Source organism: Hydra viridissima, unplaced genomic scaffold (genome assembly GCF_058129835.1).
Source record: "Hydra viridissima isolate aposymbiotic clone 2 unplaced genomic scaffold, HvirCarnegie_v1 scaffold_8, whole genome shotgun sequence".
NCBI classification, from domain to species: domain Eukaryota; kingdom Metazoa; phylum Cnidaria; class Hydrozoa; order Anthoathecata; family Hydridae; genus Hydra; species Hydra viridissima.
This window is the reverse complement of record NW_028324307.1, coordinates 8944163-9088341: the sequence shown is the minus strand read 5'-3', so window position 1 is coordinate 9088341 and position 144179 is coordinate 8944163. Positions and strand designations below refer to the sequence as shown.

Here is a 144179-nt window from a genome sequence, read left to right as displayed (position 1 = left end):
TTCTTTTTCACATATCTTCTTTTGTTCACAAAGAGCATTTTTTAAATAAAAACAATTTTTTAAATAATTTTATCAATAGTCCTCATTAACGATTTATATTCCTCTTTATTAATCTCTCCTTGTCTCAACAGCTCATCGCAAATAGCAACAGCCACATTTCTTGACTCTTTATTCCCAGCATGCCATGCAGCAATACTCAATTCAAGCTTTTCCACCAACGCATTAGGATCACCTGGAAGAATAATAACACCACGACCTTTTATACCCTTTTCAATACGCATCATTTTTTCCCAAATAGGAGCAATAAGTTGCTGATACTTTGGTCTTCTTGATGATTTCGGTTTATGCGGTTGCGAATCAGATCTTATAGCATCACTGTCCATTAAAATTTTTTCATAATTTTGCAAATCTTCATCGGTATAGCTCTTTGGTATTGTTAATTCAGTCATCAGTTCCCAAAGACCTTTTGTTCCTTCATACCTTTTACCACCAACAATGATATCATCTCCATCTATTTCAACCTCCATTTTTCCAAAGTACATTTTATCTTCAACTTTGTTCACTTCGAAAGGCCTTTTCTTTTTTTGATCGACTGACAGGCTTTTGATCATCTTTTCATTGCTCTCGATGATGGGTTTAAATAGCTTGCTCACATCAGCTTGAAAATTCGTATCTGAAATGTTGTCATTCACGCTGTTCTGATAAATCCTCTTTCGTCTGTCATTAATTTCTTTCACAATTTCATCCCTTTTATTCAGGTCTTGTATTTTAAAGAAAAACATCGTTTTAAAATACGTGGAAAAATACATAAATTGGTTTTACGACTACGTTGATCCTTTTTTAAACAAATTGTTAAACGTTTGAATCGCGTCTTCTCGTCCTTTTTGGATCAAGTTTTCTTTAGTAACTTCATCTATTCCCTTTTTGGTTTTGGTTCGTATTTCCTCCATCAAGGATTTAAATTTTTGAAGCTCATCAAGAATCAATTCATACTCTGAATCGTTTATTTTTCCATCCATCAACGCTTTGGAAATGTGCTCGCTAACTTTATTTGCCTCTTTAAACAAGACCAAAAAAGCGTTAATCACATTTATCAAGACCACGTTTCGTGCGATATGAAAATAGAAGAATTTAAAGCCTTTTGCAATCATTGCTGGAATGAACCTCACGGATTTGCTGTCATCGATCTCTCTTCTAAAAAGAACGAGGGAAAGTACAGAAGCGGATTTGACGATTTTTTATTTTTCTAAAACAATTTAAAAAATAATTCTTATTTTAAAAATGACAGGTATAATAATCGATGTAGATGGAAAATCAAGTGTTATCACCACTGATTTTTTGGATAAAATCGTTTTTGACGAAGGAAAAAGTTATGAAATGGCTTTTCTCGGTCTTGAGACTTACAACAGCATTCCAAATGTAAGCAGTAAAAACAATTATTTCAAATACAGCATGAACAATGGAGCTAATTGGGAGAACATTATCATTCCATCAGGAAGCTATGACATTAAAGACATCAATGAGTATTTGCAAAGGTCTATTTTAAACACAATAAAAACTGCTCAACGTGGAAGTTATATTATTGCAAATAAAATTAATTACTCTCCAAACAACCTTCAAATTGGAATCAATCTTAATACTTTAAAATCAACCATTAAACTTGGTTTGAATTATTTGATTGACTTTAACGTGGAGAACAGCATCTCTTCAGTTTTAGGGTTTACTAAAAGAAAATTAAATTCCAATTCCGAATACGAGTCGGATAATATCGTTAGAATTTCAAGCATTAACACCATCAGAATCGTTAACAACGTTATCGGATCATCCTATATTAATGGAACCCAATTAAATTGCATTTACTCCTTTTATCCAAATGTTAGTCCTGGCTATAAAATCATCGAGAGACCAATGCATTTGATTTATCTTCCTGTTAAACTGTTTGAAATTTCAACAATGGTTACTCGCATCATTGATCAGAATGGAGATTTGGTTGATTTTCGTGGAGAGGATATTACAATACGATATCATATTCGAGAAGTGAAATAAATAATTTTTAATACATAAAAAATGAGCAATTATCAAAACATCAAAATTAACATCTCGCAGAGCCAATCTGATAAAATTAAAAAAGCCATTCAAGAAAAGACTGATGTCAATATAAGACTATCTCATTCAGATCTAGAAGGTGAACATGTTCTCGCTATCACTAATGTGCAATTGAACAAAATTAAAAAAGCGTATGAAACTGGTAAAGGAGTCACACTCAAACTGAGTAAAAAACAATTATCACACAACTCAACCATTGAAGGTGGATTTATCGGAGCTCTTTTACCGTTATTGGGTATGATAGGCAGCATTCTTGCCACAAAAGTAGTTCCAGCTCTAGCTACTGGATTGTTAGCAGGTGTAGGTTCTTCTGCTGGTTCTGCTATGGTTGATAAAATTGCTGGAAGAGGTGTCGTTTATTTGAAAAAGAATGGAAATGGAATGAAGATAAAAACTTTAGGTGGAGAAGGATTGTTTATCACCCCATGGACTAAAAATGTTCACGGTGATGGACTCTTCATTAAAACTGGAAAAGGTTATCAATCTGTTGGAGCGGGTTTATTACTCGGACCTAACTCACCCTTTAATAGTATACCCTTTTTAGGTGCTATTCTATGAAAATCGCTTGTTAAAAAATTCGGATAAACTTTTTAAGAAATTAAAAAAATGATCGACTTTCAATGGATTGACGTAGAAGGAATTGTTTTACCTAATGAAGCTTTAACTAACTTTCAATTGATAAAGGCTGCTAAACAGTTAAAATTAAAAAACTTTCAAGGCGTGTTTGTCAGGGATGAGTTACCAAAAAAGCCAAGAAAAAAAGAATGTGGTATTGTGAATACAGGAGATTCAAGCAGGTTTCATTGGGTGTGCTGGTATAAAGACGCTGACAAAAAATACAGCTTCGACTCTTATGCTCAGCCTCCTCTTATTGAGCTCATTGATTATTTAAAAAGTCCGGTTTATTATAACAGCGAGAGAGTTCAGTTTGGTAATACCTCTTATTGCGGTCACTTGTGTCTTTACGTTTTAAAAAAATTGGATGAAGGTCTTGACTTTCAAGAAGTTATCAATACCTTGTGGTGACTGCTTGAATAATAAACAAAAGCTTGCCACCATGAACGTCTTCCGATCTCATCAACATGACGTTTACACCGAAGAAATTAACAAAGTCGCACTCAGCGCTAACGACGACAAAAGAATTATCTTAGATGACGGAATTCACACACTTGCCATCGGACATTACAAAACAAGGCAAGAAAATTGAACAGACATCTTGGATTTTAAGAATTTTTTTTAATTCAAAGGTAAACGATGTCATTCCTTAACTACAGGAAAAATATCCATGAAAAACGTTAACCAACGCATCATTAACTATGGAAAAGTGTTCATGAGCCAGAACCGGCATTTCATTATATATATATATATATATATATATATATATATATATATATATATATATATATATATATATATATATATATATATATATATATATATATATATGCTAATGTTTATAGCAGTAATTCTATGTGTTTAACCAATTCAGCTTGGATAGTTTATAATGCTATGATTCATCCACATACATCAGGTTAAATTGTAAGATATCTTGTTTGTAATCAAAGCTCAAGTAATGTTAGAGCTCTCAAACTTCTAGGATTTTCATTGTTAAAACAACAAATTACACATCCAACTACAGGAGCAAAAGTATATATAAAATTTGATCCACTTCATGTAATAAATGTGAGAAATAACTTAATACGACATGACATTTTATCCTATAATAACATAATCTCGTGGAAGCATCGGCAAGAACTCTATAAGTTGGACAAGGTTAATGCTGTCCGATATGTTCCAAAATTGACTGATAGTTAGATTCAGGATCACAATTGGCCTGCAAGTAAAGTTGGCAATACAAATATTTAGTACTCAAGTTGCTACTGCTTTAAATATACTGCTTTCTGTCAACTGCTTTGAATGTACTGCTTCTGTCAAACCTTTTCCTGAAAATGTTTTGTCAACAGCCTTTTTAATCAAAAATAAGGAAACTTTTTTTGACATACTGAATTCTCGTAGACCAAAAGCAAATAAACCAACATGTTTTGCTTTAACTCTAAATAATAATTTCATACAACAGCTTGAAGAGTTGAGAGTTTGGATTAAGAGTAGGCATTTTTGTGGTGCTCACAGTCAAAAAGGCATATCCAGCCATTGGGGTTTAGATGTCACTATTTCTAATATTATTTGTCTCACAAAATAATTGTTTAATGAGGATTTCTTTTATGTTTGTATATCTCAATTTAATCAGTATTGTGTAGAGAATTTCTTTGCATTAATACGAAGTAATGGAGGTTGGAATGACAGATCAACAGCAATGCAATTCAAATGCCAGTGTCATATTTCTTTGTTGCAGTTGCAATTGACTCAATTACCAACAAAGTATTTGAGAATGAACTACCAAGTATATCACTGATGACAAAATTGACATCAAAAGTTAAAAATGTTGGAGATGATGATTTTTTAAAGTTGTACTTTGACAAATGTTCTATTTCTCAAAGACTGGTCATTCTACTAATTGATGAAATTTATGTTAAACCACAGTTAACATATCAAGGAGGTAACATTTTTGGTAAATCTGTTAACTCCCCAAATGAATTGGCAAAAACAGTTTTGGGTTTAATGATTTGTTCTTTGTTTGGTGGAAAACAGTTTTTGTATAAAGCATTACCAGTAACAGGTTTAGATGCTAAATTTCAGTATGATCAAACAATGCAAACGATTGAAACAATAAAAAATTGTGGTGGCTCTGTTGTTGCTATTCTTTGCGACAATAATAAAGTAAATAAAAGGTTTTTTGGAATGTTTAATCTCCGTAATACTTGGTGTACTAATGATAATATTTTTCTTCTTTAGGATTTTGTTCATTTAATAAAATCTATTCGTAATATTTGGCTCACAGAAAAATGCCAAGAACTATTTTTTACTAATGAAGGTGTTTCAAGAACTGCAAAATGGTCAGACCTTAAAAAACTTTTTCAACATGAAAAAGATGCTATTGCAAAACTGTCTAAACTAAATGAAACTGCAATTTTTCCTAAACCAATCGAACGTCAAAATGTGTCAACTTGTTTAAGAGTATTTTGTGATGAGACTGTAGCTGCTTTAAAAACTCATTCATCCATAAAAAATGTTGATGACACTACAGTTTTTTTATCTATTTTTATTAAATTTTTTTAAACTGTTAACGTTAAAGGACTTTATGAAAACTAGAGAAGAAAATCGTGCTGTTTTTTCATCAAACAATAATGAACGATTGAACTTTCTTTTAAATTTGGCTGATATGGTCGAAAAAATGGCACCTGAAATACACGGTCAAAGAATAAAAAATTTAACCAAAGATGCTTCTCGTGCTTTTTCCCATACATCTGCCATTGGATAACATCTGGCATTGAATATTTTATTCGTACATTTTATTTCACCATCTTTACAAATGTGTCTGTCGTGTTAGCTTATCTAACAGCTTCTTGATGGTATCTGACTTTTATGGATTTACCAATGTTTCAAAATAATATTGTAGAATCCTTGCCAATATATTTTTTAACAATTATTGCCATCATTACTCCGCGCGATCTTCAAAGGAACCCAAAATGAAAATGTTGAAACTATCTTAAACGTGATATATATAATATTGTTTTTTTTAACTAATTGTAGTTTTATTTTGAAAAGTTATGTTTTAACTTTTAGTACTATAAAAAGTGAGTCTTTACTATGTTATAATGAAATGCGGTTTGCATTTAATAAACGATTTTTTTCATTTAAGAGGTTTTATTTGTTACAAAAACCTTTATTTATGATATCTAATGAACTAATGAATCTATTTGCTAAATAACCTAAAAAACGAATGCTTCCGTAAAAAAAAATAACTCGCCTACAGTTTTTTTAAAAGCCGTACGTTTACTCGGCCTGTCACTATAGCAGGCCATGGAAGGAATTAAAGCATCCCAGCCAACATTGACAGATGGGTACTAGAGATGGGAAACGAACCGAACTAGAACCTTTTCTACGACAGAACCGAACCGAACCCGAACTTTAGATGTTACCAAACCGAACCGAACCCGAACTTTAAAACTGTTGGGAACCAACCGAATCAAACCAACTGTTCTTACCCTAAACAAGCCAAATAGAGGCTTGAAAAAGTGAAAATTTTGCAATTCGCACATCACTACAATACATAACATGATACATAACATAATTCATAACCTAATGCATAACATACCACGAGTTTAGAATTATTTTGTTCTATCTCTCTTTTCAAGTGTTGGAAGAAAATGAGTTAGTAATTTTAGTAATTAATAACTATTTTTAAAATATATTTTATTTTTCAAATTTTTTTCTAAATAATTTGTTTAAATCAAAATTGTTTAAAGCATAAGTTATTATTTCTTTAAAAACTAAGCTAAAATTTTAAGTAATTTTTATTTTTAGAAAAAAATTAAATATTTTCTCCCAACGTTTAAAATGGGAAATAGAACAAAATAATTCTAACCTCGCGATAAGTCTACAATTCATAACATTACTAACCAAAATGGAAATGTTGTTTCTAAACATTTGCAATATTGAGGTGTTGTTAATGTTCTGAGTTTTTATTCATATCTTAGTAATTAATGATTGCTATAATTACATAATATTTTAGTAATAATGAGTAATAGTAAATGGACTAAAAAAGTGTTGGAGAAATTGATAACAGACGGAGCGGCTCGCTTAGTACCTGCATCATGGACAAAGAGTGAATGCTGGACACGCTTTCGTTGCGTTGAAGTTGGGGATGAGGTTTGTAGCTATACTTACTGCATATGTAATTATTTAGTTTTATAAATATTTCAATAAATCAATAATCACCTACATCTCTCATATTGCACACAACCCAGCAAGCACAATGACGTCGGTACAACGTCGTTTTGACGTCGCTGTAAAGTCGTAAAGTGTAACAATTTTACGACGTCGTATCCAGGGTGAAAAATAGACGTCGATGCGACGTCGCAAAAAGGATCTACAGGATATCGGTTATTGGTCGGAAAACCGACTAAATATGCCTCTTGTTTTTACATACAATTTTTATATTTTCTATTAAAAAATCTATTATTTATTTAAACAACTTCTTTAAAGACTTGAACATATGTTGTAACATGTGTAACATGTTCAAAAACTGAACTATTTTAAAGCGCCAAAATATTACCAATTACACTTTTATTTACATAAAAGAATGGCCACGATAAAGTCTCAAATAAAAATATAATGCAGCTGCTTGGATTTCTTTTTCAAAATTCAAATTTATACATCTTTTTTTTTTTCTGGAGCGTATTTTAACACGTTTTTCACTGAATCCAAAACTTCGATTTCAGTTGTCGCGTGATTTGACAACACACTCGCTAAACAAAATGAAATATGTTAAAACACTTTAAAGTTATTTTTACTCATTTTATAGAATACCAATCTTAAATATAAATATATCAATATAAACTCACCGACAACCACACTACATATCTTTGTCTCTTTAAATGATAACTTTTTTTGCTCGTGTCTATTTGTTCCAAGCATATTAAAACATGACATTACAGAGTAGGACATTAAACTAAATTAAAAGAAATTATCAGAACTGTTAATAAAAAACTCGCATAAAATAAGAAACTTAAATAAAATAATTATTTTTGCGTAATTGAGTAAATTGTTACTTAATTTGTTGAAATCTTAAAAAAAATCATTTAAAACAGGTTTAACAAACAATTAATTTTTAACTTTTTAAGGCCTTGAATTCAACCTGCTAAATTCCAATTTTTATAGGCAACTTTTTGAATTCAAGTTTGAACTTTAGGCTATCAAGTTCGAATTTTTATAGTCAACCTTGCAACCTGTTCAAATGTAATTTGAAAAACATTTAATTTGATTTTTAATCCATATTATTGTCTATCAGTTAGTTAATCCATTAATATAGAATACGACGCCTTATAGGCCTGGAAAACATATCAATGTATATTGTTGTGTACCTTTTCATGACATTTCTCACATTTTCCCGTACTGTCTTGCCACCGACCATTTTTAACTGACCAACCTAAAATATATATATTTGCTTATACATATTTGAATAACATTTAAACATAAACTAACATTAATAACTTCGAAGCTAGAGGAGTTCTAATTGTTAACTTTATACATAATTTAATATCAAACGGACATGTTGGTAGCACTTTTTACAAAGACTACATTAAAGATTTCACACAAAAAAAATTTTATTGTAGTAAATAGGGTATTTATGAAAAAGAATTCTCAAAAACAATTCACCATAAATGAAAAAAAGTCTTTTTTTGATAAAGACTCCTCTAGTTCTTTGAATTTATCCATGTTATCAATTTTTTCCACATCTTTTGTACAATCATTATTTATTTGGTGAACTTGATTCTCCAATAGATCAACGATACAAGTTAAAAGAGATATTGTCTTTTTTTGAAATCCTAAAATTACATATATTAAAAAATCCAAATATTAAATTTTGTTTCACTTATTAACAGTATATAAATTACATAATATTTACATTTAAGAAAATGTCAGTTTAAAACCAAAAGTAATAGTATAGAGCAAAAGTTTATTTTCAAAATTGAATCTATGAGACAATTTTCGTCATAAAAAAATTGTGTATTCCTTCATATACCATTTTTTTAAATTAAGTAAACTTAATAAAAGTACTTAGGTAATTATATTGGCAAAACTGACATTAAACAGTTAACCAAATCTCTCTGTGTTTTCTAGATGAATTCAATAGATAATTTTAATCAATAAAACTTGAAAAAAACTTTTTTAACTTACGTGCTTCATCCATTGGGAAATTACTATTCATACATCGAACCAGTTTCTTTGCTTTAGATTTTGACTTTGAAAACACTGATTGGGAATGATTATTCTGTGATTTTGAGTATGATCTAGAACTATGCACAGGTGAAGGGGAGCGAGATTTTGATCTTGGCTTGCGAATAGGCGAAAGTGAACATGAACTTGATCCAGACATTAGGACTGGTGAAAGTGAGAGCGAACATGGCCTGCTTTTGGAGACAGGTGATCGAGAACATAATCTTAACTTATGTCTAGGTGATAGTGACGCAGAACTTATTGGTGATAAATAATCAGAAGAACTACTTTTACAAGATGCTGATTGTGAATACAATTCTTGTTTTAAAATAGATTTACTTGACAAAGAAATTATCGCTGACATAATATTTTCAGTAGGTTTTTTAGGCAATTCCACTTCTATAATAATATCAATAAATTTGTTAACAAAGAAAAAACAATATTTTTAATACTGCAATTAACATTAGGTTGCAAAAAACATTTAAATAAAAATCCAAAATCCTAAATCAAAATGTTTGTCTTACTGTTAAAATCAATATCCCTTTTTTCATTCACTGCACTCTCTCTTTCACTTGATGAGGACATAAAATTGTTTCCAGACACATATTCACACAAATCTTTTTCACCTAAAAGTTTTAAATAAGTAGAAGAAAAATTATTAATAAAAGAGTTAGAACAAATCCGGAAAAACAAAATGATTACCTCGTAATTTTATTTTTAAAATTTCAAATTTCTTCCAAAGAACCTCATTGGGAATTGCCTTTGTATGTTTTTCATCTTTTCGAGAAGGAGGCCAATACAACCATTTCTCATCTGAGGAAATCCAATGAAATGGAACAACTGTTTCTGTCTCCCTAGTTTTTCCAATTTTGTCTTTGCTTGAAGTTACAACTAATGCCCATAAATCTTTCATTGACATCTTTGAATTTTTTATACTTATTTATAATAATATTATAATATTATATTATAATAGTTTTTGTTTAAAAAACTGTTTAACGATTAATTATTAAAAATATATATTAATTTCTTCTAATAACAATTAATTGTTTTTAGAAAAATTTTGGCTATAGAACAATTTTAGCTATAGAACATGTTAACAGTAACATATTTTACTATAAATAATTTAACAAATAATAATTTTTATTAACATACTTTATTATGAATATTTAAATAAATGAAACAATTTTTTTTTGTTTATATTTATAAATATTTAAATAACAATATTAAAATCTTACAACAATACAGACAATCACCAAATAGGTAAACTTTTAAAAATTCAATTTTTTTGATGTTTAACATTGTAAAATATATATTAAGTATATTGTTATTTGATCTAATACTTCACAAAGGTACAAAAAACTTTTCAACGTTTATTATTTAGTTAAAGAGTGGGTTGTAAACAAATTTTATATGTCATGACACAAACATGATAAGACAAACCCTTCTTTATAAGCTAGACATACTGCTTTTCTTTGAAAATGTTTTTTACTTAGACAAACATGTTTCAAGTGAGTTTTTATATCTCTAACAAAAACAATGTTAAAGATTTTAGAGTCACATGGATCTGTAAATACGCTTTTGTAAACACAATTTTTTAAAACAACACAGTTAAATTGATTGTTGTCTAATTTTCCAATAATCTGGGCAAATTCGCCTGTGTATAGGAGAAACCAAGAGTCTTTAAATTTTGGAGAAAAAATAACTCTATGTGATTTAGCATACTGATTACAACTTATTTCAAGATTTTCAAGCTCTGAAAATCTTTTTAAAACTTGAGATAATGGACTTTGAGGTTTGCGAATGAACTTTTTAATTACTTGCAAATAGTTTTCAAATTGGAAAGAAGAGATTTCATCTAAGGAACAGTTAAAAAAGCTAACATCTTCATGTAAATGAGTTAAGCTGTGAACATTATACACAGAAAAAGTAGGACCATAAAATTCTTCTGATTTAACTACAAAGTAATTCAATAAATCTTTTGCATATTGAAGATGATTATTTCAGACAATCGCATTAGAATCTAGAAAAATTCTCATTGCTAGAGTTAAAGAAAGAAAATGCTGATAACGTTCAGGAGTAAAAGCATCTTTTAAAACTAAAAAGCCAGTATATAACAAAAATTGCCTAAACTCAGTGGCTTTCCACCTCTTTACTTCATGTAAACTTCTTGATTGACGAGCAAACTCAGATGGAAATTTACCACTAAACTTTAACAAGTTTTCTGAAATATTCAACAATTGAGCAGAACCCAATCTATATGGGAAAGGTCCTTTGGTTAGAAAAATAAGAATTCGCTTAACAACACCAAGACATACTAAATGCATATAATCCAAGACAAAACCATCAACACAATTAACATTAAAATCTATTAATATGCTACGGCTTATTTGATGTGTATTGGCATAGAAATACTGTTTGAATAACTTGTTAGTACGAGGCACACAATTTGTAGTATTTAAAATCATTCTAAACGACTTGTACTTACCTTTAATTTCACATCTTTCACAACTAAAATAACCTGTATGACCTTTAACACATTTTAGATATTGCCTAGCAGGAGCATCACAAATAAATGCACGGATTTCAACCAACAAATTAACTCCATCTTTATTATAACCACATGCTTTTAAATTCGCAAACTCAATTAAAAAATCATATAAAAATCATTTAAATTGGTTGGTTTTTGGCTACCATAGAAAATTGCAACAATAAATGGTGTAAACTTACTAAACTGGCAAAGTATAGGCCAAAATTGAGAGTTTGAAGATTTATGGGCGCTACTCCACTTTCTCCCCCCCCCTAATTTTATGATTGATTCTGATAGAGAATTTTATGCTGATTAAGAATCGTATAAAAACATGGGTCTCAAAATCAACGGAAAGTGCTCTAATCTGATGTCGAAAGTACAAAAATATACCACAAATCGCTAATATTCGCCATCTTGAAAAGTGATTTTTTTTTGTTTAAAAGTTATCCTTTCAAAGTATCAACAGCCTGGTTTTTATTTTTTATATAAAAGATTTCGAATAAAAGAACAAAGAACCGGTGCGTTAAGTTTCATAATCAGGTGTATTGACCGCATTTTTTTTCTCTTACCAGGTAATGAAATTCAATGGCATTTACTCTTATCGCGTCAATTTGCTTCAACTGGATTCTTAGTTTGTTAGCTTGAGTGTCTTTTAAAACTTTTGTCAAATAAGTTGAAAAATTCTTTCATTGATTATATTTTACAATTCACTTTAAAACAAGATAAAAATTTTTTAATTATAAAAATAATTCTTTAAAACTATTGACTTTCTTTTAAAACTTCAAGTTAACCCCCCGTGAATTCATTTTCATTATGTTTGTCATATAAAAAGGAGTGCTTCAGGTTTAATATAGAATCGCTATCTATATTAAACCAGAAAAAATTCCTTATAGTAAAAACCAGGCTGGCAATGTTTTGCGGTTAAAAACAATATCAACCGTAAAGTTAGTGAATTCAAGATGGCGAATATTAGCGATTTGTGGTATATTTTTGTACTTTCAACATCAGATTAGAGCACTTTCCGTTGATTTTGAGACCCATGTTTTTATACGATTCTTAATCAGCATAAAATTCTCTATCAGAATCAATCATAAAATTAGGGGGGGGAGAAAGTGGAGTAGCGCCGATTTATGCAATGGCACACCATCAATGTTTACAAGTAAAGATATGATGTTGTTCTCAACTGGTAATAAAGGATTCTCTCTGAAAGTTTGACTAATACCATTACTTAACCCTAAATAGATATACTCCCCACCACATTTTTTTTCTGTCAAAACACAGCGTTGAGTCTTTAACAAAGTACAAGAAGATTTAGGCAAAGCTGCATGTCCATTGCATCTTAAAAGAGAAAGCAGCTCAGTACTTGCTGTGTGAGTAATTCTATTTTTAATCAACCATTTTTTTAAATTTAAAATAAAATATGTTTCATTAGGGTCAACCGCACTATTTCTCTCATCTATTTTTATTTCATTTTCGTCGCTTCTTGAAGAAGAACCAAATTCACTGAAAGAATCGATCTAACTAGAAGAATCAAGTTCGCTAGAAGAGTAGTATTGATTGGAAGAATCAAGTCGGCCGGAAGAATCAAGTTCATTGTATAAATCAAAACGAACAGAAGAATCAAGCTGGCTCAAAGACTCTAGTTGATTTAAATGATTACTGCAATTCAAAGAACCAAGCTGAGTGAATGAATCTTCTGTGTGGCATGGTTTTTGTTTGCTCGTATCATTTTTTTCCACTTCAAACGTTTTTTCAAAAAAATCTTCATCTTTGTCACTCTCGTATAGAAATTGTCTTAACAAATTATCCTTTATTCTCCATTTTTTCATATACTCTTTTCTACTCATTTTCTTAATTTCTTTTTAAAATTAGCTTCTATTAAAGTTTCGGACCTGACGCAACAGTTAAACAAAAAAAAAAAAAAAATCTGATAATTTTTTTTTTTTATTAGACGACGTTAAACTGACGTCGCTACGACGTCTGAATAAGATTCTTTAAAAGACGTCGTGGATACGACGTCCTAGCGACGTCCTTACAAGGTCGTCCGACGTTATAACTTGAAAATAACCTATTTACAACGTCGTTGCGACGTCGTGTGTTTGCTGGGAATGCCAAACTGAGCAGCATTCAGGTTTGATAATTAATTGAATATCAATGCTAAATAGAGTCAATTGACCTTAGTTACAATACATTTTATTTGATTTTTGTATAACTGTGAGTAATCATGTTACGATCAACAGGTTGTCAAGGAGTTTGCCGTTTGTAAGCAGTGTGGATTATGGTTGTCAGTGCCAATTGGTCATACTACAACTTTACAAAGACATAATAGATCACACATCAATAAGATCAATTCAGAACCTGGACAATTAAAAATGACAAGCTTTTTACCTAAAAAGACAGAGGTTAGTAAATATAGTTAGCGGATCTTGATTTTTTCTATTTACTGTTTTAACTTTTCACTTGTTACTTGCTGCCATTGATAGCAAAATAAATCTGTTACAAGTTGTAAGCAATATTTTAGAAATACAATGTTTTTTGTAGTACAAAAAAAAAGGCCATTATGTATTGGTATGTATTTAATGTCTATTGTTTATTGCTTTATACTTTACAGGTTCCTAAACACATTTGTGAAAATGCTCAACGTGCAGCCCTGTACATGATTGCAAAAGACATTCAGCCATTCTCGTGTGTTCAGGATGATGGGTTCCGTCACTTTGCTCAAACAATGATTGATATTGGATCGAAGTATGGATCAGTGAAACTTGAGGATATTATGTGTGATCGAACAACGCTGTCTAAGATGCTACTACCAAAGTTCTACAACGAATGTGTTCGAAAGCTGAAAGACGAACTTGCTGGGGTTACTCATATCGCAATAACAACTGATCACTGGACCGATGACATTCTAAAATACTCTTATCAGACTTTTACAGCACATTACATTAACAGCAGTTATTGCCTTATAAGTAAGTGTGTTGGATTGTTTGAGTTTAGTGAGTCTCAGACTGGCATTGCCGTAAAAGCAAAGACAACTGAAATACTTAAAAAACTTTTCCCTCAGGCTATAAAAAGTGACAATTTGGTATTTGTGACTGATAATGGGAGTAATATGAAGTCGGCTTATCGCAACGATGTTAGACTTAGCTGTGCAGGTCATAATCTGAATTTAGCTGTTGAAAAGGCTTTGAAATCCCCTGGTGCTAATTTAGTTCATGAAATGATCAAGACTTCAAAGGAAATGGTGGGCTACTTTAAACATAGTGGGAAAAACCAGGAACTAAATCACACTCTCAAACAGGATTTTGCAACTCGTTGGAACAGTCAATTTTTTCTTTTGCAATCATTGTCATGCCAGTTAGATCATGTCAAGTCAATTCTTGCTGATTCAAAGCAGTTTGACAAACTTGAGCAACTGAACAACGTTAATGAAAAATTGTTGCATGACGTCGTAAAATTTTTGCATCCCTTTCACAAGGCTACTGTACAATTGTCACATGACAATGTGCCGACGTCCCCTGATGTATGGCTAATGCTATTTTATCTTCGATCAGTCTGTAAGATCAATGGTTCAGACAGCGACAGTATGCGTGATTTGAAGGCAATTTTTCTGTCCAGCTTGAATGAAAAGTATATTATTCATCCTTTGCACAAGCTATCAACACTTATTGTTCCTTCTTACAAATACTTGTCTTTTGTCAACGCAGAAGATCGCAATTTTGTTTATTCAGAAATGCGTAGTATGGTGGACAAAATTATTTCTTCTTCACCAAATCAGGTGATAGGAAAGGACTCAGGCAATACAGATATAAACAGCTTTAGTGAATGCAGTCATTCAGATCAGCTGCCTCCTTCAAAGAAAAATAAAGCTGACACTGAATCTTATGATTTGCTGGCAGACTTAAAAACAGCTGCCACTCCATTGTCTAATGCCGACAGTAATGATACAAGACATGAACTTGACAAATACTTGGCACTGCCCGTGACAGCGTGTAATGCATTGCAATTCTGGAAAGACAATGACCGTGAACATAAGCTTCCGACGATGGCATTGATTGGAAGAAAGTTGTTGGCTATTCCTGCTACAAGTACTGCCAGTGAAAGAGTGTTTTCTGTGTGTGGGGTGACGATGAGTGAGCGCAGGGCTCGCCTAAATCCAGAAACATTGGAAATGTTGATATTTCTCAAATACAATATGCAGCCCTGATTACTAGACTGACAGTAGGCTACTTAAGCTAACGTTATCTGTGATCAGAAAGTTACTACTTTAATGTTTTGTGCACTTTGACTGCAGCTATTAGCAACTGCATTGTTTTCTGGACTTTTAAAGTTGCAGTATAAAAGCATTGCAAATTATTTCAAGTTATTTGTAATACTTTAACTATTTAATGTTACTTTAATTTATTTGTGTTTTATCATTGTGGATGTAAAGCTTTGTAACTAATAAAAAAACAGTTGTGTTGATACCGAACCGAACCGAACCCGAACTGTGCTTAAGACCGAACTGAACCGAACTCGAACATTAGATATAACCAAACCGAACCGGACCCGAACTTTAAAAAAAGGGTTCGATTCCCATCTCTAATGGGTACCATATGGTTTTTAACTGGGCTTACGGGAACGGGATTTAGAAGGGTTTGTGTTCTGGTTTCCTAACGGGTCCCTTACGGTTGAAAAATTAAGCAAAAATAGTAATATTGGCCGCATGTAGTGATTGTAAGGGCTAAGAAAACTGGGATTTTTACGGGTTTCCCATGAGGGACCCATCTGGTGAAAGTAATATACGGAAAAATCTATGCAATCAGACCATTATCGCCATTTGCAACTTACCTTGTGCAAAAAAGTTTTTACAATATAACGTATAAATTAAAGTTATAATCATTTTCTCGTTTTATGTTTTTTATGAAACTCTATATAAAAAGTTGTTATAACTATTTTTTTTTATATACATAAATTTTTCTCTTTTTCTTTCTTTAGTAAAAAGTTGAAAATTTTACATTATTGTATATATATATATATATATATATATATATATATATATATATATATATATATATATATATATATATGTTTATTTATTTATTTAAAAATATATACAATATCAATAAAAAATTATAATTTATCTATCAGTAACTAAAGGAATGTTATATATTTACTATCACAACAATTTTTTATCTGAAGAGTGTTGAGTAGAGAGTTTTATAATATATTAAATGAATAAAACCAGGTGTGTTACCTATAAAATTTCAGACTAACAGTTAAATTTTATTTTTTACAGCTTATATTGAAACAAGAAAAAGCTTCGAAACGAGAATAAAACGATGGAAAAGCTTCCAATTCGCGGAACAACCGTGAAATCAGATGATTCGCGATTAAAGAATGGTTAAAAATTCTCTCAATTTTGACATTGTAATTTTAATTGTTATTTTGTTTGAAACAAACAGTCAAATCATATACAGTTTTATTTTATCTGTAAATTATAAACGTAGTTTTGCAAGATTTGCAATTGGCAAATTTTGTGGGAACTATACGGGTTACCCAGCGGGCATACCCATATGGGCCCCAGAGGAAAACCGCGGCCAAGATCCGGCGGGTTCCCGATGGGTTTCCCATATAGTTCCCAGTTGCAAACCCAAATGGGTCCCTTATGGTTTTTAAGTGCGGGATTTGACTGGGACCCATACGGGATACCCAGCGGGCATACCCATATGGGCCCCATATGGAAACCGCGACCAAGATCCGGCGAGATATCGTTGGTCTTCCCATACGGGACCCAGTTGCGGACCCGTATGGGCCCCGTACGGTACCCTTCTGTCAATGTTGCCTGGGATGGACGTATAAGAGATGGACGTGCAACTTATTATCATAGTTTAAAGTTTTAGTATTAGTTTAAACTTTCATAGTATTTGTTTAACAAGACTGTTCAGGATAAAGTAACTACTTCACGTGTTGACAAATTATTAAACAAGTTACTCCAAGATAAAGGAAATTAGTTGTCGGCACGAACAGATTTTATCATTTTTTCAAGATAAACATTTGTAAATTTGGACACGTTTTTTCGTGTAAACAAAGTCTGTCAATGATAAAATAGACCTGTAAAAACAATTTTAAAATGACTAAAAAAAGTATAGCGAAACATAAAAAAGCTTAAATATAATTTTTTGTCAAGATCTGGTTTCCCAGCCAACATTGACAGACGGGTACCGTACGGGGCCCATACGGGTCCGCAACTGGGTCCCGTATGGGAAGACCAACGGTATCCCGCCGGATCTTGGCCGCGGTTTCCATATGGGGCCCATATGGGTATGCCCGCTGGGTATCCCGTATTGGTCTTAGTCAAATCCCGTACTTTAAAACCATAAGGGGCCCATTTGGGTTTGCAACTGGGAACTATATGGGAAACCCATCGGGAACCCGCCGGATCTTGGCCGCGGATTTCCTCTGGGACCCATATGGGTATGCCCGCTGGGTAACCCGTATAGTTCCCACAAAGTTTGCCAATCGCAAATCTTGAAAATCTACGTTTACAATTTACAGATAAAATAAAACTGTATATGATTTGACTGTTTGTTTCAAACAAAATAACAATTAAAATTACAATGTCAAAATTGAGAGAATTTTTAACCATTCTTTAATCGCGTATCATCTGATTTCACGGTTGTTTCGCGAATTGGAAGCTTTTCCAACGTTTTATTCTCGTTTCGAAGCTTTTTCTTGTTTCAATATAAGCTGTAAAAAATAAAATTTAACTGTTGGTCTGAAATTTTATAGGTAACACACCTGGTTTTATTCATTTAATATATTATAAAACTCTCTACTCACCACTCTTCAGATAAAAAATTGTTGTGATAGTAAATGTATAACATTCCTTTAGTTACTGATATATAAATTATAATTTTTTATTGATATTGTATATATTTTAAAAAAAATAAACATATATATATTTATATATAAATATAAATATATATAATATATATATATATATATATATATATATATATATATATATATATATATATATATATATATATATATATATATATATATATATATATATATATATATATATATATAGTATTGTAGAAATTATGTTAATATTTCCAGTAAGAGTGCTCAATACAGCGTAGAATAAGTAGAGCGAATATACTATTATTGTTATTATATAAACTAAATAATTAGCTTGGTTTATATTACATTACTTAAAGTTTCACGCAATAACGATCATCAGATGTTATAAAACCGTTAAAAAACGTAACGACAAAAAATACGAAAAATACGAAAAAAGTGCTACGGAGTGTCTGCTATGATGGCATTAAAGTTTTTTATTAAAAATTTATTTTCATGGCGGCACTTTGATGTTAGTTCGCTTCGTTTATTGAGCAAGTCTAGTTTCGAGGTAATAATATGGTACTTTTCGGTCAAGCACAAATTACAGTAATTGCCACCAGGTTTAAATGGTTCTGCCTGATCGAGAATGTTCCACGTAAGGATGGGTTCTAAACCTTTACTTTTGCACTCCCATACAAATTTAGAAAGTTCGGTGGAGTTTGCCTTACTTTCATAACGAAAAGAATTCCTATGCTTATACCATCTGTCTTTAAAGGTTTTTTCAGTGAGCCCAATATTATAATGCCCCTTTTCTTGCTGCTGAGTTTTTACGTTGCAAATATAAATAAGGTTTTTCTTAAGGCATTTTCCATTTAGTGGCATGCGGCGGTTTGTCGGCAATTGCATGACTGGCTATTATTGTCAGTAGTAACAGATAGAATTCTTTTGTTATGAGCAGTAATAATTTTCTTAATATTTGGGAGGCAGCTGTAACTAACTTTTACATTGTTCCGGTTAAAAAGTTTGTGGAATTTATGGTCTTTAGGAAAGCATTTATCAATTAAACCCAAAAATATCTTTGCTACGTTTGTTCTAACGTTCAGTGAAAACGGAGGGTTAAACCAAATAACGTTTCGTTCTCGAGATCCTGCATCACGTTTTGGCGTGTTTTGATTGAAAAAAATTTTTTCTTTAAATCCGCAAGAATTGAGAGCGTTGTTATAAAACGGTGCGGCTCTATCAAAAACCTCTTTATTTGAAGATATATTATTTATTTGAAGAAATCATATTCGGTATCGATTTGATGATATTAGGTGGGTGATTAGAGTTGACGTTGATATACATAGGGTTATCTCCTTGTTTTCTGTAAGGTTGAAAAGTACTGTCAAGGAGATTAAGTGTGGTGTCGAGGAAGTTTACAATTTTTAAATTAGATTTAATAGTAATAGTAAGGTTGAATTTATCTTTAAAAATGTTGACAAAATTTTTCTTTATTTTTTCTGACTGAGGGCCGCTGATTTTATAGAAGCAGCAGAGACCATCATCTCTATATAGTCCTGTGGTGTTGAACCCGTATTCACTGGCAATAGTATGTAATATGTATAGGCCTACTAACTCGCACAGTTCGGCTCCGTCAAAACTTCCCATAGTAACGTCAAACCCAGCATTACTTTTGCCATGAAAATAAATTTTTGAATAAAAAACTTTAATGCCATCATAGCAGACACTCCATAGCACTTTTTTCGTATTTTTTGTCGTTACGTTTTTTAACGGTTTTATAACATCTGATGATCGCTATTGCGTGAAACTTTAAGTAATGTAATATAAACCAAGCTAATTATTTAGTTTATATAATAACAATAATAGTATATATATCTATATCTATATCTATATATATATATCTATATCTATATCTATATCTATATCTATATCTATATATATATATCTATATCTATATCTATATCTATATATATATATATATATATATATATATATATATATATATATATATATATATATATATATATATATATATATATATATATATATATATACACACACACACACACTATATATATATACAATAACCACAACGACAGGGGGTGGGGGTGGGTGGGGACAAAGACCCCCTTGATTTTTTCAAAAGGACCTCATATAATATTTTTTCTCACTAAGTACTTAAAAAGTATTTTAGATTTTTTTGGTACTTCGGTCCCCCACTAAAATGTCATGCCATGGCCCATATACATATATTTATAAATTAGTAAAAACACTTATCTACAAGCAACATCATTCGACTGAAACACTTTTACTTAAACTAGCCAATGATATATTTGAACTTTTTTAGTTAACCATACCCAAAAAGTTAAAATTGGTAATTCATGTTCATCTAACCAAAATGTAAAATATGGAGCAGCCCAAGGAACAGTCCTGGGTCCAAATCTCTTTAATATCTAGTTTGGATATACCAAAATGTCTTGAATACATTTTTAAATGGATGTGTGAATCATTCATAAACCAATCAAAAACAAAAATATTAATTATGGCACCACCTAACATTCAAAAAGATATTATTATTAAGGTACTTTTGTTAACAAGAAATGCATTTGATTTGTTGATTCCGCAAAAAGTCTAGATGTGATACTCAACAATCAATTATCTTTAAAAACACAAATAAATAAGATTGTTAAAAACTGTTACAATATAATGAGAAAAATACCCAAAATAAAACAATTCTTATTCCATAAAGATCTGTGCACCATAGTATGTTCATTATTATTTTCACAACTATATTATTGTAACTCCCTCTACTTTGGAATTGATAAGACAATATTAAAAAAAACTGCAGTCTGTTCAGAATTGTGCAGCAAGACTGCTCAGAATTGTGCAGCAAAATTTAACACCAGAATAGAAACTCAAGTAAATAACAAAGAGTATAACAACTTGGATTGGCTAAAAATTAGAGAAATAGTATATTTCAAGGTCGTTTTAATAATGCAGAAATCTATTAAACAGGAAGCACTAATGTCTTTATGCAATTTAATTCAATACTCTGTCAGAAAGAACACTAAAAATAAAAGAAACAAAATACAATAATCATTTCAGCAATCAAGCATTATCTCAGTATGGTCTTGAACTTTGGAATATACTTCTAAATACCATCAGTATAAAAAAAAACACAACTATTTTTAATGAAAAACTAAAATCATATTTAATGGTGAATGGAGAACTCTTCCACCAGAAAACTCTTGATTATTAAAATTTCTAAGTTTTGTTTAATTTGTTGTACAGCTGAGCAAGTGTTTTGCCAACTTCTGGCAAAACACAGTAGCTGTGGGTAAACCCATGTATTTATTATTTATTTATTCATATATATAAAAGCCTGTCTAACTTATCTCAATCTACAAAATCTAGAAAAAAGAAGGCAGTTAGGGGATATGATACAATAATTCAAACATTCAAGGGGGTTAAAGAAGTAAATTGGTTTCATATCAATGCACACCACATTCCCTTTTAGCACAAGAGCCTGCAAGTAATGTTAAAGGCTCTAAATTATATATATATATATATATATGTTAAGTTGAACCCTTAATAAGTCAGACTTTTATTAAATCAGACAGATTTTCGATTCCCCTTGAACACTCTATACATACGTAGAGCTTGCTTAATTCTGACATTTTCTAAGTCTAGATACCTATCTATTCCCTTTGATATGTCATATATATATATATATATATATATATATATATATATATATATATATATATATATATATATATATATATATATATATATATATATATATATATATATATATATATACTATAAAATATTATAAAAAATTAAAATTTTCTCCTACAGAAAAACCTTGACAATGGAAGCTATAATATACATAAAAATTTTTATGCAATCTATAAATGACAAATATTTAATTGGAACCTAACATTATAATAGATAACAATTAGTAAAACAAATATTAAAACAATATCTTATTCACTTTTCTCAAAAGGCTTTTCTTGATTATCTCTAAAGGATTGGCAAAATATCAAAAGTATTATTATTATTTTTTTAATTTTAATGATTCATAAATGTACAAGTTTTAAGCCAGTTACATAAACATAAGCGGAGTAACACTAACATAAACAACTTTTGTATGTTAAATTAAAATTATGTAACTTTATATACCTATTTTTTTGGTTTTGATATACTTCATCAACATTTGAGGTATCTTCTGCATATCTGCATTTTTCTTTTGCTTCAGTGTCTATATTTTAAAAAGTACTTATGATAATTATTGATGTATCAAAATTTCATTTTCAAATTTCAATAATTATGATTAAATGCTTAAATAAATTTATAAAAAATTATCAAAATTATTACTTTACTATCTTTGAGAATATTATATAAACTACCTGCAGTTGACAAAATTCTTCCTGAAAACCTAAGCCATCCAACCTCAGGTTCTTGACATTGATTTAGCTAAGTCTATTTTTTTCATATTTGTCCAGCGAGGCCAATAAAAATCTGTAGATTTTCTAGATGAAATTTTTGATAACACATTTTCACTCATAGCATTCACTAACCAAATTAGTGGTACGTAATCGGTATTGTTTTCTTCATCGAATGCAACATTTGCATACAACATCTTACTCAGTAACACAGTACAGAAATTACACAGTAAGTTACTCTGCTACAAAATGTAAACGAAAGTAGAAAAAATCCATACTCCGCAATCTCCTTTATATAGGAATAAAATATTACTAAATTGCACTTTTGGATTTACAGAAAAACCTTCAATGGTCTTCAAAAACCATTCATGATTCTAAGAATATATGCCACAAGGAAGTAAGACAATGAAAACCCTCACGTCAACTTTTTAATATTAAATGCATTTCCTTGTGGCGTTACTTTTCATAAACGTAAATATTAATGAATTCTTTAAAGTATTTCTTGTTCAAATTGCATGTAAAACTTTGTAAAATTTTCAACTTTTTACTAAAAAAAGAAAAAGAGAAAAATTTATGTATAAAAAATAAAAATAGTTATAACAACTTTTTATATAGAGTTTCATAAAAAACATAAAACGAGAAAACGATTATAACTTTAATTTATACGTTATATTGTAAAAACTTTTTTGCCCAAGGTAAGTTGCAAATGGCGATAATGGTGTGATTGCATAGATTTTTCCGCATATCACTTTCACCAGATGGGTCCCTAATGGGAAACCCGTAAAAATCCTAGTTTTCTTAGCCCTTATAAACACCACATGCGGCCCATATTACTATTTTTGCTTAATTTTTCAACCGTAAGGTACCCGTCTGAAAACCAGAACACAAACCCTTCTAAATCCCGTTCCCGTAAGCCCAGTTAAAAAACCATATGGTACCCGTATGGTAACCATATTTTTCAAGATTTATTCCCATATGCCGCCATTTTTTGCGTCAACTACTCTATAAGCTCCCCAATATATATTCCACTGTGAGTTGTTTATTGGTAGGTACATTTTCTAATGGGTATTTTTTAACTTATTTGATAATGCAAAATCTTTTAAAAAGTTATTCAAACTTATAATTATCTTGCCAAATGCGCCAGATATTTCATCTGTTCAATTTTCATATTTCATATATTATTTCATTTATTATAAAAAGCACATAATAACCCATTAGTTTTTGTCAAATAAAATTTAGTTTATATATAGCTGGTAAATCATGTTATGTTAATGTTAAATACTAAGTTATTCTTGCGGTTTGCCATAAACCGGTTTTGCTAAATTCTTTAAAACTGTGACAAATTATTTTTTCTTTCTTGTACAGTGGTCGGCCATCACATTAGGACCAGCTGTAATTTTTTATAAATATCGTGTAAAAATAAATTTTTTGGCAAAAAGAAAAATAATGGTGTAATTTAAAGCTTGTTCTTTATTTATAAAATTATACTTGATGAAAAATAAACAAATAAAATTAAAAATTTTGAATATTTATTAGTAATTACAATAAATTATATAAAATATATATTAAGCATTAATATTTTGTAAAACCGCCTTTATTTGCAATAACTGCTTCGATTCGTCGTGGCATGCTTGCAATTGAACTTTTTATAGTTTCTGTCAACTCTGGTTTATTGTGCCAGATCCTGATAATATATTCCATAAGATCTTGCTTGTTAGTAAGAATTTTACTATTTCCCAAATGTTTTCTATGGGGTTAAGATCAGGTGAGTTTTTGGCCATGGCAATACATCTACTTTTTTCTGTTTTAAAAAAACCATAACTCTTTTTGCTGTGTGGCAAGTTGCACCATCTTGCATAAATATAAGATTTTTGACATTTTTGGACTTCTTTTGAATTTTTTGACATTTTTCGACAATCTGCCATTTGAGGAAGCAACTGGTTCTCCAGAACCTTTTTATACTGGTCCTGCCTCATTGTGCCAACTACTTTGTAGAGACGCCCTGCTCCTTGCGCACAAATGACAGACCACATCATTACTGGATGCTTGATTGGTTCCAAAATGCAGTCAGCATGAAACTTTTCGTTTGTTCTACGACGAACAAAAGCTGTTTTGTCCATCATTACTTGAAAAGTTGATTCATCAGAGAAGCAAATCTAAAATAATGCTTATTTTAAATTATAATATTTATGAATATATTTAAAATATTTTACGAATATGAATGCGAATTAAAATACTTTTTCCCAATCCTCAACAGACCAGTGACGATAGTTTCGAGCCCACTCCAGTCTCTTTTTTTTCATGAGTGAAGTCAGTTTTGTTTTTTTTGGCTGGGCGATGACACATCAATCCCTCTTCCTTCAGCCTTCTGCGAATGGTCCGGTCTGACACAGCAATACCAGCTTCATGGATAAGCTTAGTCAATACATTTTGTGGCTTTTTTCTGTTTTCCAGGAATATATTCCGAATAATACAATCCGCTCTTGGTGTTGTCTTTCGTTTAGAAGGTGGTCTCCTTGGGCCAAACTCTTCCCCTGTATCAATTTTTTTTCTCACTCGCATTACGGTTTGGTGAGAAACCTTTACAATTTGTGCAACTTTTCGCTGAGAATATTTTGTATTCTGTAAAAGACATCTAATTTGACTAACTTTTGTTGGTGTCATATCACATTTTTTACCCATAGCTTAAAATTTAAATTAATAACTTTAAAAAAGACTACTATTTGGTGTCTTTCCATAAACAGGAAAAAAACATAAAATCCTTTATTTAAAATTAATGACTTACTGATTATTATTAAGTTCAAAAAAAATAGTTAAATAAATCACAGATGCTTGAAATTAAAATAAATCATATTTAAACTTCAATCAAACTAACAACTAAAAATAACCTTAATTTGTTCAATATGCACCAATTTGATTATGACAGGTGATTGCTGACAGCCAGAGTTGCCAATTGATAAAATTATTACTAAGAATAGAAATAACTTGACATGTAACAAAAAAAAATATCAATATTTATTTTCTCATATGCGGGTTTAAGCAACATATTTGAAATAAATTGTAAAGAAACCGTGTGGTCCTAATGTGATGGCCGACCACTGTATTTATATTCATTTTATGTATAAGTTATCTATCCTTAACTGTATATATATTTATCCTTAACTGTATATATATATATATATATATATATATATATATATATATATATATATATATATACGATATTAGAATCCATTGGACTTAAACTAAGGGCTATAGTGTCTAATGGAGCAAGCCCAAATAGAAAATTCATTAATATTCATAAACCAGAAGACTGCAGCAATATGGTAGATGGAGTAGTTCACTAAACATGGAACCATTGTGTTCTAGGTAGCTACAAAACTTCTTGATATTTCGTATTAACTATTACCTCTCAAGTTATACATGTATTCAAATAAATGATCTCAATTTCTTTTCATCATCCGCGTTATTTCTTAAAATATTATTGTTTATAACAATAGATTTTTAAGAATGCGCAACTAGCATGGTCTGCAAAAAAACAAAAATTTTGCACGTCCATCTCTAATACTTCCACGATTAAAGACATCTTAAGCTGCTTATTCCAAAAGACGTCTTGTTAAGATGTCTTAAGGACATCTTAAACTGGTTGTTCCGACAGACGTCTTGTTAAGAAGGCTTGCGGACGTCATAAACTTGTTGTTCCGACAGACGTCTTGTTAAGATGTCTCACGGATGTCTTAAACTGGTTATTCCGAAAGAAGTCTAAAACTGGTTATTCCGAGAGACGTCTTCTTAAGATGTCTTAAGGACATGGTAATCTGGTTGTTGGAAGATGTCTTAATGAGGTGTTGAAAAGCCGTCTTAAACACGTCTTTAACTAGTTGTAGACGTCTAGACGAGTTAAAGACAAGTTACATCCGTCTTAAAGTCGTCTTATGTTGGGTGGGTAATAATGTTGGGTTTCATTTTCCCAGCCGGCACGCAACGTTGTATTAACGTTGTATATACGTTAGATTTTAAGTTTGTACAACGTTGCCGGTTCGGCAAAATGGAAAGGTTTTGTAACGTAAAATTCTTACGTTAGATTTACGTTAGATAATAACGTTATACAAACATTATTATCTAACGTAAATCTAAATGTTAGATTAACGTTACACTAACCTAAATTTAAGTTGGAAAAATATTGGCGTTTAATATTAATATAAAATATTGATTGTAATTGTGTTTAATATTTAATGTTAATATACTGTTATATTCATATAACCCTGCCGAAGCCTATGGCTTCGTGCCATGGTTATTATATGAATGTAGCCGTATATAAACGGTGTATATATACCTTTAATGTTAATATACTAACATTAAATGTTTAACACAATTACAATCAATATTCAACGTTAATATAAGGGTTTCTAATCCCTTACAAGGTGTTAGAAAAACAGTTTCGGGGGTACTCAAACTAAAAATAAAATAAATATTTTTAAAGACTTTATTTAAAGATGTATCATGTATTCTTTTGTGTATTATATACCATATATAATAAATTTACAACAAAAAAAAAATCAAAATTAATAATTGTTCAACAATCACTTGCTCCTCAATTTTTTTTTTTGCTTCCATTTACAAATGGTGAGAACTTTAAGATAGCTCCTATTTGATCTTTTATTTGAGCTTCCGTCGAAGACTCGTGCATTAGCAGGATGACTTCTAAAATACAACATGGGATACTGTTAATGGGATGTTAAAAAAACAGTTAAAAATACATTTTTCTTATAACTGACTAGTTGTTTGATTTTTTCTTAACGCTAACTTTCAAGATTCAAGACTAAGATATATCTAAGTATACAAAACATATGTAAGGAAAAAGAGATAGATAGAACAATATTGACATATTAACGTACCAATTATTGCTTTACACAACTTTTTATCTTCGAATGATACCTTCTTTATATCACCACGATGTTTACCTTTCATATTTAACTTAGCCATAACATCATGCTCCATAATTCTATAAAAGCGTAACAACAAATAATAAATCGAAAATAACAACGAATAATACTGCAATTCCAGCAAACTTATTGAAATAATTTTAAACACACAGAGTAATATATCAAAAAAAGAATCTTTTGAAATTACACTTTGTGAATTATAATTCACAAAGTATAATTTCGAAAGGTTCTTTTTTTTTATAAATGTTTTTTATTAAAGTTTCATCGAATTGAAGCTGGGAGAACCTAAGCTATGGGAGAACCTAAATAAATGGGATAATTTGAAAGTTGATCATTTATATATTAAAAATTGTTTGCTAACCATTAATTCTCACACTACGATGCACTTCTCCATTAAAACAAAAAAATTGGTTCCGCCAAGATGAATGTGCTATTAATTCCCATTAATGGCATAACTCTATTGTTGTTTAGCCAATGTAATGTTTGGACCATAATAGGAATAATGATTTGGTCTGTTGAATGGATGAGTTTAAAATTTCTTACCACAGGTGTTTGGACCAACCAACCTTAGATGCTTGTATACAAATTTGATTTTGTTCCATTCAATAAGGGTCCCATTCATTAAGGTTTTGCCCAAGCATTAATATTAAATTGTTTGTTTTTCTAAATTACTATCCTTCTGCTACATTTTTCTATAATACTTACTCATAATTTAAACGGTTTGATTATTCAGAACTAAACAAAAATACATACCTGACCATAACATTTCTTGTATTTTCTTTAACAGTTTTTCCACCTATTTTCTTGAGGTGACATAGCTAAAACATAAAAAGAAGTCTAGTGAAAAGTGTATGTTCGAATGAGACAAAATAGTTTAACAAAAAATAAAAGACTGTGAAAAACTCTAAATAATGTGAATGGCTATCCATCACTAAGATAGTTCTCAATTTATAAGTAGGAATTTACCTTTTACACCATATTCTGGTAAAATGTAAGAGCAGTTTAAATAGGTTCATAAAGAAATCAATGAACTTAAATAGCATTCTATCAAACAGACAAACTTTAAAATAGAAATTATAAATACAAATTACCAATTTACTGTATTCCCCGTTGTCTGTTAATCTGGTTTCAAGTTCATAAAATTCTTCAAGGGACTCAATCTTTTTGAAAATGGTTACGTTTACATTTTCTGACGTTTTATTGTCACATTTGCAACAGTTTTTCTCCAGAAGCAATTAAAGTACTAGTTTTTGGAATTCTAAAAAAAATCACCTCTTCAACTTTAATAAAATATTGAATATAAATTTAAAATATATTAAAATATATAAACTTTTTGGGCAAAAAAATAAAATATTACAGTATAATTTTCTTTTTTAATTTTAAAACTTATTTTGAAGTTTGTCAATTACTTTAAAAGGTTTAATTGTAAAAGATTGAAATTGTATTTTATAAGTTTTATTTAAATTTTTCAGTTGAATTGTCAATAAATGTTTTATATATAAAAGATTTAAACAATTATCAACTAAAGTATAAGTAAACCAAAATGTATTATGGTATCTATTTATTCATGTTAGATTCGTTGTTTGTTTATTTAAGTATTTTTTTATAAATAGAAAAAGTTTGATGATTGTCAAACATTTAATTTTTCACCTATTACTTCGATTTCAAGTTTAATTTTAAGTTGAAGACGCTATTAGTTTAATGCAATAGTTACTATTGTTACTATACTAATAGTTTCGATTCTATAATTCTGTAAAATAGACGTTAGCTCAACTTAGCACAGGATATATTTTGCTAAAATAGGTAGTTTCAAACTAAACAGGTCATATTGAGTATAGATTGCCATGGAACAGGTCGCTGAATTTTATTATAACTTTTAGCCTTATCATGTACATCTTGACATTATCAGCAATCAATAATTCCCCATTTTAGGGCGCGCTTAGTTCTAGTATGTTTGAAGAAGACTTTGTTATCATTACCATTATATACAAAAAACAGTAATATTAATATCATACCTCCAGTATCCATTGGAAATTTCTGCTTCAAAAGCTTGCCTGAATCTTTTCTTACTAATTTTGTTTTGGAAGAAGGTAGAGGATTATCTGAAGATGAAGCATTAATTGAACAATTAGTGGTGCTGTGTTGAAATGAACTAGTATGACAAGGAGCATCTATATGAACAGGGGATTCAGATTGATATGAAGTTCTAGATGAATGACAAGTTGTATCCTCTGGATCCCTTGATAAACTATGAAACGCACTTCCATGGGAGCGATAATAAAGACCTCCAGATAAATCTTGAGATGGGCCGCACGGTGATCTGGCCAAATAACTAGATGTACATTTCAATGGATGATGAGATGCACTAGATAAATAAGACAGAGTTTCATAAGAACCTGGAGAATCTGAATGATGATGATGATGAACAGGTGAATACTGTATTGGTAAAGGAGTTTGCGGAGGTGGATGTGAAATAATACTTGAACTTTCCTTTTTAGCTTTCTCTATCACTTCCATTATTGAAAATGTTGGTTTGCTTGGAACACTTTTACCTAAAAACAGAATAATGAAAAAAATTAAAATAATAAGCAAGGCTATTTACGATTTAAATTATGGTCAAGCATATGTATATGAAATTGTAATGTAAATTATGGTATGGTTATTTTATAAAAGAAAACAGAAAACAGACAATAATGAATTTTTTGACAAAAATGATAAAAAAAAGTCGCCACAACTGAAATATACCTTTAGAAAAGTCAAATTCTTCAATTTTCTTTTTTTTTACTTCGCTTTCTGAAGAACTTGTATGCATAAGAAATTCATGGCAAACACTCTCCTCACCTATAACAAACCACAAAAATAGAAAACGATATATTTGTGAACTTACACATTTAATCCAATGTTCAGATTGAAAAATATTATTTCATTACTGACCTTCAATAACAACTTCTTTTAAATCATACTTTTTCCAGGTATCTTTATTTGGGTTAATTGATTTTTTATTTGTAACATTAACCCCGTTTGGCCACCATAACAACATTAGTTCTTCATCAATCCATCTCTTTGGCACAACTGTCTTTTGTTCTGCAAAAGCACCATTTACATTTTCCAAAAATACACACATCACATATTTGTCAATTGCCTTTTTTAAATTGCGTTTTTGAGTCATTTTTACTAAAATGAATAAAACAAAATATCATTATAGCTGATTCCCTTAATGACATTACACATCACGTATTCCAATAAATGACAAGTACACAAAAAAAGTTTTTACAAATTAAGTTTAAATAAAAATTATTCATTTATGAAAGATGTTCATGACTTTAATATTATTAAAAATTTAAATGTTATGCTTTTCATAAAATATTCATCTTTAAAGATACATACAAAAAGCAAAAAAAAAAGTTATACACAAATATAAAAATATTAATACTTATACATTTATATACTTATAAAGTATACAATGTATATGTATAAATGTTAAACAGAATATTTAGATATATAAATATAAAAAAAAAATGTATTTAATTTAACAAACAATAAAAAATGAAAATGATGAAGCACATTTTTAAAGCAATAACAAGACACATTTTTATTTTAATGAATTGGATCTATAGCTTCCAAAAGTTACCTAAATCAATTACTTTCAAAATGTCAAAAATTAAAAACTAAAACATAGATTTAAAACTTATGTCAAAACAACATTATGTAATAAAGGCATTATGACAAAACCTTTGTGTGGGAGACAAAGTGCTTTTCTTAAAAAAGAACACTTTTCAACATTTTTTCTTCTAGAAATATTGTCAAAGCTTTTAATATAGACAATTTGAAAAAGGTTGGAGTCACATGGATCGACAAAAAGGCTTTGAAAATGTTGTTTCTTTATAATGTCGCACTCATACATATCATCTACATTGACCTCCTTTATTTTTGCAAAATTACCAGACTGCAGTAGATACCAAGAATCTTTATCACTGTTTGAAATTTTTGTTATAATATGCTTTTGGGTTATCCCACTCATCGCTAAACTTTCTAACTCTCGTGTACGCTTAAAAATCTGCGATAAAGGACTTTGAGCCTTTTTTACAAATTTTTTCACAACTTGTAAGTAGTTTTCAAACGGAAAGCTGGAAATATTATCCAAAGACGTAGAGAATTTTTTGCTATCTTCCCAAAGATGTGTTAGACAGTGAACATTATAAACGGTAAATGTAGGACCAAACATATCAACGCAAGTGGAAACAAAATGCTGTAAAAGATCTTTTGCATAACCAGAAAAGTTGTTGCGGATTTCAAAACTATCATCAAGAAATATTCGCATTGCAAGAGAAAAAGAGAGAAAATGCTTATAGCTTTCAGAGGGGAGTATATCTTTCAACGCTAAACAACCAGTGTACAACAGAAATTGTCGATACTCTGTTGCTTTCCATTTTCTTAAATCTCCTAAGCCACGAGGTTGTCTTACAAAATTAGAAGGCATTTTCCCACTGTATTCTTCGAGCTTTGTGGATATTTGCCTCAGCTGTGCTGGACATAATTTTTGGTTTCGCGGACCTTCCTTGTATGCTAACAAAATTTGTTTAGTAACACCTAGACAGGCAAGATGCATGTAGTCTAAGGGAAACTCTGTAACACAGTTAATTCCTTTGTCAGCTAGTATTGATCTTTCAATTTGATGAGTGCCAATATACATACCATTTTTGAATGAATCATCATCTCTTGAAATACAATCAACATCATAAAAGAGCATTCTAAAATGTTCGTAAGTCCCTTTAACTTCACAGCGCTCGCAACCATGGTAACTGCTATGAGATTTAATACCCTTTAAGAACTGCCTTGCAGGGGCATCACACACAAACGCTGAAATTTTTATATCCAGCACTTTTCCATTGTACTGAAAACCATTTGCCAATAATAACTCATACTCATGCAAAAAATCGTATAAAAAATCATTACGATTATTTGGCTTGTGATCACCAACAAATAATGCTACAATAAAAGGTGTCACTTTATCAAACATACATAATATAGGCCAAACCTGTGTATTTGATGACTTGAATATGGGAAGTCCATCTACATTGACAACTAGAGAAATTGTATTTGACTGAAATCTATAATGCTGGTTGACTTCTAAAGTTCTTGATATGCCGTTAGAAATACCAAGATAAACATATTCACCTCCACATTTTAACTCACTTGGGACATTCCTAGGAGTATTCAAAATTGTCCTTGTGCATTTTGGTAAATCAACATGATGACCATACCGGTGTAAAATGGTTAACAGTTCATCACTTGCATTTCTAGTTATTCTGTGTTTTAAAATCCATTTGGCAATCTCTGTAACAAGTATTCTATCATTTTGATCTTCATTATCATCAGTCATAAAAACTTCAGAGTCTAGGTCAGAACTCTCAGTTCCAGAAGTATCTTTATGATCAGACACACAAGAAAAATCATAATAGTTCTCAATTTCAATGTTTTGGAAATCAATGCTTCTCTCCACTTCATTATAATTGGATTTGACATGCGATGAGTTCATTTTTATTATTCTGAAATAAACATAAATTTTAGTAGTTTTGACAATAACAAGATGATAATAAAAACTGAACATAATAAAAAAATAAAAAATAAGAAAACCAAAATTTTTAATAATACTAAAAAGGTAACTACATTTATTCAAAGAAAGTTTTTTACTTGCTAGCTCATTAATCTCATACAGTTAAATGTTTCTATCATAATTAAAATCATACAGCTAAATGTTTTATAGTAATTAAAATCATACAATTAAATTTTTGTATCATAATAAAATCATACAGCTAAATATTTGTATAATAATTAAAATCATACAGTTGAATGTTTGTATCATAATTAAAATCATACAGTTAAAAGTATAATCAAATATTTTATTTTATTTTAAGCTAGTTTTTATTTTATCCTAAATAACCATAGCTAATTTATATTACTATATAGTAATAAATATTAGTAATAATTGCACTGAAAACAATTATTTGAAAGATAGTAAAAACACTTGCTTGTGTTTATTAGCTGTGGTTATTTAGGATAAAATAAAAACTAGCTTAAAACAAAATCTCAAAATAAAAATGAGGTATTACAGGTTTTCCAAGAATGAAATGTTAAGGTTAAACTTTAGCTTGGAAAATAATTTTAATTGTTTTTTTTTTCAGTTCAATTACTAATTTATCTTAACTAAAACACAACTAAATGAATAAACAAATAAATACTAAAAATGTGAAAATACAAGATGATTACAGGCATAGTATATACTATAGATATACAAGAAGAAACAAAACAATAATAAATAAAACTGTGTAATAATTGCTTGCATTCTCTTTTTGCTGGCATTTATTTATAACAATGGAGAGACCTTTCCAATATTTGCAATCTGATTGTTTATTCGAGCTTTTGTTGAAGATTCTCTATGCTTTTTACAAATGAAAATTTAGAAATAAATTTTATTCTACTTACTTTATAATTTGATTTCTATTTAACACTTAATGCATAGCAGATGCTCGGTGAAGATATATGAAAAATAATCTTCGTGTTTTTTATTAATAACATACTTGCGTTGTTTTTCAAAATATAAGCAATGCAAGCAGTTTATTGAAATTAATTTTCCACAGCTAACTTGATTTTAAAATATTATACTATATTGCTCAGAGTGAGTAACTATCAGATTCAAAATAACATCTTAATTGGATGAGCTTTAGGCTCCTATCAATTTGATATTTGTTTGTAATTTCCTTGCATCTAAAGTAAAATACTAGACATTTTACTCACATTTATTACAAAAAATCTAAACTTTGCTGTAAATTTGGATTAAACTAAAGGAATATAAAATAGTAGCACAACTCTTTAAAATTTAAAATGAGATTAAAAGAAGAAAAATTGTAATAATGAATACCCAAACACAAATGCTACACCATTGTTTGAACATTTCAAATAATTGAATACAAACTTTTATTGTGAAAATTCAAAGAATTAAAATTTGAACAAATTTAATGATATCGAGCTAAGTATTTATAATTTATCTGAAAACTAGTAGATTCAGAAATAGTTGTAACATAATAATTTAAGAATAAAAAATTGTTCAATATTATAATAAAACATTCTATAACATAAAAAAAACCTGTTCTATAATTTATAGAACAGGTTTTGACAACGATAAAAAATCAAATCAAACCTTTATAATCGACATTTTACTACCTTTTATTAAATCTTTTATCAGCAATTCAAAGTTTTTACTACTTGTACGCTGTTTATTTAAAAATATTTTTTCAAAATTCCTCAATTGTCTTTTAAAAGACAATTCAAACCTTTTAACTTGGATAATTACCTTCTAACTAAACTTATAAGTCTAGTTCGAAGGTAATTACCTTTATAATTATAGGTAATTACCTTTAAAATTATATTTTAACAAATGTGTTTCCTATCTTCTCTTACGCCATCTTTAAGAAGATAAAAATGTAAAATATTACGGTAGGTTTTTTAAAAGTTAGCAGAACTACGTTAATATTTCTTTGTTTTTTTACGTTGCCCTTTCGTTAGCTCAACGTTAGAATGTTACGTTAATATTTCTTTGTTTTTTTAACGTTGTGTCAACGTTAGCTCAACGTTAGAATATTACGTTAAAAAGATTACGTTTACACAACGTTACATTAACGTTAAGTTACGTAAAACGTAATTTTAACATAAATACAACGTAAATACAACGTTGTGTGCCGGTGTCGTACAAATTTATTTCCCCCAATAAATTTATTTCCGTGGCGCAAGTTTCAGTTGCTAAGGAAATAAAATTATGCGGCTTGCGCATAAAATTGTTTCCAGATATAAATTTATTTCCGTAGCGGAAAAAAATTTGCAGAAAAAAAAGAAAAATGTTTTTTTTAAATTTATTTGCGAGGTAAAGAAGGTAATTTTATAGCAGAATTTTTTAACTCAAAAGTAAACTAGTCACTCAAATATTTATAGAGATCTAGAGGGGGAGCGCAAAATACCTGAGCCCATAGATTTTTGGGGCTGATTTTATTTACTTTTTTACTGGTATTTTAATTTTTTCTAAACTTTCCTAAATCTATTATACCAATACTGCCAAAAGGGGCCCTATTGGAATTACTTAAACCGAACGTCTGAGTACTTTTAACCGTGCCTTTGAAATATTCTCATAATATTAACTTTACCGGCTGTGAGCAACACTTAAAACGGATTATTCGTAAATAAATCTATAACAATTTAACTTATCTGAAATGTATTATCATGCGACCAGATCAACAAAAAGGCTAGCATCACAACCTAGCCAGCACGGGAACGTACAAAAAACGTACAATTAACGTTTTGGACGCGTTCTAAACGTATGCAAGTAACGACGCTCAACGATGTCACTACTATGACTTGCCGATTCTGACGCATTGATACTTTTCTATACTTAAGGAAATTCAAGATGGCGTCGTGTTTTTAATTTTCTGCAATCATGAATTGTGAATTCTGACGCATTGCTATTTGTTTTGTTGACTTACCTTTTTGTGTCCTCGATAATCTTTCTGCACTCTGCGATCAAGCTTTTTGACTTACCTGAAATTTCTTTGTTTTCCTCGATAATCTTTCTGCACTCTGCGATCAAGCTTTTTGCATCTGTCTCTACCTCGTGTTCTGAGCCAAAGAGTTGATCATAGTCCATAAATGTAAAGCACGGTTTTAGTTTGTAGTGTCCAATAGCCAAGGTGTGAATTCCGTCTTGTAAGATGTGTCTTTTGTCGTCATTAGCGCTGAGAGCGACTTTGTTGATCTCTTCGGTGTAAATGTTATGCTGATGTGATCGGATAACGTTCATAGCTGCAAGCTTTTCATTTCCACTGAATAAGCAGTCTTTATAATCTTGATGAGTGATGTGTTTTTGAACGACTTTATTTTTAACCCCTTTGCATCTTTTCTCTTCTTTTTCATAGGTTTTGTAAGAGTAGAGCTTAGGACGAAGCCCAACAAACTCTTTAATTATTTTTCCACCGGTTTCGTCTTTGAACATGCCGATAATCTTATTATTTAACCCTACTTTAAACCCAACGTTTTCAATAGCAGGATGGTCTTTAGAAAAGTTGCTCGTGTCAAATTTGGTTTCAAGATCATCGACAATGTCTTGATAAAAATCTTTTGTTTCGATTTCATAGATGAGCGAGTCAGTGTCAGTCATGAGTAATTTTGCTCGATCTCCGTATTTAGGTTTGATATAGTCGTAATGATGTTCAAACATGAGTGTTTTGCTTATGTCTAGAACGCTCAGTCCTAAGTAAACAGGCTTGTTGTAAAAGAGTTTTGTTCTTTTCATGTGAACCGCAGCAAGGTTTTCATCAAAAATGGTATTTCTATCATAATAAGACTTTCTTGACAATTTTAAGACTTCTTTTTTAGTGGTGACAAGTTTAATATCAACATGCTTTCGAATATTCTCCATGGTTTTTCCAAAGACAGAGTTATTCATGAGTTTAAAAAATTCTTTTTCAAACTCGTTTTTAGCTTTCGCTCTTAATCCAGTGTTGAGATCGATGTATTGTTTCATGAAGGGTTCTTCTTCAAAGGTAACACCTCGATGAATTTTGGTAATGATCAATCCAAGTCGTTCATAGAGTTTTAGGTTTTCATGATGAATGACGTATTTTTCTTTGTTGTTTAAATTGGGAACCAGCTTGTCGACTTTATTAATTTTTAGTCTTTCAGGAGCTAAAGGATAGTCGTTGTGTAAATCGTGTAGACTTTTAGGATAGGTTAAATCGACTTCGAGAATACAAGGCATGGATTTCCAATTTAAAAGTTCTTCTTCAGTCATCCATCTGAATCCTCTAACAGGAAGAGGCTTACACATAGCCCATCCATATAAATTATTTGCGTCTGAATACTGAATGAATTTCGAAGGCTGTGAAGGATCGTAATCACTCATGTATTTGTTGTTAGCAGTTCCATGTCGTTTGCTGATCATGCAAATTCCACCGCGTATCCCTTTTTCTATCATATTAAGCATATCAATATCAGACAGAAGCTCTAACCGAATTCTAGTTAGTTTTAACATACCATCCCAACCCAAACCAGGTGAGGTGTAATACCAAGCAGGGTCAAGCTTGTAATAGGTATGACACACGTCTCTGAAATTTTCAAAGATATCAGCAAGTATCAGCACGTCTGACTTGTTGTACAGTTCTTGGTAATCTTTAAACGTTTTACATCCAAATACATCCCAAACGTTTTGCGCATGTGCATAGTCTTCACAGCTTATCCCCTCATCATTCAGTTTGGAATAGAATGCTTCAATAGGAGGTAATTGCGTTTCGGAGAACTTTTCAATCGAGTCCACCCAGTCATAAGGGTAAACTCCTTTTTTTCTTAATAAATCAAACTTTTCTCCAGAGTAATATTGAGCAACGTTTTTGCATTGATCGTTGTTTAGATTTTTAGCTAGATCTTCTAACTTGAAACTCGTGAACCTGTAGCTGTCAATAAAGCTCAATTCTTTCCATATTTCCTTTAGTTTACCTTTCTTATTAATAAATTCTCTTACTTTGATTTGTTTAGAGAAGCTGATGTATTTTTCTTCATTGTTGGGTATGCATTTTAATTTCCCACCTAATTTCTTGATGAACAAATGGCTGTCATAGCCGGACAAATTATGTAAAATGATGGGTATGAATTTTGGAAGTTTATAATCCAAGTTGCATTTGTTATGAGCAGCACCACGGTACTTTCCAGTCAAATGACAGTGATCCCACACTTTATCACCGTTAAGATCTTTTTCGCAAATATGACATAGAGTTGCAGTCTCAAAATTCTTTTCATCCTCATCCGTTTTCACTTTATTTTTTATTAAATCAATCTTGCCAAGAATCTTTATAAGATCTGATTCAAGCATGGTTATAAACTTTTGAGCTACGTCATCCTCTTCGCTTTCAGCTGTGTACATGACTGGTTCTCCTTTGTAAAGGCTATCGTCAAAGCATTTGATGTAATAGCAGAAGGAGCTTGGAACATGCTTTTGGTATTGTTTGGTGTATGACTCTTTATTATTATATTCAGTGTTGTCATCGATAGGTTTGATGAAACTTTCAAAGTCTGCATAGACAACGTATGGAACTCTCATACCCCTTTGATAGTTTTTAAACTGAACAGTCGTCCCTTCTTTTGGAAGTTCGATTCTTACTGCATCGTTGTCATAACAATAAGGTTGATGCTGTTGAAGCTTTTCTTCCTGGTCATAACCTTGCAAGCAATTTCTGCAATAATACATTTTGTGCTGATGTTTTGATGTTTGTGTAGATAATAACCGACTCAAACTTTTAATCATGCAATAATGGTCAGTGTCTTCGTTTGAAATAAACAACAAATCAACACAGTGCTTTCGATCTACAAAGTCAGATATTCGCAAAGGGTAAAGTTTTTTATTTTCATACCCAAATACGTTAATGCTAATAGTTGGGTTATTCTTTTCAAACTTGTTGATTTTATTAAGCTTAACAGGAAACTCTATTCCTTCCCAATTCAGCTCTTCTGATTTTAAAATAAGATCATTGTCAATTCTTTCGTTGTCTCTATTTTTTAGATTCAACGCTCTAGTGACTGACCATTTAAAGCATTGATTGTCCTCGTTTTCCATGTTGATGATCGCCTTTTTGTTTTTTAGCTCTTTAGGTAGCTCCATGTAGGAAGAACCGCTGATAGGCTCATAATCAGTAAAGTTAATGTCCATCCTTAAAATCTTAGACAGGATACTATTAGATCCTAAAGCATTGTATTTAACACTACTTTCCAAGACTTTCTCTTCCATTTCGCTCATGAGCTCTCTTACATTTGTAGTTGTTAGAATAATCTCCGATCTTGATGAAAAGCTTGCTTCCCGAGTCATTTCTTCACCAGTCATCATGCTTACAGATTTCATTTCACACGTTAAAATAATTTTTACTCTGGTGTTTCTTTCCCCTTCCATGGTTTGAATAGCAGACTCTCTCACCAAATTAAAAAAGGATGCGAGGTCTCGGTATCGAGAAGAAGGCCTATAAGAAAATTGTCTTACAGAACCCTCTGCCGAATGTTCAGTCATTTTAAACTTTACTTTAATTGGTTTTACCACAGGCTGTTTTACAGCAGGTTGTTTATACTCTGTTTTTGATATAAGCGATTTGATAGACTTTATCTTTTCATCGATTTTGTTTGCTGCTTTGCTTACATTCTTCTTGACTACTTCAGGAACGTAGGGTTCTATCCATTCTTTAACATCATTTAACTTAGTTTTAACATAGGACGCCACACTTTTTGTAGTCGCCGTCAGACTTGAAAAAAATGAAGGTCTAGGTGGAATGACTGGTTTTGGTGTTATAGCAGGTGTTAAATCTGAAACAGGTTCGTCAAGGATAGGTTTTTGCAAATGAATTGGTTTCGGAGCAATAGGAGGCTTTACTACAGGTCTTGGTGGAATGATCGCTGGTTTCGGAGCAATAGGAGACTTTATCACTGCAGAAGGAACAATCCTTACTTTTGTCGGCTTTATTGAAACTTTTACAGCTGGCCGAACAAACCTAACCACAGTAGGTCTACGAAAAGCAGCAGGAGCAGAGACAACTCTAGGAGGTTGTAAAACCATTATAAGTTCTCCTTTTCTCATTTTAGAGTATCCTCTTATTTTTTGCCCTTTAGCAATTTCTTTTAATTCTTTCACCGTTTTGTTTTCCATTTTATTAACACAAGATTTTTTATTTATATCATTTTCAATTTTTTTAAATTCAATATAAGAATTTAAAAAGTTCTTACTCCAGAAATCTCATACTTGTATCCATCTACTACTTTTCCATTTCTACATTCAAAGTAATTCCATCCATGACCAGTCTTTTTCTGTGATTCGTAAGCAGACTTGTATTCCACCACCTCGCCTGTATCAACATGAGTTATTCTCAAACTTAAAGGATTATTTCTAATTAAACCAAGTCTTGCATATTTAGGATCAAGAGGCTTCTTTTCTTTTTTCTCATTTTTTCTCGGTCTTCCCACTGGTCTCACCTCTTTCGAGTTTTCCAAAATGGCATCTTTATCAATCAAGTTGTTCTCAACAGCAATCATCATGAGCGACATTTTATTGTTTGACGTTTTGGAAACATTATTTTCTTTTAACAAATTTTTCAAAAACTTTCTTGTGTATGACATTTTTTTTATTATATCAAGATTTTATTTTATTTAAATCAAATTTAATTTTTCATTTCTAACATCTGAAGAATTTACATTGATCCAAAGGATTCTAAAGTTTTCATACACAATGTCATTGGAACCAAGCGAATGATTTAAAATTGCGCTTTTTAGATTTCCAGAAATCTTTTTCTTCTCCTCGAAATAACAATCCAAACCAAGCACATAATTGTCAATCATTCTTAGCTTTTCTTTTTTAGGCAAGACTTTCCAAGTACTGAGATGCTCTTTGATTTTCTTTTCCATTCGTGAATATTCTGTATCACCACTCCATACAAGTAGGTAAAGCTTGTCTCTCTCTTCATCACTGTACTCTTTTGGAATATTAAAATTTCCGTTTTCAGTGACGTAAACAGATTCACAAAACACACCTATTTTTCCAAATGCAAGAAGCTCAAGATGTCTTTTTTTATTTATGTCAGTCTCTTTGATACTACATTCTAGAAAAAATGGAAAAAACTGTATCATTTTATTCTTCTTTTAACAGATTTAAATCCTTTTTCGGTCTACCCACAGGTCGATCTTCCTTCACGTCTTTAATCAATATGTTTTTATCAATCAAGTTGTTTTCAATCGCAAGCATCATGAGTGACATTTTATTGTTTGACGTTTTGGAAATTCCGTTTTCTTTCAGTAATTTTTTCAAATCCTTTTTCGTATATCTCATTTTTTACTTAAAAAAATATTATTTTGAAAAAACATTTCAATGAATTGGATTCTCTGCATCTAATAAATAAACTCCATTCTGCTTCCATTTGATCCAGTCATAATCAATTTATCAGAAATGATGACAGCAAAGGCCTGAGTGTTTGCAGGAACGTTTGCATTGAATGTCGCTTTTATTTTAAAATCTATCACTCCTGATTTTAACCTCTCAGACTGCTTGCTTACATCAAAAACAAAAAGAGGACAAATGTACCTATAATTTAAGGCAGTCAAATTGGGCTGAGATATAATTTCGTTTATCCCATAAAGTCTATTGTCAAACTTGCATGCGTCTCTATATGCTCTTGAGTATTTGTTGTTATTAAAGTCTAAATTGTAATCCACAGCAGGATATCTTTCACTGTTTAAGGTGACATATATGTTTTTCAAGTCACAGTGATTAAAGACTGAAGGATTCTCTGTTTGACTTCCAGATTTATTGGTTTGGAATCCAACAATGACATATCTCGGTCTTTCACTACCAGATTTTTGGCTTAGCGTCCAACTAAAGTTGTTAGCTACAGGAACGGCAATGGTGTCGCATTGTCTAGATCTGAACGAAATGGGAACATTTACTTTTGATTCAATGATTTTGTAAAGATTGTTGCTAGCTGCTACAGAGGGTGTGACATGAGGCATAAATAAGGATAATTTGCTAAGATCTATTTTTCCTGCAGCTGTTGCTTCTGTTCTAAAAATAGCATCACTATCGCTTTTTCTCACAAGAGTAAGTGTATGCTTAAATCCATAGATCACTTTATCGTAATCATCGCAAAATCCAAAAATGTGTTTTAAAGGGATGCAAAACGAAAACGATCCTTTTTCTTCACCTTGCTTGATGATGTAATCTTGTCTTTGCTTAAATCCAGTGTTGTTGACAAGATCTGCTAAAGCTGTTGTGTCTCTATTCCACAGCTGATTCATTCCTTCAGAATATTGGAACTCTATTGGATATTTGAGGTATCCAATCATGGTGGTAGCTTGTCCAGGATCGTAAACGGTCTCCATCTCTTGAGCCTTCAAATGATAAGAAATCTGGCTGAACATATACATGATACCGTTATTTACAAGAGTAACAACGTCTGCATCAGCGTAGGAAGTTCCATCCGCTTTTAAAAGTCTTCCTTCAACCAAAAGGTAAGCCTCAGATGGAAGCGTGAACAAATCTTGCTGTTCAATATTGATTCTTATTTCTCCATCCATGTTTAGATTCTTATTCACTGGTTCGTATTCATGAAACTCGAATCTCTCAATTTCTTCATCCACAATAATCTCTTCTGTAAAATTTAAAACATCGGAATTTGCCATTTTTATACATCAAAGAAAAAAAATTTTCTTAGATTCGCTTGCGAATCCTCATGCAATCAAAAGTCCATTTCCTCTTTTTACCAAGTCTTGTATTCTAATCGCGTTGTTCTTTGTCAATCCTGATCCAAACATAGAATATTCATCTATAACTGGTGGTGCTGCTGCTTTGTTAACAATGCTTGAAATAGTTTCCTTGCTTTTAAGACTGAGATCATTCTTTGCAGCTTCATGTGGTTTTGGAGTTCCAGTCTTGGCATACAATTTCTCAATGGTTTTTTTACCTTTATCAATAGCAACATCTTTAGCAGTGGAAATGGCTGTTGAAGCAAGCTCTTTTCCTGCAGATTTAGTAGCCATGATGGCTTCTCTTCCTAGTTCAGTTTTTGCAATTTTATTAGCCAAAGTAGATGCTGCTCTTGAAGCGCTTGAAGCTGCTGCTCTTCTCAAAAAATTCTTAAGCGTGTCAATTATCCCACTTCCACCTATAATATGTCTCTTAACATATCTATTTCTATAAACGATCATTTTTTTTATTTACAAAGATTTTTTTATTTCATATCGATATACGCCATCATAGCCTTGTACTCGTCTTTATTAATCCTATTCTGTCTCAACAGCTCGTCGCAAATGGAAACAGCCACATTTCTAGATCCTTTATTTCCAGCATGCCATGCAGCGATGCTCAAGTTTAGATTTTCCACAAGAGCATTTGGATCGCTTGGAAGAATAATCACACCATTGCCTTTTTTGACTTTAGATTCGCTTTTAAATTTCTTCCAAATGGGTTTTATAATTTCTCGGTATTTTTCGCTTTTGGAGGCTTTCGGCTTGTTTGGATTTGCATCAGAAAAAATAGCACCAGAGTTTAAAACAATTTTTGAATAGTTTTCCAAATCTTCATCGTTAACACCGCTCCGTTTGTCTGGAGCACCAGATTTTGTCATAAGCTCCCAAAGACCTTTTGTTCCTTCATACTTTTCTCCTCCAACAATGATATCATTTCCATCCACCTCCACTTCCATTTTTCCAAAGTACAATTTATTACTAATTTTACTAATTTCGAAATTTCTTTTGACATCGTTTACAAAACGCTTATTATACCTATTTAAATAAACGGATGAAATGTCTCCTAAATGATTTGTCTCATCAAAACTGGGAGTCGATTTTTCATTGCTACTTTCTTCGATGCTCTTGATCATCTTTTCATTGCTACTTTCTTCGATTCTCTTGATCATCTTTTCATTGCTTTCAATCAGAGGCTTGTAAAGCTTGCTCAAATCAGTCTGAAGATTAGCATCATAAATATTCTCATTCAAACTATCTTGATAGATTCTTTTTCTTCTTTCAACAAATTCTTTCACCAGTTCATCCCTCTTGTTAGGGTCAAGTATTTTAAAAAAGGACATTTTTTAAAACGCAAGAAAAAAACTTAAACACAAACTTATCTACGTTTTACGACTACGTTGATCCTTTCTTAGATCCTTCGAATCCGTTAAAAAATATTAATTTTTCTTAAACATGTTGTTGAACGCTTTTATTGCGTCTTCTCTTCCTTTTTGGATCAACGACTCTTTAGTTATCTCGTCAATGTTGATTTTTGTTTTAGTTCTTATTTCTTTCATCAGACTCTTAAACTTTTGAAGCTCGTCTAAAATCAATTCATACTCTGAATCGCTCACAATGTTGTCTACTAATGCCTTTGAAATGTGACTGTTGATGGTGTTCAATTTCGACTCGGCCAACACTTTAATCTTTTCATGCTTCTCCGCTTTTAATGCTAGTTTTTTGTTAACTTGTCCTCCTACAATGGATAAAAAACCCATTCCAATAGCCACACCTTCACACGCAATCGCAATAGGAGCAGCAGCGATGGTGCTCAAAGTTCCAATTCCAACAACTCCAAGTGCAACACCACCTGCTTGCAACGTAGAGTCTACAAAAGAAATGATTCTGAAAGCGCGATGATACTTTTTGCTGAGATGCACTTGCTTTTTCCTCTCGTTGTCTATCTCTTTTTGGACTTCGCTTATTTTCTGAAGACGGTAATTGTGTCCTCCATCATCTGCAGGAGCTGTTGGAAGAACTGGATAAAGTTTAGATTTAGCATCGTGATTGTATTCCATTTTTATTACAAAAAAAATAATTTTTTTCACTCATTTATGAAAATGACAAAGCCTAAACTTTCCCCTTTTTTAATAATAACATCTGACTTGCTGTTACTATGAATTTCCATGATCACATTATCCACCGACTCTGATAGTATGATGCTTTGATTGAAATAATCCAGTTTTGATTTTATGCTTTCCCTCAAATTCACTAAAGCTAATCCGCTTTTAAGTTTTATTCCAAACATAAAAGTTAATTTCTGATGACTCAGACGAATTAGTGTGATGTCTTTTTGAGCAAATATTTCATACTTACTTCCCACTTTTACAGGAGGATGCTTCAAATACTTGTCGAAAAAAAGATATGATTTATGACGAGCCTTTCGGTCGTTATTAAATAATTTTTTATACACACTATTTTCCATTTTATTATCACAAAAAAATTAATTTTTATAATACACCATTTTATTCTCCACATGTAAAGAATAAAATGATTATTGTCTGTGTCCATTAAATATTACTGTTAGTCCTCTTTCAATTATTTCATATCGTTTTTGTTTTTTAAGAGTTAATTTTTCTTCTAATGTAATTTCAACTACAGACGGTCTCCTTATAATAAGTTTAACTTTAATTTTTCCACCAGGTTCAGTAGGCTCTGTTATAATTATTTCAGACGGAGGACGTTCAATTATTCGTCGTCGTTCGATAATATCATGTTCTTGATTTCTTTCTCTCTCATCACGTATTCTGTTTGCTCTCGTTTCATAATTTCCTCCTTGGGTACGTCTAATTATTGTTTCTCGTCTCCCTTCCCTCGGTAATTCATTGTAAGGTAAATCTTCAGGGTCAACTAATATAAGCCTATTGCGAGGAGCAAACTCATCACGTATTCTGTTTGTACTCGCTTCAATATTATTGTTAGGTATATCCTCTGGATCATCATCTTCAGGGTTAGCCAACATATGCCAATTGTAAAGCCTATCCTCAGCAAGAGAACTATCATCGTCTTCGCTTTCATAGAGTTCATCGCACTGATCTTCTAAAAATTCATTATCTGACATACTCATTGTTATTTTTTATATGAAAAGAAATTTATTTAAATCATTTTCAATTTTTTTATTTCATCGTAGAATTTCAATTGTGAGTTTATGAAGAGAATTTTTAAATCCGTTTGCGGATTCATGGAAATCACTAGTGATTTTTATGCGTAATAATAGACTTGTCCTAGAAGAAGGTAAAAGCTTCCGGATTGACCGACTTGAGCATCACCAGAGTTGAGTGTGACAACGAGTCTTCTACCAGCTGCGACAGTAGGCATAGAATCTGCTTCTCCGAAATTTCTGTAAAAAGAGATGGTAGATGTAGAGCCGATGGATGAAGTGGATTGATACAACAGTCCAGTCGATTTGTTGTTGAATGAAGTCACATTTGATCCGTTCCATGAGGATAAGTAAAAATCTTCTAATCCAGAAGAGGAAAAGAAGCATGTGCTGTCACCGTCATATCCTGGAAAATACGTGTAATTGTTGGTGTTGTACGATGTCCAAGGAGTGAGAACAGTGCCGTTTCCAGGAGGTAAATTCCCATCGTACATTCTGACTCTAGATTCCCACCAGTTTCCAGAGGCGCCGATGATGTGCATTTTGATGTATTTCAACGACACGCCATTTCCTTTTCCGTTGGTGTTCATCAAAACGTATTCGCTACCGTAAGTGGTATTCAAATATCGAAACGTTTTGCAGTACAGCTTGTAAAGAGGGATGGTGGCAGGAATGGAAGCAAGTGTGGAAATGAACGGTTGAATCCAATACGTGATGGCTGTTGCATTTCTGTTGACGAGTTGAATGGAGACGTCGTTTCTGAAAGGCATGTCCAACGTGAAATATCCTCCCAAGGAAGTGGTGTTAAACATGTTGCATCCCTGCAAAGAGTTGGCGTAAAAAGCTCCTCCCAATGGTGAAAAAAGCAAATCGGTAGCAAGTCCTGTTTGATCCACTCCAACTCCTTCCGTGGTTTCTGCATAATTCCCCACATTGATTTCTCCGTCAGTGAAGATTCGAATAAAAACTTGACCTGGAATATTCGTACCAGAGGCACTGTATAAAGCCAGCCACAGTCTTCTCAACACTCCGGATTTTCCGGAAAACGCAAACACTGGCGAAGTGGTTAGTGCCGCAACCGTCTGAGACTTGAATCCTAAACTGGTAAAACTAGATCCTGGAACGACGCTGGTCAGACTTGATTTTTGCAACAGCAAATCTACATAATTCTTTGTCGCTCCATCTTGCGCGTTGGTTGGATCAGTCACGTTGATCAATTTGTGTGAATTCAAATCCAAATCTGCTGCACCTACAGTCGTTCCACCTGAAGCATGCGTGTCTACGTAATTTTTCGTAGCTGAATCTGAAGCTGATGTAGGTTCTGCTAAATTGGTCAATTTGTGAGCTGTCATGTTAATGTCGGTGTATGAAATAGTGTTGTAAGAGACTTTGGTGTCTACATACCCTTTTGTTGCAGCGTCTTTTAAAGCGGTGGGGTCGGAAACGTTGATCAACTTGTGTGAGTTCATGTCGATGATTCCAGTGATTGTGCTGGATCCGTCAGTTTTAACACATAGACTCGAGCTGACGTCAACATAATTTTTGGTGGCGGCGTCATGAAGATTGGTCGGTTCGTTCAAATTGATGGCTTTGTGAAAATTTAAATCCAAGTCTGCAGTTCCAATCGATGATCCTCCACCTGACGCATGTGTGTCTACATAATTTTTAGTAGCAGCATCGTGCGCGTTAGTCGGTTCACCCAAATTGATGATTTTATGAGAATTGTAATCCAAATCTGCAGTGATGGTGCTGTTTCCATCTGTCCTGACATAGAGATCACCTGTTATAGTTGTTGATGAAGAAGGATCATAGAAATACCTCCCCAATTCAGTTCTACCAAATTTGTCAATCATTTTATATAGTCACGACTTTTTTTTCACCAAAGTGTGTTAACAACGCTTTGAAAGTCATCTCCTTCCTGTAATTTTTTCAAGACGTAAAGACACAAGTGTCCACAATAAGACGTGTTACCAAACTGCACTCTTTCGCTGTTGTAAAAGACAGGGCTTTTCAAATAATGAACAAGCTCGACGAGAGGAGGCTGGGCATAAGAGTCAAAGCTGTATTTTTTGTCTCCGTCTTTATACCAACAGACCCAATGAAATCCATCTGTGCTAGAATCTCCCGTGTTGGTAATTCCACATTCTTTTACTCTTGACTTTTTAGGCAATTCATCCCTCACAAAAACACCTCTAAAGTTTTTAATTTTGAGCTTTTTCACAGCATCTATTAATTGAAAGTTGGTGAGAGGTTTGTTCGGTAGTACAATTCCTTCAACGTTGATCATTTTTTTAAAATTCAGAAAAATTTTAAAAAGTTAGATTTTTCATGGGTTTTTACATTTCATCATCCTGCTCTATTTCATCTTCTTTCACCTCTAAATTCATGTCTTCACACATCATGATGCTATGAGGTAAAGATGCATTTTTTACGATGACGGCTTCGACCAGTTTAACTTGAATAGACACAATCGAAGGACCAATATACACCCCCTCAATTCTAAGTCCTCCAATGGCATAACATCTTTGATTGATAAAATCATGTCCAGAAGATCTAACCAAATTTTTATTACCACGTTCCCCTTTGACTCCATTTTGTGTATCAAGATCTGTTTTCTTTCTATGAAATACAGAAGTAATGAATATTTCGTCTTCATTTTTAGATCCTTTAGTTATATACATTTTAGCATAAAACACTGGCGCTGCATCAGCATGGTCAGCTTTATATTTTAAAATAGTCAATTCGTCTGAATTAATTTGCTTTTTTCTTCCTCCCTTTTTAAGTTTGGTTGACAATTTATCTACTTCACTTCTAATGAACAAAGTAATCTTTTCCATTATGCTAATAAACTTTTCTTCTTGTTCTGTCTTTCCTTTCTTAGCATCAAAGCAAACGAAGGACATGGAATAGCCAGTCAATTTTTGTGTTGCTGGATCTTTATTCTCGCATACACCATACGAAAATAATATAGGTGTTCGTAATACAAGAGGACCGTCTCCAGTTGAATAAGAATATTTTATTGGCAATTTTTGATAGGCTACTGGTTTGGTTGCTGCGTAAATTTCTCCAACTGATAATTTACTCTCATCAAAATTTTCAATTGTAATAAAACTCATTTCTTTTCTATATACAAGATTTTTATTTAACTCAAAATCAAAATTTTTTTCTTATCATATAAAACGACGTGACTATTTTTGCAAACGTATCAATTCTTCATTATTCACCCATGAGTTGAAAGAGTCTGGATACCCGAACCATTTGACTAAAGATCTGTTCTTTTGCTTACGAATGACTTTTTCAATTCTAAATATGTCTTGATTGGTCTTTTGCATCTCCTGCTCGTAAAAGGTACCTTGAATTTCTTCACCGTTAGCGTCAGCGATTTTATACGTAGGTGGATTCGTATGCTGAACATTTAACACGGTAAAAACCTCTTCAGTCCATCTCGGTGTATATCCCTTTTCAAAATGAGACTTCTTTTTTACGATCCTCACTTTGTCTCCCATTAAGAATTTTGGTTTTGCTGGTAATGTTTGATCATTTCCATACAGATTCCACCATACCCTACCTTTATTCTTTTCATCGCTAGCCTCCACTGGAGTCATTTTGATGGAAGAGTGCTTGGTGTTGTTATAATTTTTCACCATCTCATCTAATACGTCAATGTATTTATTGGTGTTGTTGGCTGAAAAATATTTAAACATTCTCTCTTTCATCGTTCTATTCCATCGTTCAACAACAGAACTTTTTTGTTCATTTTCAATGGAGTATAATTGTATTCCCAACGCTTTCACATGCTTGTTGTAAAACTCTTTACCTTTATCCACCCACATCTTTGTACACTTTCTCTCCTCAACTATTTTGCTTAGAGCGTTAGCTACATCAACTCGAGTTTTACTCTTTAACGGAACAATCCATCCATACTTTGAAAACACGTCTATCACCATGAGCAAATATTTTACTCCGTTGTTGAATTTTGAAAACGATTGCATATCAACCAAATCTGCAGCCCATATTTCGTCGATGTCGTTCACAAACACTTTTCTTCTTTTAAAATGATGTATCACTGGTTTATGAAGCTCGTTTGCAAGTTGATCTGTCCATTTCAAGTTCTCCGGTGCTTTTTTTTTAGACCTAATCCGAATTTAGCTTTGGCTTTGATGATGGGAGTGATCAGTTTTCTTTCGTTAATCTCTTTTTGAGTTGGGTTTGGAATGGAGTTCATTTCTTCAAGCATCATTTGATCTGCTACATTTCTGCTTTTAACATCGTTTAAATATTTGTAAGCTAAATCGTGGTGGTATGCTGCATTGTCTACTCTATCCACCGGTTTGCTCCACTCTTGATACATGTCTGTGGATGTGAGTCTTTTGTCCAAGTTTGTGCCAGGTCCTGCAAAATTCATTCCTGGAATATGCATTTCTCCTGGAAACTTTGCCCATGGAAGCTTTATTTTTTTCGAAAAATTGTTGATCGATTCCACCAAGTCTCCTCCATTGACTTCATTCGCAGAAACAAACTTGCATTTGCCTCTTCCGCAGACAGCACAAGTTCCTTTAAGCATATTTCTATTGCTTTTGCTTATAGAATGGTACAAGTTGTTCGTTTCTGTTATTTTTTTACATTTGACACAATACATTTTTTATATTCAACATAATAAAAAATGGAAGTGATTGATTTGTCATGGAATGTAAATAAAAACAAAAGGAAAAATAACAAGCTTTTACCTAGAAGTATACGTGGAATCATTATTGGGAAATCAGGATGTGGAAAAACAACGTTGCTACTCAATTTACTTTTAAGACCTGGATGGTTAGATTACAACCATTTGCAAGTGTTTGGAAAATCTCTTTTTCAACCGGAATATAAAATACTCAAAAACTCGTTCGAGAAGAAATTGCCAAAGGAAGTTATTCTTAATTTGTTTAACATTCAAAACAAAATTGAGGAATTAAACGTAAGCCCTGAATGCGTTATTGATGAAATTTCAAAAAAATGGGATAACACAGAGGATATGGAATGTCAATTTTTCGAAACGGCTGACGATGTACCTAATCCTGAAGATCTTAATTCATCCAAAAACAATTTAATGATCTTTGACGATTTGCAATTGACTAAACAAAACAAATGTGAAAAATATTACATCCGAGGAAGACATTCTAACGTTGACTGCTTTTACCTCGCTCAAAACTATTTTATGCTACCTAGACAAACCATTCGAGAAAATGCTAATTTCATTTGCTTGTTTCCTCAAGACTTTAAAAACATAAACCACATTTATCAAGACCATGTTTCAAGCGATATGAAGATAGAAGAGTTTAAAAAGTTTTGTAAATATTGTTGGTCACAACCTCACGGATTCGCTGTCATTGATTTATCCTCTAAAAAGGATTGTGGGAAATATCGAAGCGGATTTGACAATTTTTATTTTCCACACTCTATATAAAAAGATGAGCGGATTTTATCTCCTTGCAAAAGCAAAAAAAGAAACTCCAACCATAAGAAACAGCGTCATCCAAACCGAGTTTGACAACCCCATTGAATTTGATCCTAATAAAAAGTATGAAATGGCTCTTGTCGGCTTTGACACTATTCACAGCTACACCAACATCAATTCGACAAATAATGTTTTCAGATACAGTCCTAACGCTGGTTCAAACAGCTACACCATTTACATCGAAGAAGGAGCGTATGAAATTAGCGAGATTAATGATTATCTTCAGAAGGAAATGGAAAAACAAGTTGGAACCTTGTATAGAAAGGATGGTGTTGTTATCGGTGCAAACCTAATGACTTTAAGATCTACACTGAAATTTGGAAAACCTGGATCTACAACAAAATATTGGGTGGATTTCAACGTGAATAACAGTTTAGCTCCTGTTCTCGGATTTAATAAAGCAGAATATACCTATGTAGAGAAAAAAGAAGATCCGGCTAATCCGGATAAAGTCACAAGTTATATTGACTATTACGAGTCTGAAGCAATTTCGAGAATAGACGATGTAACCATCATTAGAATCACAAACGATGCTATCGGAGCATCTTATGATGACGGAAAAAGAACATCTGACATTTACTCTTTTCATCCTGACTCTCCTCCAGGCTACAAAATTAGCGAAAAACCCTTCCACTTGATATACTTACCCATAGTGGTGGGTAGAATTTCAAGAATGGAAACAAGAATTTTAGATCAAAACAATAACTTGATCGACTTTAGAGGTGAAGACATTATCCTCAGACTTCACGTGAGAGAAAGAATAAGCTCTGTGCTTCAAGACCTTTTTACGAGCAGCGCTGTTCAACGATAATTTTTTTTCTTTTATTTTAAAAATGAGTTACCAAAAAGTAAAATTACACATTTCACAAAGTCAATCTGATAAAATTAAAAAAGCGATTCAAGAAAAGAGTGATGTCAATATAAGACTATCTCATCAAGACTTGAACGGTGAACATATTCTCGCTATCACTCATGCGCAATTGAACAAAATTACAAAAGCGTATGAATCTGGAAAAGGTGTTACACTCAAACTGAGCAAAAGGCAACTTGCATACAACTCAACCATTGAAGGTGGATTTATCGGAGCTCTTTTACCGTTACTAGGTATGTTAGGCAGCACACTTGCAACAAGAGTAGTTCCAGCTCTAGCCACCGGATTGTTAGCAGGTGTAGGTTCTTCTGCTGGCTCTGCTATGGTTGATAAAATTGCAGGAAGAGGAATCGTTTATTTGAAAAAGAATGGAAATGGAATGAAAATGACTGCTGCAGGATCAGGAATCTTTTTAAGACCTTGGGTGAAACCTACTATTGGTGAAGGACTCTTTGTTAAAAATGGAAAAGACTATCAATCTATTGGATCTGGCTTATTGCTCGGACCAAACTCACCCTTTAATAGCATTCCCTTTTTAGGTGCTATTCTATGAAAATGTAAATTTTATATATATTACTGATATATAAAATTATTCTTTACTTGTATCTAAATTTGCTTTCATATGACTAGCCATTTTTTCATTATAATGGTGATAAATTCTTTTTGCTGAGAAAGCATTCGATAACCCTTTAACCTTTGTTTTTTTCATTTCGATACGATTATATACACTCATAATAATTTTTAATCTTCTTAAAACTTCTTCTAATGGTGTTGTTTTAATCATTTCTATAAACGATATTTTAACACACTTTGGAAGCTTTCGAACGTTTTTTTCGAATTTAATATATTGACTAGATTTATCAGTAGAACATTTCACTTCTTCACCACTAAGCATACTAATAAGATCATCTTTATTTATCGCATTCATTTCTTTTCTATATACAAGATTTTTATTTAACTCAAAATTAAAAATTTTTTTCATCTGTATATCTTACAAGACGTTACATTTATGAGCTATGATAAACTCTTTCCTATATAATAAATTATTAAAAAATGAGCATTGTCTTATTGAACACGAAAATTATGGAAAAGTTTGACAAGGATAGCATTGACGATGTAGCACACTTAAAATCCATATCTCTTCTTTTAGAAAACAAACGCGAACTGTCAGATGAAGCTATTAAGCATCTGATGGAGACAAAAGACGAATTGGATAAACGCAAGACTGAAAAGATGACGTTTATCGCCAAGACAAACCATCTCATCCAGCGATATCAAGACATTTTACAAACACAGCTTTCGTTCGAAGATCGCTCTAAATTTGACGAAGAAAAAAACCAACTTCAGCGTCATTATTTTACCATCGTGGAAGAAACGCTTTCTCAACGACAGTGGACTGATATTAAAATAACACAAAAACTAGTCGTGCATACCAAATGTAAATTTTGCATCAACGACGATCCGAGTCAGTTTGAAATGGATGACAGCGATAAAAAATACTGCCTCTTGTGTTCTGGTCAGCAAGAAATGTTAGAAACAACTGTCCCGTATAAATACTATGACCGATCCAATTCGATGAACAAGTACACTTACTCGCGTATCATTCATTTTCAAGAGTGTATAAAACAATATCAAGGCAAACAAAATTGCAAGATTCCTGAAGAAGTCTTTGAAAAGTTAGAGAAAAAATTCAAGGCACTCAACTTATTGATCAATTCGGAAAACACCAACATGAAATACTCTCGCATCACCAAAGAACACATTTTGATCTTTTTAAAACAACTCAACTACACGAATCAGTATGAAAACGTCAACTACATCTATTACGTGCTCGTCGGTAAGCGAGACGATATAGAATACCTCGAAGAACAGCTGATCAAAGATTTCAAGGATTTGTCTTTCTTATACGATCTGGTGTACGGAAAAGACAAGCCGAAAGAATTAAAAAGAAAAAGTTTCATGAACGCTCAATACATCTTGTTTCAGCTGCTTCAAAATAGAAGTCATCCCTGTCGTCTGGAAGATTTTTCAGTTTTAAAGACCATCGACAAGAAAAGATTTTACGATGACATTTGCTCCCATCTGTTTGCGAAACTCGGATGGAATTTTACCCCGACCTTTTAATTATAAAACCGTGCTTTACATTTATGGACTATGATCAACTCTTTGGCTCAGAACACGAGGTAGAGACAGATGCAAAAAGCTTGATCGCAGAGTGCAGAAAGATTATCGAGGAAAACAAAGAAATTTCAGGTAAGTCAAAAAGCTTGATCGCAGAGTGCAGAAAGATTATCGAGGACACAAAAAGGTAAGTCAACAAAACAAATAGCAATGCGTCAGAATTCACAATTCATGATTGCAGAAAATTAAAAACACGACGCCATCTTGAATTTCCTTAAGTATAGAAAAGTATCAATGCGTCAGAATCGGCAAGTCATAGTAGTGATGTCCTCTTTAGGCGATTAAGTTCCATATGCGTATAAAATTGATCCTGATATCCCAGCTGACATTTGGTCCGTAAAAGACGTCTTTGAACGTTCAAAAGACGTTCAGAATTTCTTTTAAACGTTCAAAAGATGTTTGTTATGCTTTGAGCGTTGAATTTAGTAATCACAAATATTCTTGAACTTTTTGTGACTTTAACGTTCAAAAAACATGACAGTGACGTAAGTGAATAAACAATTAAAAGAGCTTTTTTCCAGAAAATTTAAAATAACAAAACATATTTTACATTACAAAATCTACAAAACTGACAGTATGGATTTCTTTTTCACGGCCACTGCTGCCTTTTCTATCCGCCTAAAAAAGTAGAACAAAAAGTATGAAACGAGCGTGTCATTAAAATCTTCTAGGTCTGATGCCTGATTCATGAAATATGAATCAAGTAATTCACTTCGTTCACTTACCATAAATATAAATCAAAGTTCATATATTAACTTTGAAAAACGAAAAAATTGTCCTGTTCTTATACGTGTTACAGGATATACACCCTATCAAACATATTTCTTGACTCTCATTGTCATCGAATATGCTAATCCAGCAGATAACTGAAAATGTTTTAGTACAAAAGGTAAACTGGAATTTTTCACTAATATTTTTTTTCCCATATGCTTAATAATGTTTTTAACAGAATTGTGGCTATGAAAAAAGCCTTTTTCGTGATGATTGTGACTGCCTAATCCGAACAAGACGCATCTTTTGTATTTACCATGCAGCATTGACATCATAGATAGAAAATGTAGATTTTTCAAACAGGTTTAATTTTGTCTTCTGAAGGCATCAATATCCACAGAAGCAAAAGTCTAACTTTCAGCATGCTCTGATAAAACCTTGCAATAATAAACAAAATAAATTATATCTGGTATGCCCTAGGGTAAAAATAAATCAAAATAACTTAATTCATGATGCATAACACATTTTACCATTAAAACATTATTATAAGTCGATCCCTTAATGTTTGCTTTGACAAATCCTCACAATAATACCCGAAACAAAAAAAAAAATGATATAAAAAAAATGATAATGAAAAAGTATAGATCCATTCATAGACTAGTCATTAGGGGATGAAACTTCAACAAAAAGTATAGATCCATTCATAGACTAGTCATTAGGGGATGAAATGTCAATTAGTAGAAAACTAAAATAATTTGAAGCTATATTAAAAGTTAATTATTAAATAATACAAAGCAGACATTTCCATGCACTAATTTTTCTGCCACTGATTCACAAGAAACATGAAAATAATTTTTACAGCTGTTAAACTGCATAACCTTTTAATCTATACTGAACTTATTATCTATTATTAGACAATCTACACAACAATCTACATATTATCAAACAATCCACATTAATGAACATTAAAAATTGCAGAACTACTTTCACATTTATAAACTGTCTTTTCCAAATATGATCTTAGAAATGATGTAAAATATTTTGCTTTAAAGCAATTGTGCAAATCCTGGTGCATCACAGATTGATTGTACAAATGGATGAAACATTTTGTTCCATACAAATATCTACTGCAAATGCAATTGCAAACAAACCACAGTCAATTCCTACTATTTGTTGCTGACATGGTTGGTATAGATACATAACTGTATTTTTAGAAGGCGATATAATTGAGACAATTTGGTTTTGTACATGCAAAGTTGGCATTTGTTTCTTCATTGAGTCATAAATTTTAATAATTCCATCACTGCAACCACATGTGCTAATCAATAGCCAGTGAAAGGATCCGTCATGCAAAATTTGTAGCATCTCCTGTGACTGTTTGCTGAACATAAGATTAGTTCCTAATAAAGTGTCTTGCATAAATTGAATAGCAGGAAATTGATTTCTTAATATTGCTTGAGTAGCATTAACTTCAATATCTGTTAACATGCTTTGATTCAGAATACTCTCAAACACAGATACACTAACTGTAATGCTATTTTTGGGTGAATAAAAACGAATATGGTAAATGTTTTTAATATCTGACTGATTTTGTAATGACATTGTTTGACTATATCTAGTCTTTTGGACAACATTTGTTTTTGGATAACTACTGAATGACAAATCTAAATGATTTGCTTCTTGATGTTGAGTATTAGTTTCTATGTCTTAACATGGATAATAAGGTTTAGGCTGAGAAACATTTACTTTTGTCTTTAAAATTTCACCCTTAAGGTTTTTTAAAGTACATTGACCTATTACATTCAAAGCAGTAAGAATATATGGTCCCAACCACTCCTTAGATAAAAACTCACCTTTGCGATCACGCTTTCTTGCATTTAACTTCATCACTTAATCATTAGCTATAAATGTAAACATCTTTACACCTTTTTTTGAAACTTTTTTCATGTGTTGTTTGCACTGCTTTTCTTGACCAACTTATATATTCTCTCTAACTTTTTTCTCTACAGCTTCACAATCATTAACTAGCTTTTCTACTGCAAAATCAGATATTTTTTCAGAAAAACTACTAGTTAAACTATCATCAGTCTCATTCTGAACATTTATCACCTCAATACCTGGAGAATGTCTTAAATACGTAAGATAAAATGGAGTCATCTTTGTAGACTTCTGGCATGATATGTTCAGTCGATAAGCAATTGCAGATGTGTAACTAATATAAATCATCAAAAAAGAAAATAATAACAAATGAAATTGTACTTTTTAGAGAAAATGAGTTAAAATTATAAAGACTATCAAACCTATCCCAGTCATTCATCTCATTATTAGTATATTTGCTTAAAGCACACTTAAAAGTTTGATTTGTACGTTCATCTTGACCATTAATTTGAGGATGGTATGCTGATGTTACAGAATGTTTAATACCCATTAATTGAAAAATTTTATGGTTAAGCAAAAGTTATAACAAAAAAATTAAAAATAATTAATAAAAAAAATTTACTACCACAAAGAAAATGAAAGTTTTAAAAAACCTTTTAGCATTTACCTCATTTACAAATTCTCTTCCTTGATCAGTGATTACTTTTTTTGGTGGACCATACATTTGAAAAGTGTTAATCAAAGCAGTAGCTAAAGCAACAGCAGATTTTTCAGGCAATGCCCTAGCAACAATCCATTTTGTAAATAAATCTGTTATTGTTAAAACATATTTATTACCGTTTAATTTCTTTTTAAATTGAATGGAAAGTTTTTAAATATTAGGTTATGAGTACTGACATGCCTATTCCTGTAAAAGTCTTTGCAGCTAATCTTAGTCCTTGTTTTTCACTGTTCAAAACAGTGTTTGCATACTTACCCTCTATTACGTATTGCCTAATCTCTTCAAGACGTAATTCTTGAGTTTTAGCATTGATCTTAGGCATTGCTTAAAAATGAATGTAAAAATAATATATCAGAATATGCCAATTTATTTATTTATTAAAATTTACTGTAAAACTATACTCACTTTTAATCAATATCGGAATAAAATTTATGGGTGTTATTGTTAAGTTTATATGGGTGTTCTTTAGCTTTCGGGCGGACCTCTTAAGCCAATCGGCGTGCGACTCGGAAATAAATTTATGGGGGAAATAAATTTGTACAACACCGGCTGGGTTCTTCTCTCCTCTTCTGTTTGTCACTTCAATCATTTGCAACGAATGCAAGTTGCTAATCATTAACACGTCTCTTTTGTCTTTCCATTTAGCAACCACTACACCCACTCTGCTTCTGCTTATAACGTCTCCCTGTTTCAGTTTTGCTTTTGTACGGTCTTTTGGATTTGAATTTTTGTCAGTTCTTAAAGTACCACAAATATATGTTTTTTGATTTATCATGTGCTTTGTTAATTCAAAGGAATTGTAAAAGCTATCGGTGTACAGGTGATAACCTTTCCCCAGAAATTTTTCCATTAAATCTAAAACAATAGCTCCCGTTTGACCCAACAAATGTTTATCGAGAGTTGTCTCGCCAGAGTAGATTTTTACTGTTAGTACAATACCATCTGATTCGCAAAGCTCATAGAACTTGATACCATACTTATGTCTTTTATTTTTCACATACTGCCTGAATACAAGACGTCCCCTGAATACAAGACGGACCACCCGTTGTTCTAGCTCTTTCGGCGGCATTAAAAAATCTTCTGCCGTGGCAGCTAGATGAAAGTCTGTGTAATGATTGTCATCACTTTCTTCAGTGTTAGTATCTCCAGAACCTGGCTCTGATGCAGTCAAGCTCGAAGACGTAGTAGTATAAGCGAAAAATGAATACGAATCTTCAATATCATCATCTTTACTATCCTCATTATCTATTTATAAAAAATAAATTAATCATCTATAAAACACATTAATTAGTATACTATGTAAAAAATTCGAAGTGCACACTACCCAGTCGGCAATCAGCGTTGAAATAACGTTGAATTAACGTTGAAACCTAACGTTGAATTTACGTTTAAGCAACGTTTAGAATGAAAGTTTTTTTCAACGTTGATTTATCAACGTTAAATCAACGTTCGGTTCAAACGTTAAATCAACGTTCAATCGACGCAAAATACGTTATAAGAACGTTGAATTTACGTTGAAATAACGTTTAGAATTTTTTTCAACGTTGATTTATCAACGTTAAATCAATCTTCAATAGACTCAATTAATTGTGTCTACTGGACTATCAATGTATATTAAGCGTATAAAATATACTCAGTCTACAGTTAGACTATTTTTAGTTAAGTTTAGTTAGACATATATTTGTAAAGAAAAAGATAACATTTGTTTATGATATATATATATATTTAAATATTACATATATTTACATATATTTGAATAAAATCAACACAAATTTCTTTTCTTTGCTGCCACCTTTTCGAAATGAGCGTATTTTAGGAAGTCAATATTCCATCAATCAAAGTTTCTGTCGCTCCATTGTTTATAATAGTAGAAGCTGTAAAAAAAAAAGAAAATATAAAGTAAATATCAAAAAAGGAAGATTTGAAATAATGAATGGAAAAGTTTCACATAATTTATAAAGATATACCTTTAACAATGTAAAAATATAAATTAGTGTTCTTAAAGCATATTTTTCCATCTTTGCCTTTCATATTCATTGAGGCCATAAAATTGTTTGAAAATATTCTAAATTTTTAAAAGATAATGTAACTGTGAAATGATTATAAATAAATAATAATTTTTCAAATATTTGAATTGAATTTTTTATGAAATAAATTTTTTCTAAAATCATTAAACAAATAAGTTTAGTAAAAAGTAATTATGAATGTGATAAGAGCTATCAGTTAGTTACCTCAGCATAATTTTGTGTATTCTATCTTTTGAAGATGTTCCTTCAATTAATTGTAGCTGATTTACCTACAAAAAACATAAAGTAAATCTAACATTATGGTTTGGGTCAAATATGATATCAAAACATTGAACTATTTCAGATCTCTAAGACAAATTTTAATAAAGTGATCCAGGATTTTTCTAGGACAAATTCCAAGTTCCAAGTATTTTTTTAGGACAATTTTTTCCTATATAATTCAAGAATTTTTAAATGTTTTTAAGGACTGTTGTCCATCTTAACAATCTTTTTTTAACTAAAGGGTAATGTTCAATAACTAAATAGCTATTTAATAAAGTACTTATTACAACTCACCCATGATGAGCGCACTTTTTCATCATCTAATGCTCAGGGCCGGTCTTAGGCCGATTTGACCGATTGCTCCAAATAGGGCCCCGCGCTTGGTAGGGGCCCCGCATTTTATAGCATATCATTATAAATGGCAGTAATTTTTTTTTTATAAATTTCTATCAATCTTAATATAATTCGTACAGTTAACGTTGAACGTTTAATGCGCATGGTAACGTCCATTGTTATTTTTAGTTTATCTTAGTTATTGCGGTATATGGTATAAAATATATTAGTTTCCAATCTACTTTCGAAAGTTCCAGAAGTACTTATTTCCGAAAATTCACGAGGCAAGCAATGAACATGGCGGCAGCTTTTATATTGTTAAAGATTAAGCTGTATTTACTTTTGAAATGTTTGTAATATATTTTTTGTTTGTTTATGCTATAATTATTTTTCATTTTGTTTACTATTAGTTTTATTTACTTTTGTTTAACGCAAACTTTTCTCGCTTTTCAGTAAATATTTTATATTTAAGACTATAAATTTTATTGGATAATTTTAAGACTCTTAAAAAAAAAATAATCTTATAAAATAAAATAGTTTAATTAAACTGTTTAATTAAACTATTTTATTTTATTGTGCAATTTAGTAGTAAAAAAAGAGATAAGTTTTTAGTTTTGAAGAACACAAGCCAAATTATGAGTAAAAGACAAAGGGACGTCGGTAGAAAATATCTAAGTGGTAATATGAAGAGAACCTTAGCTAAGGTAAAGAAAACTGAAGCAGAAAAAGAAAAAGGTGCGTTAGATAAATATTTGAGTAAATCAGTAGATCTGTTTGAAACTGAAAAATCAGACAAACAAGTCGAGTCAGACGACATTGAAACAAATATTTCTAAAGAAATTACATCAGAAGGTAGTAGTAGTTTTCTTTCTGGATGTAATGCTCAACAAAATACATCTGAATTATGTATAAATATATCTGTTAACACACACAAGGATAATGAGGATATTTCAGAATCAAGAGAAGAAAATTCAAACCCAGCACTATGTGATATTTTAAAGATAAAAGATGACCCTGCTACATGGCCAAATAAAATAAATCAAAATGTCAGAGATTATTTAGTGAACGAAGGACCCCCTAAGATCACTGTAAGAAAATTTTCCGCAAAATGAAAAAGGGTTACATTTTTCGAAATTTCATTGTAAAAGAAAATTAAAAAATGGGGAAGTTATAGAACGACCATGGCTAATATATTCTGAATCATTTGATAAAGTTTACTGTTACTATTGCAAACTTTTTGACACAAATTCTGATTCTGCACTTGCTACTTCTGGATTTGACAGCTGGTCAAATATTCATACAAGATTAGAGGATCATGAAAAATCAAAAAAACATTTGCAATGTACACTTAATTGCTATGAACTGCAGCAAAGGTTATCTACTGGATTAACTGTTGATACATTAAATGAAAAATTAATAAGACAGGAAACAAAACGCTGGAATCAAGTCTTTGAGCGACTTGTTGCTTCTGTACAGTTTTTGGCAGAAAGGAACTTGGCATTTCATGGGTCTGAAGAACAAATTGGAAATCCACATAATGGCAATTTTCTAGGCGTCATTGAATTGCTAGGAAAATTTGATCCAGTTATGCAAGATCATATACAGAAAATTATTAACAAAGACATTCATGATCATTATTTAGGCAAGACCATACAAGATGAAATTATTGATACTATAGGCCAAGCTGTTCTACAGGAAATTATTGCTAGAATTAAGTCGGCAAAGTATTTTGCAGTGATTCTTGACTGCACTCCTGATATCAGCCATCAGGAACAGATGTCAATGGTGCTAAGATATGTCGCTGATGGCACACACTCAGATGTCCCAGCAGGAATTTATGAACATTTTATAAAGTTTATTATAGTTAAGAGCAGCACTGGTGAAAATTTATTTAACACTCTTGTGAAAGAAATTGAAATGCTAGGACTAGATGTTGAAAACATCAGAGGACAAGGGTATGACAATGGAGCTAATATGAAAGGGCACAATTCTGGAGTGCAAGCACGACTTTTGGAAAGAAATTCACGAGCTTTCTATACTCCTTGTGTGTGCCATAATTATAATCTTGTTCTAGGAGATATGGCTAAAACGTGTTCAGATGCCATGACATTTTTTGGAACCCTGCAGCGTATTTACACCCTTTTTGCTTCATCTACAAAAAGATGGACTGTTTTTAAAAAGCATGTGAAATGCCTGTCTGTTAAACCATTATCAGAAACAAGATGGGAATGTAGAATGGAAAGTGTTAAAGCTGTATGATTTCAAGCCGCAGAAGTGTGTGATGCTTTAGAAGAACTAGCAAAAAACGCAAATGATGCTCAAGGGAAAAGTGAGGCTGAATCATTAGTAAGCCAAATGACAAATTATAGGTTTCTGGTTGCACTATGTTTTTGGCACTCTTTATTGTTTCAAGTAAATTTTACTAGCAAGGAACTTCAAAGCAATACCATAGACATTGCTGCGGGGCTGACATCTTTTGAAAAATTGTTTGATTGGTTGAAGACATACCGAGAGACAGGCTTTGAAGCAGCATTGATTGATGCCAAAGAGCTTGCAAATGAGTTAGAAGTTGAACCCATATTTCAACAGAAGCGCTGTTACAAGAAAAAGAAAATGTTTCTTTATGAATCTTCTGACGAACCAATTTTAGACCCCAAGACAGAATTCCGTGTAAATTTTTTCAATCAAGTTGTAGACAAAGCATTGCAATCTCTTCAACCACGGTTTATGCAGCTGAAAGAACACCATAAACTTTTAGGATTTCTATGTAATTTTCAAAATATGTCTAAAGAAGATCTCAGAAAACATTCAGCCGACCTAGAAATTGCTTTGACAGACATTACAAAAGATATAGAAGGGTTCATGCTTTCCGAAGAAATGGAGGCAATTAAGCCAATACTGCCCGTTCAACAACAAAAACCCAAAGAACTCTTTAAATATTTGGCTTGTAATGATAGGTCGACTGCATTTCCAAATTTGTTCATAGCCCTAAAAATACTGATGACAATTCCAGTTACAGTCGCTTCCGGTGAAAGAAGTTTTTCAAAACTAAAATTAAAACCTACCTTAGGTCAGTAATTAACCAAGAACGACTAAACAATTTGGCACTAATATCAATTGAATCTCCTATAAGTAGAGAAATTAATTATGAACAAATTCTAAAAGATTTCGCAAGCAAAAAAGCAAGAAAGATCCACTTTGACTTATAGATTATTTGTTTATTATGACAATAACAAGAACTGTTTTGTTTAAATTCATTGTAATATTTTTATTATTGTTTATTGATTCGTTTGTGGAGTTATGTTTTTTTGTATAATAAATGTGTTTCAATAATTTTATTAATAGTAGTTATTGTAAAAAAAAAAATCAGGTAGGCCCCGCAAGCATTCGTTAAATTGGGCCCCACAATTCGTAAGGCCGGCCCTGCTAATGCTTTATCCACTTCAGTGAACTCCACTTCTGATAAAATAACCCTTATTTGGGTTACAATTTCAATATTAGAAGCAGGCTCAGTCACTGTTTTGATTTCTCAGTCACTGTTTTGATTTAAATTTTTCAGTTTTTAAAACTTTTAAATCTTATATGAATTTTATATTTCTACAAAAAAAAAAAATTTAAATAAAAATTTACTTTAAAATATAAAATATCATACTGCCTTCAGACATTGGAAACTTATCAACTTTATCTAATTTCTGTAGTTTATTTCTATTTTTCTTTACTTCATTGTGTGGTTAATTGTTTTTAACTAATTTCTTTATACAAATTGAACTTAAAACACATAGATTAAAAAAGCTTTGTCAACACTTTGCATCACTATCAGTTGAATATTACACTTTATATTATAATTGTATCTTTTTTAAAAAAATAACACAATGTTATTTTAAATTAATTAAATAAATTTAATGAGACAATAACCTTTATCTTGAAAAGAAGAATTGATATCTTCTTGGAAAAACTTTTGGCAAGGTGAGTTTAGGTTCTTTCCATACGCATCAACTTTTGGCTCTAAAATTATAAATTGAAAGTAAAATTAAGTTACACAAACCATTAAAATATATATTTCATAAATACAACGATATGATAACATGTCATTGTATATATGAAATCATATATACAATGTATATATGATTTCTTAATAAACCTAATATATATGTATGTATGTATGTATGTATGTATTGTATGTATGTATGTATGTATGATAATTCCAGCATATAAACTAATGCCTACTTGGAAAATAACTAGGAAATTCTCTTTGTTTATATTTTCTTTGTTTATATTTTCGAAGAAAATCAACATCCTCATTGTCACTTTTTTCTTCTGTGGTTGTAAACTCAAAATTTTCACAATCCTGTTTGCTTTCTGTGGAAATGAAAAAGTTATAACAGCTCTTTCTCTTAGCCCATTAATTAAAAAAAATAACTTTAAGAAGTAGATGTAATACCAGAACAGAATTTAACTTTTATTATTGGAAACTTTTCCGATTCCGTGTCATACTGAAAGATTATTAACCGATTTCGTGTCATACTACAGTAAAAGATTATTTCAATTACTTTTTGGGTTTTACTTATTTTACTTTAAACACCAGCACAACTCATAGTTATTTAAAAACGGAGTTTTTTTGTCAACGTTGAAATGACGTTGAAAAAACGTTTACTGAGCAACGTTTAAATAGTAACGTTATTTTAACGTTTAGATTTGGTTAACCAACGTTGAAACAACGCTTCAACCAAATATCAACGTTGAAACAACGTGAAGATGATGGCTGGGTAAAATGTTTTTTAATGTATTAAAAAAGATATTTTTGTGTACTTCAAATTTTTTTTCACATTTTTAATAACATACAGTATAATGTGGTTATCAAATATATTTTAGCTCCCCAGCCGGCAAAAAACGTTATCAAAACGTTGCGTATAGGTTGCGCGCGCTAACGTTACAATTCAACGTTTTAAAAACGTTGATACATCGTTAGTTAACTATTCATAGTTAGTTTTTATTTAAATTACAGCAGTTCAATTTAAAAAAAAATTGCATTTGTTTTTTTTTTTAGCTTTTTACTTTTCTATATTATAAATATTATAAATTAGATTATAAGTTTATAAATGGGTTATGAAATTAAAAATGGAAGTTTTTTTGCCATAAGTTTACATAAATGTAAACAAGTCTGTATACAAGTTTACGAAAATCAACTATTTGATACTATTTTTTTAATGTTGTTCTCAGAAGCCCCACTTATTGCAAGTACCCCCTGTTGGCGGTATATGTATATTATCTTTTTGCATTAGATGTCTCGACAAAATTATTTAAAGACTTATCGTAGAATAAGCAAACAAGTGAAAAGGCTTATAAATGAAACAGAAAGTGATCATGATCACAATAAAGTGTTAATTAAAGACCACTCACCTACATTAAGCCTCAGTGATGTAACTGATTTAAGTTCAGAGTTTGATATTGACACAGACATCAGTACAGAAAATGAGCTTGAGCTTGAAAACAATATTGATGCCCTAAAAAGAAATGAAAACCTGCAGACTGAGTTAGCTAGTTGGCTTGTAGATAGTCAATGTAGCAGAGAGCATGCAGATAGTTTGCTCAGTATTTTAAGAAAGCATGGTTTAAATTTGCCAAAAGATAGTCGCACTCTTCGTCAAGTGACTCCTTCAACTATACCATGTTTAAACAAATGTGGAGGAAGTTACTATTACTTTGGTCTAAAAAATACAATAGTGCAGTTTTTAAAGGAAAATCCAGCATTTGTTAATGACCAACATGTAGTTGAACTAAAGGTTAATGTTGATGGGTTACCATTAAAAAAATTATCAGCTGATAATTTCTGGCCGATTTTGTGCTGTGTTAAAAACTATAAGCCTTTTGTGGTATGTTTATTTTATGGAAAAGGTAAACCATATTCTGTTCAAGAATTTTTATCAGATTTTATTTCTGAATATAAAAAGTTGAAGTCTGATAACATTTGCTATATTAATAAGGTATTTTCTGTGTCCATACTAGCATTTATTTGTGATGCACCAGCTCGGTCTTATTTAAAATGTATAAAGAGCCATAGTGGTTACAATGCTTGTGAAAGATGTCAAATAAAAGGTAGATGTATTGACAATTGTATTGTCTATGATAATGATGAAGCTGTCTATAGAAAACGAACAGATAAAGAATTTATAAAATATGTTTATAAGGATATTCACCAGAATAATATTTCACCCTTAATTGAACTGTCATTCCCCTGTGTGACAGGTTTTATTTTAGACTACATGCATACCGTTTGCCTCGGTGTGCTAAAAAGAATGTTAAAGTTTTGGAAAGAGGGTCCTGCATGCTGCAAAGTTTCTAATATTCAGCTGAATCAGATATCTGAACTATTAATCAACATGAGATGCTACATACCATCAGAATTTGCACGAAAGCCAAGGTCTTTAGCAGAGGTTAACAGATGGAAAGCCACGGAACTAAGACAATTCCTTCTATATACTGGTCCAGTTATTTTAAAAGATGTAATTAATCCAAATGTTTACCAACATTTTCTTGCATTGTCTATTTCAATGACTATATATTTAACTGATAACATAGAAAAGAGAGTGCCTCTTTTACAGTATGCAGGAGAACTTATGCATAGTTTTGTTAGAAAGTCAGGTCAGTTATACGGACAAAATTTCTGTGTGTATAATGTTCACAATCTGTTACACCTTGGTGATGATGTTAGACACTTTCAATGTAGTTTAAACCAATTGTCTTCTTTTCCATTTGAAAATTTCTTACAATCATTAAAATGTCTAGTTCGCAGTGGACCTAACCCGCTAGTACAGGTTGTAAAAAGACTAGAAGAAATAAAGTTAGTAGGAAGAAAAAAAGAAAGTAATCAAAATGAAATAAAAATAACAGCAAAATTGCATTTATCAAGTGATTTATGTATTTTACTTAAGCATGGTAACTTTGCTTTTGTACAAGAAGTTGTTGAAGATGGTTTTATTTGTGATATTTATGCAATAGGCCAAGGAAAAGAGTTTTATTCTAGGCCATGTAGCTCAACATTATTAAATGTTTTACATTTTAAAGCAGCAGATGCTATAATTGGAATTTTTGTCCAAAAGTGTGATGTCAAATGTAAGGCTATTTGTTTGCCAATAGCTGATGGATATGTTATGATGCCTGTCAGAAATGGAATAGAAAGTTATCTTTAATCATTCAAGATTTTTTAAAAGTTCAACTACAATAATTTTTTTCATCAATATGTATACGTTCCTTCAAAGTTAAATATTCACTAAGTGTTGTTTTGGAACTGGGGTAACTTGTTTTTTTAATTAGTATGATAAGATCAGTTATAATGCTTTTTAATTATTACTTGTTTACACTATTCATAAATTTTGTTATACAGAGTTTTTATTTATTATTTCTAAAATTTAGGGTTGTTTAATCAATCTTGTTTTACTAATCAGATTATTGAGTTGTGCCAGAAAAAATTTTTTTAGTAAAGTTTACTCAAATTTTATTTTTTTAATTTCTTAATAGATTTCTACTTGATATGATAGTTGCGTTCTTTGCTTTGTGTTTTTTTTTAGTAGCATGCTTTTTTATCTCTCACTTAAAGTTCTTGTTTATCAAAACATTTTGTTGTCAAAGAATTATTTGAATAGCAATTTACAGATATAGTGTGAAACAAAATAAAATATGTAATATAAAATTATTCTCTTTCTCTAGTAGGTAAATTAACAATGTTGAGGCTTTTTACAAGTACCACATTATTTATTCCTTTATAAATATGCATGTAATAGATGCCTGCTTGATACAATAGTGGTATTTTTTCCCTTCCTAAAAATTATCCATTTTGCTTTTATGTATTTTTTAACTAATTTAGTTTTTATATCACAACAGAAAAATATATAATGTTTTTTTAGAATGAGTCAAAAATATGTTAATAAATATTTACGGTTAGTATGGTTAGAAAATGGTAAAGAATTAGATGGTAATGTACCTGTAAACTGGATTTCTGAAGACCACAAATATATGTTTTGGCCATCAAGAGGCAATATTCAACATCAGATAAAGAATGGTACTAAACCAAATGAACAGTGGAAGAAGTTTCAAATTAAGAAAATAATGTTATGGAATGGTTTGTTTTTCTTAAAGTATTTATTATACAGTTATCATAGTATTTATTATAATTATTATTTTATCATTTATATTATTTATATTTAGTGTTTATTATAGTATTTAAAAAATTTTCTTGAAAGTAAACTTATTTTTACTGATGTGGTTTTATCAACAAAAGATTTCTGTTTCTAGATTAGGAAAAGTATTTAAACATTTAAGATAAAAAAACTGCATGGGACTTTAGTCTACATGAAATTTTTTGTTTTAGACAGTTATAAGGCTTGCAATGAATATGAAGCCACAACCACCCCAGAGGTTAGTGATCATCTTGATTGGCCAACTCCACCACTAAGCAAAAAATTTAGGGTAAATGTTTGTTAAAAATTTAACAAGGATGCATAAAAAATGTCGTTATATAAACAAAATATAAAGCAATGATAATTTCAATATATATGGTCATGACTATATAAGTGTAAGCTCTTAGATTTTGTAAGTTTATAAAGTACAACTAGTTATTATAATTTATTAGAGTACTTCAGTTAGTCACAGCCAGAATGAACATCCAGAACCATCCACATTTATAAGACAAGGTGGATATGATGAAGAGCCTGATGAAGACAGGGAAAGTGATTATGATGATGAAGTCTTTGCTTCTACATCTCAGGCAAACATAAATCAATCATTTTTATTGGCCCAAGAGAGTGAGTGTATTATTTTCTTTTTATGAATATGCATCAGACCTAGTGGTATGCTGAAAATTGTTGATTACTTAATTGAATGTTGTAAATTTATGTAGAATTTCAAAAGCGGGTTTTACACTTGCTGATGGAAATAAAAGAACTTCTAAAAAGATCCAATAATCCTGAGGAAGTAACTTTGGTGCAATCAACACAATTAGAGGAATTTTATGCCTTTGATAAGACCTTAAGTGAAAAGGCTGTTCAACTTAATGTGGTTAGTAATAATATTGAACATATAATTATTTTATTAGTTATTGATTGCAGCTTAAGTTCACTTTATGATGTTTCAATGGTACTTTTTATGCAGTACTAATTATAAAAATTACTTTTAATAAAGTGTTTTTATTTGTATAAAAATGTATTTGCATATAATAGTTACAGCAGCTTTCACGAGTTGGTGGTCATGATGCAGATGCAATGGTATTTGCAATGATCAAGCGGTATGGATATTAAATTCAGGAAGTTGTTACTATATTATTGTGTTTATTATTGTACAAAATGTTATTACATTAGCTACCATATCATTATTCTTTAAAGTTTGATAAATTATAATTTCTAGATTAATGAGTAATTGGGTAATGAGCCAGCTGTGTGTCAAAGGAAAAACAAAGAATAAAATCACTTTCCAAGAAATGGCAGTCTTTCCTGTTCTTATAGGTATAATAATGTTTTGTTTTCATATAAAGAAGTTTTTTATCACTTAAATTTCCTATAAAGTAACTATTATGTGTATTTTTTATTTTACACTGTTTTTGAATGTGACTATTTGCTCTGTGCACAATTTCAAAAAGTTTTCTTGTTTTATGTTTCAGTTACAGAGTTTACTCTTTTTTTTTTAAATAATAGTTTATCTTTTGATGAGTATAAGTACTTCATATATGTTTTCAGCTGCTGTTCAAAACACTTTTAAAGAGACTAACGAAAATCAAATAAGAAATGCAATGGAGAGGTGTCTAAAATATGCTCCGTATAGACCAGGTGGTACTAAATGTCAAACTGTCCGAACAGCATCATCATCTGACTCTAACAAATCGATGTAGCAAACCAAATCATTTTGTGAAGATAACTTGTATTTTTCGTAGCATTAATTTTTCAAAATAAGTCTTTCTCTAATGTGCGAGTTTTAATTTTAATTGTTTAATGTGGCTAAATGCACCCTAGTTTATGCGTTCGTGTTTTAAAACAAGACAATTTAAGAGGGTAAGAGGCTTGAAAACTTTCTATATTTATATATATATTTATACATACATGCATACGATTTACATATGTATGCATGTATGTATGCATGTATATATACATACATGCATACATACATGCATACATATGTAAATCGTATTCATAAATATAAAAGTAAAAAATGTTTCCGAATACGACCTTAAAATAACGTTGAGAATTCGTCGCTAAAAAAACGTCGTAAATTCGTTGTTGAAAAACGTTTTTAGGTGTTACCTATGCAACCAATACATAACGTTTTCGCAACGTTTATAATAACGTTTTTACAACGTTTTAAAAACGTTTTTTTGCCGGCTGGGTCCTAGTCTAAAAAACACATCAATTTAGAATTAAGAAAACAAAATATAAATTACCTTTTTTAATCATGATTACTGCCAATGTGCATGTGCAAAAAAATTGAAATATTATTTATAATAATAATGCATCAAATAATCTACATTACTACACCTTTTCAAGATGTAAGTGAGAACTTGAAAGTTGTAATTAAGAAACGTAACATGTAATTGAGATATACAACATGTAATTTAGAAGTCACAATATGTAATTTAGAACATAGAAGATGTAATTAAGAAACGTAAGATGTAATTTAGAAGTGAAAGTTGTAATTGAGAAAAGCTTATAATATGTATTTCAAATTACATATTGCAATTTCTTAATTACATGTTGTGTTTCTTAATTACATATTGCGACTTCTAAATTACATGTTGTATTTCTCAGTTACATCATACGTTTCTTAATTACAACTTTCAAGTTCTCAATTACATCTTGAAAAGATGTAGTCACCGCAATGAGTTATACTCATTACGGTGTTAAGAGTACTTCGGCACTGGAGAAAAAAATTCCTTCTCCATTGCCAAACTACGAGTATACTCGTAATGCTTTTTTTTGTCAGCTATATTCAGAATGTAAAATACTATAGAACTATTTCAGATTAAAAATATTTTTTTTATTGAAATTTTGATATCTAGCCTTGGCAATGAGAATGAAACCACGCAAAACAGCCTCGGCAAAAATTAATCACTGCAGACATTATGGCTCGGCAAAGAAATAACGCATAGCTTAAAATAGCTCGGCAGCGAATGTGTTAAGACATGGTGGTTTAATTTTAAGCATTTGCGGACATTTATTTAGTACTTCTGAATTTCATAAAAAACAATCCAACAGTAAAAAAAAATACCAAAAAAAAGCTTAGCTAGCGATTCCACGGCTCAACGAAAAACATTTGACGTTTGACAAAAAACACGTAATTTTCATGAACTTTACTCTCTTATATCTTTTTGTATGCTTAAGCAAACACCTTGAGGTTTTTTGCATCAATTAGTGATACTCAACCTCTTTTCAGCCATATATAGAAAGTACTATGATTTATATGACTTCATTAAAATTTTACCCATATCTTAAGACCACTTTTAAGAAAAAAGCTTGAAGTGGGAACGTTTTTTTAAAACGAAGCTTTTGGAGGTTAGGATTCCTTAGTACCAAAACACATCAAATTTTTAAAAAACTTTCCGTATATATTAAAAAAGGGATGAGGAATCTAATGGAATGTGGACACTTTTTAACTTTTATACATAAATTTTTAGTTCTTAGCGTTTCAAAACTTCAAAGTTAATTTTTATAGAAAAAAAAAGTGTTTTTTAAAGTGTCCAGGTGGAAATTGCAAGTTTAGTCTTTCCTCTTTTTATAACAAGTATTTATTTATGTTTTCTTGAAGAATTGATTCTAAGGATTTGTATATAGAAATTATGTATATATATATATATATATATATATATATATATATATATATATATATATATATATATATATATATATATATATATATATACATAATTTCTATATACAAATCCTTAGAATCCTCGGAAACGCAAAATCAAAACAAAAAACGTCATAAAATTCCTATATATATACATATATATATATATATATATATATATATATATTCCTTCGCATATTTTATGACGTTTTTTGTTTTGATTTTGCGTTTCCGAAATTTTACCTTTAAATAAAATTGAAACTGAAAGTATACTTCTTGATTAAAGACTCCAGTTTTCAAGGCAATAAAAATAAATTTATTAAGGTATTTTGTCTGGATTGTTCAACTACAAGCTTGATTCTTACAATTTTTACTCAAGTCTGTACTACAGATTCTTTAAACTGTTTTTTTCAAAACAAAACCCGGAAATAGTAATCAACTAACGTTCACAAAATGTGTAAGAAAGTTATCAGTTTTTTTTTTCGGTTATTTTTCTATTTTTTATATTGGTTTAGTAAAAGAACCTATGAACTCTAATGATAATTTTGTTATAATTGCTTAAATTAAGTTTAATATTAATTTTAGCTACCAAATTGTTGTCAGTAACACCAACCTACAAGAATATTTTGGGTTTTCTAAATATAAATGATGGCATTATTTCTGTCAAATATCCTGATTTTATATTAACTAATAACCACTTTTTAAAAATTTGCAAAGAAAAAGGGAAATATAACTTGACTTGGCAAAATCTTTCTTTATTTTTTACAACCTACTGTAAATATAATATCTCTAGAGTGATGCTAATTAAGTACTTGAAAAAGTTTAAAGATTATGTTGCAAAATTAAATCGAGAAAAAAATTTGGACTTAACAAAAGCTTTTTTAAGCTCTGTTTTGTCTTTTAATAATGCTTTTTCTGATGTTGTTGGTTTGTCACCTTCTGATGCTTGTTCTACTTCTATCCACAATAGTGAAATTGTTCCAAATCATGCTACTGTTTTTGTATCTTCTGACTTAAACCTGCAAATTGCTAATGATGATTTTTAATGCTCTGTTACCCCGAATTCTATTCTATACACTCCTTTAGGAAATGGCTCTGAAAAGTGTTTTCTTGAAATGCAAGTTAATGAAGAGAATCTCTCAGTTTCCAATTTAGATAAAACACTACCAATATTATCTGGTGATTTGACCTATCAAATAAAAAAATACAAACAGAGAATTAATCATCTCAAATTAAAAAATAGACAAATTGATAGGAGATGTAATGAATATAAAAGAAAATATCAAGCAATCTTGTCAAAATATAATGTCAGAAAGGTCAACAAAAGAGAAGTTAGAAAGGATTGTAGGATTAACCAATTGTTGCAGAAAAATTTTAAATTGGAAAAAGAAATTGATTTGGCTAGAAAGCATTCACAATCAGATTGACAAAAGGCATGGTATTTAAAGAAAAAAATTGAAAACACTGTTTTGAAAACATTTGATGAAATGAATGATTCAATCTTAATGGAGAGTTTAAATTACTTTGAAAATCTTTCAGAAGAGCTGAAGGAAAGAGTTAACTTTTTTGAAAAAAATATAATTGATGTTTTTGAAGGAGGTAGATATAATGATATAATTCGTTCTGTATACTATGACCTTTTAAGTAAAAATGTTTCTGTTAATAATGTTGAATCTGTTATCAGAACTGTACTACAAAAAATGGATGGTATTTCATGTGGCCCACTTCCAAAAAAGTCTTTGGCTGCTGAATTTTTTAGTGAAATGAACCTTTTATCAAAAGCTCAGGTTAGAGAGGCTATGTTGAATAGTACACACAATGTTCTTCATACAGATGGCACAAAGTATAATTTTAGAGAGGTTGGTAGTTTTCAAGTCACAACATTATCTGGAAGCTACACGTTTGGGATAGATGATATGTTTTCAGGCGAGGCACAATCTTATTTTGGAGAGCTAAAAAATTTACTCACTGATATGTCTCAGATATTTTCTCCTGAAAAGGAAAACTATGAGGATGATCTTCGAAAGCTTATTTTTTTATTCAAATCTTTGATGACAGATTGCAGTATAGTTAATTCAAGTTTTTTTAGCCAATTTGAACATTGGAGAGAAGCAATTTTGCCTTTTGTTGTTGAAAACTATGATCAGCTTCCTTTAAATGAAAAATTAAAAATTTCTCAAATGCATCATGTTTTTTGTGGCTTACACGTTATCCATAATTTAGGAATATATGCAGAAAAAGCAATCATAGAATGGGAAAAAGTGGTTGAGCAGGAAGGTCATGGTGGTTTTAAAAATTCTCAAAACTCATGTACCTTTGATATTTTGTATAAACTTTCAAAACTTACAAGTTATAGACATGGCAATCAACGGAATGGGAAAGCTGATGAATGGAAAGCATTTTTGCGTAAAAAGTTTTCAAAAAATTTTATGGTTTCATTTCTGCATCATCGATTTAATTTTTTTAATCTTAATGGTTCAAATTTCCTTCATGAATCAATTAGGCATGATATTGACAATATAATTTTTCATGCTTCAACCAGAGCTCTGGGAATTTTTAATAAACTGATATCAGGACCTCTTTTTTGTATTATTGAAGAGGAGGATCATATTTTTTCTTTGAATACTGTTTGGTCGCAAATGTTTAATTATTTTGTTTGTTGTTCTTCTGATGCATCAATAATGTTAAGTGGTTCTACATTTTTTGATGTCAAATATCTCACCAAGGATGAAGTGTTTGATTGTTTATTTTCTTATTGTAATGACCCACTTTTGGATGCCTTAACACAAGAATCTCTTGAAGTTATATGTTGTTCGTGTTCGGTTATGATCCAGAGTCAGTTAAGAGACCAATTGCCTGGAGGAAAATATCACAATCCAGATGTTGATGTTCTTGAGGAAACTCAAAACTGCCCACGTACTAACGTTGTGTCTGAACGTGACTTTGCTTCTTATGACTGCAGGTTAAAAATGAAACCTAACATGACAACAGTAGCTGCAGCTGGTGTCATCATGTTTAACAATAACAAAACAGCTGATTGGCTAGATGGAAAATCCCAGGAAGAAATCGCAAGGCTAGTTTTACTAGCAAGGCGAAATAGAAAAGGATATATCAGAAAGTACAGAGAAAAAAAAGCAAATATGTTTCAGTACAAAATCAATGAGACGGCCAAGCGCAACTTAGAAAAGGAAATAAAGGAACAAAAGACAAGTGAAGAAAAAGAGTTTTTGACAACAGAAATTGGAAAGGATGGTGGTTTAATTTTGTGTAAAGAGGATTTGGAGCAAATTCTTGGTACTGAAAATGAAATTCTAATGAAGTTGCAAAGGCAAATTAAATTTCAAAAAAAAGTACTTCAGCAAAAATTTCCAGAAAAGTGGTTACAGTTAGGAGAAAAGAGCAAAAGGTGAAAATTACAAAAAATTTGGTATAGAGGCATTAAAAACAAACCTGCTATCAATTTTTAAATTTTTAAAAAATGCTCCAGAACAACGAGCAAAAACAATAAAATGTTCAGTAATCAGACAGAATAATGAAAGACAAGAAATATTGTTAACATTAAAACAAAAGGTCAGGTTAGAGGGTGACGCTAGATTATTAATGGAAACTGGAAAAAAAAAAAGAACAGACACATCAAAGGGAAGGGTTCCAAAGTTTTTAGGAAAAAGAATTAAACATAAAATGGTAGATGAAGGTGGCAAGGGTGTATGGTACTCAGGGTTCGTAGTAAGTGTTTTAGATGACAATGAATTTGATGAGGAATGCGAGTTTGAGATACTATATGACGGATTTGAGGATAAATACAATATTGAGTTAGTCAAAGAGTGGAGGATGAAATGTGTTGTGATAGAGGGAAAGGCTGATGCTTATGTGGAGGGTAAAGTTTGAAAAAAGCATAAATGTTGTTAATTGTTTTTGACGCAATGTTGTTATTGTTTTTGACGCAATGTCAATTCAACTTCAATTTATTGTATTTATGTTTGTTATTATTATTATTCAATTTAATGTCTTTATGTTTGTAATCTGTTTGATCATCTAGAGCTGTGTTTGCGCACCCGCAATTCTTTATATGTATATTTGATTTCTGTTGTACCTCTGCAGTCATGGCAACATACTGGTAAGTCATGCTTTCTATTTTTGCCCTGAGTTACCTGCCAATAAATGTATCCTTGTGTTTAGGTTTTGTAAGTCATTATATGTATGTTTTTGTAGGTGCACCCACAAGACATGATATGAATACCTGTCTTCTGTTCACCTCTGCAGCAGTGTTGATTTACCGGTAAGTAATTATTTGTATGTTTGTGTGTACGCACCCATAAGTCACAATATGTATGTTTGTGTTTATGTACCTGTCAGTCATTATGTGTATGCTTGTGTTCTTTTGGACCTCTGGAGCACTATTTAGGTACAGGTAAGTCCTGCAAATTGTTGTGTTTATGTACCTGTGAGTCATTATATATACACTTGACTTCTGTTGGAACTGTGGCCGGAATTTCATGTGATAATACTGGTCAATATATGTAAGTTTCTTTTTATGTGCCTTTAAGTCATTATATGTATGTTTGTGTTCTGTTAAATCTATATATATATTTTTTAAACATCTTTATTTTAACAAGGCAACCACTGCAAGCAACTACTTTTAGAGTTGGAAGTTAATGGAAGAGCCAAGGCAAAGTTTATATAGCTGATAACAATTAACAGACAACTTAAAAGGTTGAAAAAAGATGGGTAATTTAACTTTATCAAAAGCCTTTGATATCCAGAGAAGTAGAATTGGCTTAACCACTTCTATCTAATGCTATGTAGTACTGTTCTGAAACAACAGTTAGAAAGTCAGCTCTAAGACAAGATGGTTGAAATCCATGTGTTTTTTATTTTATCTGCAAATAGAGCCACCTTTAAGCTTTTCAGGATGATCAATAGTTTTGGCTAAAAGTTAACCCATTACTTAGTTACACTAGTATGAATTAGGAGCGTTCCGTGTTTTGTATTGTGATGTTATTGTTGTGATGTTTTGTGTTGATAGACAACTTGGCTTACCTTCTCGTGGTGTCTATTGTTAAAAATGATTATTAGGTTTTTTCGTTACTGAAACTTGCTACCTCTAATCATTCACTAAAAGCCAAAAGATAAGTTTTAGAATAAAAACATTTTTTTATGTTATTTTCATTTTTTTTTTATCTTAGGCGTTTTCATAAGTTCACATAAACAATCTTAAAGAGTAAGTTTCTTATTTTATAATTATTTTGGTTTCAAATGTTTTTAATTTATACATTTTTAAAATGAATTAACAAAATATTTTTAACACGTTATTGTTTATCTGTGTTTCTAATAATAATATTTTTACATTTTTAATATTAATATTTTTACATTTAATAATAATATTTTTACATTTCTGCTGTTATACCTGCCTATTGCTGTTGTAAGAACTCCAAATTTCAAAAAGTTCATTTACTGTAAGTTATTTTCATTAAAAATTAAATTTTAACTTTATTAAAGAACCTTTTGTCTGTTAAATAGGTCGTTCTGAATAATTTTGACAGTTTTCAATGCACAAGAAGTTTCTGTTTCAATGCACAAGAAATTTCCTTACACAAAAAGTTACTGATCAGTCGGTAAATTAAGCAATAGTTTTAAAATGTATTATTTGGATTCCATGATTCGATTATGCATATTTGCATGGTGTAATTATAACTTAACCCCAAATTTTAATATCCAAAACCAAGTGAATAAGTAAAAACCCTCACCCTTTAAAATAGAAGATTCTGGTCAATCCCTTCCGATTTTAAAAAAAAATTGGATCATTATGGAAAATCTCAAGTGAAATGTAATAAAAGTTCAAAAATATCAACTACATTAAAAGTCGATATGCCAATTGGTTTGTGCAGCCTTTTTGCAGTAATTTACTGACCAGTCTGTAAATTAAACAATAATTTCAAAATGATGTATTATTTGGATTCCATGATTTGATTATACATATTTGCATGGTGTAATTGTAATATAACCCTAAATTTTATTTTCCAAAACTAAGTAAATATGTAAAAATCCTCAGTCTGTAAAATAGATGAACTTGGGCAGTCCGCACAGATTAAAAAAAAATTGTGGTATTTTATTTACTTGAATTAAATGAGATTCACAATTCTTATGAGATTATTTTTTTTGGTTAGTATGGATACCTTACTCTGCATAGCAGCACCATATTTTCGGTAGTTGTTAGTAATTTAATTACTTTTAATTTTAATTACTAACACTTGTAGTAACTTAATTACTAACAAGTATTAGTAGTCCGGGCGGCATATATATTAAAACATTAAACTTTTAAATACAAAATACTTGTTACAATAATTATTTAGATATGGTTTAAATTAAACTTAGACATTCATAATTTTCTTAGTATTTCAAAATTTTTCTTAGTATTTCAAAACAAAATATTACTGAAGATATATTGAAATTTATTCAGCCAAAATTTGCTGATTTTAAAGACGTTGATTTTAGACATGCTGTTCAACGATTTGTTTACTTGTATAAAAAAAAGTGGAAATCTGCAAACTATACTGTCAAAAATTTTGAAAAGAAGTTTGTGAACTGGCTTAATGAATATTTAATTGTCAGAAAAAAGACAATGAACCAACTGCAAGTAGACGTGGTCGAAAACCAGTTGCATTTGATAATAGTTCTAATAAAACTAAAAAACGGCGTGTATCTTGTTTAATTGAATCTCATTCATTCAATGAATTGTTTTTTGCTGCTAATAAAAAATTTAGAGATGAATCTAATATTATTGCTGCCAAGAACGTTTTAAATATTTCAAATACAGATAAAGCAACTGAATATTCAGCATACGAAGCACTGGCTTTAATAATTGATGCAAGTCTGACAAAAGCTTCCTATCAATTGATTAGAAGCGGAGCCTTAGAGAAAGAATATAACATTTACCCCGCTTACAATGATGTCCGAGATGCAAAATTGAAATATTATCCTGCAAACATAACAGTGGAGGACTATTCAGCTTCAGTTCCTTTAAAAGATTTAATAATTCATACTTTGATAAGAATCTGTGAAGTTCGGGAACCTGTGCTAAGGCACTTGATATTGAACGACAAAGCAATAAAAACAATGGCACTAATGACAATAAGGCTAGTTTTGATGGTGCTCCTTGCTAAAGCATTTATAAACAAGTTTTATCAGAACCCGACATTAACAAAGATTTAAAGCGTGAAGAATCATTATTTATTACTTGTCTAGTACCATTGGATTTGACTGGATTTAACAACAGCAACGAAAAGGTGCCTATTTGGAGAAATCAAAAGTCGTCCTCCACAGCCTATTGTAGACCCATAAGATTTGCATACAAAATGGAATCCAAGGAATCTGTGATTGAAGAAGATAAGTACATTAAAAGTGAGATAGAAAGCTTGGGTATGATTTTATTAGAGGTTTGCAGATCTTCTATTTAAGTGAATTGTATTATTAAACTTACAATGATTGATGGGAAGGTTCAAACGATATTATTGTTTTATAACTTTTTGATGTAATTTAAAATTGACAATGCACTATTTTTTGCTTTTATTATTCCTAAAACATTATAGGTGGTCAAAACAATATAGGTGGGTCAAAAATCCGATAAAATATTCAAATATCAATTTACCACTTTGTAACTAACGAGAGTATCCGTTAACTAAGCAATATAAGTATCCATAGCAACTAAATTTAAAAAATTATCACTTTTGTAAGAAGTGTGATCTCATATTGGAACTCATGCCAAATTTAGTGAATATAACACTTATAAAATATCTGCAGATAACAAAAATAGGTTGTTGCTAAGCAAAATAAGGTATCCATAGCAACGAAATAAAAAAATATTACCTTAAAAAGCCCAGACATCATATTAGTACTCATACTAATTTTAGTGAATATAGCTCTAATATTAAATTAGTTACGAATTTTGTCCAGTAAAAGTGAATTCTGGCCCACTGTGCACCGTGAAGAGGTTTCGAAATCCATTGCTGTTTATTTGATAAAGAAAGTTCAAATTTGTCAAAAATTTGTCTTCAAGTTCTTTTAATTTGACATCAAGTGAAATTAATTTATTTAACACTGATTCTTTTTTTACAAAACTTGTTTCACGAAATGGAAACTGTTTTTCAAATAAAAATTTTATTAACTGAAATAAATATTACACAAGAAATTATTGAAATAATAATAAGTGATTGCAATCTTACATATCTTTATAATGAACATGTTGGTTATGCCTTTCACTCGAAAGCAAGTTTAATTAGAAACTTTGTATATATGAGTATATATCTTATTTTATAAGGTTCTATAATTGAGATATGGCACAAAAATATCAGCTCGTATTATTTATGCTTAATTTTATTTTTAAGTTATTTTTCAAAAAAAAAAAATTTAGTAAAACAGGGAGAATGAAATAGAGGGTAGAATGAAATAGCTATGACAATGTTTATTCTTTTGCTCTTAACTTACTATTGAATAAATATTTTAAAATCTTTTTGTTCAGAATTTTTTTCTGAATGATATGATATCAAATTTTAATTTTTTAAAGAGTTTCCATTATGTGAGCACTGTTTGTAATTTAATTTTGAAAATTAATCACTGCGCATGCTTACGTGATTAACTTTCCCCATCTTTTTCCCTGTCCCATAGCTAAAACGGATGAGTGGAAACTCACCTTAATACTTCCATGTTTGTAGGCACTTTAAGGTTATTTACATGCTGACAAGTTTCAATTAATTTTTAAGATGTTATTTAATAGAACTTTTGTTTCAACTTTTATTTTACTTTATAACAACCTATTAGTTGCATTTTATTAGTCACATCTTTTGAGTCCGAAATACATGCGTTTAATTAACAATTTTTTAAAATTTTATTTTTTCATCTTAAATATCGCGTTTAAAACAAAGCAATTACAAAATTTTAGATAAATAAATAAAATAATTGCACTAATTAAACGAATACTAGAGTTCATCTTTAGCAAGATCTTCATCGAAATCTTCATTTAATGACGCATGCATATATTCATCTCTAGATATTATTCCATCTTTATTTTTGTCATCCTCTTGAAATATCTCGCTTACAATAGTTTCAATAGATTCGTCATTGTATGGCATTGTCTAAAACGAAGATAGCTGGCTGTATATATATATATATATATATATATATATATATATATATATATATATATATTAGGGTAGGCCAAAAACAAAAAATTTGGAAAATTTAACATGTCTGCAAAAAAACGTGATCCTTTTCACATATGAATACAAACTATAAAAAAAAATTTGGAAAAAAATATCAGAGTGCTGCCGAATTTGATTTGATTATTTTCATTTTTAGTCTAAAATATGTCAAAATAAGGATTTTGTAGGAAAGTGAAAAAAGATTAAAATTTTTATATCTATAGGAAATATTTGTTATTTGAGGCTGTTCATTTAATAGGCAACACGTTTTTGAACCTTTTTGGACTCCCCCCATGTATAATTTTGTGTTACTTGTTTATCAACTCCTCCCCCGCCCCCTCTTTTATGCGCAGTGCTATTATTGTTAAAAAAGATATATCTCTAAGTAATTTTTTGCTAAAAATTTACTGATTCCGCTATAATAAGAATTGTAATTAAAAGGTTTTTTTCACGTCACATTGTAGCTAACCACCCTTTCCATGTGATATTTGGTGACACTTTTTTTTGGGGTCTAATTAAAAACAGAAAAGCTAATGAAAAAGTGGTTATTATTTATACTCAGCTAAATCAACGAATAATTGCTTCTTATTAAAATTGCCTACAACTTTTCTGTGATTTTCAACCACGTTAAAAACTTCGTTTCGTACAGCCTCGTCCTAAAGATAAGAAATATTATTTATCTATAATTTATTCTAAAAGTAGATTTGTATGATTATTTAGATTTTTATTCATAATTTCTTCTCAACTAATTTTATGGTTTACCTTTGTAAGTATTTGGAGATAATCAGAACACAACTTAATTCCTCTCTCGGCTGCGCCATTAGTCACTTTTAGAGTTTTGATAAACAGCTTCATTTTCAAATAATAGGCATTGTCGTCCCATTCTGAAGAAGGAATTTTAAGCCATTTTCCATCATCTTTTAAATTATGAAAAATCAACCAAGACTTGTTCCCAATATAAGATAAAATATCGGAATTTTTTCTAATCACTGGAAGAGTTGGTTTACCGCAATTGATACCAAGTAGTTTTCCGTATTCTAGCATTTTTTTTGCAATTTTATCTTTATCATTTAGAGAAAGTTTATTTGAAAATAAACTTAATACAGACACCTGCTCGGTTAGATACCAAGAGTGTCTGCTTAAAACATATTGGGCTTTTTCAGCAGGTACACCGAAGTTTGGTATACTTTTAAGTGCTTCTAGATCATTAAATAATTCTATATCATTAATTGGTGCATCGCAAGCCTTTGACGCTTCTAACCAAGCTTTAATGTAAATGGCTGAGCTAAAAGTCAAAAAGATTTTAAGGTTTTTTAAATCAGATTCGGGTAAATCTTTTTTAAATATTAACATCTTTGGTGCATACAGCAAATGCGCCATCCATCTTGCATGATGGTGAGCACCACATGTTTTCCATTTCTTGGGCTCTTCTCCACCTAATAGAAAAATTGGGTGATGCTTAGAGTGCAATACATTCTCTAAGAAATTGCGAGTTTCATTTGCTTTTTGTTTTAAGAATGAATTTTCAAGATCAAGGGATCTATTTGAAAGTTTGAGAGGAATTTTTTTAGAGTGAAGCCATTCTTTTTGAAAATTATTAAACTCTATATTATCATCAGATGATGTCTCTTTTTGAAATAAAACTTTCCAAAACGACCCTAGGATTAATTCTAAAACATGATGACGACATGCAAGCCAGAGAAGCGTTTTTATAGATTTGCATTCTTCAAGAAGAGTTGCCGCTCCGTTTCTTACTCCAGTATTACAAGCAGTTGTATCGAAAACTTGGGCAACAATATTATCTTTAAGATCCCATTTTTCTAAATCTTCTATGATTCCTTTACATATAGAATGACCTGTGCCTGACTGAATAGGTTTAATAGATAAAATTTTACCTTCCTCGCAGTTTGGAAAACCACTTACTAAAACAGTTAAATAGTCAAACTTTTTACCAGATATTTGCTTCATAAGTTTCCTATCCCAATGAAGAGTTAAATAATCTAATCTAACTTTTTTTTAAAATTCTGCCATTATATTTCTTGCCATAATTTGTCTATTTTGCTTACGTGCTCTTCTAATTGTGTTTAGTGAAATATCTACATCATTAGCTTTAACCCCACCTAAAAAATACAGAATATAATTTTTCTTATTAACTAATCACACTAATAAAAAACTCATGAAACTGATTAGTGATTTAAACATCAATCAAAAAGTAACCTAGAACCAGGATTGCTGAAACATTCATCATAAGCTGTGCGTTTGATATAGATCTATTAGCAGTTGCTGTTATCATTGGATGACAAACAAAGTTTCTTGGCAAAATTAAATTGATATTATCTGATACAACATTTTCCATTACACCTGCAGAAGATTCAAAATTATTTACTTCATAATCAATTTTAGAAGAGCTCTGAGAATCTGAGTACATAGAATCTCTAGACGCAGCAAAAAATGATTCTTCAGTTGAGTCACTATCACTTTTATAAACGCTGAAATCAATTTCTTTATCATTTAATTTTCTTTTCTTTTCTTTATCGATTCTTAATTTTTCTTTTTCCTCCTCTATTTTTCTTTTGACACTCAATTTTAACAAATTATCTTTTCCACCTAGTCCTCCGGTTTTTACTCCACTTTTGAGTGTTGAAAACCAGAGAATATCTTCTTCTGCATTTAAATTTGATCTGGTTTTTTTAACATATTCTTTCCAATTCGGAGAACTAATATCAAAAAAATTATCCATTATTTTTCTAAAGCCTTGAATAAGTAAATCTTTTTTTGAAAAACATTTATGTTTAGACTTTGCAAGACTTCTCCATTTATCATGTAACTTAACAATACTTTCAATAATATACTTTTCCTGCTTGCAAGGAATATCAGCTTTATCCCAAAAAACTTTAACGGTTTTCATTGTTAATATTGCAGCTAATTTTAATTTTGAAATGTTGCTTTTAGTACCTTATTCTTTTGTATATTTAGAAAACACTTGAATCGAATTGTTCATCATTTTTAATTGATACCTTAACAAGCAAAATAGAAGATGAATTTAAGTTTATTTTCAAATTGAAAAATAAAGTTATTTTTGGAAATAAAAAATTTAAGTTATAAAAATCTTTAAATAGTATAAACCTAAAAAATCTGTAGACATCTCTAGTAGTAGGCAGAGAACTGGTATTAATATCTGACAGCGGATATCCAACCAACCATATTTCATTTGTCGATTTCAATACTTTTGAGTATTTCTTTTTAATTGACTCAGTCAAATTATTTTTTACAGACAAATTCTCTTTTCTTTTTTGTGTATGCGATGCCATGTTAAAATGTTAAAATGAATTAAATTTTATGACTGCTAGAAAAATAATAAAACGTAAAACATCTTCATTTCTTAAAAACGAATGGAAAGATGAATATAATTATAGAATTAATAAACTTAGTTGCTTTCTTAAAAAATATATTAGTGTTATGATACGTGCTTCTTCGTTTTTTTTATTAACCTTGTTTTTTAAATTATCTTTAAACACATCTAAGCTAACTATGTTGTTTGAAAATAACAAGTTATTTTATTTTAAATCAAAAATCTTTAAGTATCGTAAAATGGTATTTAATTATATAAAAAAGAACTTTAATTACATTTCTTTTTGTACGTAAACTTTATGATTACGGCTTTTACTTATGCAAAATATTTAGAAAAAAAAGAATAATTCGAATCAAAATACAACAAATTAGTTAAAATAGATAAAACACTGCTGCATGCTGCAGTAGATGTTGCTTACATTATTTTTAAATAAACAAGAATGCATCGCGTGTATTGTTTGTTTACATATATATATATATATATATATATATATATATATATATATATATATATATATATATATATATATATATATATATATATAGAATAATATATGTTTTAGTCAATTTTGGCTATAAGAAAATTCACTTCCTCAGTCAAAACAAAATGAAGAATACCACTTTATATTGCACAATGTAAAATGTCACCTTTCTAAAAGATGAGGTATTGGAAAAGCTAAACTTTTTTTAAAAAACACTTAGATTTTTAAAAAGGTGGAACTTCAAAAAAGCTTAGCTTTTTTTAAAAAAATGGTATTTAGACTTTTTAAAGGGATAGGCTTTTTAAGACGGAGTTTAAAAAAAAGGTTGGTTTTTATAAAAATGATATTTAGATCCTTGGAAAAGTCAAATTTTTTTAAAGTCAAAACTATTGTAAAGCTCGACTTTTTCAAAAGCAAAAGTTTTCAAAAAAAATAAATAGGTTTCGGAACTTTTCTAACTCAAGACTTACTGCTGAAAAACTGAAATTTCTTTTTAAAACTTCAAGATTTTGAAAATTATTCTTTGGATGATGCTAACGAAATATTTAACTTTTATTCGTGATTATTATTTTATTTTGTTAAAGAATTTTATCGCATTTTTAGATAAATTGTCAAAACGAAGTTGTTGTACATAAAGTGTCAAATCACATTACAGTGCACCTTACAAATTCTATTGTTAAAAAAAATGTTATTAACTTAAAGTTAACCGTCATGTTTTAAAAATTATTTGGACACAACTGTGCGATATCCAAATAATTTTGAAAATGCAGAGCTACGCGCACATATTTGTTTTCATTTTGTAAATACCTGCTGTATTTTGAAAATACAGCAGGTATTTACAAAATGAAAAGAAATACCCAACTTATTAACTAAGTATGTTTATGTAATTAAATCCAACTAATATCTCAAAAGAATAATGTGCTTACTTGGAGTGCTAGAGTGTTGATCTGAATTTTTTTTTATTAAAAATGAAATAAAATACACATTAATACAAGTAAGCACATTATTCTTTTGAGATATTAGTTGGATTTAATTACATAAACATATTTAGTTAATAAGTTGGGTATTTCTTTTCATTTTGTAAATGCCTTCTGCATTTTCAAAATGAAAACAAATGCCATAGTATACTCTAGCAAAAACAAAACTTAGTTAATAATAAAAGTCTAATAACTTACATTTTCTAATAAACAAAATTTTATCACTTTTATTTGGTAGAAAATATAAATGATAAGAAAATGGTAAAAAATAGAGCAAAAGAAAAGCCTACAAAAAGCACAATACTACTCTAGAGCTAGAACACAATTTATCGCATAAAACTACAGTAAAAATTATTATTAAGATTGATTTTTTAAATTGACTTTTTACTTGCCTTTAACTAAACAAGTTATTAATGAGCATAGGATTTTGTTATTTTTACAATAAAATGATTTTTCCTTACTCATTTGAACTAGAATTGTATACATTTTGCAATTGAAAAAATAAGAAAAGCATCACCTAAATATAAGGATTCAAGAAAGAGAATCTCTTGAAAAAACTAAAATGACATAATCATAATGAAATCAAAAACAAAGTGACATAATTATAATGAAATCACTTTGCAACCATGATTGACATTTAAAGATAATAAAATAATTCTTAAGCTTCTTTTAAAGAAATCAAGAATTTAAATGCTTTTAAAAAAAATTCTACAAGACTTTTAAAAACCATTAAGTACTTTGAAGGTCTTTTAAGTAAGCATCAGTCTTGGAAGTCTTATATACACAATACTACCATCAACGATACTTCAAAGTTGATATTGTAAAAATCTGTCCTACTGAGACCAATACTAATTCAGTATTGTTATCGTAGGACAGGTATTGTAAAAAACTATCAATCCAATGTCCAAACAATACTTTCCATACTTAGACTCTGATGCTTACTTTTAGGAATACTTAAAAGAAAAATTGAACCTTTCAATATCTTATAAGATATTTTAAAAGATCTTTTAAAAATTTAAAAAACTATTGGAACTAAGAGATCATTTCAAGATTTCCTAACAATATTTATATCATTTCTTTCTAAATCATATGCATAACACATACCATATCTAATAATCATAACAGAAACATAAAAAAAAAAAAAATCATCAATAATGAAATGATATCTTGAGACCAAAGATAAGTAGAAGATATGTAACATATGTAAATTTACAGACAATATTTAAAAAACTTCTGGTAACATACCTCAATACCATCAACATTTGCAGTTGTTTCTTGAAACTTTCGAATGTAAGTACTCATTTCTTCACTTGTTAAACCTCCATCATTATCTAAGTCCAGTTCTATAAAAATAGAATTATTAGTTGAAAACTTACTCGAGTTTGCATAGACATGAAATTTACTTATCAATATACAGTAGTGTGTAAAAGTTTATAAATAGCTAATATTTTCTAGTTTTTCCGTCATAATTATTTATCTTTTCACTGCAAATGAATGGAATTTTTAACAATTGCTCTTCTAAAGTAATTACATAATATAATTTACTCAAAAAAATGAAAATTTGTTACATAAGGAAGAAATTCAAATTTTATTGAAAACATAATTGTGCAAAAGTTTATAAACAAATGAAAAAAACTTAAAAAAGAGATATTATTTCTAACTTCTCCACATTTTTTCATTACAGCACATCAGTATTATGTTGGATAGCCTCTAGATTTTAATACTGTTGACACTGACGAGTCATAGAGTCAACTAAGTTGATAAGCACATCTTTGGGGATATTTGCTCAACAATAGAAAATCCGATGTTCTATTGGATTTAAATCTGGACTTTGAGAAGACCAGTCCAAAAGTGGAGTTTTTTTCGAATTCAAAAAATTTTTGATAGAGTTTGCACAATGCTTTGGATTATTGCCTTGCTTGAAAATCCAACCACAAGGCATTTTGTCCTTTCCATGTGGCAGCATAACATTCTTGATTATACCTAAATATACATTCTGATCCATTATGCCTTCAAGCTGATGAAGTGGACCAACAGAACCATGACTGAAAGATCCCCAAACCATTATATTGCCACCATCATGTTTAACTGTTGGTATTTGATACTTACAGCAAATCTTTGATATTTGATACTTGGAGCAAATCTTTTACATTTTACATACTTGATACCATCGCTACGAAACATGCAAAACTTTGATCTGTGACTGAATAAGACTTTTGACCATTCTTTTGAAGTCCAATGCAAATGATCTTTTGCAAATTTCAATTGTGCTAAGCAATTATTTAATAATATTAATGGTTTCTTGGCAGGATGACAACCAAACAAATTAAACTGAAGCAGGCGACGTTTTGTAGTATCTACGCTGCACTTAACACCATAATTCTTGCTCAAAATAACATTTAATTCAACAGCACTTCTGCGGGAATCTTGTTTTGATTGTCTAACCAAAATTCGGTCTTGATGTTCTATAGTTATCTTTGGCCTTCCTAGATGATGCTTGTCTTCGAGTGTCTTACGGTCTCTATATCTCTTAACTAGTATGCTAATTGTTGATTTAGCCACATTATAAATCTCAAAAATTTGCTTATAAAGAACTTTCTTCTCTACAGCACGTACCGAAAAAGTGCCTAACTTTGCACAACCGTTGGTAACTTTGCACAACCGTTGGTAACTTTGCACAACCGTTGGTAACTTTGCACATGCCGAAGATGTTTTACTCTCTAGCAACTAAAAATTTGAACTACAAATGCAAATCACTTTAGAATCCGATGGTTTGTTTTAGTGTCAATACGAAACTCATGTAAAAAGTTTTATAAACCCAATTTCTCGCAACATGAGTCATTTTGTGTAAACATAGAAGTAGAATACAAAAATTATGTCTTTCAACTTTTATCTGTACAGCAGATCAGATTTAAACTCAAAAGTGAATAAACTGCTTAAAATGTTTATTATGGTATTGATTTGAAGTATATTCAGTGTTTAAACTAATATCAATAAAAAAAAATACTAAAATTTAACATTCTTGTAAATAAAGCACTTTTTTGGCAGAATTTGGGGTAACTTTGCACAATGAACAAAGTTCACCTTAAATGTTGTTGGTCATCCAAAAGCAATACTTTCTAAAACTTCATGCAAATATTTTATATAATAGAGTTATTTCATACTTTTTTATAGCTTTAAATAATTTCTTAGGTAACTCAAGGTCAAATTAAGTTATTAGTAATGTTTTTTCCAGATGTCAAGTCATTACAAAAAGAAGCTTAAAACCAGAAAATACAAAAACTATACAGAGGACGATCTAGCTAAATGTCTTGAAGATGTAAAATGTTAAAAGCTGACACAAGAGCAAGCTGCTACAAAATATGGTGTTAGTCGAAGAACAATTTGTTACAAATTGAAAGGAGAGCATAACTTAAACTAGGTAAACCGTATTATTTTTCCAAATTAGAGGAGACTACCTTTGTCAAATGTACCATTCAATTAAGTCAATTTGGATTTCCTATTGGTAAAGAAGACTTACGTCATATTATGTACAATTATATCCATAGTTCTGGTAGAAAAGTAAAAGAATATAAAGTTTTTCCTGGGCATGATTTAATCAAGTCATTTTTACAAAGACATCCAGAACTAACAAATAAATTTGTACCAAACATAAAAAAATCACGAGCAAATGTTAATGAAGAAATTCTAAAAGAATATATTCAACATCTTACCAAAACCATACAAGATGTTCCTCTAGGCAACATATACAACTATGATGAAACAAATCTAACTGATGACCCTGGCTTAAAAAAGTGCTTGGTAAAAAGAGGCAGTAAATACCCCACAAATATAAGAAACACTTCTAAGACAAGTATTTCTATAATGATATCAGGTAATGCAACAGGTGAAATTTTACCACCTTTTGTTGTTTATAAGGCTACTAATCTGTGATCAACTTGTTGTGTAGGAGATCCTAAAGGAGCCAGATACTTCAGTACTAAAAGTGGGTGGTTTGATGGAGTAGCTTTTGAAGAGTGGTTTTTTTCTATAGTTTTACCTTCTTTGAAAAAGAAGTTAGGAGTTAAAGTTCTGTTAGTAGATAACTAATCCTCTTATATCTCTCCAAAAGTTATTGAAGCCTGTGAAGAAAATGAAATAAAGTTTGTTTGTCTACCACCAAATAGTACACATATAACTCAACCCCTAGATGTAGCTTTCTTTAAACCTTTGCAAACAGCTTGGCATAAAATTATCACAGAGTATAAAGATTCACCTGTTGGCTGGACATCTCTTGACAAACAACATTTCCCAGAACTTTTGAATAAGTTAATGTCTGCTGTAGAGCCAAATCAGGCTAGTAATTTACAATCAGGTTTTAGAAAGTGCAGTGTCTATCCAGTGAATGTCAATGAACTTCTTACAAAGTTTAGAGAAAGAGAATCTTATGATAAAGAATTTCTAGAAGATAGCTTTAAGGTTTTCTTATAAGACAAATTTAAATCTTTGGAATCTGTAGGAACTAATAAATGAAAAAAGAAACTTTCTGTTCCTGCAGGCAAAAGTTTTAGCATTGAAGATCTAGAAAAATTTAACGAGGGTTGTGATTTTGCTTCAAAGAAAATTGCAAAGAGGAAAAAAAAGCAAAACTAGGAAACTTTTCAAAGTACCAGAATTAGGCTTTCAATAGGATTTTTGAACTGTGTTTTGTTAATATTGATTTTTTATTCAAAAAAAGAAAATCTTTAATTGTTTTAGTTTATCTAAAATTAATCTTTAATTATTTAAGTTTATCAAGATACAAATGAGCTTTTTTTATTTTTAATGAGGTTGTGCTCATTTTTCTTTTATCATAGCATGTTATATTCTTTATTAAGCATAATAATGCTAGAATTAATCTTTTGTTTTTTTTGTTAAACTATCTTTTGAATTATTTTTTCTTCAGAAAGTATGAAAAAAGAGGTCATTTTGCACCAATCCCATACATATCATAAAGCTATTCAAATTTTTTTTAAGTTGTGCAAAGTTACCCAGACCCCTGGTTAACTTTGCACATTTTTTAAACAATCTTGAAAAACCACTTCTTAATTTGTAAAAATAAATTTAACAATTAAAATAGAAATTAGATATCCTAAATAAATGATTTGCAAGTTTACATTAACATAATAAGAAGTTTAAAGCAGATTTTTATAGATGAAAATTGCAAATAAGTCCAAATTTTGTGCAAAGTTAGACACTTTTACGGTATTATTAAATTTTTCTTTTCTAGTGACAATTCCTTAAACTTTCCGATTTTCTTACTGAAATTTTGATTTTTTAAATGGGGCATAGAACTGTTTATAAATTTTTGCACAACTATGTTTTCAATAAAATTTGAATTTCTTTCTTCTGTAACAAATTTTCATTTTTTTGAGTAAATTATACTATGTAATCGCTTTTGAAGAGCAATTATTAAAAAATTCCATTCATTTTCAATGAAAAGATAAAAAGTTATGACAAAAAAACTAGAAAACTTTAGCTCTTTATAAACTTTTGCACGCTAATGTATAGATTCTTTGATCTCTGTTTAAAAGATTAACAAAAAGCTTAACTATGTGCATATAGGAAATGTTTATTACTTATTTTGAAACACTACTATTCTCTGTTTATTTTCTAAAGACAGCTTTTTTCTATCAATTTCTAGTTGTTGTTACATTAATTGGGGAAACAAAAACCTATTATTACTTAATGTTCTTATAATTTGTGTTAGGGACTTATCCATGGAAAACGCAAACAAACAACATTACATACATACATACATACATACATACATACATACATACATACATACATACATACATACATACGTATATATACATACATACGTATATATACATACATACGTATATATACATACATACGTATATATACATACATACGTATATATACATACATACGTATATATACATACATACGTATATATACATACATACGTATATATACATACATATATATATATATATATATATATATATATACATATACATAAATGGGCATCCCCAACTTTTCAAAAATCATTATTTTTCACTATAAACATTTTGCCCCAAGTATTTTTTTGCTTGAAGGTATATAAATGTGGATTTGTTTAAAAAAAAACTGATGTTATAAAGTCTTCATTTGCAAATTTTGACTTTGTTTCATTTTGTAGACAAAAAATTAACTTTAGGTGAAAACAAAGTTTTGCAGGCAGAAATAAAAGTCCAATGATACTTCTTGATAAATTTAAAAACTTTTTAACAAACACAAAACAATGTTTTAGAGTATTTAAAGAAAAACATTTTAATATAAGGTTTTGATATATTTTTATATTTATATATTTTTTGTACTTCAATTTTTGATTAATTATTTATCCTAACACATCATAACTTTTCCAAGTAAAAGAGATGTTTAACAAGGAGTATGAAATGATATGAAAACAAGAACAAAGACAGGCACAGCTATGCCTGATTTAATTGATAATATAATTTTTTTTTTAAATAAACTTATTATAGCATTATCCTAATATTACAAATAGTTTTTTAACAATATCATATTATTTTAATAATATTAGTATTGTTTTCTTATAAAAAAAAAAAAAAATTAATAATTAAAAAAATATTATTAATGAAAAAATCAACAATAATAATAAACAGCTAAATGATATTTTATTTACAGGGTAAGGAAGAGACTTTATGCCATCTGAATTACCAACTCTTGGGGCTGTTCTTCATAAGGCTATACTGATTAAAGAGTTATTAGAAAAGAAAATCTATCCATTAGATGATTTTGTTAAGAAGATTGAAAGTTGTTAAACAATGGAAAAAAGCAAACTAAGATTTTTCATCTCCAGTAAATTTTACAGATAAGTCCATTGACAGAAAGATCAAAAAGGTGCTTAATGATGTACAGGACATTTGCAGAAAAAGGTTAACTAAAAAGGAAGAAATTAACAACATTATAATGTCTGTCACAACTGTTTGATATAACTAACTGCAAATATTCTATTCTTTTCTATAATGAATGAAATTGTCTAATATGTAAAAGAAAAGTTCACATTAACTATACGTGAAAAATCAGCAAGAATTTCTTTGATGGAATTTAAATTTATTCAAGCACAGAGAAAGCTCAAGCTGTGATAGGATTAAAAGATTATAAAGAGATTACAAGGAAATGATAGGCAATAGAGCAAAGTAGTAAAAAAGAACAGTATCTGAAGAAGGTCAAAGAAAACCCAATGTTAAATTGGACCCATTTAAAAAGAAAATATAATGGGTTTTTAGAAAATGTAGCAATGAAAAAAGGTATTCTAATATTGACTTAAAATGTTCTAATTATACAGAAAAAATTCATATATTAGTTAAAAAAAGGATTTAAAAAAAAAGCGAAATTATATGAAAATTCAAAATACAGCTTTAGTTGCAATCAGGTATGAAACTTTTGCTGCAATTAGATATGAAACTGCTGTAATTGCTTCAGGGTATTTAAATATTTTGGCAGAGGCTAAAGTTATTCCAGAATCAGCTCTTTTTTTTTTGCTGGGCAAAAATAAAGTGCATATCACCAAAGATAGGTTTATGCCAGTGTCAGATTATAGGAGAGAATAGATTGAAGATGAATAAGATGAATAAGATGAAGATGTCTTTGTATTCTCTTTTATGGAAAAAGTGACAAAACCAATGTTTTCATATTTAATGAGGAAACTAAAAAACTTGAGCTACAAAGAAAGATCACTAAACTTTGACTGATGATTTTGGTAAATATCTTCATCGTTTAACCAAGAAAAAATCCATAAAAAATCAAAGATTAAACCTGCTGGACTTATTGCAAATGAAATATTTCACAGGCCTAGATACAATAAAGCTCATTGGTTGTGATAGCACAACTACAAATACAGTTTATAATAGAGGTGCATCGATCGTTTAGGGGCTAAATTAGAAAGAAAGTTAGGATGGCTAATATGTTCTGCAAACAAATGAACTTTCAACATTAAAAAGAAGAGCTTGATAGTAAGACAACCTCAATAACAGGGTTTTCTGGACCCTTGGGACATTGCTTTCCAAGGTGACTGAAATGCAAAAAAAATTACGATTTCAAGTCAATATCTGTAGGTACTGGCTTACTTAACTTTCATAAAGAAATAGTAAATCAGTTATTTTTAGATCAAAAATATGCCAATAAAATATACAAGACAGTGATTTCAGTAACTATAACTTAAAGTTTGGCAAACCCAAAAACCAGGCACTATAGTTCATTAAGGCTCAACCCAGGTTCTTCCTTATTTTCATTATCCATTTTTTTTGTTAAAACAGCAGCTTGGTTTTTTTCATACTATTCCATTGATTAAACATAATGGCATCCCCAGAATTGTTTAATTAACCATGTTATTACTTATAACTACACTTAATCTTTAGAATGTTTACTTAATTTTGGAAACATTTAAAATAAATTGTGTATGATTGTGTAACACAAACACAAAATTTATGTGTCATTTTCTAATTGCATATGCAAAATTTTATAACATAGTTTCATAGAAGAAAGTAATGTTAAAAATTTTGGTTGGTAAGAATTTATGTATTTTTAGTATTCTAGAGAGAGAAAAAGAGGTGGCTTGTTTTTGTCACATTGGAAAGCATTTCTATTTGTAAATAATGGTATAGCATTATTTTTTAATGAAATAAAATATTTTAACTATACAATTAAATAATTGTTTAAAAAAATTAAACCTTCAAATGAGTTTTGGTGGTCATGAATTTGAGATGCAGATTCATCAATATAATTATCAAGTTCTTCTTTTACTAAAGTTTGATCAGCAATATCTTCATCTGCACTAAAGGCAGTGCCATCACTACCAACACCATTAACAGATACTAACTCGATTTCAAAAATAAGTGTAGCACGAGGTGGAATAATATTACCAAATCCTTGATCACCATAAGCTTAAAGAAAGTTTTTAAAATTTTAACTTCACATAAACTTTTAGCAATCATTATCTATAAAATAAGCACAAAAGAATAATTATAAGGTATAATAACTATACAGTAACAGATTTTTTCAAAATAATAAAAAAAATGCAAGGACTGAAACAGCATAGATATTAGAATGCCATTCCATCTAACAGAAAAATTAACTTCTTACCCCCTCATTTTGTTTCTTTAATGATGTATAGTAACCATGCCACGTTTTATTCAGATATAATATTTGTTGGTAGTTTAACAAACACAAATATTGCATATGTAAACCATTTATTGCAATAAAATGCTAGTTAATTTCAAGTTTTTTTAATAAGTAATAAAGAATAAAATTCATGAAATAATTGTTAAAACAATATTTTAAAACTATTCCTTTAGGATTTTAGATATAGTTTGAAATAAATTAGTGTGCAACATGTGGAATGGCAGCTGTGATTTTTCCCAGTATTTGGCTGGAAGAACTAAAATAATTATTGAAAGAAAACTTGAAGTTCTAGTGTCTGTAAATGAAACAATGCTGAAATTCCAAAAATTGACTGGGATGTTTCAACACTTAAGTTCTGAATGTTTATTTGAAAGCCAAGTTTAGATGTGCATCTGCTCCACAGAATGATCTGAAGCTACTAAATCATGTGCTGAATGAACACTCATGCAGCTGTTAGTAAAGTTGTAATATTCTCTGGACATTATGATACTTAAGTGAAATAATGGTTGGCTGAACATAGTTCAATTCAGCAGTGTCCGCAATTGTAACGGTTTAACAACAAAACAGATCATTCTTGAAGTATTCAACAGCATACTACTTCTAAAGTAGCTGTCTGACTTATACAACAGTATACTACTTCTAAAGTAGCTGTCTGTATCAATAAAGCTTTTGTTGCAGCAATCTCAACCTCAGCAGACAAATAATTAATGACAGGTTCAATTGTTTTTTGAATGTGTTTATGATCAACAGGTTAAGTTGAATTGCTAATTATTAACTTCTTAGCTACCTAGCAGCTATTAGTTTATTCTTGAGAATTTTTAAAGTATTTGTAAGTTGAAATTTCATATTTTGCAAAAATGTAAGTGTTTACATATTATAAAAATATAACATTGTTAAGTTACCAATAAATAACATTAGAAATCAGCCAAATTTTGTCAGCTTGTTTCTTTTCAAAATAATAACATTTGTGGATGAAGGAAAACTAGAAACATTTTTTGAATGCCACCCTTACACACACAAACACAAACACACACACACCAATGTTATATACCTAATGATGATGGAAGAGTTAGCTTCCTCTTTTCACCAATACACATTCCTGGAATACCTTGTTCCCATCCAGGTATAACTTGTCCTGCTCCCAATGTAAAAATAAAAGGTTGATTTCTATCATAGCTTGCATCAAATTTTTCCCCATTTTTTTCTAAAGTCCCAATATAGTGCATTGAAATTTGATCACCATTTGAAGCTTTCCTTAAAAAATGAGTAATTCAATATAACTTGCTCTATAATGATGTGCAAAACTGTTATTATTTTTTGTGTTTGTATATAAAAAGCACCTTTAAAAGACAATTCAGTATGCAGCATGAAACTAATATTTGGATAGGCATCTTTTCAAAAATAGACATTCCCAAAATTTGCTTTTTTTTTTTTTTTTTGTTCAATCATTATAAAATTAGTTTGCAAAAAAAATCATTTTTTTCAAACCTTTTGAAAATAAGCTAAAAGAGCTTAAATGATAAATATGATCTGTTTTATAAATTTGATTTGTCTTACCAATGATGAACAGCAAAAATAATTTTCAGCTCAAGTTGTATAAAGACATTGAACATTTTTTCCAGATGCTAGCAAATGAACTAATATTTCATAACTGTCTCACTAACAATTTTAAAAAAAACTTGAAAATTTAATGGCAATTTAACAGACTATATTGCAGCTTAAAAACTAAACAGGGAGTACAGAAATTAGTTGACTTAGTAATAGACAACAATGCAGCAACAACAACTATTTATCTTTGTTTTATCATTATATTTTACCACTCCAATCAATAACTGTAGAGCATTTTAAAATATTCACTAATCTCCACATGATATTAATGTACCTTCAACAAATTATAAGCATTGTTGGTATTGATTACAACTGACTGTATTGTTGACTGACAAGTTCAGCTAACGTGTATGGTGCTTAATGCATTACTTTAATGTAGCTATTATTCTTAAGACTGGTGTGCAAAGAATACCAATTAGTTTGCTTTAAAGTTTTTCCAGATTATTCATCTATGAAGAGGGTCACATAGCTGAGTTAAAACTGGGGAAATTTTTTTAAAACAACCCTAATTTAATGTACAGTCACCCAATTAGTTTAAATTTTAAGTATTAATTTAAATGAAACTAAAATTAATTTTCTAATTTAGAAATTTTATTTTTAATTTTATGCTGATTAAGAATCGTTTAAATACATAGGTCTCAAAACTAATATAAAATGCACTTATCTAAAGTTGAAAGTACAACAATATTCATTAAATAACTAGTATTCACCATCTTAAATGATTATTGTTTTTGTTCAAAAGTTATCTTTTAAAAGTGTTAACAACCTGGTTTTTATTTTTTATGAGAAAAATTTTTAATAATAAAACATTATGGGAATTCAATTGCATTTAACTAACATCACATCAACTTGTTTTAGCTGGATTCTTATGTTATTGACTAAAACTTTTTTTGAAATAAGTTAAAAAATTCTTTCATTGTTTTATATAATGCAATGAACATTAAAACAACTAAAATTCTTTATAAAAAAAAAGCATATCTTTGAACTATTGACTTTCTTTTAATACTTCCAGCTAGCCTTCCCTGAAAGTTTATTTTTATTTTGTCTGTCATATTAAAACAAGTGTTTCAAAAAGGTTTTTCTGTTTCTTCATTTATCTACATTTCATGGCTATTTGAAGATTAACAATAAATGCCCTTACCATAAAGCCTAGGATCATATAAATAAAAAGAAAAACTACTTTCATTGACACAGAAAATTAATAAGAATATTTTTTGCAAAAAATGCTAAAAACTTTCACTTTTATTATTCAATGAGAGTTCATTTTTTCAAATAACTTTTTTCCTTAATAATAAAAAAAGTTCTATTGGAAAAAACTCAAAAATTCTGTTATAAAATTAAAATTGGACAGAGGAAATCATATGTTTTGAATGAGTAACATGTTTTATAGCTAATTTTTCTGTTTAATTGCACTGAAAAATGTTTTGCAAATATAATAAACCAAGAGACATTTTTTAATAGTAAAAACCATAAACTTGATTTTGAAAACAAAATCAATTGTAAATTTAGTTTAGATGGTGAATATTTGTGATTTGTTGTATGTTTTTGTACTTTTAACCTCAGATTAGTGCACTTTATATGGAATTTGAGACATATGTAATGAAACGATTCTTAATCAGCATAACATCGTAATCGATCATAAAAATAGAAGGGACGAGGGGTGGAGAGAAAGTGCAGTTGCCTCAAAAACTTTTTCTAAACAAAAACATTCTTATACCATTAAAAGAAAATAATACAATTTTTAATACTTATAGAAACTTAGAATGCTGAGATCCATATCTCTATAACTTCCTTAGTTGAGACTTAATCACACTTATTCTGTCGTATTGTAGCTATGTTTATAAGACTATATCATTATCAAATTATAACATACCTTTCACACGTTTTTGAAGGACTAAAGAGTACTTCAACTTTGAAAGCGGCTTCATTTTTTTCGCAAAGAACTTGTAAAATAGTAACGAAAATAGAAATGATAGCAGAATTCAGTATGACCGCCATGTTTGTTATGAAGACCTAAACGTGGAAGTTTTCAAATTGTAACTTTACGTCACATGAAAACAAGTAAATCATAAAAATAAAAAAATAAAAGGTTTTGTTACATCAAATACCAAAAGACTATTTAAAAATGTCTAACATGATTAAATATAATTATTGGACAGATACTAAATTTAAACAAAATAATCGAAACACTGAAAAATTTCAAAAAAATTTAATTTCACAGTTTTTTATCATGTGTTTTTAAAACAGTATCACGTGATTTTTTAACAGAACGGTAAAGGAAATGGCATATTTTATAATTATCGGCCAATCACCCTCGTTGGCGTACTTTTTGAAATTAGTTTATTCGTTTAAACCAAAAGGGTTGTTTTAAACCATTCTTTTCTACTTATATATGTTGATAGCATTTAATTTATGAAAACTATCTGCTTTGAGCATAAAATTGCTATTAAACTTGTTAAGATATTCTCGTGATGCACAAGATTTCCAACACAGAAAAATATCGGCAGAAAATGGCTGAGAAACCTAAAATATCAACACTTCCCGCAGACAAAGTTACTCCTGCACCAGAATTAGCTGAAGAGATTGTAAATCCTGACACTAATGTAGTATATATACGTGGAAAGTTTCTTGGAAAGGTAAAAATGTAAAAGATCATTGAAACAATCTAAAAAAATTAAAGTTTTAACTGAATACTTTAGTTTTAACATTTTCTGTTTATCTTAAGTAGACAAACTTAAAGCTGGCCAAAAAATTATATCAATCATTAGATATTTAACAGAAGTCAACTTTAAACTATTAGTAATGTCAAAGTGCTTTTTTCCTGTGCAGATTACAAGACTTCAAGATGGAAAAGAAAGTCATTAAAATTAGATTTCGCTCCATTCTTGTATTCAGTTTTCCTTGTTCTAACTAAATTCGTTTCACAAAGAAGTACATCTGCAGTATTAGATGTAGAACTCTTTGTGTCATGTTTGTAGACAATTTTTCATATTTTGTGTTATTTAACAATTTCCATATTTTTTATATCTAACAAAATAACCAAGAAATATGAGTTTTCATAGTCAATAGAAGACTTCTTATATGAACTTTGTATATGAAAATTGTATAATTTATATTTTAATTCATGTAGTTCTAATACAATTATTAATATAGGGTGGTTTTGCTAAATGCTATGAAATGACAGATAAAGCAACTAACGCTGTTTATGCTGGAAAAATTGTACCAAAATCTCTTCTAACAAAAAGTCATCAAAGAGACAAGGTAGGTCTTATAAAGTTCAATTCAAAAATAACTTCACACTATAGCTGTGCAATTTAGTTATAATAAACCATGATAAAAACTCTAAGCCATACTTTATTTGAATTATTTTTACTGTCTCCTTATTTCACTAATGGTTTAAATTAATTTAGCATTTTTAGTTTACAAATGCAAATTAGCAGGAGTATTAGCATTGTAACCTAATTTTTATACACTATAAATTTTTATAGAAGTGTTAGATGGTTTTACAATAATCAATAAAAAATAAGGTAACAGCTTGCTGTTTTTCCAAGTGTTTTTAGTTACCAAAAAATTAAATAAGGAAATTATTTGTGCACAGTTTTTAATGTGTATTTTAGAAATTAATAGGAATATTATTTTCATATCAATAATTAAAACTTAGTCTAGGATACCTCAAGTACATATAGACATACACTTCTACTGTTAGAAATTTTCTTTGTTAAATCATTATAATTATGCTAAAGAATTATCTATAATCATGAATTATCAACTATTCAACTGAGTCACTTGTGAGATAAAGAAACTATCAAATCTGACTCATCAAAAGTTTTATATATCAACCTAGTATAAAAGTAATTTAGGTTGTAAGTGGTAAATTAGTGTGAAAATGAAGTTCTGCATGAGAGTAAAATATGTTGCACACATTTGATATAAATGGTTAGGAAGCTTTTTTAATAGCATTGTGGCACCAATTATATTAATGGTTGCCATTTATACTGCAAAGTAATTAAGGCTTTTTGTAAATATAAAATGTATATACTGTTAGTACTGCAATTCAGATTCACTTTAAGTTTTGAATTACTTATTACAATGAAGCTATTTTCTTATAGTTACAGGTCCTCCCAAAATCACTTAAGACTTTTCATCATATCCCATGGGTTTTTTTTTTATTATTATTACTTTCCTCTCCTTTTTGAAAAATGCCAATCTTCACTTTCAAGAAACATATCAACTTATTTTATTGAAATTGTAATCATACTTAAAGGGTAAATCAAGTATGATTGCTCAGGATGTTAGGTTATGGAGTCAAGATGATATAAAAAGTAAGTAGTACAATAACAAGACATAAATTACATTTTTATTCCCCGTGTACTGAAAATGAATGTATATACTAAGTATTTTTCAGTTTACTTTTAACTAAATGCAATGTTTTGAAAAAGAACATTATTTAGTAAGTAAAACAAGTTCTTGACAAATCTTTTCATAAGTGACTTGTGTTCTATGAACTGTCAGACTTTCTTAAGACTGTTGAAATATTATCCAAACTTATGAACTATCCAAATCTGTTTAAAGTTTGATGAGTAGATTTTAATGTTTGCTTAGTCTTGTACTTCAATAAAAGTCATCTTAGCTTTAATATGTTTAGAAGCATAGTTATTTGTTTTTATAACCATGAAAACTTACCAAACTCTCCTCATTTCATGATAATGAACTCTTTCACATGTTGCTTTACTATGCAAAGCTTTAGAGTACCATTTGATCTAATATCTATGAGGTTTTTTTTAGTATTTTAATTGTTGTCAGGGTTTAATGACTTTTACCCTGACAACAATTATTCAGCCTTGAGTATTTTAGGTGGTTCTGTTGAATGGAATAGGCTGGGATGCTTTGAAGGTGCTTAGTGTTTTTCAACAATTATTAGTAAAACTACACATCTACTTAAACTGAATAGTTTAGGAAGTTTGGTTTTAAAATTCATTGATAGAGGGGTGGTTCTTTTGACCTGATTTTATTAAAATGGAATGATGTATAGGTTCAAATAAAAAAACTATAGTTGATGTAATATCTTTATTTAATTAAAAGTCTAAAGCTATAATGACTATCTAAAGTTGAACAATTAAAAATTTAATTATAAGATTTAATTTTTAATGGGTATAACTTTAATACATGTAAAAATTTAAACTATGATTATTTTTTTAGTAATATAAAGATAACAGAAGTATTTTAATGACAACAGTAAGAATTTAAAAAAGAATTATTAAAATGCATAAGTTTGTTTATGGTTAACATTTCTAAATATGTGTCACCTTCAATAAAATTTAAGATAAAATGTTTAGTTGCTTCAACTGGAATGTTATTGAGAACTTTCTACTTTTTAGACTAAACATTCATGTAAAACCAATATCTTTAGTTTCATAAAACTTATTTACTACATTTAAGAGCTCTTTTATTTAATATATTTGTTCTTTATACTCCTAATCTGTTTTTTGGGTTTTGTAGGTAAATCATATTCTTGGTTTCTTTTCTGGTGTATTATCATCTTTCAATGCTAAAAAGTTAATAAAATTTGTATTTATACAACATAAACATTTTAATAAACAAAGTCTAAATTCTTAAAATGACAAAAGAGAAGGGAGAAAGCTTGGATGGGGGGGAGTAGTACATCTTTTTTGAATTTAACTACTGTAGGAATGAATATAGGATATTGAGTGTTAATTTAATGGCTAGAGCTTGAAATTGAGTTAGAAACATATCATGACCTCATTTCATGATCTTGGGCCATAAAGATTGTTTTATCAAGTAGTGTAAAAAAGTCAACAAAAAGTACCAGATTAACTACTAGGGTGAATGGCAAAAATCTTTCTTCAAATATTTGTTTAGATTAATTCCACAATTACTAGATGTTATCATACATGGTTTTAATAATTTTATTCTTACTATTGAAATATATGGTATTCCTAAAAATACTTTTCTTTATTTCCTCTTACAGTGATAGTATTGTTATTCAAAAATGTATCTTTGAATATCAACTACCTTTGTTTTTTTTTAAAATTTTGCTGAAGACATGGCTGTTTATTTTCTATCTCCATTCAGCTTTAGAAATCAGTTAGTCTATGACATCCTATACTTCATTCATCTATTAAATTTAATTTTAACAACTGGAGAATAAAATTTTATATAACTAATTGCAAATACTCAAAGATTTTCTCACCAATAAACATAGGTAAGAAAATCTTTAAGTATTTGTTAGCTAGTTTATAGGAAACATAATCCATAAAAAATAAAATCCATAAAATAGAAACACAAAATCAATGAGTTCAATATCCTCAACAGAGACAACAAACTTATTTGGAGCTAATGTATTCAGTTTTATTTCCTTGTCTATGTTTACTAAATCATTAAGTGTAGCTAAATTCCCTTGGTTGGCTAACTTAGTACGTGGTATTTAATTCTTTTTCTTATAGATTGGAAACAAACTCTGCAAACAAATGTGCTTTGCATAGTTGACTCAAGTTTTAACATATTATACATAGTACAATAGCTTTGCTATTTATACATGACATGGGTGAAAGTGAAAAATCAGAACCATTATTATAATCATTTATACAAAGAAAACATTCACATTTTGCTTCAAGAAAAAAATCAGGTATTCAGGCTCAAATTTAATTGAAAAATTACTGCATAAATGCTTTGTGACAGCAACATAAGCAATTACTTTACTTAAGTAATCTACCATCATGCTTTTTCTAAACCCAGCTTTTTTTTCTTTAGTTTTGAGTAACATGTTAAGGAGATCAAGTTTTTCCATCAGAGTTGTTTTCCCAAAAAAAACCTCTTGATGAGGTTTCTATAACTGCTCCCAAATGGATTTGACTTATTACATTTAGAATGTACTCAAAATTATTTCCCCTTTTAAAACAGTTAAATAAAAATCATCTACAAATTCTCTCTTTAATAATTTCAGGCATTTACTTACCTTTTTTTAGAAGTCTTTTATAATATTATTGATCTATTGCCATGCTTGCTAAAATAATATCTGGTATGGTCATTAGCCAATCAGTAGCTATTACATACTACACTAGCCAATTAAATTATTGTAAAAATGGTGTAAAACTAAAATTTACAAATTAAAAAAAACAAAACAGAAAAACATTTTAATAATGAAGCTTCTTAATTTTTAAAACTAAATTTTTTCAAGAATCTATTAACAAAAAAATTGAAAAGTGAAAATAGATATCTTTCATAATCAAAAATAAAATTTTATGGGATATGATGAAAGCAACCTTCTTTGGACCCATGAGTGCAATATCAAATAAATGTTTTCCTAAAGTAATTTAAGAACTCTTTTTGTTAAAGCTCTAAACAGTTTATAAAGTCATTTTATTTTATGGTAAAGATGGCACAGGAAATTCAGATACATCGCGAACTTTCATATAAGCATGTTGTTGGTTTTCATAGCTATTTTGAAGACATGCATTACGTTTATATTATATTGGAATTATGTAATAAACGAGTAAGTTTTCTGTTTATTTTTTTGTTTGTTTTTTTTCTGTTGTTTTTTTTCTTCCCTACAAAATATTTTTTTAATAAATGTTTAACATTGCCTATATATTCATAAAAATATTATGGAAAAGTGCATATTATATTGTTTACAAGTTAGAGTTTTTACTGATCCCATATTTTATTCATCATGACATAGTGTAATAGTTAAATCATATAATCTCAAATGTTTATAATTTGATATTATGCTTGTAGTCTAACATAAAAGAATTTATTTTAACAATTGATGGCTAATAATATTTAAGAAAAATACAGCTTTTATGTTATAATTGATCAAAAGGATAGAGAACCATAACTAAATAATTGCTTCTATTTTCTACATGAAAGTTTTCATCAGTCTTCAATTTTTTCAATTTTATATTTAATGTATGTTTTTACAGCATTTTCTCACCTTTTTTTCTTTAAATATTTTTTATTTTTGAGCTCTTTCAGTTAGACTAAAAAATCTAGAAATGCCCTATTTTTAGTCTATGATGGAGTTATATAAACGTAGAAAAGCTGTGACTGAGCCAGAGGTCAGGTTCTACATGAAGCAGATTGTTGATGCTGTCTGTTTTCTCCATAGTAAACATATTATACACAGAGACTTAAAACTTGGAAATTTATTCTTAAATGATGACTTTCAAGTTAAAATCGGTGATTTTGGTCTTGCAACAAGAGTTGAGTTTGATGGTGAAAGAAAAAAGTAAGTGCACCCTTAAATACTGTCTTTTGGTGCATTCTTTGCTTGGCTATACCCTTAAAATTAAGGGTGGAATGCAAGAACTGAACTTAAGTCAAATTCATCTTGAATTTTCGATTCAAGCTTCAAAAATTAGCTTGAGTGAATGTGTAAACAAAGCTTGAAAACTACAAGTTCATGCTTGGATAAGTCAAACTTGAAAAATAATCAAGTCATTGAGTCTACGGCGTTTATCAAAAAATGCACTTTGCAACCAATACTTTTTTTTTAATTATTTTTATTACAGGAAAAACCTTTTGCTGAAACAAATTCACATAATGATATTTGTATAATATACGTTTACATAAGAAGTCAATAACATAGTAAAGAAAAAAAATTGTCTTGCTATGTATTTTTCATTACAAAAATAAATTCATCTTTGCACTTTCAGTTCTAAATCCTAAGTTGTAACCAACATTTGGTTATAATACAACTTAAGTGATCAAGGCAATCTCTCTTGATTTCTCCTTTGTAAGAGATTCCAGTTGAATTAAAATACATTGAAATATTCCAGTTGAATTAAAATACAGAATCCTATTTGAAACATTTAGAGGATGATGCTATACTACAATATACTTTTACTTATCTTTTTTTTAAAATTTTAATGAAAATTAGGTTTTTTTTTTTTTTTTTTTTTTTTTACAAAAACTGAGAAAAATACTTAAAATAAAATTGGTTTTCTCAATGCTAATAGTATACATACATACATACATACATACATACATACATACATACATACATACAAGAAAAGTAACAAAAAGAAGGTGACAAAAGTTGTCGTACGCTTTCAAAATAGTACACTTTGATAAATATTATGGGAACTAAACTTATATTTTAGTATCGTGTATTTTGTCCTTTAGCTTTTACAACAGCAGCAAGACATCTTGGCATCGATTCAACGAGTTTTTTTGTTATAGATGGATCGATTGATTCCCACGTCTTTACAATTTGGACTTTTAATTGTTCAATGGTGTTTACATCTGTTCTATCTATTCGTCTATCGATTTCATCCCATAAATGTTCTATTACATTCAAATCAGGGCTTTGAGGTGGATGATTTTGTATGTCCCAACCTTTTTTTTCCATAAATTCCATCACATCTTTGGCCTTATGTTTGGGATCGTTATCTTGAAGAAAAACGAAGTCATCACCAATACCAAGATTACGTGCTGATTGTTCAATATTTTCTTTAATAATACGTTTATAGTAATGTTTATCCATATTTCCTTCAATAAATACTAACTTTCCAACACCTGCTGCCGACATACATCCCCAAACCATTACTGATCCATTTCCGTGTTTAAATGTTCGGACTGTAGTTCCATTTTCTAAGCAATTTTTTGATGAACGCCATACACGAATTCTACCATCAGATCTTTTTACATTAAATTTAGACTCATCTGTCCATAAGACTTTATTCCAGAATGAGTAGGCATATCAATGTACGTTTTAGCATAGTTTAATCGAAGCTTACAATTTTTATCACTAATACAAGGAACCTTTCTTGGAACGCGACTCACTATTCCTTGTCTTTTAAGACTTCGAATGACTATTTTTGGACTAATTTTAACCCCCAAATCGTTTTCTATTTTGCAAGCTAAAGTTTTGGCACTTACAAAACGATTTTTCTTGATTGTGGAAGCTAAGCTTCGTTCAGCACGCTTATTCAGTTTTTTTGGGCGACCACTTCGGGGCAAATCAGCTAATTTTCCTGTTTTTTTGAACTTGTTAATAATTGAAGAAATTGTGGATTTTTTAGAATCAACAATTTTTGCAATACAATTTAATGATTTTCCTTCATTCCAATGCTTAATTATTAGCTTACGAGTTTCTACAGTGGTCTTAACCCGTTTCGAGCTCCTTTTACTTTTTTTTAACCAAAAAATTCATTTAAATCAATTGAAAATAATCTTAAGGGTTTATAGTTTACTTTATTTTCAAAAATGTATGAAAAATGGTGGACATACGGTTTGGAGTTAAATAAATATTAGTGTATGCCAAGTGTACGATAACTTTTGTCATCATCTTTAATGTACTTTTTTCAAATTTTGAGCCTAATTTTAATGTTATTTTAATATAAATTCCAAAAAATTCATAAATTAACAAAATAAATACTATTAAAAAAAAAATTATAAATTATTTTCATTAAATATAGCAGAAAAATTGTGTCTATATTGAATTTTTTTTTTTTTTCTTAGCATACGATAACTTTTGTCACACAGTGTACATACATACATACATACATACATACATACATACATACATACATACATACATACATACATACATACATACATACATACATACATACATACATACATACATACATACATACATACATACATACACTATTTATATATGTAGGTATTCCAAATGAGTCTATGGGGATCACATGGACATTCTGAAATTATTAGGTCATTTTTAGAAACAGAAAAGAAAACTTTAACAAAACCATTGATAGCATCTTGTTCATTAACGCATGAAAAAGAACAAATTTTAGCATTAAACAAAATATCTCTAAATAAAACATGCAAAAAAGCAATATAATGAAATTTATGATCTTGATAAAGAACTTATGCAAAAACAAATAAAAATACCTAATATAAAAATAAACTCACTCCAGCGAAAGCAACAACACAAACAGAAAGAACATGAAATTTAAATAGAAATTTACCAAAAAAAAATTATAGCTAAAAGTTTTAAAAAGAAAAAAACAAAATAGAGTTGTTCTATTTGAGGATTAATTTTTTCAAACAACATCAGACCTAGTTTTTCTTTTGTTGTTGTTGTTTTAAATAATTACTTTATTTTTTATTAAAGTTGTTTTTTTATATATAATACTAATTTGAAATATAAAATGTAATTCTTTTGATCTCAAAAAATATGAATGCTTGTGAATGCTTAAGCACCATCTTCTTCATTGCTATTTGTGTTTCATTGCCTTCCCATTGATCATTTTTAGAAGAGCAATGTTGTGAAGTACAAAGCAGTATATTATTATAGCTTTAGAATTTTGCATTTTTGTGCATAAGGGAGTGTTAAGGCAAGGAAATTGTTTTTTTAATATACTAAAACAACATTCACCTAACATGCATGAACTTCTCAAGCTGTAATTGTATCAGATTTCACTTTCATTTTTTAGGTTAGAAAAAGGTGTCATTAAATATTTTTTACAAGAATAGTCAGAATCACCTATAACAATAATATGTTGACGAGCTTCTAAAATTTGTTTAATAGCTGAGTTAGTAAAAGTTTGTGAATTGTGAACACTTCTAGGCCATTGAACACAAGCAGATAAAATTTCTTGAGAAGCACCTGCAATTTCAAAGAAAAAAATCCCTTTCTGCTTTAATACATTTCTGTGTTTTCTCCACCAGGATCTATTACAGGAATATGTGTTCCATCAATTACTCCTATACATCCTGGGAATCTTTGAATTTGATAAAATCTAAATAATAGTTGATAAATATAAATATTTTCTTTATCAAAGAAAAGTTCAAAGTTTGCAGGAAATAGCAAAATTAGATTTCCATGAAAACTTACAATCACCTTTGATGAATAATCAAAGAATCAGCTTCTGTTGGAAAGTTTATTTACTGATATATTTTGTTAGCAATTTGAATTAAAATGTTCTTAACCACTCGACAAACAGTTGACTGATTAACTTTCAGCTCCTCCAAATCTCCTATTACTCTCTAAAAGAGTTTACTTAATTAAATCTAAAAAACTAGTTTAAGTATAAAGTACTTTATTTATTGTTACTTGAGTATATCATTATTTGTTGTTATAAAATGATGTTATTTAAAAATATATAATAAAATCTACAATAAGAATGTACCATTTTATGATATCATTTCTTGAATATCTACTCACTTGAAATGAACCAGTAGCATAAAACCAAAATGCAATAGTCAGTTGTTGTGCAGATGAAAGAGGGCACCCTCAATCGTTTAGTTTGTTGTTAATAATGTCAGCTAATATTAAAAAGGTTTCTTTGGAAAATCTATATCGCCTTTTAAATTATGTAATGTTGTAAACTTCTAAAGGATTGGCTCTGTCAATAATAAACCTTGGTATGTGATTTGGCATATTTCTTCATCTAAAATGTTGCTCATACCAATTCATTTTTGAATTTTTTGAAATAAGTTTTTTTCTAATAGTTTATATTATAACTTTTCATGAACTCTCTTTTGCTACTTTTGCAGGTATGAATTCTTTGTATAACTGGAATTGTTTATTACTAAATAGAATTTATTTTAAAACTATATCACATAAATGTGCCTCTTAAGATAATCAAAAACCTTGTGGAATTGGCATAGAATACAATCAGACAACAAGGCTGTTTTTATCTTAAAAGTATATCCTAATTAGTTGTTAGGATTTTTTAATGCTAGGATGCTCGACATTTCAAAATGCCAATAAGTATTTATAATGGCATCATAATATATGGCATGTTGAATCATTAAATACAATTTACAGGATGTTTTAAAAAACACACATTTTCACAATGGTGTTAATCAGTTTTCTGTAATGAATTCATTTACAAATATACTTTCACAATGTAACCTTCTAAATTAATTTTTTCAAAATATACCTAAGTAGTTACTTTTGCTTGGTAAAAGCTCATTTCTATATTTGCAAAGGTTCTAGTAACTTATATGGTTATAGTAAAGTTTTGTATGCAATAGCAAAATGATAATGGTGGTTTTTTTTTTTTCAAGTTTGGTTTTAAGATTGGTCTGAATTAAAGTTTTAAAAAAAGACTTGAAATTTCAAAAATTCTCATTTTTTAAGTTTGACTTCAGTTCAAGTTCGCTTCTTGCATTCTGTTCAAGTCAGACTTTAGATTTGAAGTCAGGCTTGAAGTTTTAAGTCTGCTTCTTGCATTTGCAAAATATTTTTGCTTTCTCATGTCTGGTTTGAAGTCCTGCTTGAAAAATGGTAAATTTTTGCCGTTTTTCATGTCTGACTTAAGTAGAAGTTCTCTTTATGCATTAGCTCAAGTCGCACTTCAGTTTAGAAGTACGACTTCAAATTGGAAGTTAGGTTCTCAATAGGAAGTTAGGACAACTTCAAATTGGAAGTAGGACTTCAAATTGGAAGTTAGGTTCATTCCATCCTAAAAGTGTTATTCTATAAAAATTGGCTATAGTACCATTTCAAATCAAAGTGTCAAAAGCAGCTAGTTTTTCTTTTGTTTACTAAAGAAAGTTTGTAAGTATAGCAGTGTTTAAGTTTATAAATGCAACAGTTTATAAATATAAATTTCTTGTATTTAACAAATCATTTGTTGTTGACTTTCAAAAGACTTAATTAAACTACATTATGGTCTATGCATATATTATAGGTCATTCTGTAAAGCAATAATATTTTTGCAAAAAGTTTTTTTATTGCAGTCTGACTATCAAAGTGGTATTCAAAATATTACAAATAACTGGTTGGGGGAAAGGAATAGGTTTTTAAAGAAACTGACAATTAAATTTATTAGGAAATGTTTTTAAAAGACTGCTTTAGTCATATTTTTTTTTACACTATGAATTATTTTTTTTAACATATTCTATTCTTAAATTCAATGATTTTTTCTCATGTCATCACTTTTCAATCTAGCTTTTAACCGTTTTTCTGGTGAAAGTTATTTGTTAAAGACTTGTTTTAGAAGAGTAAAATAATATAATAATATTGCTATATTTATTATTATTTAGATTGTTTTTCTATCATGGTTTTATGTTGTTTTATAAAAATTTATATTGAACATGATTAAAGATCATAAAGTGTTATCAATTTTGTTGAATTGATTATATACTTTTAGAACATTATGTGGGACACCAAATTATATTGCTCCTGAGGTTCTTTGTAAGAAAGGTCATAGTTATGAAGTTGATGTATGGTCTGTTGGCTGCATACTGTAATTTTTTACTTTATTTATCTATTTCTTCAAAAAAAAAAAAAAAGGTAGTAGAGACTTAAATAAAAAGGTCTATTTTGAATCACATCTGTTGTCCTTTTTTTTTAAAGTTATACTCTACTTGTTGGTAAGCCACCATTTGAAACAATGTCCTTAAAAGAGACATATCATCGGATTAAGAAGAATGAATATTATATCCCTGCTAAAGTGCCTCATTCTGCTCAAATGCTAATAATCAAGATGCTCAGACCAGATCCAAATACAAGGCCTACAATGAAAGAGGTTTTTCATTTTATCTTTAGTTTCTGATATTTTAATATGCAGAAATATTACAGTTTTGCATTACATCCTTTGAAATTTATTAATCATTTTATTTAATATACCTTAAGTATACATAGCTATAATAAGATCACCCAATCTGCTTCAGATTCATGCCAGCTGCACTCAGATAGCTTAGGTTGCATTTGTTGTTATGGATTTAAATTTTTAATTACATTTTTCACTAAAATGCAATTGATAAAAGTGTAACTTAAAAGGTATACTCTAGTTCCAGAGAGAAGATTGTTCCCAAAGGGCTGGATATTTCTTATATTATATTCTAGTGTCAAGAAGATCGCTTCTTCTCTGATGGATTTACTCCAACAAGCTTGCCAAATAGTTCTCTTACCATGGCTCCTCGTTTTTCTTCTGCACAGTATCATTCTGATAGAAGACCTCTAGGTGATGCAAACCGTGATTTAGGAAAAGGATTATTGTCAGTCATTCCAGAGAGTAGTAATGGAATTGATAAGAATAATGTTAGTAGAGCTGTATTTGTGAAAGATGGACTTGGTCATGAAATTGATGAAGATCCTGCTGAAGAAACTGATGGTGTGCTTTTTATAATCAATTTTTACTTTAAAATGTTCATGTTAGGATGCAAATTTCAAATCAATTTATCAAAGACAGGTTATACTAAGGATTGAACTATACCACTCTTTGTTTTAAATTATCTTAAAATTAAAGCAAAAGCTTGTAATTAAAGTTTTAAAATAAACTTTTTTTTTTTTCTTAGGAGAGCCAGATGATCATTACTTAGGGCATCTTCTAAAGCTTTTAGACAGAGTTTTAGAATCAAGACCAGCTGATCGAGGTGTCATTAACATGGGTGGGTTAATATTATTTTGTTGTTACTATGCAGTATTTTTTTAGAGCTGGTCAATCAGCTGATTGATTAATCATTATGGATTTCACAATCAATTATTTTTATATAATCAAGTTTTTTGTTTTTTTCTTAACTTCCTTGAAAATCTATGTTTGGATTCTATTTTTAAGTAAAACTTTGAAATGTAGAGGTGACAGCCAATATTTTTCAAACCACAGGCTATACTGTATTATTAAACATAGATTGCCATGCTTAGTAGGATTAAATAATAACACTAAGGGTGGTAGATTAATTGGTATTTTAAGTTAATTAAAAAACAATTAACTTTGTGAAAATTATTTCCCATTTACATTGCAAAAACTGAGTTTTAATAACACTCACTTTTAGAATGGTGTTTAGTTAAAACTTTTTTTAAACTATTAATTGGTATTTTAAATTAATCAAAAATCAATTAACTTTGAAAATTATACCCCATTCACCATTCATTAGGATGGTGTTTAGTTAAAACTTTTTTAACTATTATCTGTGTCACACCAGAATAAATCAGATTTATTTTTACAAAACCAAATCAAACTTAAGTTTGGTAATTCAAGTAAAAATTCTTTTATATATAATACTTTGGTCGAGTCTAATTTGAAGTATTTTTTTTTAAAAAACAAAAATAGAATGGAAAATTTACAAAATCAAGAGATTTCGATTTACTTAACAAAAGTTAATGTTCTGAAGTATTACAGAAGATGATGCCAGCAAAGTAATTTTCATTTGGAATTTATAAATCAAATTTTATTCAGATATGTTTCAAGACCTCAGTTAATTTGGAAAAAATTAAGATTTCATGATATATATATATATATATATATATATATATATATATATATATATATATATATATATATATATATATATATATATATATGTTATTATTATTATTATTATTATTATTATTATTATTATTATTATTATTATTATTATTATTATTATTATTATTATTCTCAAATTTTTATTAAAGCTTTTCTTTTTATGGAGATTTATAGAACCTTTTGGCTTCCAAACAATAAAAGTTTTTAAATAAAATAACCTCACTATGTTGTCTTATTTAGCTACCGTTTTTTAAACTCATTTATTTGAAATAAGGTTTTACAAAGCAGTGTGAACGGAAAAATGTATCACTAGTTTAAATAACCAATATTAAAATAAGTTTTATTTTTGGTGTGAATAGGGTATTAGTTAATTAAATTTTAAAAATGAATTTTTATGATTTACGAAAAGTAAATTGCTGCTCCTAAAGGTTTTATTTCTCTTTTTTTTTTTTTTTTTTTTTATTAGATAAGGTCTTAAACTTAAGTTATTAATGGTATGATACTGTTTTTTTACTAGTTCATAACTTAGTAACAAACAATTTAGCAGTACTAAAAGTTCTTTCTGTTTCTATAGAGGATGGGAGCATATTTGGCTTTGCATTCTAAATCTTTTCTAAAGTACTTGGCATTAGTTCTGTTATTTAATGAGTCATATAAGTGGAAATTTCCTTAGAGTATGAATTACAAGTTAGTCTTTTATCTCTTCATGTTAATGAAGCTGTAGGTGAAATTATTTCTGCTAGTTCCTTCCACTGTGAACCATAAAGACCACCAGGTTCAACTTTTCCTCAGCTCAAAACAAAGTTTAAGGTTTGGTTCAATCCAAACTGTCCAATTCTTTGATGTATGTCAGAAATGAATTTGGTTTTTACTACTGCAACTCCAACCGATGCTTGACTCCAACCAATATTAGACACATCAGTTTGTTACTAACTTTGCACATTCACAATCCTAACACACAAGTTCCATCATTCACCTTATTTGGACTCCCAACCATTTTTTGAAAAATGGCTCTTGACATAATTGACAACCCACACAGTTTTGTCAATAAAAACTTACAACAGATTTGATGATCATTGGGCTAACATTTTATCTGAAACCAAGTTGTGTCAGGCAATACCTCTTTTGAAATGCCTCAGTTTGGAACAACCAAATTTATCAAACAGAAATTTATCAGTTTTTAATTTAAAAATAAGCCATCCACAAATCAATAATTACTGGTTTATTACTCAAGAGCAGGTCAGATTTTGTTATCTTTGTTTTGGTGAATAACAGCCATTAAGGGTATTTGCCTTTTGAGCAGTCCCATCTCATTTTCACACTCTAATAACCACTTTCAATTGATCTAATCCAGTCATTTATTTTCATAGTCTGTTATAGCGCATTTTGTTATTTCTTACTGCACAACTTTGCTAAACAACCAGTTAGGGCTTAAACATCTAAAATATTAGATCTTTGGAAACAAGTTCTTTGCAAGTGAAATGCTTTTTGCAATCTGGTTCATATCTTTGCAGTTGTAACACACAACTCTTTAAGAGGCAATTAACTATATGTATTAAATTAGTTTGAGATGCAAACCCAGCTTTTCCCAGAATTTTATTAGAATTATCAATAAGACATAAAGCTCTTTGAGCCAATTTGTAAAAAAGAGGCCAATGATCTAAGAGTAGTCTACCAATTAGTGCTACAATCCCCATAAGAAGATTTAATTCTGGTGGTGGAACTAAGTGATTAATTTCATCTTCAATATTTTTATCTAAATAAATTTCATCTGCAATCACTTAGCCCTATTTCTAACAAACAAATTATACCAATGATCAAAAGAACCTAAAGTTATTAGAGTACCACTTTCTAGGGAGCATTCACCTTCACACTACAAGCATGTACATTTACAGGAATAGTGATTGCAATGTGATTGTAACATCCAGATTTAATCTACTGAAGATTTTCTATAAATTTCCGTTATCTTCACAAACATCAACAATAACAAAATAAAACACTTTTAAACTCCACTGTCAAAGTAAATCTCATTTTTATTGGTGCTATCAAGACATTTACAATTACTTTTAAAAATCTTTGACCTCTGTCAGTTGATACACATACCATACTGGACCCAATCCTCTTTCCATTAAAATTCTAAAAACAAATTCAGTAGTGTCATGTATAAATACTACATCTCTTGTTACAGTTTTATCATTCCAAATAAAGTAATTCCAAATAAATCTTATTCAATTTTGTATTTAGATTCAATTTCTTCTTGTAATGATGTCATTGTATTAATTACATTCTCCATAACAGTTGATGATTCCAGATTCTTACACAGACTTGATATTTTTTCTTTTTCTTTTTTGTCAATTTCAGTATAGAAGTTATTTCCATTACTTTTTGAAATGATATTTGATTAATAAAATTTCTAGAACATTTATTGTCTTTAGTTCCAACAGTATAACTTGACAAATTCCCTCCTTAAAATTTAAATGTAATTGAATTATATGCATTTTTAATCTACCCTTACTTTAAATTTACAATGCAAACGTTTTGTAACCAAAGTTATTACCAAGTTATTAGTAACCAAAACAATTGCTTAGATAAAAGCCTCATTTATTGAGTGTTTTACATATGCATTAGTTTTATTTGAACATATAAATCCTTTTTTAATTATTTAATAATGACAATAAAAACTTACATACCTTAGTTTCAAAGAAAAGGTCTCCCTCAATGCCTTCTAATTGTATCTTGTTTTTTATTATGCCTGAAGCAACTTCCTAACATGATGTCGGATAATAAAAAATGTTTCTGACAATTTAATTAATTTTAAAACAGCCTGGCTAGAACAACAGTTGTTATGACATCCTAAAGAATAAAAATAACTCTTAAATTAATATACACCTTAAATTTTTATATTGACAATAATAAATGAATATCTGACAACTTTTAATTTACTTATCAAGTAACTAAGAATTTAATATTACTAAGTTCAGTAGGGGAGACTGGTTCTCCTAGGTACGCCATGTACCTAGGGACACTTAAATATTTTGAGAATTTTGTATGAGAGCATAATATTTTTTGCATGTGGCAACACTCCACCTCTTGAGGTCAGTTGATAGCTGAAGTGTCGTCGTGTTGGTTGCAAAGTGGTGATTAAAAATTGATCTTACAACCCTTTTATGTAAGTTTTAACATTTTTCTTTTTTAATTTCGCCCTTATAATGTATTTAACAAAATATTTCTTAGTTTATACGAATACATTATTTTGTTTGCTTGAATATTGCGTTAATAATATCTCTCAAATCCTAACTTCAAATTTTTAGTCGGCGTTTTTTGTCAATATGGCACTCTGTTGTACCTAGGGACATGTACCTAGGTACAACAGTGCCAAACTTTTGTTTCATCAGGAATTGTTTGTGTTTTTATGTAATAAATAATTCATTTATGAATCGTGGTGTAGTAAATAATATAATTGTGACTCGTTGTGCAGTAATTAATAGGAAATAATAGTTGTAATTCAATTTATGCCAATAATAAATAATTAAAGTTATAGTTATAAGTTATCTTTAGTATTTTTTTATTTTCATTCTAGATTCATTCTAGGCGCAGCAAAAAAATATGGAATATCGAGGTTGATGCTTTGCTGCCAAGTCAAAAAATTTAACGAATCTGGACCTGAAAATTACTTGTGTGAATTAAATTATGCACATTGGAAAGTTTTTACTCATAGCGAAGAGTGTTTACTGCTTGAGTATGTTTAAAAAACTTCTCAACTTCATTTCGGATTAACAACAAAGAAGCTGAAAGAACTAGCTTTTCAATTTGCCAAAATAAACAATAAAAAATATCCTGAACAGTGGGGAAAAAAATCAAGAAGCGGGCAGTGAATGGCTGCGTACATTCAAAAACAAATTTAGGGAAATTATATCATTAAGGAAACCTGAAGGGACTAGTTTGGGCTGGGCTACTTCATTCAATCAGGAAAATGTGAAAAATTTTTTCAATATATACACTGACATTCTACAACGACACCACTTTGATCCGTTAAGGATTTATAATGTAGATGAGACGGTAGTTTCAACTGTGCAGGCTTGTCCAAAAGTATTTGCGAAGAGAGGAGTCAAACAAGCGGGAGCAATGACTTCGGGTGAGCGATGCATCAATGTAGTGATGATTGCTGCAGTGAACGCAATAGGAAATTCCACCTATGTTCATTTTTCCTCGAGTCAAATATATACAAATGACAATGATGAGAGGAGCTCCTCCAGAATCAATTGGGGCAGCAAATCCCTCTGGTTTATTGAACGAAAGGACATTTATTGAATTTTTGGATTATTTCATAGCGCATGCTCATCCAAGTAAGGATAACCAGGTAGTTTTATTAATGGACAATCATGTGAGTCACATTTCTATTCATGCTATTGGCAGAGTCAAAGAAAATGGCATTCATTTGGTGACATTTCACCCGCATACTACACATAAGATGCAGCCGTTAGATAGAACTGTCTTTAGTCCATTTAAAATACATTACAATAATGCTGTAACCATTTTTATGATATCATCAGAAAACGCAGGAAAGCCGATTACTATTTATCACATTGCAGAACTAGCTGGAATGGCATGCACAAAAGCGTTTACACCATCCTATATAATAAATGGTTTCAAAGTTTTTGGCCTCTATCCACTGAATCCCGATAGATTTTCGGAAGAAGACTTTTTGCCATCAAGCGTGACTGATAGACCACTAACATCAGAAGATTATAACTCACCTATATCGTCTCAGGGCTCACCTCTTTCAACACTGCCAAAATCTGATTGTACAAATCTGAAATCTGTGTCTCCTTTCAATATAATGCCATTACCTAAAGCTGGTCCAAGGACAAAAAATAAACCTGCCTGTAAGGGTAAAGCACAAATTGTTACTGAAATGCCAGAAAAAAAGGAAAAAGAGGAGAGGAAGAGAAAGAACAACTTGTAATGATAAATCGAAAAAACAAAAACAGGAAATACCGCCAAAAAATAAAGTTTCTAAAAAATATAAATCGAAAACAAAAAACACATTCTGTTTAGTGGGATCATCTCCATGTTCCTCGAGACAAGTATTTAGCCGTGTTTGTCACAATATAATACAAAATGATGATAAATGGATTAAATGCATAATCTGCTGAAATCCAGTTTGTGTAAAATGTGCAGAGCCTGATATTCTGCCATTTGAATTTATTTGTAAAAAATGTTTAAATGCTAATAGCGATGATAGTGTTGCAGGTGAAGATTGCAACCCAACGAATCAGTCTTGTAATGAAGATTCTTCTTAATTAAAGTATTTTTTATTCTGGAAAAATTGGTATCACTCTTTTTGACCTATAATTATTAACTATCTTATTTTAAACACTGTTGTTTCTTAATTAAAGTATTTTTGTCCTGGATATGTTGATGTTACAATTTTATCTATAAGTTTTAACTATTCAAAATATATTGCTGCTTCTCAATTCAATCATTTTTTGTACTGGAAAAACTGATATCACTTTTTTTCATCTACTAGTGTTAACTATTTTAAATATGTTTATTTACAATTTAAGTATTTGTTTGTTCTGGAAAAATTGATCTCTATTTTTTATTTATTAATGTTAGCTATTTTAAATAATATCGTTACCTTCACTACAAATAAATAGTTCTTTTAACAATCTATATCATTGTTTTAGTTCCCTTTCCGGATTTTTTACAGGTTCTTTTGTATTTATAATTATTAGCTCAATAGAAGCCAATCTGAGTATTCGATTACCCAGCATCCCTAGGTACAACTGCCGTCTCTAGGTACAACCATCTATGTCCCTAGGTACGACCCCATGTTGTACCTAGGGACAAAGTCAGACCTCATTTTTGTGGCTAAAAAAAAGTGCTAAAAAATTGTATTATAAAACAGAGGTCCTCATCAAAAGTGCACAAAGGACCATATTTTCATATACAGTTTTCAAAAGTTCAATTATATTCACCAATGAAAAGTTACACTCATTAACATAAAAATGTCCTTAGGAGAACCAATCTCCCCTATTACATCTAATTTTTGGCCTAACAACCTTCAATTAAAAAAAAATACTTATAAAAAGTCTATACTTTTATATGTATTAATCATTTCACTTAAATAAATTTTAGGATTTACATTTGAAAAACTTTACTCTTCCAGTTTAAAAGTTAAGTGTTTGATCCCTTCTCCAACAAAAAGATGTTTCTTCTACAACTTGAACAAATTACATCTGGACAGACATTTAACTCTAAATTTTACTCAGGCCAAATATACTCCTTGATTTTATTTGCTACTTTTGTTAAAAACTCTTTTTTTTTTTTTTTCTTTAATTGTTTCAAATTTGTTAAAGAACATGATGGTGGGTTTCATCTATTTTGAGGTTAAATTTTTAGGTTTTTTTACTTTTTTTTAAAACTTAAAATGCTAATTTTTTTGATCAACTTCAAATTTGCTTTGGACTTGAAAAACACATAAAAACTGCATTTACTTTTTATAAAAATAAAATTAGAGGTGAGAAGAAATCAAACCTGGCAGTCTTTATGGCTCACAGTGCTTCAGCTTTGGGTTTTTTTTCACATTGGCTTCACAGTAGAACTGGATTCAAACTTAGACTTAAATGCTTCTTCTACTTCTAGTTCACTTTTTTTGGTTATACTCATCTAGAAATAAATGTGCATATAATTATTTTGATGTTTTAGTAATTTAATTTTGTATTGGGTCTTTTAAAAGATTATCTGGTAACTCTGTAATTTTATCTGAAATTTATCAGGTCACAATCTCTATTTCCTAATTATGCCATAACAAAATGTTCCATAACACTTAACAGCTACAATTTTTAGTTCCAAGAATTGTTTTAACTTTGGGAACATTGGGAAATTCCATCATATTTTAGAATCCAGAATTCGCTTAAGTTCTTCTCCTAAATCAGTTTTAAAAATATTGTGACAAGTATCATTTTTAAGTGGTGATTTTCTAAACAGCTGTTTTATTAACATTTTGTATAAAAGTACTATAGTCCTCTTTAAACTGGGTTCCCTCATCAATAGAGGTGTTATTTTCTTCATTCCATGATTCTTAATTGTCATTATAACTGTCAGGATTAGAATCACCTTCTTTATTTTCATGATCCTCATTATTGAGTAGTTCTTCTTGAATTGTTTCCATCACTAAACTAATTCACTCATAAACAATATCACATGCTGTAAGATTGGCAACGGTAAAGTTATTGGATGTTTTCCATTTCTCATTCTATTTTCTTGATAACTGATGCACCATCAGTAACACATCCAATTATATCATTGGTCAAATTCAAGTCAAATTCACTCAGTTTGTTAGTAAAATTACTGCTCTTTCTGAAGGCATTGAACCATTTATTCTAATTAGTGACATTTATCTCAACAATATGCATTAAGGCACAAGAATCTTAGTTCCACTGAAGAGATATTGAAAATCTTTATTTAATTTTTTTTTTTTTTTGGAGAAGCTCTTGTGCAATTTTTAACTTAATTGAGTTTGCATAGTTCATAACAATTGGCCTTATTGCATTCATCAGGGATTCTTAGTTCTTGAGCTTTTCAGCCAATTTTAATATCTTTGCTGTTGACTAAAGTTGTAAAAGCGATACAATCCACAGCTGTTAAACAAGCTAATACCTCTTCAGCTTTGTTGCCTAACTTATTAAAGTAGGCAGCAGTATCTAGCTGTATAATTTTGACTTATCTGAAACAATTTTGGTAGGCAAAAAAGTTTAAACTCTAAATGATGCAAGAAACTTGAGGTGGATGAATGGAATTTAAGTTCAACAAACAATGTTTGCAATTGAATATTGACTTACATTTATTTTCTGATAAAAAATGCTTCTAAACTTCAAAACAAACTTTTTCATATTGCATTGTAAATGTATTGGTGCACTGAAAATGCTTTATTTGTTAAAATTTTTCAATGGTACCAAAATACTCCAAAATTTACCAATCCTAAATAACACCTTCAATAAATATATTTTGCATTTTCTATCAGCTTTTTATGGGTAGTTTTCATAATTGATTTTGGTTTTTCTTTAGACACAAAAAAAGAAAATATTTTGATGAATTGATTAATCTAATTATTTTAACCTGGAAATTTTATTTATACCTGGAAATGTTCAATATACCTCTATTATCATAAAAAGAAAATAAGTACAGATTTTTTAAAATTATGTGTGTGTGTATATATATATATATATATATATATATATATATATATATATATATATATATATATATATATATATATATATATATATATATATATATATATATATATATATGTATATATATATACTTTTTTGATGTTTTATGTTATGTGTGATTTGTTATTGTTTAGATGAAGCTGAAGACCCTGCATTAACACCAGTATCATGGGTGAGCAAATGGGTTGATTACTCAGATAAGTATGGGTTAGGATATCAGTTGTCTGATGGCAGTGTTGGAGTTTTATTTAATGATGCTACACGTCTCTTGATGCATGAAGATGAAAAGTATGGATTGTTTCAAGATCTTAATATAAAGAATTTAAGTTAAAACATTAAAAGTTTTGTTTTTGAAAATTAAATTAGTTTTTTAAAATATTGATTTGTTTTGCAAATTTTTTTTATGTAAAAAAACACTCTGTAAGAAATATTTCAGTAGAAGAAAAGTTCCTCAAGGATTATTTCTAAACTTCAAGCTCCATTTTTTTGTGAGCTTTATAATGAGAAAATAACAGATTGTGTTTGCCAGTGTACATTTTATTTTATTTTTTTCTAATTTAATTATTTATTAAAGTTAATGATGTTTAGGAGTTTGCAATATATTGATAAGTTGAACAAAGAAACATTCTTCTCTATTGATAATGCTCCTCCAAATATGCAAAAGAAAAAGACACTTTTAGAGTATTTCCATGATTACATGAATGAACATCTTTTAAAAGTAAGTCTGTATGTAACTACTACTCCCAATAAAAGTTTCATTACTCCCAAAGACTGTAACAATAACTGGTCTAGAATCATGACAGCTAGTTATAAAGACTTAAACACTTGTTGTTAGTCTTTGCTCATTTAAAGAAATCTAGTTATAAATTTATTTTTTTTTTAGACAGGTTCAGGAATAGCAACAAAAGGTATGGAATCAGCACGTTTGCCATACTTGCGATCATGGTTTCGAACAAGGAGTGGAATTATTCTTCATCTTAATATTGGAATTTTGCAAGTAAATTAATTTTTATCTTAAAGTTTGAAAAGAATGACATATTTTAGTGTGTGAATTTTTTCAAAAATTTTTAAATTTGTCAAAAATAAAACAAATCATTTTTTAATGATTTTTTTTTTTTATAGCTAGTTTTTTTTGCTTATACTCATATTTATTTATATTTTCATAAATACTTGTTTTAAAAAAAAATCTTTTTAAAGTTTTAAAGAAATTTGAAACAGAGGATTCTTAATCCAAATTTAGAAATTATCAGAATTTCTGATTACTGATATCTTTTAGTGTTTTCAGAATATTTTCTTTTAAAATATTCTGAAAACACTAAAAGCATAAAACACTAAAATAGCATTTTTTTCATTTATTTTAGATTTAAAAAAAAAACTTTTTTTCTTTAGAAAAAAAAACTACTAGACCAAGCATAACTTTTTTAAACATTTATTTTTTTTTCTATTAAGCTCTGAGCAGTTTCTGTAATTTTTACCTTCTTGTTTTCATCCCTTTCAATGTCCGTCATTCATAAATCATATTAAGAATATTGAAGAACTCAACTGAATCTTGTAAATTTTTTGGATCCAGATTGTGTATATGGAGAAAAAAAGTTATTTGGAAAAACATTTTGCAAATATTATCATTAAAAAATTATTAAATATCCTCAAAAATCACATAAATAAAAGAATAAAACAATGCTGCTTTAAGGTAACAAAAGTAAATCCAAAGATTTCTAAATGAGAATTGCAGTGAATGTCAAAAGATATTTTAATGTTTGATTATTAACACAAATTGTTCATTTGCTGAATTGTAGAAATTGTTGTTCAGTAAGGTCAATTAAGTTAAGCAATTGATATGCTAAAAGTTGTAGTCATTTTGGAATACAGTAATTTGGTCTGATGAAAGAAAATTCCAAATATATTCATAAAGATGTCAGTTTTTAGTGTAGTACAAGGCAGACATAATGCTTTAGGTAAAATGTTTAACAGTAACAAATAGATTTTGTAATGTTAGAATTTGTGATAGGCTACTTTTGGTGCAGGAAAGTTTTCATTGGTGGAAAAATAGATAAGTAACTCTACTAAAAGTATTTTTGAACAAAATCTACACAAGTGCTCAAAAATTGAACTTAATCCAATAATTTTTTCCAGCATACTCTTAAGCACGCTGCATGCACTATTAAGCAGTTTTTGTCATAAGACATCAGAGGTTCTTTAATGACCAAATTTTAATTGAATTAATGACCTGTGTGATCATTTGGATCCAAAAAATTGGCATCCTAAAAGAATTCAGGTTCATCTGTCATTAAAAGAGAATGGAATAATATCCTGACTGAAGTCACCAAAAAATCAGTCAATTTTGTACCACGGGCAGTTTAAGAAATGAAAGGAAATCTAATAAAACATTGAATAATTTTGTTTCTATGAACGTTTTTGATTTTTTAATGTTAAACTCCCATAAACTAACCATGAGCATAAAATGCTCATAAGTCACAGTTGGCTGGATATATTTTTTGTATTAGGTTGACGTGTATATCATAGTGATTAAAAAGGCCATTATACACTATATTTGCTAATTGTTTGATGTATTATATATATATATATATATATATATATATATATATATATATATATATATATATATATATATATATATATATATATATATATATATATATATATATAAAGAAAAAAAAACAAAACTTTACAAATTGTCAAAAACATTTTTAATAAATTTACCAGCAAGTTTATAGCATACATTTATCATTGGAGTTTACAAACTGCAAAAAGGTTCACTTATTAACTGTTGACAAACATTAAAAATATAATATCATTTAGTTTAATGCATTCTTTCATAACTCCCATTGAGCATGGTTTGACTGATTGAATTTAGAATTTTTTTTTTGTAGCTACATGATGAAATTTAGATATAATTTAATCTCCGTTACAGGCCTCTCAAGTATTTTATGTCTGTGGTTTCCAAAAGGTTTGAACTAGTGATTTGGTTTGATATCTTCTTTTTAGTTTCCATTTTATTGCATTAGTGACGGTTACTTTTTTTTTAAATATCTTTAACTTACGGTTATCTTCCACTTATAGTAAAGCTTCCACTTATAGTAAAGTATCCAAGATTTTGTCTAAACCTTAAAACTAAACTCTCATTCAATAGAAATGATTTCAGTTCAAAATGTTTTAGATTGTAGCGCAAAGTAACAAATCTACGGAACTAAGATCTCAAACTTCAAGGTTTAAGTGATAATTTCTACCCGGCTAACTACACATCTTTACTGAGGATTATGTTGGGTTTTTCACAAAAAATCATGTAGAGCAAAGACAGCTTTTACTCTGAGTGGGATATTCCCAACTTACGATTAAGTAATCGTGCTTAAGGAATTAAACTATGATAAAAAGAACTGTTAACAGTACTGAGCGGTCTAAACACACTAAAAAGTTTGTGACTTCTTTGAGTTCATATTGCAGTTGCATTGTCTGCTGGGGCTTGTACTTTGAGAAAAAATCTAACAGAGTTTAAACAACTGTTGGGCTTTGGTGTGCAGAAAAAAATCTCTTTTTTGTTTATCTTTTCATTGATAGCAAATTGAGCTATAAAAGTAATAAAACTTTAAACCATTTGACGTAAATCCTTTAATGTTAATAAAATGAATCAATCTTTAAAAGTAATAAGATTTTAAACCTTTTTATGAACACTGTAAATCCTTTAACTAATGTTAAATAAAATGAATCAACCTAACTTCTATTTTTGTAAGTCTAAATTAATTATTATATAAATTAATTTATTTATTAAATTAATTATTATATAAATTTCGTTCTAAGCCTCTTCCCTTTCAAGATCTTGAAAAAATTAAGGTTGATTTTTTAGTTAAATATGGCAATAAAACAAATGAGTTCAATAGAATAGCTCAAATTTATACTCTTTGCAATATATTTCTTGTGAAGCTTGGATTTTCTTCCCTCTTAATCATTTCGTTTAATACCAATATTTTAAGTCAGTTTTAAAAATTCTAATAGATATTGTTATTTTTGAAAAACCGTTAAGAGTAACTTTTTTTTTACGTTTTTAGATAAATTTTTTTCAAGATCACACAAAAGTAATTATATGCCCCAAAATGGATGCTTTTTCTTACATCGACGAAAATCGTAATTTCCGAACCTATAAACTTAGCGGAATTGAGAAGCATGGGTGCACACGTGAAGTATTTGTACGCTTGCGCTATGCGAAGACAATGGTGGAAAGACTGACAAAGAAACTAGCTGAAGAGAAGCAAGAAAAACAGTCTGCCATTTAAATTATTACTAGAGGAGCATTATAGAAGTTTAAATCTCGCACTTTCATCGTTTCGGAAAGAAGCTAAATTCTCACTTAATTATTGTTAATATTGAGGATTTTTTAATAGATCAGTTGAGGATCTTTTAATAGATCCAGTGTATACATTAGTTTGTTTTTTTTTGTTTTGTTTTGTTTTGTTTTTTGTTTTTTTTTTTTTTTGTTTTTTTTACGCAGCAAAATCTCCTTATATTTAACTCTAGTTCATCTAAAAGTAAGTACAATTCCATTAAATGTATAAATTATGCATATAGATAAATCTAAATTGTATGGTTGTGTAAATAAATATTGTCATACACGACTTTAGATTTTTTTTGAGTTTTGTTAAGATTATTTCGCACAGGCCATGCAGTACTCTTTTTAACAAAATTTGTCTAGAAAACCTGCTCTGTACAAGTGGAGAAAACAATCGCAATATAGAAATTTCTAGATGAACATCAAAATGATATTTCAACTATATCTAGAAAACAACAATAAAAAAAGTAAACCAGTTGCTGATGAATAACCTAAGTTTTGGAAAAAAAATTAATTGTTTTTCTTTTAGTCCTGAATGCTGAAATCATTTTTGAATTTTCCAGTCATTTCAAATTGGAAGTTTGGTTTCAATACTGTTTTTTTGAAGCAGGATTTTAGATTTGAAGTCTTACTTGAGATTTCAAGTTTGAGAGATTCTAAGCGAGAAAATTGTTTTCGTAGATAGTTATTTTCGTTAATAACTATCTACTTAAGCAATTTTTAATAGTAGCGGTTTATAAAAAAATTATGTATGATTTTATTTGAATATAAGTTAATAACTTTAGGCATAACTGGTACAAACATTGAATAATGAAATGTGTGTAAAAATTATTGTACGACAGTATTGTAAGGAAATCCTGACCTTTTTGTATGAACAAATTTGTTCGTTAAAATGACATCTGTAGTTTCTTATCAATTAAAATTACTAAGGGTAAGGTTAATGTTAGTGTTAAATTAACGAAGTATATGTAGTAATCCAATAAAATTATTTTATAAACGGAATTTATGGGTACTTTAAAACATTGTAGCGCAGAAAAAAGACAGCTAATTGAAAAATTAAAATGAGAGAAAATACTTATTCGAGATTAGGTTATTCTCATATGATGATCAGAAATGCTCTAAAATGGAAAAATGCTGGTTAAACAAGGGCCCTAGAAAGAAAAATGTATGAGCATGCAGATAAATTAACAAAACGTGGTGATTTCTCTGCAAAATTCCATCATTTTAGTAACATGAAGGAAGTAAATAAAAAGTAAATTAGTCACCAGAAGCCCAAGGAACTGTAAAAACAGTTAAACATGGCGTGACAAAAAGATTTGCGCTTGCTTTTTTATTGTATCGTAATTCTTTAAGATTGATGAGATTGTAAATCATAATTAGCAAGAGATTTGGAATGTTGTCTAGAATGTTAAGAACAACATTTAAAACGTTGTCAAAGTCTGAATAACTCCGTACCGAACAGGTGTGCAAACCTGTAACAAAAAATCGGGGGCATGCGATTAAATATTAATTTTCTATCAGTAATTATTTTCAACTTAGCATAAAACTTCAACACTATTACTATGCTTTTTTTCATACCTAAATAATTATTTTAAATAATAGGAATATTTTTAAACTTTCTGCTAATAAATTTATCATTCTCAAACCAACTTTATTAATTACTCAGTATTAGATTTGCATTTGCAATATATGGACTTAAAGAAAAGAAAAGATGTATTCGTTAATCTTCATCACTCTTTTTTTTTTTTCGCCACAAAAGTAGTAAATGATCTAACTTGTGCCATCAATTTATTTTCTCGATCAAGAAAGTAAAGTTGAAAAATGAATTTTAATTCAAAGTTATAAACCTTTAACAGAAGTATTTAAAAAGTTGTGATCGGATCATAATGAACGAAACCTCTAATGAAATTAAATATCTACTTTGTATTCCAACAAAAAGATGCAATGATAATTTATTGTAAATCATTTCAATGTAAGATCAACTAAAGATTGAATTTGTTGAAAAGTTTGATTTTATTGACTGTTAACCTATTAACACCATTAATACCCAAACAAATTGAGAGCAATTTTAATAAATGCTAGATTTTTTTTTTTTTTTTTTTTTTTTTTACAAAACTTTTCTTTTACGAAACTGTTATATTTTTAAATATATTTATCTCTAAAAGATTATGTAACTGTTTATACAGTCAGGAATTTTTTTAATAAAGTACATAAAAATCATAAAATTAAAAAAAAAAAAACTTAAGAAACTTGAATTAAATAGTTCAGAACAAAATGTTTGACTGATGAAGTAAAGTCTTATACAAGTGCTTCGATTTATTATCATTCCTTAACGAATTAAAACTACAATAGTGGCTTAAAAAATAATAGTATCTCGTATTAAAAAGCTTTATATTTCTATTAGAGAAAAAAGTTAAGCGCTTTTTTGTTGATGGAGAAATAATTGCTGTTCCGTTAATTTAAAACAACTGTATTGTATATAACACTCTTGTTGATGTGGTTTAAAAGAAAACGATGAAACGTTTCAACTAATAAATTATTCTTCAGTAAGACTTTCTACGTTGTAAAATATATAAATACACAGGTGTAACCCAAAGTATTATAACTTAAACATCATCAATGAAAAAGGTTTCTCTGTAATTTCTGACGGATTCGACTTTTATATATCTTTATATTCGTTTGTATAATTAAAGGGAGTATTAGAAAAAGCGAAATCAATAGGTAAAATCTATTACTTTAAATTTATCATTTCTATTCTGTACATTTTTGATTTCAACTGTAAATTGCTTATCATACTTATTCAGTTAGTGAACAGTTTAATTAAAAAATTTAGATGGCCTACACAAGTCGATTTGTTTCCGGTTATCGGAGTCAGCCAGCAAGCTGTAGAAACTCGTTGCTTATGCCCACGGAATATAACTTTCCTGAGGATTTGACGAGCTTTGATCGACAGTTTAAGAAGCTAATGGAAAGAACCGAAAAATTTACAACCCGCGTAGAAAAGCTTCAGTCAGCCTCTTCACACATTAAGAAAAGTTTTCGAAAGTTGGATAATACAGTGTCAGGTAAAAAGGTTTTTCGAAAGTTGGATAATGCAGTATCAGGTAAAAAGGTTTTAAGAGTTTTCTTTTCAGAAAAGACAGGAGGTTTTAACATTTGTAAAATTACAATAAAAGTTTTCTCTAAATATTTGTCTATTCTTTTATTGTATGTAATATATATATATATATATATATATATATATATATATATATATATATATATATATATATATATATATATATATATATATATATATATATATATATATATATATATCTATCTATATATATATATATATATTTGTAAAGGTCTACGCACACAGCTGGATAGTAGCGAAGCTTCAAATGATATTGGGGAAAGGCATGTAAATCATGACCAGTCTTTTGCCACTGAGGAAGAATGGAGGAAGTGTCTTGATGCTGGCGTATTAATTGAAAAAGCAGTTGAACTGTTAAGGTTAGTGTTCCATATTGTATTAATTGGGATGAAATTATGTAAAATAAGGTCTTAAAAGAATCTCCAAATATTGCAACAGGTCTAAGCATCTGGACATTTAAATTTTAGATGATAAAAAATGTTTTGGTAATATATATGATAAGAAATTAAGTTTTAACTTTTATTTTATACTGCTAGTAAAAGCTGTTCGTTTCAATCAAACAAATTTCTTATTCAGGCATTATAATCACTTTCCAAAGCCTGCTTTTGAATATTCGCCTGAGGAACGTTCTCCTTATTCATTTGACGTTTCGTCAAGCACTAGTCTAGTTTCTATGCCTCCATCACCTCTTGAAGACGGAGCGAGGTTGCGTACAGGAGTAAATGGTATTGGAAAGAATTCCCACGAAAAAAACATCAGCTCAGTCAAAATTATTGAAACTTTACCAGCCATTAAAGAAGAAGCTAAAAAAATATCAGATCAAAGTCAGCGAATTGTTGTTAAGCAGGAAAGTTTTTTGTCAAAAAATATTTTTAAGATAAAAGAAGAAAGTAATTCTCGTAGCACAGCAAATGTTGTTCATCGTAATAAATCTCTCTATCAAGCTTTAAATGATAGCAGAAATTCTCGTACTAAATCTTTGTATGACATAGGTTCGGACGATACATCTCCGTGGCTACACAATTCGTCAAAGACAAACGATGTTTCAAAAATATGCGATAATGAAAACAATATCTTTTTAGAAGATAACACAGTTTGGAGCAAAAGTAATTCAAATAAGATCAACTTATCCGTAAATATATTTAGTAATAACAATGATCAAAGATCTCCTAATAACGAAAAAGGGTTCGAAAGCGCAAATAACCAAGAAACTAGGAATAAAAAACCTGGTAGCAGCAGCAGTTTTCATGAATACAACGCATCTAATAGGATTCCTCTAAGAGAAAGGCTTGCAATGAAAGAAAAAGAAAAAGAAAAGGCAAAGAATATAGAAATATATTTTGAACCACAAAACTCAGAGCAGGCTGCTCAAGCAGCATCAAAAGTGATTAGTAAGTTGAAGCACGTTTTTTTTTTAGTTTTTACCACAAATTTTTCTAACCTTTTAAAATTCTAAAAAAGCTTTAAAAAAATTTTATGTGTATAAAGTATAGGAGTAGTTACCTCGTTTAGATAATAAAGCAAAAAATGATAGTGGATCCTTTAAATCAAGATTCTTACGACAGTTTAAAAGAAACGATAAGAATGAGAAAAGCGATATAGAAGTAACAAAGGAGCGCAGAAGAACTACTCGAAAGCGAAGCGATGAAGATGTTTCCATAATAAAGTCAAGGACTGGAAGCGAGTCAGACGCATTCAAAAATAAAGAACATACAATTTTCAAACAAAACCTAGATATCATTAACAAAGAGCCTTCAGAAAACATCTTGAAAAAGTCGTTTTCGAAAAAGAAAGATTTGAACAAAGGCTTTAATCACGAACTTCAAGATAGTACGCAGCTTAATTCTACAAACAACAACTCTAGCATAAAAAACAAAAATAGTGTTTTGTTGGCGCAAAGAAATTTTTGCGAACCCGATAAACTTTTAAAATTGAATTCTTATAACAATCTAGATATTTTAGAAGGAAGAAGTTTTATTGATTCAAACTTATGTAACGCTGCACGTGAAAATACAAAAAAACCAATCAACGCATACAAAAGTAATTTCAAATCTGGTCTGACATTGGCTCATTGTAATTCCTTAGCAATTCAAAATGATTCACTAACGGTCCAATTTGATTCCCCAACAGTCCAGTGTGATTCGCTCACTGTCAAGTGTGAGTCATTAACAGTTCAGTGTGATTCGTTAACTGTCCAGTGTGATTCGCCAATAGTCCAGTTAAACCTTAAAAAAAAGTTTTTATGCGTCACAGAAGAAACTATTTACCCTACCGTTAAAAAAAACAATGAGACAAACTTCTGTATAAAAATGTTTTCGAAAGAAAAAATTAAAGAGTTTTCACAAGTCTCAAAAGAGCTACTTGATAAAAATATTGACGATGACATTTTCGAGATTTTAAAAAATTGCCGTCGACCAGTTTCCGAAGAAGTGATAGACTTTATTGTTAAAGTTGACAATTTAAATTTCGTCGATATTGAAGAGAAAATAAGAAATGGTACAAGTCAGTTATCATATTTTATTGATAATCACAATTGTATTTTGAATGCCAGTGAAAGGTATGAAAACCAAGATGTAAAAACTGTTCGAAAGGATGAAGATTTTTTAAATCAAAATGGAAATAATTCAATGAATAGCTATGGAAAAAGTATAAATTATGACGATACCATGTCTTCAAATGTTTCACATCGGCCATCTGCATCGAAATGCTTAAATTCAGCAGAATCTTTTGAAGAAATGCTCGATGAGTTTGAAAAATTAACCAGTGAAGTACATGAAAGTCTGCTTAATTTAGGCAACTCAGCGAAAACAAGAAAACGAGAGCAAAACCCAATAGAAAAATTCCAAATCAATGGTTTTTCAAATAAACTTGTTTTTACTAACAAAGAAAGAAATGATAGCCATGACTGCAGGAATTATGCAATTTTTATTCCAAACAACAGCAATAAAGAATCAACTAAGCTCTTTTCCAATTCAAATAACATAAATAAGTCGCCTACTATCAATAGAAAGGAATTGTTTAAAACGGACTCTCGTGTAATAGATTTAACTAAATATGCATGTTTGTCAACTGTAAACAGACCAAGTGGAGAGTCTGCATCTCAAAAAAATGATGCTAGCTTCAGTGAAAATTTAACACCTTTTAAAAGTGAAGAGATTGTTATCTTGTACGATAGCGGAAAAGCCGAAAAGTCAGCACAAAACGAAGTTCAAATTTCTATTCTTACAAAAAATGAAAAAAAATCCTTAAAAGAAGATGGAAGTACTTGTCATTCACCACTGTCATATGATGTGAATTTCACAGAAAATGTCTCGAAAAACGTACTCACTTTTTCACATAGATCATCTTCGGAGAAGCCTTTAAATATTGTGAATTATAGAGAAAAATCAGATAACTTTGTTGAAAGACAGGATGGAAATAAAGAAAAACGTATGAGCTATAGAGAAAAACGCGAGGCCCACATGCACTTATTAAAAGAAAAGGACTCAAAAATAGAAGAAGTATCTAAGTAGGCAAAACCGAAAAAGTAAAAACCTTGATAGAGTTAATTAAAGAAGACCTTATAAACTTGTACAAAATTAAAGAAAAGTACATCAAAAGTATAAAGAAGTTGTTTACTGTGTGCTTTTTAAGATTTTAAATAAGTTTCGGGTAGTTACAATTCATAAATTTGAAGCATGTAACTAGAGACTTACATGGTTCAAGTTTATGAATTAGGGGTCTTATCTTAAAGCTAGGATTATTGTTTGTTTTTTTTGGACTGATTTAGTTACTGAAACTTTGCCTTTAAAATTAAAAAATTAAAAAATTATTATTGCTGTGTAAAAGGTCAGTATCAATACTTCAAGGAAAGTTTTTTTCGAACTAATAGCCAATTATTGCTGGTCGGATTGCTGTGGGTCTGCAACATAAGGTTGGATTGCTGTGGGTCTGCAACATAAGGTATTCAATTTTATTTCTTTTTAATATTTTATTATGGTGCCATACAATTAAATCTTAATAGCATTCACCTGCCAAGTTAGCTTTTTTGATCAAATGCATTTGGGTAGATTATTTTGATATTTACTTCTAATCTGCCAAATCCAAATCCAATGTCAGACAACTATTCAAGCTATTCAATTAACATCAATTCAATTAAATCCGTATTGCTGTTTACGGACAATAGATTATAGAGTATAATAGAAATGCTAGTTCCGTTTGAGACATTTAGTGGATCTGCTTTAAAAAATAATTAATGGTCCAAATAAAAAATTTGGCTGACCTGCTTTAAAAGTATTTTCTTATCTTTTTTAAATCAAAGCAGATATTATGCACACTTTAGATTAAATTACAAATTTAGATCAGATTACAAATAATGAAGAGAGAGAAGAATATTAGTTTTGAATCGACTTAAATTATTTTCTTTATTCAGACAACTCGCGTGTTCATTAAACTCACACATTTTATCTTAAGTAATCTCCTACAAAAAGATTATTTAATACAAACATTGTGCACTAAAATGTCCACACTTTTTTAAATTAAAAAAAACAGATTACTGAATCACGTGTGTAAATATTTCTGTTTGCGCGTTTAAAATTTATTTCAAAGTTGTAATTACAATTTTCTTTTTTCGTGATTAAGATAAAATTTAATGCATAATTTGTTATTTTTGTTTTAATTTAATGAATACAAAACTAAATTTTTATATATATACTTTTTAAACCTTTTTTTTGTTTATAAATTTAAATCATTAAATATGTTTTGAAAGGATCGTTAAATGTATCATGTCAACAAGAGCATGTAACCTTTTGTTCTTGAATCTTTTCCACTCTTTAAATAGATAGATATGAAAGTTGATAACAAATATAATATATAATATGAAAGATTATGTAATAAGAATGCATACATTTATAGATAAATATAGATAGACCATGAAATATGATAAATATAGATAGACCATGAAATATGATAAATATAGATAGACCATGAAATATGATAAATATAGATAGTCCATGAAATATGATAACTTTCATAAATCTCAACCTCCAACTCCATTTTAAAATCTGTTTCAACTTTACTTGAGCGAAAGCTTGATTAGTTTAAATCTTTTTGAATATTACAAAAAAATCCATTTAGATAATTCATGTATTGAGTTTTCAAAAACATAGGAGCAAACAAAATCTTTGTGTTTTTATAAATGCTCCACTCTAAGTTGCTCTCTAAACAAGATTTCTCGTTAAAAACTTTCTTTTCTGTAATAATACTAGTTCTATCAATATCTTTTACAATATTATAATCAACAAGTAATCCTGTATGGGCTTTCTTATTAATTACAAAACGCATGTTTGTTAGAATTAAATATTCAGGTTGGTTTTAACATTTTCATCAAATGGCTTACACATATCTATTGTTCATTAACAATAAAAGATAAAATAGATTTTAGAAAATGGTTTTAAAATGCTTTTCTTAACTCATTAAATTTGGCACAACAACAATGCTTATCAAATTAATTGTGGATCAAAGAACAAACATTCTAATTTATAACTTATGTAAAAGTATATGATCCGGTAAAAGCAAATGCAGTTCACATATTTTGAAATGTATTATGTCTGTGCTTAAAATTTTGGCAACTCTAAGTAGCAGACAATACTCATATCAAAAAAATTGGTTTTGAATGAAAATAAATACAGTTTTGAAACAAAAACAAAAATATATATTTTACTAACAAATCTACTGTATAGAATTGTTAGTAAACTAAATTTTTTTTTAGAGTAAAAAAAAAAAAAAGAAAAAGAAAAAAGTATACACCACGACCATATTCTAAAGCCGCACCCATTTTTAGCATACTTCGTCAAATATTTATATTTTTTGCCGTTACACATTTTAAAACATTAAATAGAACACAAAACTGGGGAAAACATTAACAAAGCACCTTTATTAAGAATTTAATGCATTTACGTGAAATTAATCGGCTGATTTTTATTGCCGTACTTGTTATTTCGATAGATATGTAATAAAATATTCAATTTGCTAAACGTTTTGTGTTTTGATAGTCATTTAAACCTCGAGTAATTCGATAGCCTGATAAACATTCTTGGCCATACTTCCGCCAGGTTCTTTAGAATGTCCATTTCAAAACTTTGCCAGGCTTCCAAAATTGATTCCCAAGACATTTTCCACGGGATCTAGATCCAGACTACGGGCTGGTCACCACAACAAATCAATTTTTCGTCTGTTAAACCACGAATTTGCTGTCAAGCTAGTGTGAACATCGGCATTATCTTGCTGAAATACGAATATCTTGCGATGACACTTTGCTTTGAATGAAACCAAACAGGTGACTACTAGAAAAGAGGAGTTCTGGGACAAAACCATTTTTCATCGCCGTTTTAAAAATTTTAACCCGCGATTATACAAATTTTTGTATAATCGCGGGTTAAAATTTTTTTTGTGAGAAATGATTTTTTTCATCATCGTTGTGAAATTTTTGATAAATCGAGGGTTGAAAAATTTTTTCTGGGAGAAAAATTCCCGACGACGACGAGAAAACGTTTTATTTTTTCATGACATGATAACGCGTAATGAAAAAAAAAATTAATTTTTGTAAAGGTGTTTAAATCTTGAGAATTAGGCGTAATAATGGGCTTGTCCTAGAAGAAGGTTAAAGCTTCCGGATTGACCGACTTGCGCATCGCTGGAGTTGAGAGTGACGACGAGCCTTCTGCCGGCTGCAACGCTAGGCATGGAGTCTGCTTCTGCAAAATTTCTGTAAAACGAAATGGTGGTAGTGGAACCAATGGAAGCATTGGATTGTAACAGCAATCCAGTCGATGTGTTGCTGAACGAGGATATGTTTGATCCGTTCCACGAAGACAAATAAAAATCTTCCAATCCAGACGAGGAAAAGATGCATTTGCTGCCACCGTCATATCCAGAAAAAGTAGTGTAATTGTTTGTATTATAAGGTATCCAAGGAATGAGAACGGTTCCGTTTCCAGGAGGCAAATTGCCGTCGTACATTCGGACTCTCGATTCCCACCAGCTTCCAGAAGCGCCGATGATGTGCATCCTGATGTATTTTAGAAAAACTCCATTTCCTTTTCCATTTGTGTCTAGCAAAACATATTCGTTTCCGTAAGTGGTGTTTAAATATCTGAAGGTCTTGCAGTAAAGTTTGAAAAGAGGGATGGAGGCAGGAATGGAAGCAAGAGTGGAAATGAACGGTTGAATCCAGTAAGTGATGGAAGAGGTATTTTTGTTGACCAATTGGATGCTGATGTTTGTCCTGAACGGCATGTCAAGAGTAAAATATCCTCCCAACGAAGTGTTGCTTAAAACGTTGCATCCTTGCAAAGAATTGGCGTAAAAAGGTCCGCCAATGGGAGAAAAAAGCAAGTCGCAAGCAAGTCCAGTGTTGTCCACTCCTATTCCTTCCGTTGTTTCTGAATAATTTCCAATGTTAATTTTGCCATCTGTAAATATTCGAATGAAAACATTTCCAGGAAAGTTTCCACTGAGAGCCAACTATAACCTTCTTAGAACACCAGGTCCGTCCGAGTAAGTGAAAACTGTTGTCGTGGCGGCTGATGCTACCGTTTGCGATTTTAATCCTAAGGACGAAAAGCTTGAATTGGGAACAAGTCCTAAAAAGTTGGATTTTTGTAACAAAACGTCTGCGTAACTTTTTGTAGCGGCGTCTTGCGCATTTGATGGATTAAGCACATTGATCAATTCATGGGAATTCAAATCTGCCAAATTAATTTTTCTGCCAAATTAATGATTTTTTGAGAGTTAAAATCAATGTCTGCAGTGATGGTGCTGGACCCGTCCGTTTTAATATAAATGTTGCTTGTTGAGTCTGCTGTAAGATTTTCGAAATAAGCGCTGAATTCGTTTCTGTTGAATTTGTCAATCATTTTTTAAAAGGGTAAAAAATTTTTTAAAATTCAATTTGCAATCACCAAAGGGTGTTGACGACGTCTTGAAAGCTGTTTCCCTCTTCACATTTTTTCAAGACGTAAAGACACAAGTGACCACAATAAGACGTGTTTCCAAATTGAACCCTTTCGCTGTTGTAAAAGACAGGGCTTTTTAAATAATCGACTAGCTCGACGAGAGGGGGTTGAGCGTAAGAGTCAAAGCTGAACTTTGGGTCTCCGTCTTTGTACCAGCACACCCAATGAAATCCTCCAGTGCTCGAATCCCCAGTGTTGATAATCCCGCATTCTTTTTTTCTCGGTTTTTTTGGCAATATGTCTCTGACAAAAACTCCTCGAAAGTTTTTTATTTTTAGTCTTTTTGCTGCTTCCATCAATTGAAAATTGGTCAAAGCCTCGTTCGGTAAAATAATTCCTTCCACATTGATCATTTTGTTTATTTTTTTAATTTGTTAATTTTTTTTGTCACTTACCTTTTTTTTCCTTTTTTTAATTTGCTTCCTCATTTTTGTTACTTACCTTTTGTTCCTTTTCTTTTAATTTTTAGTGTCCATAAGCCAACGTGTGTTTCCCATCTTCCAAAATGATTCTTTTATCATCGTCGGAGCTGAGAGAGATTTTGTTAATTTCCTCCGTGTATATGTCGTGCAAATGGGATCGGATGACGTTCATTTTGTTTATTTTTTCTTTTTTGGTTTCGAGACATTTTTTGTAATCGTCGTGGGTAATGTATTTGTCGACGACCTTTGTTTTGACACCTTTGCATTTTTTGCATTTTTTTTCTTGTTTTTCTTGATGTATTTTGTAAGAGTACAATTTTGACCGGAGACCGACAAACTCTTCAATCTGTTTTCCTCCGGTTTCGTCTTTGAACATCCCAATGGTCTTTTTGTTTAAACCAACTTTGAACCCAACGTTTTGAATGGCAGGATGGCTTTTGCTAAAATCACTAGTGTCGAATTTACTTTCCACATCATCGGAAATGTCTTTGTAAAAATCTTCCTTTTTTATTTCGTAAACCAGCGAGTCCGTGTCCGTCATCAACAATTTTGCTTTACCTGGATATTTTTTTTTAATGTAATCATAGTGGAATTCGAACATTAAAGTTTTGCTCAAATCCAAAATGGACATCCCCAAATAAATTGGTTTGTTGTAAAAAATATTTGTTCTTTTCATGTGAACGGCAAGCAATTTTTCATCGAAAATCGTGTGCCGGTCGTAATTTGGTTTTGCCGTTAACTTTATTGCATCTTCTTTTTTTGTCACCAGTCTCACGTCCACTCGCTTTTCAATGTTTTCCATTGTTTTTCCAAACACCGAATTGTTTATCAGTTTGAAAAAATTCTTCTCAAATTCGCTGGTGGATTTTGTTCTTAAATCGGTGTTTAGGTCAATGTACGGTTTCATACAATCCCGTTGCTCAAATTAGATGCCTCTGTGCACCTTTGAAACTTTCATTCCCAATCGTTCGTACAATTTTAGGTTTTCGCTGTGAAGGACATAATTCTTTTTGTCGTTTAAATTTGGAACGAGTTTGTCTACTTTTCCAATTTTCATTCTTTCCGGTGCCAAAGGGTAATCGTTTTGTTCGTCGTGAAGGCTTTCCGGATAATCTAAATCAACCTCCAAAATGCACGGGATCGATTTCCAATCGGGCAGTTCGTATTTGGACATCCATTCGAAACCGTGAGTGGGAAGAGGTTTACACATAGCCCATCCGTACAAATTGTTGGCGTCCAAGTATTGGATAAATTTAGACGGTTGGCTTGGATCGTACGAGTCGCCCATGTATTTGTTGTTCGATTTTCCATGCCGGTTTGAAATCATGCTGATCCCTCCACGGGTTCCTTTTTGGATCATTCGAAGCATGTCGGGGTCGCTTAACAATTCCAATTCTATTTTTGTTTTTTTTAAACAAGCGTCCCAAGCCAACCCGGGAGACGTGTAATACCAAACGGGATCGAGCTTGTAATTTTTAATGCAAACGTCCCTAAAATTTTCAACGACATCCGCCAGAATCAAAACGTCCGACACGTTGTAAAAATCGTGATAATCTCTAAACGTTTTGCATTGAAACACGTTCCAAACCGTTTTCGCATGCGCGTAATTTTCATCGTTTATTTCCTCGTGGTTGAGTTTTGAGAAAAACGCTTCTTTTGGAGGCAATTGCGTTTCTTGAAATTTATCGATTGTGTCCACCCAATCGTAAGGGTACACACCTTTTTTACGAAGCAAACCGAATTTTTCTCCTTCAAAATATTTTGCTAGGTTTTTGAACTGTTCCGGCTTTAAATTTTTAGACAAAGCATCCAAACCGAAGGAAAGGAATTTAAAACTGTCGATGAATCTCAATTCAATTTTTTTTTCTTTGTGTTTTCCATCTTTACCAATGTACTCTCCCACTTTGATTTTTTTCGAGAAGCTTATGTATTTTTCCTCGTTGCATGGAATGCAGGTTATTTCTCCTCCCAATTTTTTGATAAACAAATGGCTGTCGTAGCCTGACAAATTGTGAAAAACGACAGGAACGAATTTTGGAATTTTGTATTTTAAATTGCATTCGTTGTGTGCGGCTCCTCAATATTTTCCAGTAAAATGGCAGTGATCGCGCACTTTTTCTGTATCGAGAATTTTTTCTTCGCAAATGTGACAAACTGTTGCGGATTTAAAATTATTTTCATCGTCTTTTGTGAAAACCATATTTTTTTTCAAGTTTTTTCCAAAAATTTCTTTTATTTCTTTTCCCAAAATTTCGACAAAATGTTGAGCCACGTCTTGGTTCTCGTTTGACGATGTAAAAATAAATATTTTTTTTTCATAATCGGTTTCGTCAAAACATTTTATGTAAAATGAAAAAGAACTTGGAACGTGCCTTTGAAACTTTTTGGTGTAAGACTGGTCTGGATTTTGTTCGCACGAGTCCATCGGTTTGACAAAACTTTCAAAATCCGCGTAAACAGTAAATGGAACCCTCATCAAGTTACCTAGGTTATTAAATTTTATGAATGTTTTTTTTGGAGGAAGGACCATAAAACGAATGTTTTGAAAGATCCTCCTTGCTTTTCATCCCCTGCAAGCAATTTCTACAAAAATATTTTTTTCCGTTTTTTTTTGGATGTTTGTGAAGAAATGAGTCGACTTAGATTTTTTATTAGACAATAATGATTTGTTTTTTCGTCTGAAATAAGCAGCAAATCTATTTCATGCTTTCTGTTCAAACATTTTGATATTTGCAAAGGGTAAATGGATTTATTTTCGTATCCGAAAACGTTGATGCTGATTTCTGGATTATTTTTTTCAAATTTTTTGATTTGATCGAGTTTGACCGGAAATTCAATCCCTTCCCAATTAAAATTTTTTGATTTTTCAATTAAGTCTTTGTCAATTCTTTCTCCATGTTTTTCTTTCATGTTCTGCGCTCTGGTGACGCACCACTTGAAACATTCGTTGTCTTCGTTTTCCATGTTTATGATTGCTTTTTTGCTTGCCAGAAAGTCGTCGAGAGGAATGTACGATCGGCCACCGATGGGTCTGTAATCAATTAAATTAATGTCCATTTTCAAGATGGCGGACACTGTGCAATTCGACCCCATTTTGTTGTATTTGTCCATGTTTTCCAGGATTTCATCTTTCGCTTTTTCGTAAAGTTCTCCCAAATCCGTTGACTCCAAAATAATCCCAGATTTTAACAAAAAAGGTACAATTCGATGCACTTCCTCTCCCGTAGTAAGGCCAACGCTCTCCATATCGCAAGTAAAAACAAGGATCGCTTTTTTATTTTTATTTTCTTGAAGAATTGTTATCGCACCGCCTTTCGCTAAATCTAAAAAGGTAGAGGCGTCCTTTTGGTTTCCTTTGATTTGATGCGAAAATTGTTTTGCAACATACTTCAGCGCGTGATTTGTCAATTGAAAATCAATTTGAGGTTTTCCGAACACGAGTGATTTGAGAGACAAAATTCTTTTTTTTTTAATTCGTTTTTTTTATTTTTCAATCTTTTTTTTACCGGCTCTGGAACGTACGGATGAACGAACTCAAGCACGCTGTAGAAACTGTTGACGACCGCATTTTTTACAGCCGTCGTAAACCTTGAAAAAATTCCAGGAGTCATCGCAGGAGGCGAATCTGGAACAGGAGTGTCAACGATATAACGCGACGGTTCTTGAACAGATGTCGTCGCAACGACAGGATTTTGCAAATGAGCTGGTTTTTTTAGGAAGAGATGGTTTCCACGTGATAGGTCTTGGTGGAATTATTGATGGTTTCGGAGCGATGACAGGTTTTTGGACAATTTGACGTGGGGCTAACGAACGAGCATCAGGACGCGGTGCAGGAATCGGTCTCGAAACTGGGATTTGAGCAATCAAACGAGGAGCAGGAACAATTGACCTCGCATCTGTCGTCTGTCTACGAGCTACAGGATGTGGGCCGATGACAGGTCTCGTTGTTTTTATAGCCTCAACGAGCTGTTCCCTGTTCATTTTTGAAAAACCTTTTATCGCCCGGTCTCCAGCCTGACTTTTCAATGTTACCATTGAGACTTTTTTTTCTTTGACAGTTTTTATTATGCCAAGAAATTTTTTTTTCTTCGGCGATTTTTTGCATTTTGTTTAAGGTCTGAAGTTCCCGAAAAACGGTTTTTCGGTTCTTCGGTTCTTCGGTATTTTTCGGGGAATCGAAAGGAATCGAAGGTTTCGGTTCTTTATCAGAATCGGAATCGAAATTTACCGAAATTTCGAATCTTGCCTAAAATAAGGAATCGAAAAGAACCGAAGTTATCAGTTCCTTATCAAATTAGGAACCGAAATTTACCGAAGGAACCGTTTTTCGGTAATTCCAGTCTCTAAAATGAATCACAGTCTCAAAGTCTACTACAAAGAGCTAAAAAAAGGAAACTTGTACTTGAATCACCAATGAAAAAATCACCAATGAAAAAAAACCCTATATATGATGCATCTAAAGATTTATTTAATACTGAACCTATTGATAGTTCTACTAGCGTAGCTTATAGCAGTGCTAGTAGTAGTCGCAAGGGCAGCAAGGACAGTGTCACTGATCTCACTGATAGTGATTTAGAATAACTGTATTTTTCAACTGTATTTCAACTGTATTTTTGAAAATAAAAATTAAAAAAATTCAAGTTTTTCAATTCTTAGTAACAATTTCGATTCTTTGTAGCATTTTTGATTTTTTGCGATATTTCCCGCTAAGAACCGAAATTGGAACCAAAATTCCAATTTCGGTTCTTAGCGGTTCTTAGCAATTCCAAAATTCCCGCTAGGAATCGAAAAGAACCGAAGTTATCGGTTCTTTATCAGAATCGGAATCGAAATTTACCGTAATTTCGATTCTTTCTTAAAATAAGGAATCGAAATTTACCGAAATTTCGAATCTTGCCTAAAATAAGGAATCGAAAAGAATCGAAGTTATCGGTTCCTTATCAAATTAGGAACCGAAATTTACCGAAGGAACCGTTTTTCGGTAATTCCAGTCTCTGATTTTGTTTTCCATCTTTTCTTTGCCAAGAAAATTATTTAACTCAAAATCAATTTTTTTGGTTTTTCCGATTTTTTCGGACTTACCGATTTTTCGCATTTTGTTTTCCATTTTATTATGCCAAGAAAAATTTTTTCAAAATCAATTTTTTTATTTTTTCCGAGAATTTTTTCAATTCTTTTTTTCCGAGAATTGAAAATTTTTTTTCGGACTTAGAAATTTTTTTTATTTTTTCGGACTTGGAGTTTTTTTTCTGTTTTCGAGTTTTTCAGAATTTTAAATTTCAATCTTTATTCCATTTTCCACTTTTCCATCTCGACGCTCCAAATATCTCCAGCCATGACCTGTCTTTTTCATCGCTTTGTAAAGGGATCCGTATTCAACCACTTCCCCGGTTTCGATGTTGGTCGTTTTAACAGAAACAGGTTTTTTTCGAATTGAACCAAACCTCTCGTATTTTGGATCGATCGTTTTTTTTTGAATTTTCCGTTTTCGCATTTTCTGTTTTTATTTCTTTTTTTGGTCGACCCACCGGCTTGTATTCTTTTGCACTTTCCAAAAGCATATCTTTGCTTATCAGATTTTTCTCAACCGCTATCATCAGCAAAGTCAATAAATTGTTTGAGGTTTTTATGACTCCATTTTCCCTCAGCAAATTTTTTAGATAATTTTTTGTTAGTCTCATGTTTTATTTTTAAAAAGAAAAAAAAATTTTTTAATCATTTTTTTGTCAAGAATCTCATGACGGTCTTTTTGATCTAATAAACAGCGTTCATGTTGGTTCCGTTTGAAACAAAATTAAGCTTTTTATCGGAAATGATCACTGCGAAAATAACTGTGTTGTCGGGTACTGCCGTTCGGAATTTTAGGTTCAAAACCAATTCAGCCGTTTCGGAAACAACTCTTTCTTTTTGCTTGGTGATATCAATCACGAACAACGGAAACAATTTTATATTTTCAAGCAGAGACAAACCGGATTGGCAAACAAGCTCGTTTGTGCCGTAATATTTTTCGTCAAAAGAGAACGCATCTGCATAAGCCATAACCACTTTCTTTTCTCCAAAATTCAAGTCATAATTATAATTTGGATATTTTATATCATTGACTGTAGCGAAAAAATTGCTGATATCGCAATGATCGAATAAGGCTGGATTTGCGGTTTGACTGGAACCTTTGTTTGTCTGAAGACCGAACAAAATAAATTGCGGAACGCTTTTGTCCGTGTTCCTTCCGAGAGTCCAGGTGAATTCTGTGAGACCAGCGGGGATGACTTGCCTTTCGATTTTGTTTGCTTTGTAATCTACGTCAACGGAAATTTTCTTTGTCAAATTAAATTCAAAAGATCGGATTTTTTCAAAACATCCAGCTCAATTCTAGGCATAAAAAGTCTGAATTTTTTAAGGTCGATCATTCCTACAGTAACAGTTCCCGCTCAGAAAATACTCCAATTGATGTAGTGTCTGCAAACAAGCGGTCTCGCCTGACGACGAACCCTGCGTTTCCAGTTGCTACTGAAGTGTCTTTGTACCACATTTGCTTCAAACCATCGGTAATCTGAAAACCGAAAGATATTTCAGCAATCCAAGAATGGTTGTTCCCTGACCTGGGTACATGACTC

At 30.1% G+C, this 144179-nt stretch overlaps 11 protein-coding genes, 1 long non-coding RNA gene and 6 pseudogenes across 26 annotated transcripts; 10 read left to right on the top strand and 8 right to left on the bottom strand.

The window, feature by feature from the left end:
• Positions 1–7342: 7342 nt before the first annotated feature.
• Positions 7343–9951, bottom strand: LOC149884937 (uncharacterized). 2 transcript variants are annotated; one of them, XM_090096122.1, is made up of 7 exons: positions 9649–9951; positions 9471–9572; positions 8908–9345; positions 8386–8555; positions 8091–8155; positions 7572–7678; positions 7343–7475 (listed from the first exon to the last, which is right to left on the bottom strand). In XM_090096122.1, the coding sequence occupies exons 1-7, from the start codon at positions 9863–9865 to the stop codon at positions 7378–7380; spliced, it is 1197 nt and encodes a 398-aa protein (XP_089952248.1). In that variant the 5' UTR covers positions 9866–9951; the 3' UTR covers positions 7343–7377. The 2 variants fall into 2 exon arrangements, 1 of the variants encoding a protein (XP_089952248.1); XR_016455036.1 differs by lacking the exon at positions 8386–8555.
• An 870-nt stretch (positions 9952–10821) lies between these two features.
• On the bottom strand, positions 10822–11726 carry LOC149884936 (uncharacterized). Its single transcript, XM_090096123.1, has 2 exons — positions 11674–11726; positions 10822–11585 (listed from the first exon to the last, which is right to left on the bottom strand). Exon 2 carries the CDS (start codon positions 11409–11411, stop codon positions 10947–10949), a length of 465 nt encoding a protein of 154 aa, XP_089952249.1. The 5' UTR covers positions 11412–11585; positions 11674–11726; the 3' UTR covers positions 10822–10946.
• A 6299-nt stretch (positions 11727–18025) lies between these two features.
• On the bottom strand, positions 18026–23292 carry LOC149884935 (uncharacterized; annotated as a pseudogene). The gene is made up of 4 exons (XR_016455118.1): positions 22711–23292; positions 22484–22562; positions 22296–22324; positions 18026–18199 (listed from the first exon to the last, which is right to left on the bottom strand). The product of XR_016455118.1 is annotated as an uncharacterized LOC149884935 (transcript).
• A 3926-nt stretch (positions 23293–27218) lies between these two features.
• Positions 27219–35150, bottom strand: LOC149884934 (uncharacterized; annotated as a pseudogene). The gene is made up of 8 exons (XR_016455080.1): positions 35109–35150; positions 30627–30866; positions 30438–30533; positions 29708–30244; positions 28784–28950; positions 28446–28510; positions 27645–27751; positions 27219–27450 (listed from the first exon to the last, which is right to left on the bottom strand). The product of XR_016455080.1 is annotated as an uncharacterized LOC149884934 (transcript).
• A 20493-nt stretch (positions 35151–55643) lies between these two features.
• Positions 55644–57949, bottom strand: LOC149884933 (uncharacterized; annotated as a pseudogene).
• A 1828-nt stretch (positions 57950–59777) lies between these two features.
• Positions 59778–60612, bottom strand: LOC149884932 (uncharacterized). Its single transcript, XR_016454739.1, has 4 exons — positions 60585–60612; positions 60234–60298; positions 59970–60067; positions 59778–59876 (listed from the first exon to the last, which is right to left on the bottom strand). It is a non-coding gene; the product is annotated as an uncharacterized LOC149884932 (long non-coding RNA).
• Positions 60613–60662: 50 nt separating this feature from the next.
• LOC145185441 (uncharacterized) lies at positions 60663–68172 on the top strand. 2 transcript variants are annotated; one of them, XM_090095012.1, is made up of 2 exons: positions 60663–60972; positions 65317–68172. In XM_090095012.1, the coding sequence occupies exon 2, from the start codon at positions 65906–65908 to the stop codon at positions 67811–67813; it is 1908 nt and encodes a 635-aa protein (XP_089951138.1). In that variant the 5' UTR covers positions 60663–60972; positions 65317–65905; the 3' UTR covers positions 67814–68172. The 2 variants fall into 2 exon arrangements, with proteins under 2 accessions (XP_089951138.1, XP_089951137.1); XM_090095011.1 differs by lacking the exon at positions 60663–60972 and adding an exon at positions 61238–61358.
• Positions 61307–62882, top strand: LOC149884931 (zinc finger MYM-type protein 1-like). Its single transcript, XM_090094590.1, has 2 exons — positions 61307–61610; positions 61741–62882. The coding sequence occupies exons 1-2, from the start codon at positions 61307–61309 to the stop codon at positions 62880–62882; spliced, it is 1446 nt and encodes a 481-aa protein (XP_089950716.1).
• Positions 62979–63701, top strand: LOC149884930 (uncharacterized). The gene has a single exon (XM_090094589.1). It carries the CDS (start codon positions 62979–62981, stop codon positions 63699–63701), a length of 723 nt encoding a protein of 240 aa, XP_089950715.1.
• Positions 68173–68283: 111 nt separating the features above from the next.
• Positions 68284–70576, top strand: LOC145184330 (uncharacterized). 5 transcript variants are annotated; one of them, XM_090095014.1, is made up of 8 exons: positions 68284–68426; positions 68528–68742; positions 68992–69089; positions 69253–69424; positions 69520–69677; positions 69839–69903; positions 70023–70120; positions 70352–70576. In XM_090095014.1, the coding sequence occupies exons 2-8, from the start codon at positions 68529–68531 to the stop codon at positions 70501–70503; spliced, it is 957 nt and encodes a 318-aa protein (XP_089951140.1). In that variant the 5' UTR covers positions 68284–68426; position 68528; the 3' UTR covers positions 70504–70576. The 5 variants fall into 5 exon arrangements, with proteins under 5 accessions (XP_089951140.1, XP_089951142.1, XP_089951139.1 ...); XM_090095016.1 differs by having other exon boundaries at positions 68284–68742; positions 68992–69038; XM_090095013.1 differs by having other exon boundaries at positions 68284–68742.
• A 2154-nt stretch (positions 70577–72730) lies between these two features.
• Positions 72731–76361, top strand: LOC149884929 (uncharacterized; annotated as a pseudogene). Its single transcript, XR_016454738.1, has 2 exons — positions 72731–72909; positions 73038–76361. The product of XR_016454738.1 is annotated as an uncharacterized LOC149884929 (transcript).
• A 4951-nt stretch (positions 76362–81312) lies between these two features.
• LOC145186263 (peptidyl-prolyl cis-trans isomerase FKBP14-like) lies at positions 81313–99285 on the bottom strand. 3 transcript variants are annotated; one of them, XM_090095009.1, is made up of 5 exons: positions 99112–99285; positions 96682–96884; positions 95180–95392; positions 87705–87802; positions 81313–81583 (listed from the first exon to the last, which is right to left on the bottom strand). In XM_090095009.1, exons 1-5 carry the CDS (start codon positions 99234–99236, stop codon positions 81428–81430), a joined length of 795 nt encoding a protein of 264 aa, XP_089951135.1. In that variant the 5' UTR covers positions 99237–99285; the 3' UTR covers positions 81313–81427. The 3 variants fall into 3 exon arrangements, 1 of the variants encoding a protein (XP_089951135.1); XR_016454737.1 differs by lacking the exon at positions 81313–81583 and adding an exon at positions 86051–86289 and having other exon boundaries at positions 86571–87802; XR_016454736.1 differs by lacking the exon at positions 81313–81583 and adding an exon at positions 86051–86343 and having other exon boundaries at positions 86601–87802.
• Positions 81990–85083, bottom strand: LOC149884928 (uncharacterized; annotated as a pseudogene). Its single transcript, XR_016454735.1, has 4 exons — positions 84776–85083; positions 83867–84666; positions 82412–83769; positions 81990–82305 (listed from the first exon to the last, which is right to left on the bottom strand). The product of XR_016454735.1 is annotated as an uncharacterized LOC149884928 (transcript).
• On the top strand, positions 88343–91180 carry LOC149884927 (uncharacterized). Its single transcript, XM_090095010.1, has 2 exons — positions 88343–90333; positions 90378–91180. The coding sequence occupies exons 1-2, from the start codon at positions 89988–89990 to the stop codon at positions 90383–90385; spliced, it is 354 nt and encodes a 117-aa protein (XP_089951136.1). The 5' UTR covers positions 88343–89987; the 3' UTR covers positions 90386–91180.
• LOC149884926 (uncharacterized) lies at positions 93149–94060 on the top strand (annotated as a pseudogene).
• A 227-nt stretch (positions 99286–99512) lies between the features above and the next one.
• On the top strand, positions 99513–126296 carry LOC145186621 (serine/threonine-protein kinase PLK1-like). The gene is made up of 12 exons (XM_090095679.1): positions 99513–99874; positions 100392–100499; positions 104635–104751; positions 105266–105483; positions 111329–111424; positions 111535–111706; positions 112027–112294; positions 112479–112571; positions 121803–121956; positions 122257–122386; positions 122552–122665; positions 125733–126296. Exons 1-12 carry the CDS (start codon positions 99710–99712, stop codon positions 125955–125957), a joined length of 1860 nt encoding a protein of 619 aa, XP_089951805.1. The 5' UTR covers positions 99513–99709; the 3' UTR covers positions 125958–126296.
• On the top strand, positions 115573–121517 carry LOC149884925 (uncharacterized). The gene is made up of 2 exons (XM_090095680.1): positions 115573–116597; positions 117009–121517. The coding sequence occupies exon 2, from the start codon at positions 117624–117626 to the stop codon at positions 118392–118394; it is 771 nt and encodes a 256-aa protein (XP_089951806.1). The 5' UTR covers positions 115573–116597; positions 117009–117623; the 3' UTR covers positions 118395–121517.
• A 2105-nt stretch (positions 126297–128401) lies between the features above and the next one.
• On the top strand, positions 128402–132755 carry LOC145186717 (uncharacterized). 3 transcript variants are annotated; one of them, XM_090096228.1, is made up of 6 exons: positions 128439–128556; positions 128704–128731; positions 128844–129075; positions 129361–129508; positions 129726–130540; positions 130662–132755. In XM_090096228.1, exons 3-6 carry the CDS (start codon positions 128844–128846, stop codon positions 132659–132661), a joined length of 3195 nt encoding a protein of 1064 aa, XP_089952354.1. In that variant the 5' UTR covers positions 128439–128556; positions 128704–128731; the 3' UTR covers positions 132662–132755. The 3 variants fall into 3 exon arrangements, with proteins under 3 accessions (XP_079919065.2, XP_089952355.1, XP_089952354.1); XM_080062939.2 differs by having other exon boundaries at positions 128402–128731; XM_090096229.1 differs by lacking the exon at positions 128704–128731 and having other exon boundaries at positions 128430–128556.
• The last annotated feature ends 11424 nt before the right edge of the window (positions 132756–144179 follow it).

Excerpts from the sequence above, each read along its gene's own strand:
- LOC149884937 (XM_090096122.1), bottom strand. The coding sequence starts at position 9,865 with ATGTCAATGAAAGATTTATGGGCATTAGTTGTAACTTCAAGCAAAGAC. Across the intron at positions 9,573-9,648 it reads TTTAAAAATAAAATTACGAG|GTGAAAAAGATTTGTGTGAA; the intron begins GTAATCATTTTG and ends TAAAACTTTTAG. Across the intron at positions 8,556-8,907 it reads TTTCCCAATGGATGAAGCAC|GATTTCAAAAAAAGACAATA; the intron begins GTAAGTTAAAAA and ends ATGTAATTTTAG.
- LOC149884936 (XM_090096123.1), bottom strand. The coding sequence starts at position 11,411 with ATGATTTTAAATACTACAAATTGTGTGCCTCGTACTAACAAGTTATTC.
- LOC149884931 (XM_090094590.1), top strand. The coding sequence starts at position 61,307 with ATGAAGAGAACCTTAGCTAAGGTAAAGAAAACTGAAGCAGAAAAAGAA. Across the intron at positions 61,611-61,740 it reads AAATTCAAACCCAGCACTAT|GGTTACATTTTTCGAAATTT; the intron begins GTGATATTTTAA and ends AAAATGAAAAAG.
- LOC149884930 (XM_090094589.1), top strand. The coding sequence starts at position 62,979 with ATGACAAATTATAGGTTTCTGGTTGCACTATGTTTTTGGCACTCTTTA.
- LOC145185441 (XM_090095012.1), top strand. The coding sequence starts at position 65,906 with ATGTCTCGACAAAATTATTTAAAGACTTATCGTAGAATAAGCAAACAA.
- LOC145184330 (XM_090095014.1), top strand. The coding sequence starts at position 68,529 with ATGAGTCAAAAATATGTTAATAAATATTTACGGTTAGTATGGTTAGAA. Across the intron at positions 68,743-68,991 it reads GAAAATAATGTTATGGAATG|ACAGTTATAAGGCTTGCAAT; the intron begins GTTTGTTTTTCT and ends TTTTTGTTTTAG. Across the intron at positions 69,090-69,252 it reads CACTAAGCAAAAAATTTAGG|AGTACTTCAGTTAGTCACAG; the intron begins GTAAATGTTTGT and ends ATAATTTATTAG.
- LOC149884927 (XM_090095010.1), top strand. The coding sequence starts at position 89,988 with ATGTACAATTATATCCATAGTTCTGGTAGAAAAGTAAAAGAATATAAA.
- LOC145186263 (XM_090095009.1), bottom strand. The coding sequence starts at position 99,236 with ATGGCGGTCATACTGAATTCTGCTATCATTTCTATTTTCGTTACTATT. Across the intron at positions 95,393-96,681 it reads AACTCTTCCATCATCATTAG|CTTATGGTGATCAAGGATTT; the intron begins GTATATAACATT and ends ACTTTCTTTAAG. Across the intron at positions 87,803-95,179 it reads CCACCAAAACTCATTTGAAG|AACTGGACTTAGATAATGAT; the intron begins GTTTAATTTTTT and ends CTATTTTTATAG.
- LOC145186621 (XM_090095679.1), top strand. The coding sequence starts at position 99,710 with ATGCACAAGATTTCCAACACAGAAAAATATCGGCAGAAAATGGCTGAG. Across the intron at positions 99,875-100,391 it reads GTGGAAAGTTTCTTGGAAAG|GGTGGTTTTGCTAAATGCTA; the intron begins GTAAAAATGTAA and ends TTATTAATATAG. Across the intron at positions 122,666-125,732 it reads TTAATATTGGAATTTTGCAA|ATAAATTTTTTTCAAGATCA; the intron begins GTAAATTAATTT and ends TTACGTTTTTAG.
- LOC149884925 (XM_090095680.1), top strand. The coding sequence starts at position 117,624 with ATGTTCATTTTTCCTCGAGTCAAATATATACAAATGACAATGATGAGA.
- LOC145186717 (XM_080062939.2), top strand. The coding sequence starts at position 128,844 with ATGGCCTACACAAGTCGATTTGTTTCCGGTTATCGGAGTCAGCCAGCA. Across the intron at positions 129,076-129,360 it reads GTTGGATAATACAGTGTCAG|GTCTACGCACACAGCTGGAT; the intron begins GTAAAAAGGTTT and ends ATATTTGTAAAG. Across the intron at positions 129,509-129,725 it reads AAAGCAGTTGAACTGTTAAG|GCATTATAATCACTTTCCAA; the intron begins GTTAGTGTTCCA and ends TTTCTTATTCAG.